The sequence below is a fragment of the Cupressus sempervirens genome, chromosome 6 (assembly GCF_028749045.1).
Source record: "Cupressus sempervirens isolate cs-2001-9-10 chromosome 6, ASM2874904v1, whole genome shotgun sequence".
NCBI lineage: Eukaryota > Viridiplantae > Streptophyta > Pinopsida > Cupressales > Cupressaceae > Cupressus > Cupressus sempervirens.
In genome coordinates this window covers 644223447-644360498 of record NC_143123.1, presented here as the reverse complement: position 1 = coordinate 644360498, position 137052 = coordinate 644223447, and the positions used below count along the sequence as shown (strand labels likewise).

The window sequence follows — 137052 nt, the reverse complement described above, 5'->3', positions numbered from 1 at the left end:
TTTTTTTTATTTCTCTTGGTCTCCATATTGTTGCACTCTTGATTGCGAGTGGGTAAGGGTGGTGTGGCCCTCCATCAAGATGCAGGAGCACGATCCCCAGAACTGGATGCCATAATGTATATATGAAAATAAATATGAGGATATGAATGTGAAGCTACAAGAGTGATAAATATCTAGAGATCTGCACATGCATATATATACAAATATAAACATACAAGTGTATTTAAATTAAAATAATTAAAAGTTAAATTTAATTTGAAACACATGTACATATAAATACACAACATTAAATGTATGGTGCTAAATTCAATCATGTAACATACATATGTATTTTAAAACAAATTATCTTAGAGACCATATCTAATGTACATTGTAATGTGCTCGTGCAAATGTGAAAAATAAATATTCGTACATGTACATGTATATGCAATAAAAATAAAACAAAATTTCTTGATTAAATGATAACTAAGTGTACACATGTATACATTCAATAAAAAAATATAATTCTTGACTAAAATATAGATTTTTATGTAAATGCTTTGATGATTATGGGGAGTGTAGATGAGAGTTAGGACATAGGGATAGAAAAATTTGTTACTAGATAAGTAAATGAGTTTAGTTAGCAAATGTTAGTTTACAATTTAGAACTCATGACTTAATTTAGTAGTTTGAATTAGAGTTAAGAATGTTAATAAAGTAAATGGGATATAGTTTTATTAAGGTTGATAGTAAGGTCAGTCTATTATGTGCTAGTAAACATGTGAATACCTATTACAACCTATAACAAACGTAATGACCTAGTAGGAGTCCCTAGGTCCCCTTAACATATATATGGATAAAAATACCTAGAAATGTATCATAAGAGGTCGTTATGTGTCATTTGGTAATGTAAGAATCATCATTACCTAATAAGACCTATTATATCCTAATAATACATATTAAGACTTATTAGAACCTATAAAAAATAGTATGACCTATTATGACTCCTATGTCCCCTTAAGACACACATGTATGGATAACATACTAAAAAATGCAGTTGACATAAGTGATCTTAATGTGTTGTTTGGTAATGTAAGACTCATTATTACCTGACAATACCTATTATGTGCTAGTAAACATATGAATACCTATTAGAACTTATAACAGATGTAATGACCTAGTAGGAGTCCCTAGGTCCCCTTAACATATATATGGATAAAAATACTTAGAAATGTATCATAAGAGGTCGTTACGTGTCATTTGGTAATGTAAGAATCATCATTACCTAATAAGACCTATTATATCCTAATAATACATATTAAGACTTATTAGAACCTATAAAAAATAGTATGACCTATTATGACTCCTATGTCCCCTTAAGACACACATGTATGGATAACGTACTGAAAAATGCAGTTGACATAAGTGATCTTAATGTGTTGTTTGGTAATGTAAGACTCATTATTACCTGACAATACATATTATGTGCTAGTAAACATATGAATACCTATTACAACCTATAACAGACATAATGACCTAGTAGGAGTCCCTAGGTCCCCTTAACATATATATGGATAAAAATACCTAGAAATGTATCATAAGAGGTTGTTACGTGTCATTTGATAATGTAAGAATCATCATTAACTAATAAGACCTATTATATCCTAATAATACATATTAAGACTTATTAGAACCTATAAAAAATAGTATGACCTATTACGACTCCTATGTCCCCTTAAGACACACATGTATGGATAACGTACTGAAAAATGCAGTTGACATAAGTGATCTTAATGTGTTGTTTGGTAATGTAAGACTCATTATTACCTGACAATACATATTATGTGCTAGTAAACATATGAATACCTATTACAACCTATAATAGACATAATGACCTAGTAGGAGTCCCTAGGTCCCCTTAACATATATATGGATAAAAATACCTAGAAATGTATCATAAGAGGTTGTTACGTGTCATTTGGTAATGTAAGAATCATCATTACCTAATAAGACCTATTATATCCTAATAATACATATCAAGACTTATTAGAACCTATAAAAAATAGTATGACCTATTACGACTCCTATGTCCCCTTAAGACACACATGTATGGATAACATACTGAAAAATGCAACATAAGTGATCTTAATGTGTTGTTTGGTAATGTAAGACTCATTATTACCTGACAATACCTATTATGTGCTAGTAAACATATGAATACCTATTACAACCTATAACAGACGTAATGACCTAGTAGGAGTCCCTAGGTCCCCTTAACATATATATGGATAAAAAAATCTAGAAATGTATCATGAGGTCGTTATGTGTCATTTGGTAATGTAAGAATCATCATTACCTAATAAGACCTATTATATTCTAATAATAGATATTAAGACTTATTAGAACCTATAAAAAATAGTATGACCTATTACGACTCCTCTGTCCCCTTAAGACATAGATGCATGGATAATGTACCTAAAAACATATCATTTAACTGATCTTAATGTGTTGTTTGGTAATGTAAGACTCATTATTACCTAACAATAACTAGTTGTTAAAATGAACATCATCAATATCTAAGTGTGGTTCATTCGGTTAGTAGAGGGCCTATGTTATGGTTAGAATGTGGTATGGGTTATGATTGTAGTTAATATAGGGTTATGTTAGAAGGTGTATTTAATGTCAAAATTAATTTCACCATAAGATATTATTGTTTCACTTCTAGATCCATCAGGTTATGTTAGAAACTGAATAATGTCCCCTAAAGGTTTGCTACATTTTTTACTAATGTTTTTCTACATGTTTACCTCATGTTTTTCTATATTTTTTAACTAATTTTTTTGACATTTTAACCTAATGTTTTTCTATATTTTAACCTAATGTTTTTCTATATTTTAACCTAATGTTTTTCCTAATGTTTTTCTATATTTTAACCTAATGTTTTTCTACACTTTTAACTAATTTTTTTCTATATTTTAACCTAATGTTTTTCCTAATATTTTTCTATATTTTAACTTAATGTTTTTCTACACTTTTAACTAATGTTTTCTACATTTTTATCTCATGTTTAAGTACATTTTTGCTAACAAATTAATTTAAATACCATTCTAAAACAATCTAAAATAATTTAAATAATTTAAACATATTAAAAAATAAATAATTTTAAGTATTTCACTCACAAAATAGGTCAAAAACAACTACTTTAAGTACAATTAACATCTATTAATCAAAAAATATGTTTAAAAACTATTAAAAAATGGGGAGGAAAAAACCACTAACCAGTTATGGCCGAAACACTTGAGCCGCTCTCCAGAAATCTAGGAACCGCAACAGTGACAATGACAGCTGCAAGAGGTTTACGACAGTTTTAATGCGGCTTGGGGTTTCGACCGAACGGGTTTTGGCCGAAATGGTACGAGCCACGTAGGTGCACGCAACTGCCACGTATGTTCAACCAGAGCCGTTCCAGTTGAAACTGTTCCGGCCGAAAGCCTTCATGCCGAAACACTCAAAGATATCACAAAGGGTGACACAAGTTTGTGCTTTTACCCAAAAGCAAAATCTAGTGGATGTTGAGCAAGACAATTGATGCCAAGTAAAGTTTAGTTGAGTTTGAGCACCAGTAAACTCTAGTTGATGCCAAGTGATTTTACAGTTGATGTTGTGCAACATAGTTTGTGTCAAGCATCAAAAGGTTAATAATGTCGAGTTGTTGCATTATGATAAAGATCAAAGATTTGCCGGATCTAAGTTGACAAGTTTGTTTTCTTGGAACTTGTGAACTTTTGGTGTCTGAAACTCCTGAGCAACAAAATGCTTAATACCATAATGATAATACTCAAATAATCTAAAGGTTAGCCAATTCCTATAATCAATTACACAAGTGGATCATTTGCACCCAACTTCAATGAAACTAGGAATGGTTTCCTACTCTTTAGGCTTTACTAGACCAAGGTGTGTATACCCAGGGATAACTCTAATGCAAACTGATTATTACAACTATCTTAGTTTCATTCTAATTTTCATCCTTTATCCTCATGCACATACACAGTTTACCCATTTTTTGAATGCTTTCAAGTCCATATGCATCCCCTATAAGCAAATCTAGTTCTAATTCTCCTAGAATTTACAAGTTTTTCCTATGACTCAGAAAACTAAATGTAAATGGGTGATGACTAGCATTACAACCTTGTACAAAATAGAATATGAATGATTTTGAATTTATAATAGTTTTAACATGTAGAGGCAGAATTTATTCTCAATCATCTCTGATTTATAAGACCAGTGCCTTATCCATTGGGCACAAAGAATCACTTATTAGCAGAAGACCTTGTTTAATTAACTTGTAATTGAATCTATCAAATATAATCACCTATTTCTATTCTTACATGATATCCTCTTCATAAAATCATGAATTCTACTAATTTATTGAAGCATTTACATAATCCATTGAATTAAAAGCAATAATATAACCAGTACACACCCCATCCAAAATGCATTCAATGAAATGAACATTATCCAAATGATCTCAAAACTGATAAACTCATGAAAAGGAGACAAAAATGATAACACAAATTTAGCATAAATACTTCTTTGTATTATCCTTCTTGTTGACTAATACAACAACCAATAGGAACTCAGTAAAGAACCCAAAAGATCATACTGGTTCTACATTTCTATTTGTCATCAGAAAAGTACATCATTGAAATTAAACTCAAAAACAACTACATATGATTGGACCGAATCTATTTTCTTGAAAGACTAAAAAAATACAAAAATTTTTGGACCCTCACAATGCCTTGAAAACTCATTTATATAACATGAATTGCAACAAGCAAAGGGAAATTGTGATTGATAGGTGTCTTTTTACAACAATGAGTATAACAACCTTTTCCAAAATATCTGGAGACCATTTTTCAAAAAGAAACAAAGAAAGACAATTACAAATGATAGGTGGAGCGTAAAATATTCAACTTTATCCTTTTCTCTAACTGCTTCTTGTTGGTAGGGCCTTGATTTCTGCGATTGCTTCCCAGACAATAACTTCTCTTTTGGTGGGCCACTCACAAGTCTTGGTTGTTGCTAACTCACCAACAGATTTATGCCATCTGGCATCAGTAATCACCTTTCCTTCTATAGTAAACCTATTCATTTTAGTTTCAATCTTGAACAGGGTGTCAATAAGTTCATTAAAAACACACTCATCAATATCATCTTGGAAAATGGATGCCACCTGTGGCAAGTCTACAATATGGTCAAAAGAACTAGACCATTCACTGAAATCCCTCATTTTTCTATTAGAATCAAGAACAGAAAGAATCAAAGAATGAAGACCACTTGTTAATACTTTCATTTTATTTTGCATGGCTACCAATTACCCTGTGAAAAAATGCAATAGGTCTTTTACCTTGTCCATACCCTCTTTTACAGTAATAACTTTATCTGGGAGATCTAGCTTTTTGGCTAACAAGGGTATCAATCTATCAAAGAATTGAATATATGGTCCCCATTGTTGAAAATTTGGCTCAAGCCATCCAATTGCATCCTTTCATACCAGCTCTGCAGATTGTAGACTTATGAATGCATTATAAGCATCTTGAGATATTCTTTTCAAAGTGCTTATTCTATGGCTTAACATATTCATCATAACACTTTTCTTAGTTATATTGTTAGATTTAAGAACCTCTGCTTCCACATTTACTACAAGTATTGGCATTGTTACCCCTATAGGCATCTCCTCTGTTTGGGCATCCGCCTCTGTAGTGTGCCTTTCTTCTTCTATTTGCCTAGGTGCATGTACTACCTTAGTTGCTGCCTTGAGTTGCTCCTTGAGGGATATTATTTCTGCTTCCAAATTTTGAATTTCCCCCTCCAACTCTTCTATTCTCTATTTTTGTACATGGCTCATTTTGAGCTATTCTTCATACAATTTTCTAATGTCAAGACACTCATTGTACACTGCAACTAGCTTATCCTCAATTTCATCCACCTTTACCTCATTCATGAGAGCAAAGTGTTTAACTAAGCTAGAGATCTCTTTCCTAGTAGTGTTCTCTAATGTTCACACAATCATATTGCTCTATGCAGTTTCCTGTATATCCATAATTTTGGGCTTTTTGGTGTCAGGGGCCACACTCCATACTGCCAGGGTTTTTGTGTATATGTTAAATCCTGACCCTCTCTTTTATCCTTCACTGCTAGTGGCTTCATAACTTATGGCCTTGTCTTGTCTTCTCATTTGGTCCAGAACAAAAGCCCTCTCAATATCCCAATGTGGTATTAGAATCATACCACTCCTATGTACCAACTCCTTGGCTTCTACAGAGGTCATTGTTTCACTCTTAGGATCATAAGCTAATAGTTTTTCAACTAACTCCTTGTTCTTCTTTGGATCCTCTCCAAGCATGAGACTCAATGTGAGCTCATTTTGTTTTATTTTGTAGAGAAATTTTTTTAACTTTAATGATTTAATAAAATCATCATCTTCCATAAACTTTTTAGATTGAATGATCTTGTCATCCAATCTTGATGCTGCAATCTGGAGATCAGTAGAAGCTTTCCTTGCTTCTATAGCCCTTTGATGTAAATAATTTTGCCTAATATCAGCAAAATATTCACTATTTCTTGGCATCACCTGTAAGGCTCTGCTTGCTACCCTCTTTGGGATGTGCATTGTTTTCTACCTTTTATTCCCTTTGGGTACCCAAGCTGAAGTTGATGGTTGCTCCTCTTCCAACTCAATCTCCAACTGCACATCTAGCTTAGGGGATTCTCTATTTATAGTGGCTTCCTCTCCCTTTGGCTCATGTGGCATTTGTGACATGACATAATCAAAATTATCCACCATTTTCCTTAGGTTACCAAGGTATGGAACCTTTGTATAAAGACCCTTAAGGTCAGGGTTGGTCCTTTTCAAGGCCTCCTCTACTTTCCTTATCTCTTCATATTTTCTTAATAGCTCAACAACCTCCCCTGTTGCTACTATATTGGCAATTAAGTCCTCTACAAGGATTGGCTTGCTTGGAGGCAGGATGTATCCCCTAATAGCTTTGACCTTATTGGTAATGTAGTTGTCAGGGTCATACATCCTATAGTGCCTAGTAGCAAATTTTTACTAGCCTAGGTACTCACTCAACTCCTTATATGCATTCTTTCCTATCTCAAAATCTCCCACTTTAAAGGTTCTACAGACAAAAGTAGGCTTGTGTAGAGAAGGAGGGATCATTTCTTTATTCATCAATAAAAAATGCCAAAAGAATTCAATAATAGCCAACCTAGGGGGTAAATATTTAGGTCGAAGGTGAGGAGACTGTGGGCATGCATAGACTCTCATCAGTGTGCACTCTTTGAATAAAAAGATTCTTCCCCAGTTATGATCTAATTTGGTTTTCTCATCTAAGAATGAGGGCCTAAGAAAAGTCTTCAAAATATTTGGTGCCCTAAAGAAAGTATGGTCTAATTGCCTCATGATAACAAAACTGAACAAATTGAAAAACACAAGTGGATTTGAATAATGAAAGTTTTTATCCCAAATTCTAGTCCATCGTTGCACAGGTAACTCGCCAAATTCATCAAAGGTTTGACCAATGAAGTCTGGGCTGATGTAACCAATGTTGTGATATAGAATAAGGTGCATTAGTAGTGAGTAATGGTGAAACGTGAAATTCTTCATTTCTCCCTTCTTTGCACTGACAAGCTGATCGTGCATGATGCTGATGATAAAGGCTACATATTCATACTCCTTATGGTGGAAAGGGTCCTGTATATCACATGCCATCAAGAACAGGCAACCATAAACACTATCCTCTGCATCATCACTCCCTAGAACTTTGTGTAGCCCATATGTTGTGTTCTTGAAATAGTTTTTGAATCTACTTAAGGGCAAAAAATCCTCCACTTTCCTTGGAATCATTCCTGCCTTCTTCACACTATAAGGGATGTGGGGCAACATGACATTGTTGACAAAGTAGGTCTTATTACTCCCAAATTTCCTCTTCAGGTCTTCAAGATCAATAGGCACATCCATCTGTCCTTCCAATCTAAAAGCTTCTATAAAAGAAGTTCTATCTAGTGTGCACAAAAAACTCCCATTGTGCCTTTGAAATGTCCTAGTAACTAGATTTTAAGAATTTATCAATGCTTTCAACAGGTTTACATCAACAAATACCTCTAGAAATATCAGTTTTGCCATGTTCTGTTCCATGGGTTACAGACTGGCACCTTTTCTATTCTGTTCTGGTAAAAATATAAAAACAAGTTGAAACCATCAATTTTAGGGCACTGTGCATCCCTAACCAAGAAATAAGGGTCATTGAAGATGTGGTCATTAACTAAGATAGCGTTTGACAACCCTGGAAGAAGTTTCAACCAATCTTTAACATGCTTGTTGGGCTTCCTAACCCTTGATTTCTTCTCGGTCTTAGCAGTACTCTTCTTTATTTTACCTTTTGTTATGACTTCTACCACATCATCTCCTTCATCTTCAACCTCAACCTATTCTTCAGGAACCTCTTCAACTTCCCTATCAGCCATCTTTTCTGCAGATTGTACTTTTGAAATTTTTGCACAGTAGCGTAGAAATCACAGGGCTATGGATGCTTGGATAAAATTTTCAGAGAAAGAGCACAATTTCTTCAGAGTGGCAATATTATGGACGTTCAATCAAATATTTATGCTTTTAATGATTCAATCCACCAGCTTTTTAATTAATTCTACATGCACGAGCATTTAATACCACCTTCGTAGCCTGACAGCAAGGGATATCAACCATGAAATTTGATCTTGATGTCCTTTTCAATGTTTTATTTTACTTGGCTATGGTAATTTTGTCCTTTTCTAAACTGGTATGACACTTCAACAACTTTCTTTTCAAATTATGGTCTTTCATTCTTACGCTGAGTCAAAATCTCCAATCTTCATAACCTTGGAGACACCCTCGGCTAGCCTTTATGCTCCTTTTGTGAGGCTTTAAAACATCCCAAGCGTAGAAGTGTTAGGGCTTTTTAAACACCACATTAAAATTTTATTTACGCCTATACGCGACCCTTTACATCGTAGAGTCTCAAACCTTCGCAACTGACATCTTCACTCTTACGCATCAAACATTCCTCATATGAGCGTAAAACCCTCACTACTACCTTCTCTTTACCCTTTATACTCATATGCACATGTATCAGCGGAAAGATTGAAAAAATTCCCTTACGTTGCTTTGCTAACTTCGATACCTGAGACATCGTAACTCTTTAAACACCCATCTTTCAGTCATATGCTTAAGGCTTTACTCATGGCACCGTAATGCCTCTTGTCTTTTCTTTATTCCTCATTTATGTTCGCATGAGTTTCCTTATCCTCATAACACCGGAAAGCTTCTATAGGTGGCATCCCACTCTTACATTTTCCTTTCTCGTATAAGTGTAAAGCCTTGTATTCATTCCTTCACTTTACCTTTTATGCTTATACACTTATAATTAACTCGTAACCATGGAGAAAGGATACAATAGCTCTTTGTTCATACGCTTATCTTATAAGCATAAAGGCATGATGATAAAGTTTCACCTTTCACTAATCAACGACCTAGATTACAACATGAACAAATAGAAAATAACATCACCGTTGATTTTTAGCACATGCAAAATTAAGAACCTAAGTTGTCTGCCATGCGGGTCTGGCTCATCTAATGTTTGTGGCATGTCACCATTTGATTATCTTACACAAGGCCCATTTAACAACTCAACAGGTTCCACGTTGAAACAAATCTAGCTTTACGGTTGTCCATGAGCCTAAAGAATGTATGCACGTAAACACAACTGCATCTCACCTTCGCTCCTATGAATTCACTTTATCCGTAGAATCATAAAAAAAATTGTGCATTCTTACAAACCATTCCTTTATGCCATGCCAAGGTATTACGCTCTTACACCATTCATTAGAATGTAGATGCATAAATCACAACTCAACACCTCTCCACCCTTTCGCTTAACTGCTTACTCGTATTCCTGTAAAGCAGCACAACACATATCTTTCAAAACCTTTTACGATCACATGCTCAACACTATATTGTATGACTAGGAATACCTCTTTCACTCACTCGGTCAACTATTCACCATAAAGTCATAAAACCGCTTTCAAAGCATAAAAAGCCTTTACGTTTCTTTGCTTAAAGACCAAATATATAATCGGGGAGACTCTAAATGAATTGTTCCGCTATTATGAAAGACAAAAGCGTATGCCCATAAAACAAAACTTCTTTACGCTCTTACACTACACTATAAAACATGACCACAGAAACAAGAGGAAAAATGTATTTCGCTCTTACGTGAAATCCTACATCGTAAGATTGTAAAGGGAAAAGTTTTAAGGGCTTTTCAAATCGTTTCAAAAATTTGAAAGGAGACCTAGGGTTTTTCACACTTAGGGTATTATAATGGCTATGTTGAGAGACAAACCTTGATAATTTAATATATTTCAACAATACATGAATTAGGGCACGACTAGGGTAGCCTAAAATTATGATAATTATGAGGAATGAAACCCTAATCTGCAAAATGCAATGACCTAACTGATTTTTCACCTAACTTTTAGACCTTTTTCTACACTATGAAAAATCAGACCAACATGAACTAGGAGGAAGATAATATTGATGAGCTAGTGTCACAAAAATTTTATGTAAACCATTTTTAGGTGAATTTAAATGGATTCTAGGAGAAGTTTCTAGAAAAGACAAGATATGGGGTAGATACATTGTATCTTACCTAATCCATCCAAAACCTGAATTTGGACAATGGATAATGAGTGGCAAAATATTCTAATTTCCTATTTATAGGAATGTATGGTCATGAAGCAAAAAGAGAGGTTGGTGTCATGTGTGAGAACCTAAGAAGGAGAAGGAATCAAGGGTTTTGCTTCATCAAGTGACCCAAGAGAAGAGTCTGCAATGGCATATTAAGTAAGAAGGCTTAAGGAGATGAATGCTTGAAGGGTGAACAAGCTATCAAAGCCGTAAGTATGAAAGCTAAGTAGAATTGAGGACTAAACAAAGATCTGTAATTTACAAGTGAAGTTGTAAGTTGTATTAGATCAAAGCTCTACTATTACTCTCTAACAATTGTATCAATCTAGGGTGAATCCTTTGGAGTAAGGTTGACCTAACAATCATTGAAAAATCCTCTAATAGGGTGGCATTCTAAGTGAATGGCCTAAAATCCTCTAACAAGGCTCACTTTTAACAGGGTGATTGAAATCCCTTAACCGGGTCACATTTACTAGTGTATTGTAACCTTTAACAGGATTGGCCTTTCACAAGGCATCACTTTAGAAGAGTGAAAAGTAGTAGCATGTTATTGGTGGTTTTTCTCAAATTAGGTTTCCATGTAAATCATTGTGTCAAGTGTGTTGATGAATGTGTTGTGTTTCATGCTTTACATTTCTGCAAATTGATTTGACAGTAACATACAAGTTTTAGTAAATACATAATGGATACATGCATGGGTATGAATCTTTTAAGGGTTAACTGAATTATGAAAAGTTTTATTAATACATCTGGACCTTGAATAACTAATTCACACCCCCCCCCCCCAGCTATTCTAAATTAATTCCAACATACTAGCATTTCTAGAGACATGATTTAGAGCTCATGTGTTTCATTCATTACAATGTTTGTCATTGATGTCAACATACTTGCAATTTTGTGAAGATTGACAAAGTTACAGAGGAAGAAGTTCTTAGCATGGTTTGAGGAGTAAATATTAGCTTACATGCACTTGAGGATATGTTAATCAATATGTCTAGATGCTACAAGTATGAGTGTGTGTTAAAATATGAAGACTGGTTTGAGTTATGAGAATTTTACTAAAGGTAACTTTTAGACAATGTTTCTAGAAAGTGATATTTTGATTTTATCTCCTCAGATGAATGAAATTGGCTTAAGAAGAATAAGACATATGTTGAATACATGAAATTGATGTCTTGGCTGAGAGGGCATAATCAGAAGATCATCATGTGAAAAGTTATGAAGATTGTGAGTCGATAGTTTGTTGATAATCTTGAAAAGTGTAAAATCATAATATAGGGTGTATTGTAATATCTTAAGATTGTCCTATATTGTTATTATAAATTGGGAAAGCCTCAAGGATGACTCAAGAAATTATTTTTTAGGACTTGGTATATAAGAAAGGTTATTTCCTTGTGATAAAGTGTATTTTTTATCAATGAGATCATTGTGCCAACTTCAATGTGAATATCTCTTGATCAGAGTAGAGATTGATGTAGATTGGTGTACTATGAGATTCAATGGAATTGTATTAGAAAAAGCTTTTTTGGTTAGTCAGTTCAAATATCTTGGATATGCTTATCCATAAGATTGTCTAGTGATGACTATTTTTGAGACTATTTGGACAATGAGTTCAGTTATCCTCCTTTCAACTCCTAATAGGTTTAACACAACTCCTAACAAGGTTGGAATCTCCTAACAAGGATTTGAAGTCTCCTGGTAGGGACTCACATGTACTGATTATATAGCATTGACTCCTAACACAGTCTATCCTTTCACAAGGAACTTTTATATTAGTACATCATCTTGTGGGCATCATTCCCACTGGGGTTTTCCCTTTGATCAAGGGTTTCCCTAGTTAACATATCTAATGTTATTGTGCATGTTTATCTTTGTATGGTTGTTGCATCTACTAGTTACATACTATAGAATTAATAAAGATATTGAGAGTCATTTTAAATGCATAACTAATTCAGCCCCCCAAATAGTTATATTGGTGGACTTTACTTTCTAACAACTAGGTTGACTTGGGTTGACCTAGTCCAGAATAAGTTGACCCCCAAATATTAGGATAGGGGGTCCATAGAAAGATCAAGTAGTTACTAGAAGAAATAGAGGAGAAAGTGGGAGAAGATAGGGAAATGATGATATTGAGCACATGTCCATTCATGGTCCAAGAAAGACATTATAGAAAGGGTATTAAAAGGTCTTAAAAGGCAAGTGCATCCATTTTAAGATGATACACCTTATAGGAGAGTGATTGCAATTTACAAATCCAACAAATTTCAATAGCATTACGACATATAGAAATAATATGAACAAGAATCATAAATCTAGAAAAATGAGACATAAGAAAAAACACAAATATACATGGGGAAAACCTTTCCAAGTAAAAAATATCACACTCCAAAACATCAAGCTAATGTATTACTCAATAAAAAGTTACAATACATTTTCAGACTCTAAGGTTGGGGTCCCATGGAGGGGGGCTTCCAAAAAAATAGAGTGGGTGGCCACTGAGAACTTTTAAGAATTTTCAAAACTAAGTGGTCCCATGAATTTATGTGTTTCATCTTTCAAAGTTTACCTCTAGAATTTTAGGAAGCTAGCAATCCCATGAATTTTAGATTGCTTAATCATTTAAATTTACATGTTAAATTATTTTATCACAATCATAGTTTAATTTCTTATTTTAGCCCTATAAATTTTGTATTGCTTAAGATTTTAAAGATAAGTTGACATTATTTTCTTACAATTATAGTTTATTTATTTATTTTTAAAATAGGCTACTTTATATATATGTGTGTGCGTGTGATGCTTGGATATATGTTGGACAACTTGAATTAATAATTTTGTATTTGATTGTAAATATTTAATCTAGAAATACATTTTTAAATTATTTTTAAATTATATGATACTTTACTTTTCTAGATATTTGTATAATTTTTTATTACTTGTTTGAATCTATATGTAATTTGCTTTGAACTCTATGTATGGAAATTCTAACATTCATATAATAATTAAGATTTAACAAAAATAACATAAACTTTTACAAACCTCGTTCAGATCACTTCTCTATTTTTTGCATTCTATATCTTTACATTATTCATATCACCATTTACAAGAGTCATTAGTGCTTCTCTAGAAATTTTTGCAACTAGATCAACCGACTCATTAATTGGTATATTTGTCCCAGTCTCAACAAAATCATCATCACATGTATTAGCTTCATCTTGCACATCTAATGTCATATTATGCAATATACAACAATAAAATATGGTTTTTGGAAGTACTTCTAAATATGGATGTTATATCTTAGATTCCAAAAGATGCCACATTTTTTTCATCCTTCCAAATGCATGCTCTAGCACAATACAAGTTGATGACAACTTAAAATTGAATTATGTTTGACTTGTTCTTTAAGCTTTGTTGAAAGGTGTAATTAAACATGTCAATAGTGGATATTGTCCATCACCAATAATGTACTCTCTCATATTTAATGAGCCTTTTGACACTTGATTTCCATTTAACCTTTGTCCACCTTGACACAATCTATAAAATCCTATGAAGATATCCATGAAATACATATTGCTATCAACAATTGCTTGTAATGACATGCTATAATTATGGTCATGATCAAATCAATCAAAAGAGCACTTACTTGGTGGAAGATGAAATTGAATGTGAGTTACATCTATTACTCCACAATAATTTGGAAATCCTCATTTTTTTAATGAAAGCCTTCTTTAACATGCTTAAGTGACATTTGGTTATCAGGTCATTGAATATAATTATGATATTGTCTATAAAAGACATTAATGATGTTGACATTAAGGTCAATTTGTCTATCAGTGACTCGACACTTAGTCAAATGGTTACATTGCTACCGAGCTCTACAGTTGTCACCGAGCCTATCAATTAGTTTGTAGTGTTAACGAAGTGATTCAGTTGTTCCCAAGTGAAGTAGTTAGAATCCAGTGTCTACCAAGTGCTTGAGTCAGTTTGTAGTGTTTGTTGAGCTACACAGTGTTTACCAAGCCTCATAAACAATGTATAGTGCAAATCAAGCATATCGGAGGCTACCGAGCTATTCAGTGGAAGTGAAGAAGATCATAGTGTCAACTGAGCTATGGTATGTTAACCAAGTTATATTGTGTCTGCCAAGCTCGTAGTGTTAACAATGTAAATCTAGTTGATTGATTCATGCAATGTCAACCGAGTGATTCAACAGCTACCAAGTTTCTTAGTGTTCACCAAGTCACTTAGTGTTGATTGAGTTTGAGCTACTTGAAAGTGATTAGTATGGATTGTGTTTCAAGTTCAATTGAGTGCCAAAGATTGCCGAGCATTCATAGTGTTTGCCGAGTATCAGAACATCACCGATATTGTCTTCAAAACTCGAGTTACAATAGTTGGGCCGACTTTGTGAATTATAATGAAATTGGTATTGTATCCAACTCTAGTAAGTTATGATTTGAATTGGTATATATGTAATGCATTATATCATATCCAAATATACATGTGAAGAGATATAGTGAGTAGAAGTATGAATTAGAGAAGGCTACAAGCAATATAAGGGACATTAGAGATTTATCTATCATAGTCAGGTGATCATTACAACACAAGGAATCTCAACTAGCAAATCAGAGATCAACCATTGATGCATATCAGAGCTTTCAGGTTCTCACATCAAAAGTTTAATAGCTTGAGAAAAGATTAGAGGTAGTGGAGGTATACAGGCTAGATAAGGCTATTGATAATGAAAAGTTGGATTTGGAATTGGCTATTGGACAATTAAAGAAAGTAAAGGATCAACTCTCTCAATCATTGAAAAGAAGAAAAGATCTTTCAATACAAATGAATGACAATCTCTACACTGAAGAAAGAATTGAAGACACTCATCCATGATAACAATTTCTCCATATCTGATCACATGATGGAATCATGAGCAGAAGTTCAGATTGCATTGCATGTAAGGTACTATAGAATAATTGAGACAAGGAAATGGTACTTATTTTGAAGGTACATTATGATTTCTTGTCACATTTTGGCATTAACATATAGATATTATACACCTTTGGCATTTATGTCAAAAAGGGGGAGTAATAATATGTAAAGAGGGAAAATATATTGTAAAGGAGAAGAAATATACTATACTCCATTTGTATATATATATATATATATATATATATGGGGGAGTAGTATAGTATCATGAAGATACTTGTATAGATAAGCATACAATATCTTTACAAAAGCAATTTTGAAAAAAAAAATAAATAGAGTATGTTATTGAGCTATAACTCTAGGAAATCAAACCGAGTTGAAGACACAGATTAATGACAAAAGAAGTTTTTGACTTATAGTTTTGAAGTTTAGAATTTTTGTTTGATAAGTGTTTTTGTTACTAATGCCAAAGTTGAGATTGTTGACATTAAGGTCAATTTGTCTATCAATGACTTAACACTTAGTCAAATGGTTACATTGTTACCAAGCTCTATAGTTGTCATCGAGCCTATCAGTCAGTTTGCAATGTTAACCAAGTGATTCAGTTGTTCCCAAGCTAAGTAGTCAAAATGCAGTGTCTATTGAGCACCTGAGTTAGTTTGCAATGTTTACTAAGCTACACAGTGTTTAGCTACTGAGCTATTTAGTGGAAGTGAAGCAAATTGTAGTGTTAACCGAGCTATGGTATGTTAACCAAACTATATTGTGTCTACCAAGCTCGCAGTATTAACAATGTGAATCTAGTGTTGACTAAGTCATGTAGTGTCAATCGAGTGATTCAGTAGCTACTGAGTTTCTCAATGTTCATCGAGTCACTTAGTGTTGACTAAGTTCGTGTTGCTTGAAAGTAATTAGTATGGACCGCGCTTCAAGTTTAAATGAGTGCCAAAGATTGCCAAGCATTGATAGTGTTTGCTGAGTATTAGAACATCATTGAGTTTGTCTTTAGAACTCGAGTTATAGTAGTTGGGTGGACTTTGTGAATTATGATTAAATTGGTATTTTAGCCAACTCCAATAAGTTATGATTTGGATTGGTATATATGTAATGCATTATATCATATCCAAATATACATGTGAAGAGATATGATGAGCATAAGTGTGAATTAGAGAAGGCTACAAGCAATATAAGGGACAACAAAGATTTATCTATCATAGCAAGGTGATTGTCACAACACAAGGAATCTCAACCAACAAATCAGAGTTGCAGATCAGAGATCAACCATTGGTTCATGCTAATAGGTGCATTAGTCAAATCCTTTAATAAGGTAGACTTAACAGTCTTTTCCCAAATCTCCTAACCGAGTGCATATTTCATTGTATGTTTGTAAATCCTTTAACAAGGTGAACCTCATAGTCCTTATTGCTCCTAATAGAGCAGATCACTAGAAGTGATCAATTGTAAACCTTAGCAGGTTAACTTTATATTGCATTACTAAAGCTTGTGGGTATCATCCCCACCCTAGTTTTACTTTCTATTTGGAAGGTTTCTAGGTCACCATATCTTATGTCAAAGTGTTATGAATATTTATTTGCTTTCATTCTTTCTTGCATACAATTAGACTAGAATATTTTATGAAGGATCAATTGGTGAAGTAAGTTAAAGTTTATTGGTTGTTGATTCACCCCTCCCCTCTTAGTAACCTTGCCTACCCTACATTTCCAACAAATGAACTTGTTTACAAGTCTTGACAACCAAATAACTCACTAATATTAAGCATTGTCATTCTAGATAACAAAGTGTAAAACTACAATAGCAACCCATTTCTCAATTACGAGCACTGTACTTTTTATGCTTGTAGTAAATGAGTGTGTTATGAGACCCTGCTTCAAGTCATCATTCAAATTTTCACAAAGAGATTTAAATAATGCATAAGGAAACCTAAAAATGCTGCGAAAACATTCGTCATCACATGTAGCATGAAAAATGTAGTGGTTCCACCAATGTAAAGAGCGTGGTTTGACATACCACTCAACTAAATTCTTCCCTCCCACCGAGATACATATAAATCATTTCCAATAATGTCACCTTGTAGCTTAGAATGATTGCATGAAGGACTACTTCTATGTCATCTAATTCCATGTTTGATAATTGTCTTATTTCACATAAATCTGTTATGTGTTCTTAAAATTGCTTTGTATACTTTTTCAATTTTGAATATCACTCCAATTTTTTGTAATGCCAACTGCATAATATTTGATGCAACAACAAGAAGAAATTTACTTTTCTAGTTGAATTGGAAGTCATTGTGCAATATTGAACTCCACCCTGTAAAAAATTAAAATACAAAAAAAATTATTAACTTATATATGGATTATACAAGTACACGTACAAAAAGATAAGGTATACACTTCTAACATGAACATAAAAGTAACGTAATATATACCAACATTTTTTCATTTAGTCTTCAAATTAAGTTTCCTCGTTGTCATCAACATGTAGTTCATGGAGTTGTTGACAATGTTAATATATGAAAAATTTCTTTGCAAATTTCATATATAAGTAATAAATTTTCCAAGATAAGTACTGCAAAAGATTAAAAATAATTTAAAATTGTCATATAAAATTTTGAGGGGCATACATTAGAGTACTCAACTACTACATACCATCCCCTAACCTTGTGCAATTAGTTATACTATAATTTATAATCTTTCCCTAAGTGTGACTCACAAGTACCTTACTACCTTGTTGCAAGTGGATTACACATATAGTTAAATTGTAAATTGGTCTTGAGAGACTCGGACATGGAAAGAGATAAAGCCATTGGGATGGACCTAGACACCACCTACAACTATATAGATGTTTGAAATTTTGGTAGAGTTGAAATCATAACAACTGGCGAAGGAGCTAGAACCATTCCCTCCATTGTTGCAACACAAGAAATAACAATCATGGTGTTGTTAAAGATCAAAGAGATTGCAACATTCCACACGGTTATATATCCCTCATAGATGCATGTATCTACTACATTAGTTTACATGGTTCACATTGAATACGAAAGCATGAAACTAAAGCATGCACGTTTTAATCTTGGGCATGAAAATGATACCTTGTGTTGTGGCACAACATTTCTTAAATTGAATATGACCAACGTCTTTCTTGATACTACATCCTAAATGCAAAGTTGTACATTTCAAACAGTAGTTACAAAACACGTTGGAGGAAATGGATATTTACAATATTTTACCTGACAACAATACTACCAATGGCTAGTAGTTGTAACATTTTTAAAAGTCATTTCTTGGCTTACAATACTCCCTACTAATTGGTAATACTCTTTGAAAAATAGTTGGGCGCTACAAATCACTTGCATGGGTCCAACAAATTTCCCTTTGCACTGAATAATTGGCTGGAAAAGTGCAATTTATAAAATTTTCAGCTGAAAACATGTTAATAATTGTGAAATATAGCTAAGAGCACATACTTGTATGCCTTACCAATTATCCTCTTTTCTTAAAACAATTTCTTTAAGCAACTTTTTTTGAATCTTGATTATGAAATGGTGACAACCTTTTTCAAATAGAATGAGCATACTAGTTTGAGATGTATGCTATCATTTCCAAAATTATGAAAAACTAATCTCTTATTTTGATTTATACAACTCTATATTTTTTCAAATTGAGCCACTTTTTGTCTTATGAAATAAACTAATGTATAATTTGTACAGCTCACTAAACAATGCATCCATCAATATCAATTCCTTTTATTTCATAAATTGGATCATAGAAAATAACATATATAAATGGAACACTAGGTTAAAAACATAAACATGTAATATTACAACAAAAGATATCTGAATAATTCACTAAGCTTATTTTCTTGCAACTGAATTTTTCATTATAAACAAATAAAAATTTATAGTAGTTAGCAAACAAATGTTATTGGCATAGTAACAAAAGTTGGAATTTTTTTTAACAATAGAGCATCTTGAACAAAGAAAACATTTATACGATGATAATAGAATATAAAATTCTAAAGTTCATATTTAAATGAAAATCAAGACAAGTGTTTCCATGAAATTAGTGCATAAGACAACCAAGTCCAATGATTGCTAGTGTCATACATAATATTATATAAATGTCATACAAAATTTTAACCTAAATAAGTACTAACACGAAGATGAATCATTTGTCATTTGAAAATGATTCAAAAAACTTGACCATTGCCTAGCTTATAGAATTAAGGGCAACAACTAGGCTCATCTGCACATTGACTTTTTGTTCTTCTAATTTGATCATCTTTTCATTATTCTCTTTTTCCTTAATCAACTGCCTCTCCATCAAAGCATAGTCCTTTTTATGACATTTCATACGACCCTCTTCAACAAGTTGTAATGTAGACACAACTAGTTTGTTGTTTTTGAGAATTGTATCTTTCATTCCAATTGTTTTTAGAGTTACCTTTCTTGTTTTTAGAGTTACCTTTCTCTTTTTCCTTTTGTAGCCCTTTTCACTTTCATTGTTAGTCTGTACTAATCCTTGAAATTCTTCATTCATTGTATCAAATGCATCGATTGGAGAATTTTCAGTTGGAACAAATTTTGTGTCACTCGATGTATAAGAGTTGTAAGAAGTATCAATAGTAATATTCTCATGATCAATACTTCTATTAGTCCCAAAATTGGTCTCCATTGCATCCATAAGATTTGTGATGAGAGCAATAGTCTCCACAATTTTCCACTTTTTGGTAGATGTTGTAGCCTTCTTCATTAGTGCACCATTTAAAAATGTTTTGTGTCTTTCTCATTGCACTTTGCTTCTATGAGGACTATGGTGTCTGATATGGTCCGTCGTGTCCTTCCTTTTGTGTGGAAGAAAGTCTAGGCATTTTTTCTTGAACTTTTGATTGTTTCTCAAATGGAGTAATTGTTGTTATTTCTTCATTTTACCTCTTTGTATTTTGAGGAAAATTATAGATGATTTTTTCATTCATTGATTGAGTACTTGGAACAAAATCAATGAATTCTTCATCTATGGAATATATATCATAACCTTGTATGTCATTTTGTGACAACATTGTTGTAAACCTCCTAAAATCACTCTTTATTGGTATTGGTTGGTGTAGATTTCTATCTATGATGGTTCCAACAAAAATATCTTGCTTCACACTGTAAATAAACATTAAAAAATGATAGTTTTTAAAGTAAGAAGCTCGAATTGAGAGACATTAGTTGCATAAAACTATCTAAAAATCTTCATGCTAGATGTCCATTCAAAACTTAAGAAATTGAAGAAAGCTACATGAACTTAATATGCACTGGAATTAATAAGTTTGATTCCCTATTTCATCATACTTTTAAATTTATATATCAAGATCTAGTTTTGTAAAAACAACTAGCTAGTTTTAATTCATAGGGACTATCTATATACTATAAATTTTCATTCAAACACACTCAACAAATTGCCTTGCCTCTATTAATGTGATTTTGTTTTCCACTTATGCCTATCTCAATTTTTGGGTTCTCATTATGCATAAAATAGCAATTGATAATATCAGATTGTAAGATGTAACTTTCATTTTCTTAGTTAGAGTTATACTATATTGTAATTGTATATATGCTAAACAATTAGCATAGTCTTCTGATATCTTTTTTTTGGATATGGTTATATATCATGCATCAAAGAGACTTAATAGTTTCACTGTCATAGTTTCAAGTTGTTAAGAAAATTATAGTTTGGAGCTCACATCATTTATGTATGTTGTGTCACTTTGGGATGCCAAGTATTTCTATTACAATTTTTAAAGTTTACATATGCCAAATTCATAAAGTACTTCTATTTATGTATGCTTATATCTTTTGATTTCTCCATCAAACTTCATAAAGAATATGAACTAAAAGTTGAAAACTAACAAATACTTCATTACACAAGAAAAATCTTTGCAAAATCATCATTGTTTCACTCCCCAAAATTGTAAGTCAAAACACTTAAAAATTCTCATTTTTGGATCCATCATTTGAAAAATCGATGAAGAAGAATATCAACCCTTGAGTAGAGCCACATCAAACCATCTATGATTTGTCTTTCAAAACCAAAAGTAGTGGTCTAGTGTTCTAGGAAGAGCATGCAGATTAAATATCACAACATCTTGTTATGTGTAATTTTTAGCATATGTAAAAATGAGTGCTAAAACACTTTTTTATCATTTTGATGGCATCTCTTATTCAAATCAACTGAACTAAGGGTGAAGCTTAACAAACTTTGTTTTATCAAACTTCCATAATTTATTTTCTCTAGCTTTATGAAGAAATATATAGAGTTTGAATTTAAATGTGATAATTAAAAATTGAAATATAAATTAAAAAATAATTTGTTTCAATATAGTGTGATGCAAATTATTTGAACCAGTATCAGGGTAAAGATAAACATACCGTGTTTTTATATTGTAATAGTTGTAACTTGGTTGTTTCATTTCATTTTATTTCCTAAAAAGTCAGATAAAAGGAATAAAATATAGGATATTTCAGAAGGTAACGTGAATTTGGGAATTTTACATGTATATTTTGAAGATTGGATGAGATGTTTCTATTTTCATATTTTCCAATGATTTTGTGTAGAGGATAAGAAAGTTGTAGGGGTTTGTGATTTCTCTGTGCATATTTTCCAATTAGTTTTTGTGGGAATGAGATTCAAAGAGGATTCCAAGTAGCTATTGTAGAGATAGAGGTACATATGGTTTACAGAGCTATTCAACTCAACACTTATGGAAAGAAAACAATTTGATCCCTGATAAATCATTGCAGAGGGTGCGTTCATACATGGAAGTTTACTATTTTCTTTATATTTCATTAATCTAACAAACTCAAAAATAGAACTAGTTGTTCAATATGCCAAACGTCTAAGCCATTTTTTTATTTTATTTTATTTTTCCAGATTATGGTAGAGAAAATCAAATTTGTCTCTCATTGCATTGGTTGTTGAAAGTTAGTTTTTTAATTTATTTTTTACTTTAAAAAGAGAAAACCTATCGCTTCAAATCTTTTAATCATCATGTTTTAATACACACCATCTCTTAATGATTCTATGTGGTTTATATAAAAGTTAGAGAAATACTTTTCTGATCTACTGAAAAGTGACTCTAGAGTTTATAAATTTTTGGAAAAAAACACCTAAAAATATTTAAATCTACAACATGGTTATATTAAAATGTATATAAAAAGAATAGGTGGAAAAAGGGGATAAAAAACATTTCATGAAGCCGCTAGCCTCTCGAAGCTGAAGAGTTACAAAATGATAAGATTGTTCATGATTCAATAACATTCAAAGGGTTGATTCCTTCAAAAATAGAAGATAAAAGGTAGTTCAAAAAAGGTGCTCATGGCACATACATAATACAACAAAAACATTTCATCATACATGGCATTTGGGGATCAAAGAAAAATATATTTAAAAAATGTTACTTGGAATTGCAAGTACCTGTCTTTGTCGCCTTCCTATGTTACCTTCCTCTTTCCCATGTTCTTCTGTAGTATGTAGTCACTGAAAGAATTGATTAATATCAAATTCTGCACAACCCAAGAAGAACTTGTTAGCTAATAACTTGCTACAAGAGAAGAAAAATGGAGATAGAAGAAAAGTTGCTCTCAAATATGAAAAATGCATAAGAGATAAAGAAAAAAGTACAAGGCTCAACCTTCTCTCGATTTATCAGATTTCTAACAGTGGGTCCAGGAATACAGTTGAGTTCACTCCAGATTCAATTTTCATCCGGGATAGTATGACAGGAGGGATTGTTGCTACAGGGACAGTTGATCTTTCCACTCGTCTCTACTCCTTTTCACACTCTGATACCATGAAAGAATTGATTAATATCAAATTTTGCACAACCCAAGAAGAACCTGTTAGCTAATAACCTGCTACAAGAGAAGAAAAATGGAGACAGAAGAAAAGTTGCTCTCAAATATGAAAAATGCATAAGAGATAAAGAAAAAAGTACAAGGCTCAACCTTATAAAGGTGAGATAGAAACCCTAAACTAAAAAGCTAGGTTGCACATTATTAATTAATAATTAATTAATAATGCACCTAAATGAAGCTTAAGTAACTAGAGTAATAGAAACTTGTATAATTAAATCATATTGATTTAATTAATAAGTATAAATGAAAAATACTCTAATAGTCACAATCACACGTAATGAAATATAAAAACAAAAAAACTTCCTTCTAACTTCATTTGGGCAGGAATGTTTTATTTTGGTGGGAAAATAATGTACAATTTGTTGACATTTGACATATTTTTTTCCTAATCTAGTGAGGCTATTTCCAACCCCACCCCATTTTCATTCGCTCAAAATCATATATCTAAAAAAGCAGGAGCTCCTTATTTTTGGAAAAGATTCCAAATAAAACTTTAGCCCCCTCGAAAAAAATCATGTGACCTCTTGCTCCTTAAAAATAGAGCCCAAGCCCCCTCCCTAAGTCTTCACATGGAGATTTACATCTTGTCCCATCCTAGAGAATATTCGACGACACAACCCTGTCTAATGAACTCCTTTATTTTCTCTCACATTATAAATCAACAAAGGCACTAACAAATATAAAGTTCAACATAAGAGGTAGGTACACATGGTTTCCAAAACAAGCTCCAATGCATAAGAGGTAAGTTGTGTCACAACACAAGAAACTTGTTGATTCCATAACATGTTGCTCATAGCAACTCCCAAGGCAATACCACTTATCTCATCCACAATGATAATATTGATAGATATAATGCAAGTACACTAGCAGTCGCATGCTTTTGTGCATGCAATGAGGAGCCGATAGGATTTTTTTTATTTAAAGATTAAATAAATTTATGATCAAAATGTTACGTAACAAATTGAAAAAAATGAAATAAAAATATAACAATTATTTAAAATTTGTCATATTTTCCTTTGTTTGCTTATTTTTTAAACATAAACTATCTTAAACACTTCACTTTTGTAGAAATAGAGGGAACATTAGAAACTTACGAAGAAGAAAGAAAATTTAGAATAAGATTGATAATGTAATAGGAAACTTAATTTTCAAAAAATAAAATTTTTATCATCAGAAAATCCTAAATAATCTTATTAAGAAAAAAGAGTAATTTAGAATAAAAACTTAAAAAATTAGAAACTTTCCTCAACATTGATAAGACAAGGAAACTTCAATGTTTTAAAATGATTTTTTGACATCATCAAAAATCATAAATAATCTTTTTAAGATAAAACAATAATTTAGACTACAAAATAAATTTATAGACTATCAAACAAAATTACATTAAGACATTTTTACTAAAAAAAATTCACATAAATTTATTACCTTTACAATTCCCTATTTTCAATATTTTATTATCTTAAAAATAGAAATTTATGTAATAGTTAGATTAGTCGGTTTTCTTTTTATCTAAGTTTTGAAGAAATATGCTACTAATGGTAATCTAATTTTTATTGTTAAAATATATTAAATGTAATAAAATGGTATTACAACTATGGGGTAATTTTTATTTAAGATAACTATTTCATTATATATTATTTTCTTCTCAAATTGTACATTGATACATAAACCATTCTTTTAAAACTCTATACCCTATAAATTAGCACCATTTAATCTGAATGAACATATGCACAAAGGACATAATACTTAGAGTTCACAAGATCGAAGAAAATGAACAAATTAATTCATAGAACGAAGTTGTGTATAACATTCAAAGGAATTATAGTTGGAAGATTCAAGGCCATTTTTTTGTGGGAAATTTATCATAACAATTGAGATAAACATAATTTCATAAAGAAGAGAAAGCATAGCAGTTAAACTTAATAAAAATCTTGTTTCCTTCATTAAAAATGTGCTTTTACCCACTTTACATCCATAGACTTTTCATGTTTTGCAGGCTTTTCTATCTGATCTCTCACCGATTATCTAGTAATTTTCAATTTAGTTTTATTTATTCCAGTGAGTACTAAATAAGTGATACACAATTCCCATAGAAAATAAGAAACATATCAGAAATAATTTAGTAGTATGCATTTTACATTTTTTCTAAACATATTATATAAATAGAGGAAAATTACAAACTTGCAAAGAAAACCAAAAAATTGGAAATATTTTCTAGGATTGATAATACTAAAAGAAAATTTAAATTTCTAAAAATGAATTTTATCATCTTTAAAATAGACAAAGTCTTACAATATTCCTTTCAAAAAATAAATTTTTTAATAAAGAATTTCAACATGTAATATAACTTAAATAATGATTTCAACATCTATATCAAGTTCAATGAATAAATATTTAAATATTTGAAGATATGAAATATAATACAATATTTTTATCAATGTTATAAATAAACATATGAACATCTAAATATAAGAACATTAAAATCAATAAATAGATAATTATATATAAAAAATCTAATCAGATAATAAAATTTACTTGTTTAAAAAAAAATAATAATCAAAATAATATAATAGTCCTAAAGGCTCAATTTAATTGGAACCCTTATAAAATTAGATCCAAAACAAATTTAAACCTAAAAATGTAACAAACTCAAACCTATCCTTCAAATATGTTATACAACTACAAAACTTCTTGGTCCTCTTCAAGAATATAGTCATTTTGTATGCTATATTTCTGACGAATATGAATCATTTCTTGGTCTTTACATGCAGCAATGTCCTCTCTCAAAATTTGATATCACAAATTAAGAAGACTCAGAATGTGAAGGTAATTAGATGCCTGAACAAAACAACTATTTCATAAATAATGTAAAGGAAAAACAAGAAAGGCAACAAATAATCAAAATGCTGGCATCAGTCATTTGGGAACGAACATTTGGGATTCAATATAGTATTCTCTATATTAGACAATAAGTACATAAAATTTATCAAAAATATTTGCCAACTTTATGGGATCCTCAATACAACCTTTATCCCTTCTATGGAAAGATTCTATTTTAATTACGAAATATTAGGCTTTGATTTTTGCATGCTTATTTTAATTGATTTAGTAAACAAAGTACAACATTAAAGGAAAGTAAAGAAATAATAATATTTCAATTTTAGAAATTTTCTAAAGCAATTGGTTTTAAGTATATCATCGGAAAATCAATCAGAAAGTTTAAAAACTGGTGAGTCTTACAACATTTCCGTCAGAAATACAATTTTTTGGGAGCAAAGCTCCCACAATAAGCCTATCGGCTTAATTAAACATAGAAAATACCATTACTAGGATTAGACACCTCCCTTACCTCACAACACTTATCAAAAGTAAACTCCACCGTAAATGTTTGTTGCTAAAATACAACTCCAATGCACAATAGAAATTGCAAACCAAGACCCTTTAGTCTATATAGAAAATTCCCAAATCAATTTCTACACCAAATTAAACTATATGAAAATATCTTTCCATAACTTAACATCTTCCAAGTGGGTGCCAATTTTCTAGAAAATAAGGAATATGCCATCTCACCACCCGCCATGTAGGATGTCACCTTACCAAGAGGTCCCATAGAATAAATGCTAATACAAGGAGTTAATAACTTAAAATAAATCAATAAATTATATAAATCAACATGCTAGGACTCTAAAATTGATATACCTTAATCCCATCACACACTTCTATCAAGAACCAAAAATAGACAAGATTTATAGTTACAAATGCTATTCTTTTGAATTAGTTTCCATGCATTTAAATCCTATACTTTTGAAAACCTACAAAAATATCAAAATATACTATTTTAACTTTAATTTATCTAAAACCAATATTATTATGTACAAAATACATTTCTACAATCATATATGGCTCTAGACCTACATTCTCTTCTACTTCCTTTAGATGCAACTCCTTAGGGCCCGTTTGGTTGCTGGAATACAACCGGAATAGGAATAGGAAATTAGAATATGATTTGTATTCTTTGTTTGGTGCGCGGAACAGGAATAGGGAATAGGAATACGTATTCTCATTTTAGCCCCAAAATGAGCTTTTGTCCATTCCAAAAAATCCCTGTAATTGGAATTGTTATTCTTGCATTCATTTTAACTTTCTCAAATTTGATTAAATTTTCAAATCCGCTTTGATCTAGGGTGAGCGCTGGAACTTTGTCTTCAATATTTTCAAATATTTTAGCGATTTTTCAATGGCGCCGGTTGCATCTTCAAAAATATTTTCAAATGGCGCCGATTGCTAGTTAACCCTATTCCAATTTAAGCTTGCATAATCAAACAAGGGATAAACAAGATTGGATTGCATTTTTCCATTCCTATTCTTCATTCTCCATTCTCATTCAAATTTTCTATTCTAATTCTCAATTCCTACGCTTGCAACCAAACGGGCCCTTAGAGACATATCATACTCAACTATTAAGGAAAAAAATCAATGCACCTTAAACTAATAATCTCAAATAAGAAGGTGCTAAATATTGCTAAAAATATTGCTCAAGAAGATAAACAAATAAATGTATGGGTGTGGGTAAAAGATGGATGCCGGTCAATCTCTACACAAAACGCACCAAAGACTTAAAAAAATAGAAAAAAAGTCAAATATGTTTATTTTGAGATTCAGAAGAAAACACATAATTATACAGGTCATGAAGATCAAATGCTGAAAAGATTTACACATAATTATAGAGGTCATGAAGATCAAATGCTAAAAATATTTTTCGCTCTTTTGAAATTAGTCAATAGTGCAATTTGTAGAAACGATAGCAGCGTACAAAGATAGAGAGATGTCCACATTCATTTCTGCAGAGTCGTAACTGACTAGGATGCTCCCCGATGGACGCACAATTCGGGAAAAAATCCGACAGCCAAAACTTATCCAAGATCTTTTTGCCTAAAATCAAATGCTATGAAACTTCTATTTACATTCTACATGTTATTTTCATCGAGCTATTTTCAGCAAACATTTGTCAAACGAAGGTTTATGGTTCGATTCCGCGAGCAGGTAGTTGTTCTGTATACATTCAATGGAAGATACTGGGATAAGTAAAAGCATCAGCCAGGTTCAATGAGCTATCATTAATTTTAAAAACTCTCCCTTCCCATTAATGCTCTTTTCATCTTTAACGCTGGCGGATATTTTCGATTTCACAAAAAGCCAGTTTTTATAGCCGGAAGAAAAATGTGTTCTTTGATTTTCCACAGTGCTACAAATGCTTCAGGGCATTCGTTTCGCAGCCCTCAGTTTGAATTCCGGGAGATCCAGAGATTTTCAACGAGCGTAGGCTTTTCGTGCAATTTTAAGGTTTCAAAGCTGAAAAGTCCTAGCAGAGAGTTGGCTTTTGCAGGTCGAGGTAGAAAGTTTGCAGGTGGATTGCGGGTGTCTTCTCGCCTTGTCACAGATTCTATCAAGGAGGATGCTTCTTCTTTACAGAATGAGAACAATACAGGGTTAGGGTTTGATGGAACGAGCAGGAGTGTTATAGAGGCTGAAGGCAAGTACTTTGTTGGAACTTATGCAAGGTCTCCTGTTGTTTTTGTGAGGGGGCATGGCTGCAAATTGTATGATGTTGAAGGGAAAGAGTATTTGGATTTGACTGCTGGCATTGCGGTAAATGCCCTTGGCCATGGCGATCCGGCTTGGGTGCAAGCGGTTACAGAACAAGCAGCTACGTTGACTCATGTTAGCAATGTTTTTCATACAGTACCTCAGGTATGGAGATTGTAAACGGCCTATTTTCTATTTACCTTAATAATTTCAATTCTTCTGAATCTCCTCTGGATGAAACTAGTAGATTCTATTCAAACTTGTCGCCAATTTTTTGATCGACCATGTTTGTTTTTACGAAAACGATTGATGTAATTCACTCTAAATTTAGAACAAACTTAGAACAAAAGATTGAAAATCTTCAACTTAGTTCATCTAGAACACTGTCGACAGTATATATATTTCTGCAACAATGGTTTGATCCACACGTTTGTCTTCATTTTAAGTTTGATATGTTTTTCTTGTTTCATGAAATGTCTTCTAATGGAATTTTTTGTTTATAAGATTGAAATTAGTTGTTCATCTAGTGCTAGTATTAGTTTTGACTTGTGCAGAAAACTTGCCACTCTTTACCGTTTTTATCGACAATTGTCACAAATGAGGCTATGTTTTTTTGGTTATAACTTTAAAATGCCCTTTTTTGGGGTTCATGTTTCAAGGTTGCAGTAAATGCTAAAAACACGATTCGTTTCTGACTATCTCTTTTTTTTTGGGTATATTTTCCTTAAGGGGTGTCTTTCAGCTTAGATCCTATGACTTAAGAAGATCTGTTCCATCAATTTCTTTCAGGGTTTGTGCCAAACCTGAAATTGGATCTGATAGTTTACCTTATTAAACTTTCAATATTTGTATTTATAGCCATGCAATTTGTGTCTCCTGTGGACTTGAGTACATACTACAAACCTTTGCTAAGAAAGTCCTGATGATTGACCACTTGAGCTCAACACGTTTGACTTCCTGTTCAACTACCATGTTCTCACATTTTCCTTCTTTATGATATTGATTAGTCACATTTGTGATCTTGGTCAGAAAACAACCAGTGCTGCAATTGAATAAATGCACAAATAATTGTAATGGTCACATTATAAAAATATATTGAAAAACTTAAGTGGGTGCAATTTATCAGTTTTAAAAAACTATTCTCTGGATTGTTTATCACATATCATTGGTTTAGATCTTTTATCAGGATTTTTTAAAGCTATTAGCAGCTAATTCTTTGATTGAAAACCAGACTAGCTGGATAGGCCTCCCTGATGCCAACGTATCTGATATGTATACAACTGAGATATATATCAGATGATATATGCCCACATGTTTGATATTTAAAAAGTTTGGCATAAACCTTCCTAAACTGAATTAAAGAAACTTCATTTATGCAATTTTTATTTTATTTTTCGTTTTTAATTTAATTTAATATTTTTAGTATACGCTTTGTTTTTCTGATCATTAAATGGCAGTGTATGGGCTGCACCCATTTGATCAATGATAAAATGTTTTACACCTATTTATTAAAGCTCCACCATCCACCAAGCTTGGTTCAAACTCATGACAGATCAGAGACCACATGCTGCCTCAACAGCTATCAAGCTTATCCATATCTTCCAGCCAACACATCCATGCTCCGTATTACACTTTTTTTCCAGTGGGAAAATGGAGAAAAGCTGGTGATGTATTTATCATATGAAATAACCAACAACAATTAGAAAACTATAGATTTTGAAACCAAAGACAAACAAACTCATATCAGATACCATATTGATGAGCTCTCCGAGGCTCCATTTGAGCCTTTACCACATTCTGACCGCATTGAGGATGATCTTCCTTGACACTGACTACCTTTGGCATCTCTCAATCAAGCGACACACTTCTTTAATATACACCCCAAATGCTGCAACCAGCCAACACGAAATTGAACATTTGTTTCATAAACAAGACACTGTTCTTTGCTACAACCTTCCTTCTGAGTAGGAAGGAATGCAGGGGTGAGCGGGGGAATTAAAGGTCATTTGCGTTCTTCTTTTTCTTGATGCCTAATAGTAAATACTATATCAACCTTTCTGAAGTGGAGCACCGTTATCCGAAGCACATCCTCAAGTTCCCTCATATAGTGATTCTAACTTAGCCGCTTGTACATGGTTCCCTCTATTCACCTGCATCCAAAATTGTGGCCAGAAACATGGCCGCAACTTCTATTAACCCTATAGCGATTATTAATCTTCAATAACTCATCTCGTAGCTCCACTTTCACTATTTGAATACTGAGGCATGATTTATTCTAAAAATGAACTTCAACCTCCTGTCGCTCATTTCCCCTAAGAAAGATACTTGGTGCTTTTTAGTTACCGACGTGAGCAAGTATCCAATATTAATGCTCTGAGCTCGCCACCCAAAGTCACAATGTTCGGAGAATTTCATGGATGAAACTCAGAATTTCCCACATTTCAAATATTCTGTAAAATTCGTTAAAGTTCAGCCAATAATTCGTATGGTATTATGTGCCAATTTTTTTTATTAAAGTAAAAATTTTAAAATGATTTTCATGATTTTGAACAATTTTTAAGGGATTTTGACTCATTTTTAATAAAAAGCTGTTCTCTGGTCCTAACTTTAAGGCATTAAAAATATTTTTGCTTGCAAGTCGATGTGAGCAGTTGCTGAGTGCTACTGCTGGGTGATAAAAAAATATTGTCTTTATTGCTGCCATTTTCTGCATCTTGACCTTGAGGCGGATTGAGAGAAGCAAGTCTGTTCTATGGCTGACAAACTTGGCATTTTCCAAATCAAACAAAACTTCTGATGCTGCATTCTTTCCTCTGCCACATTCTTTTCCTGTGCAGCATCCACTGCGATTAGTTCGATTTTTTTAGAGATTGTTTTAAACCATTCAATATAGTTAAGTTTCAAACTTATCTATATATTTTATAAACTTGGTAACTATATAAATCAAATTGTATTAAAATGCTCATATATTTATTTTTTAAAGAAAAATAAAATTTAAAATGTTATTATTAAATATATCAATTAATTTTTAAAATTTAATTTTTAATTAGTTGCTTATTGGATTTAAAAAACTGTTATATTAAGTTAAATCAAATATAATTAAATTATGCTTTATTGAATCAAATTTGATAAGCTTATATGTTTCATAATATAATTAAATGATTGACATGATGCCATTTTTATTTATAATGGTAGATGATGTAATGTTAAAATATTTTGATAATTTATTAGATATATTAGCTATTTAAAAATAAATAAAACATTATAAAAGGTGAATTTAATACAATAGTTCTCCTTCCAATTTTTCACCTGCACCGAATTCATCCGAATTTTACAGTTACCAATTTCAAATTTGAATTCAAATATTGCGACTTAGCTCTCACTTGTTACTTGTTAGAGATTCAAACCAGAAAAGAAGATAAGCATCAAATAAAATAAATGAACAAAAGACACAACAAATTGTCTTGGGTAAACCCTCCAACTTGAGGTAGAAAACCCAGCCACTATTGTCACTATTTATTAATGAGAGAGCAGAAGACTTCTTTAAAATGCGTAAAAGTAGGCCAAAACTGAAGCAATGGTCATTGCCCTTATGATCTGCAGACAATAAATGAAATGCCCATTTGATACAATCCCTCAACGAATAATATTAAATCAGCAGCTTGAATACGTCTACATATAGATCACTATCCAACAAGGAATATCAATCTATGAATTCCTTTTGGAAGAATATATAAAAATACCTTGACTCTTCATTGTCTTGCCATTACAAAGTGAATACCCTTCAATGTCTTGACCCTTCATTGTCTTGACTCTTCATTGGCTTGACTCATCAATGTCTCGTCCCTTTAAAGTGATGACCCTTTGACGACTATAAATAAAAATAGATTATTTATATATTTCAAATTTAGGAAAGAAAGATAGCTCTTGACATTATAACATCAACACTTCCTCTTAGCTAGGGAGGTATCTTTCCAGATATCCGTGTCATGGAATCTCTTAACATGACACCCACAATGGCTAGACACATTTGTGGAAAAGAGTTCATCACAAAGTCTCTCAATGTGATAACATCATGGAAACACTTACATAATGTCTGCCATGTATACTCTCATTTGTGGAAAGAAGTATTTACACAAGTGCCCATCACGGAACCACTCAATGTGATGTCATAGAATCTCTCAACATGACGCCCACCATCACTACTTCCATGTGTGTAAATGAGCACATCTCTCAAGGGCTTTCATCTCATATTTCTCCATCTCAAAGAAATATTTATCACAAGTGTTCTCATCTCATATTTCTCTCTCATAGAGAAATATTCACTACAAGGACTTTCACCTCATATTTGTCTCTCATAGAGAAATATACATTGCAGGGGCTTTCACCTCATATTACTCTTTCACAGAGAAACATACATCACAACAAATCTTCGTGATGACTCTAAAGCTCCAAGCACTTGAATTAACCTCCCGACCTCCTTGTTCAAGATTGCCTGCAATGCTTGCTTTAGAGGAAGGGTTTTGAACACACACCTCTAAAGCTTCTGACATGCGAGGGTCCAGGTTTTTCCTCCTCGATCCTTATCCCAGTTCACCCTATTTTGAAAGAGTTTGCAGAGCTACCAATGTCATATCAAGATTGAATGTGCAATTCTGTTCTCTGCAGTTGAAGAGTTTTTCCAAGGATTTTAGCACCTGGCCTTGCAGCATTGCAACCCACTTGGTTGACATCTCCACTTCTTCACATAGCTCCCTCTTGATCACTGCCTTAGATTGCAAAAACTTTTTCTGGAAGTGAACTCCCCTCTATTGGTTGTAGAACCTTAATGCTCTAAACTTGTGCCTTGCTTTCTCGGAATTTAACTCCCTCTGAATGTCATTTACTTCTCCTAGAAGAAGCTGATCACAAGACAATCTAAATAGGCTCTTCTTTGAGAGATGTCTTCAGTTATGTGCCATCAACTCAGTCCTATGATGGCAAGCTGTGTCTTCATTGTTCAGCCCTCGTGACTAACTCACAGAATGCAGCAAGCTCTTCCTCCCTTGAATGAAATCGCTCATCATCCTTATTCTCCTTGATCCGTCCCGGAAGCATTTTAGAGAGATTACTAATAGTTCATAGGTTCAACCTGTATTCCAAAGGGGAATACCAATGCTAGAAGCATACATGATTAGCTATTCTAATGTATGAATTAATAACTACATAAAAGATTCATGAACATTATTCAAGAGTATGAAATATTCATCTCTTGATTGTCTAATCTTCATGAAAATCCACCTATTATTCTTTCCTGATCGTTGCACCTAAATATTCAATTCTCCGGATATGCCCATAATAGAATCAACAACAAGTATGTTGAGATGGTGAATGTACCAACAGTAAAATTCCATATTATAAGATATGAATAGAAGCATCAACACATTTTGTATCGCCAGAAATAACTCTCAAACAATCCAAGTAGTGATCAAACACTTAGAGTGAAATGCTTATGCGAATATTGCAAATCACATCTTGTACAATAAGTCTGGAATTATATCACTGTAGTGTCTATGCATACATATAATTTCCAATTGCCAACATTAGAAGGTCTGGGCAAAAATTTAAACCCTAATATTAGGAGGCAGCTACTATTCAGGCAAAACAACAATTATTAATCTTGTACAGATCTATCCACAGACATAATAAATAAAATATCTCAATTTAAAATCCAAGTAGTCACAATATTAAATTTGATAATAGACTTATCGGCAAATTTGTTCAGACCAAATAGTTCTTAGATGGCTTCCCATGAAATAAATGATTCCAAACCACAAGACTTTACTGCAACCAACTCACGCCACATAACCATGAACTATATTGCTATGCTGCAGGCTCTACCTACTGAACACGAATGATTTAAGTTACCGATTCAGATATGGATTCCGAAGCCAATTCCAGAAGCGGACAAAGGATGCGGAGATTTTTTTTTTCCAGATGTGGATGCGGGAGGAAATGTGTATGTGTATATATATATATATATACATATATATGCAGGGAAAACAGTTCTGGATTTAATGTTGCAAGGAGGATAAATCAAGCCATTAATAGATCTTGTTTTGCTCACTTTTGATGCTGTTCATACCATCAATGGCAAGATAATCCAAACAGCAGGAGGTCAGGCAAAGAATGGACAATAGAGTGGGATGCATACATGGAATCTGGGCAGTGGCTTGTGTTAACCAATGGATGGCCCAGGTTTCTGATTACAATGTGAAGGATGTGGTAGAAGTGCATTATGAAAATTATGGGAAGACCTCCTTTCACACACATTAAATAGATGCATCCAATGAGGTTGCAGTTTCTGATTAATAAATAAGTGCGAGTTTCAGCTTGGACAATATATCCATTTTATCAAGTGCATCATCGTGTCTAGTTGCCGCTGGGCCCGCGGATGCTCCTAGATGCGTCCGGAAGCCCTGCGGATGCTGGCAGGAAGCCAGATGCATCCAGGAGCCTGCGGCTGGCTTCCTGCCAGCATCCGCAGGGCTTCCAGATGCATCCAGGAGCCTGCGGTTGGCTTCCTGCCAGCATCCACAGGGCTTCCGGACGCATCCAGGAGCCGTTCGCGTTGGATGCAGAAGCCTAGCCTGTAGGAGACGAATTGGTATCCTAGTGAATGGTCTGTGATTTCTCCTACTTATTTTTTATTTGTATAATCACAGAAGATAGCTTGTGCACACAGAGCTTAGCTCTAAATGCAAAATCCAACAGAGCACTAATTTGTGTGACAATTTTATATATATATAAATAGCAGCACCACAATCTGTATCGAGGAAATGAAAATTATTTCTCCGCAGCTGTATAGACATGTAAATATATCCTGTAAATTTTAAAAATTCTCTTACCTAGTAAGCTGACAAACATTTTTGGCTGTGGGCATCTGTTTGCCATGGCTCAGGCATTGCAGAGGTCTCACAGAATGCATTGTGGGATCAGCCACAATTAAAGGTCTCTCCTTTGCTGTTGAACCAGGACTAATTGGTATCATTCTTGTATCTTAGACCAAGGTGGCATTTGCTGCACTTGAAGCATGAAAGTAGGTTCCGCAATTATTGAATGACACAGGGGTCACTCTTCAGATACTGCATCACTGTGCATAGCTCCAGTAGAGAACAGCTCTGATATTTGATTTATGAGAACATAAGGCAGGTAATGGTCTTGTTAGAATCTCAGACTTCTTGAAGAGCCGCACCAAGGAAGTGGTGTCCCACAACAAACTCACACATTCTCCTGACTTCTAATGCCCAATACTGTGACCTGTCAACATTAATAGCTTACAGATTAATGGTACCATACATGGCCCAGGATGAGTGTTAGTAACAGTAACATCTTCCATATTTCCATGCTAAAACTGTTCTCAGTTTCTGGTTTTAATCTTTCTTTCCAGATTAATTTTTTGCACCACACTTCATGCCTCATGTTAATGTGTTGTAGCTGCGCAAACACAAATATATCTCCCCGAACTGGACCTCTAGAAAGATATGCAGTGGTTCTTGGAAGTGAATCGACCCAGTAAATACTCCAAGAAATTATATTCGGCAAGCCAGCAACTATTATATTATTTCAAGAACTTCAATTGCTGGCAGCAATAGTAGTCTACAGCAATGCAGACCTCCTGAAATATAGTTTGGCATCAAATATTAATATCCAATGACTTAAAGCTCTTCACGGCGATACAATCACCACAAAAGGAATGGTGTTGTTAATCCGCTGAAATATTTCAGAGTAATATTGTTAAAAGATCAAATATAATTTCAGTTATAGTTATCTGCGATGAAATATAGCCTCCCAAACTACAGATAAGACTCCAGTTATACTTCTCACATTGTAGTGTCACAAATGCACACATTAATATATATTGGGCCCCACTGGAAAATACACAAACAATTGATTATCCCAAATAGTATTCTTTGCACTAATATGGGATTTCAAATGGTTTATTTCTTTTGTATTGTCCAATGACATTACACAGCTAACCTCTAAATGCCCGTGGAAAGTAATAAACCTTTGATGAAATTATAAATATGTTGCTGCTGATATTAATAAAGTTGCTATATATTTAATACTCAGAACTTAATACAATCACCAGAATTATTTCCATATACTCTATGGTGAAGGTGAAGGCATACATATAGAATCAGACTCGACAGAAATAATTTAAATACTAGCATAAATGATATACATAAATGGTTGAATAATAGAAGGCTCAAATCAATAGAAACATCCCATCTGCGAATGTGTCTTCACAGAGAAACTTCACTAATTTAATACAGATGTAGACTCCGTCACAAATCTACCACTAGAAGAAGAACAAAGTTTCCGTTTCCATCCAGCTCCTGTCAAATTCCCGAAGGTTTTCATCTCCAGATATTTCTGTTAATGTCAAAACATCAATTTTTCTATCAAATCCAATAAAATCTCTGAACATTTCAAACCTTAAGAGTTTGACAAGTCTCCATTATTATCTGCCCCTGCTCTCCCCAGATCATATTTGCTTTGACACCATGTTGGAGATTCATACCAGGAAAAAAGATAAACATCAAATAAAATAAATGAACAAAAGATACAGCAAATTATCTTGGCAAACCCCTCAACTTTAGGGAGAAAAACCCAGCCACAAACATGTCACTTATATATCAACGGAAGAGCAGAAGACTTATTTACAAAGCCCAAAACGAGGCCCATACTGAAGCAGTAATCATTGCCCCTATGATATGTAGACAATAAATGAAAATACCCATCTGATACAATCACTTAGCAAAGAATATTAAATCAGCAGCTTGAATACTTGTACATATAGATCATTATATAATAAAGAATATCAATCGATGTCTGCATATATGAATTCCTCCTGAAAGAATATTTAAAATTGCCTTGACTCTCTTCATGGTAGGAAGCAAAGTAACAAGAATCGGAATCGGATCGAAATCGGCAAGGGCGAATCAAATCGTGAATCGGCCATGAATCGGAATCGAATCGGCCATGAATCGGAAAATTTAAAAAACCCTTGAAATTTAGTGAGTAACTTATTTCATAAACCCTTTATCGCTGATTCGATTCACCGATTCACAAAAAATCGTTTGGCTTGAATTGAATCGCTGAATCGCGTGAATCGCATGAATCGCCGTGATTCTTGGAACTATGGTAGGAAGTGAAGAATCTTCAAGATCTTGTCCCTTTAAAGTGAGGACCCTTTGATGAGTTTAATAAAGAATAGATTATTTATATATTTCAAATTTAGGAAACAAAGATAGCTCTCGATGCTATACATCGACAACACCTACAACCAATATTCCTTCACTATGTGAATAATAAGGCCATGTTAGCTCGCGATGCTATACATCGACAACATCTACAACCAATATTCCTTCACTATGTGAATAATAAGGCCATGTTCTAAAAATGCACTTCAACATCTTGTCGTTTACCTTCCCCCAAAAAGGCCAACGTGAGTGGAGTGTTTATTGTTAATGCTTGGAGCTCACCCCCTATCATTATGAAAAATGACTACTAATGAGCACCATGGCTATCAATCTAGTGGCATCTAACTTTTGTTAGACTGTCCATATCACACTTTTTAATCTTGAGAATCCACAAGCATGAGATCAAAACTTTACACTCCTGTCATATCAACTTTGCTATCTTCATTGAATAATAAATGCTCTGATGTTCATGAACCAATGCCAATGGTTTTGTTGTCCTCTCCTACTGAGTACTCATGGATGTCTTAGTGTAGTGCAGAGTTGGATAAAGAGTTTGCCATCTCATTTCTTTCCTAACATGGGTTATTTTAAAATCTTTAAAGAAGCATATTGCTTACCATATTGGATTCATCCACTTTGGTAGTTTTTATTTGTTTTTTTCTCGCCAAATTACATTGATAGTTATGAGGGAATTGCCTTCAAGATGTAGCCTCTTAGATATTAATTCAGAGTGTGGGTTTAAGCCAAGTAAAGCAGCGTGAATGTCAAGATGATTGTTTGTGGTGGCTTCTAGATGCTTAAACTTCACACAAAGCACCTTCGCAGTGTGATCACGAGCGACATATCTAGCTTCACTCTCCCTTGGGTTGCTCCTAGAGGAACAATTAAAGTTGATTTTCACCCTGTATAGTCCTAAAGAGAAAACACTTACTTAATGTGCATTTTGTAATCATTTTTGCTCACTTTAGTGTGTTTCTTATGTTATCTCACATTGAACCTAATGGCTTCGTAGTTTGAATCAAGGTACTACCTTCTTCAATCTTGCTTAAAATTCCTATGTTGGCTCTAATTTCTATGCACAATTTCCCATTTATCATCCATTCACATAACTTATGCCCCGTTGGGCCCCACTTTAGCACTTAAGCTTGACTTTCTCGCTGATCTTTCCATTTTTCGCCAAAACTCTTGTTGATGCATGCTTTATGACCCACCAAACAGTAGAACAAAATCTTGAGGTATCTTATCCTCTCTCGAACAAAGTCCTGTGAATGCTAAGATTGCAAGAAGATCATATGATGTCTCCAAGGTTCCTTCTATGTCAAGTCTTTACTATGGATAAGCTTGATGGTTGATGTGATTTTCTAATGATCATAAGGGGCCTTATGTATATTTGGTCTCAATTTTTTCAAGTCATATTGGATATGGGAGCTATCAAAAGTTTTTGCAATGAGGTATATCTTTTTTGGGATTTTTGTAAAATATGCAGAAATGAAAGGGGATAGGGTTCAAAAATTCTATTCTAAGCCTAAGGGTAGTGACAACAACAAATGCTATTATGGTGGACAAATTCCTTAATCACCAAGCTCTTCTTCGCCAAGTTATATTACAACTACATGTGAATTGGTGCAATCTTCAAGGGTTATGCAAAAGATTTTCATACCACCACATACACCATTATAGAGAACAATGTATATGAATGATAGAAGTTAAGCATATGCATGAAAGGGGTTCAAGTTAACTTTGCACAATGATTTAGAACCACTAAAATGTCAAAAGTATGAACCAAAAGAATTCATCAAAATGCCATCTTCTCCATCTCAATCACTACCCTTTATCTAAACTAAGCTTATGTAAATGAGGAGATTAAGAGAACAAGCAAGCACTAAAACACATCAAGCATACACTAAACTTCATTGAAAACTTTAATGCATTAGTAGCTCATAGCAACAATCTCATATATCCTCCTCATTTGCAAATGAGAAATGAGACTTTTATATAGGTCCACAAATACAATGGTTGACCCAGATGAAAACAATAACAGATGCCTCAAATTGTGCCACATAAACCCTAATCAAGGTTAGGGCAAAGAAAATAGAATCTACATTAAGGCAAGATGGAATCCACTACTGTAATGGGTAATAAATGCCCTCTGCACATGCTCTCTTAGGAGGAGAGGGGTGTAATAAATGACCACTACACACACCCACTATGCATTAAATGCATCTATCCTTGATTCCATCGCCTGAAGGGATGGAATTGATCCAACACTATCTCTAACTACTCTTTGTGCGGATACTTGGTGCCAATTCTTGCTCGAATTCCAGTTTACAATTGCTCTTGCAACCTCTCCTAAACTCTCTTCCCAATCCAGTAACAAGTGTTGAGTGGTGTTCATGGTATTCAAGAAGATGGAGAAGTTCCCAAAATCATCTCTTGAAAACATTCAGTTGAAAGAACTTCAACTTGCCTTTCAATTTGTTCACTGTTATTTCATTCTCTACCAATCTTTGTGATAACAAGGATGTAACTGTTTTGGAAACCCCTTGCTTGATGTTGTCAACTTCCTTTCTCCATCGAGGAGATTCCTTCGTGAAGCTTTGAAATGTTTCTTTGGCCGTGATCATTGCACTATACCACTGAAGGAAGTCATAGACATCCTTTAACCAATAACTCCACCATCGATCAATGCCTGCTTGGGGGTCTCCATCAGATTCTATATATCAGAGATCACCTCATCCTGTGAAATTTGTTGATCTGTCCATGGTTCATCCATGCATTGGATCCTAGAGAGTACAACTAATGCCCTACCATAAACTTGTACAATTCTTTTGCATACTTGAATGCTTCTTCTTGAATTCTTTCCACACAAACCTTTGCACCTTGGGCAATCTGCTTGATTCTATCAATATCATCTACTCCTTCAACTGAAATACCCACATGAGGAACAAAAGACGAACTTTCTTCTCTTACTAGATGAGGTCTCTTGATTTCCCTTTTTTGCTTCTAGTTCCCATCTTCCAGTTTCTTCATCCTTTCTTCCAAAGTGTGTTCACACAAGGCATGACCAAGATTGATTTTTGTGACATGGTACTCATCTGGAGTTATTTGATCCTTGATCTTGTCAATTGTAGGAGTTGCAATTTGCAAACTCCTAGATCTTGATTCGTACCTTACAATCTTAGTGAACCTTTAAGCTTATCCCTTTTATTTGGATTGGTTGACTCAGTCCATAATTTCTTCTAATTCAACTGTTGGGTCACCTCTTTTTCTTGACTTTTCTAAATCTATTGTGTTTCCATTCTAGGATAGTTATTTTTGATCTCCTTGTATCATCAGTTGATCTTTCCCTTTCACTATTCGAATGTTGATTTCCTCTTTGCCTCTTGGACTATCCACCATCAGTTCAGGAGTTGCAACCTCTATGGTTGAAATCTCTACCGTTGCTGCCGAAACTTCTTTCTCTTCTAGATTAGCCTTAGCTTCCATCATTTCTCGCTCCAAGATTGCTCCTATACTTTCATTTGTACCAATATCTTGATCTTTACTTTTTCCTTGAGCAAATTTCTCATATGCATTTATACTAAACTTGTACTATACTGGCTTTGCCAAGTTTTTGTCTCGCTGCTTCTCCTTGTCTCCACTTCCTATCTCTCAAAAATTTCTCTCTTGCACATTAGGAGTGTGACTTGGTGAAGACGAAACATTTCCAGACCTTTGCTTCTTCTGTTGAGGTTCTTGAATGTCTGGCCTATTCCTTGGCTGCCTTTCTGGAGCTTCCTCTTTCCCTTTCCTATGTAGTGCACTTCCTGACCGAGCTAATCTTTTTTCAGTACTTCGTTTGGATATTTGCCTTAGCTGTTCTTCCCTAAGTGGTTGATGGCCCATCGATCGATATGTGAACCCATTCTCGGGCACAACTAGTTTGTTGAGTTTATGATCAATTTACCACTTTGTAAATTCCAAGACTAGCTTAGATAATATGTTAAGATCTGTGACATCCTTCCTTTCCTACTCACATAATTGCCCTTTTTGGATTGAATCTCTTCGCACTACATTTAGGTCTTCCTCCATTTGATTAGGTACTTGTTATATGCTGCAAGCTTGCATATTATGATCATGTTTAGGGGTAATTTTGAATAAATTCTCTTTTTGATTGCATTCCCATTTGTGGCATTTGCCCAAAAATCTTCGATGCATTTTATGTTAGTACTTTGATCTTGCCACTAATTTGATCTTGTTGTAGGGATCAAAATCAAAACTTTTTGGATAAAGTGGTAGATGGAAGAAGTGGAGTTCATCCGATGATCTCTCTGCCACCTTTAGACATGGCATATTTCTTCGGCCCCTTCTGAATCTTTTCATAAATTGTAAGTTGTCGACTAAGCTCCAATAAGACCAACTTATCTGTTGGGTACCTCAGAAGCTTATATGGCTCCAAAGAAAATCCTTGAACGTAGATGTATGAAATGGTAGGGAACTGAATGAACCCATCTCTATAATCTTTTACCAACTTTATTACTCCAATTGACAACCTAATGTGTAGCCTCTTTTGCAGGTTCCTAACAATACACATAGCAAAGACATCATTAACTTTTGCATAGTCATCCTTGGAATGCAAGTGCAATTATGGGGGTAGCATTCATGAATTTTCAAATGTTGAGTTCTACTCCCAGTTGTCCCTTTGCATCTCAATCCATCATACTTCATCACTTGAGCTAGTCTATAGATAACATAGGAGCTCAAAATTTTTTCTTTGTCTACTCCAAGTTTACCTGTTGTTCATTGAAGTTGTCACCGATGAGTCCAACCCAATCTATCTTACTGACTTCTCCAACCACTTGTTCAATGAAGTACCACATCCATGCTTCAAATCGGTAGGATAGAGGTATCCTAAAAATATAATTGAGCATTATGACCATGTTGCTATACTTCCGCTGCAAGTCAAGCCATACCAACTCTTTGGGAATCTTGGAGTGGTGAGACCTATTTTTTTTCAACCATTTCTTATTAACGACTTCCTCAAAAAATTGTGTCCAGATGGTGCAGACTCTGAGTGCCTTCTCTTTTGTTTTTGTGACCATCTTCAAGAGTGAAGGGATCCCAATTGGATTAGATATGGATGCTGGAGAGAAGTCTGCAAGGATATTTCCATTTGAATCCTTGACTGTTCTATCTCTGGCGCTAACATGTTTTGCATACTTCACAATTGTTTCAAGATGTTGACAAGCTAATGGGAAACCGACTACTACAACAATTCCACAGTTCACAATCCGAGTGGCCAAATGCGTAGGCTTATGCTCTTTGTATCCAAACATCCTTCAATCGAGCTCATTCATATCGATGCCGCCAAGGTTTGTATCTCCACTTTTTGCCCATTTCAAAATGATCTTCGATTCACGTTAGAAGCCTCTCTTCTCATTCTTTATTAGTTGTCCTCTAGGTCGCTTGTTCTTCTGGGTTCTGCCATTTCTTCTTCTTGCAAAATAGAAAACTATCATACATAAGAGCATGAATTTGCTCCAGAATTTTTTGTCTATGCTTTTCGCAAAAACCATGTGCTTCCAACTTATTGAACAAAATTCTTTCTGATGAAATTCATAATCTTTTTTGAACCCTTTGTAATTTCCAAGAAAACTTCCCTTCTTTCTCTCCTCAAGAACTCTGAGCACACACTTTTTCGAAGAAATCTCTTAAAACCCTTTCCAAGCCTTCTATAAATCAACTTTTTCTTTTCAATTTGCTTCTTCAAGTTCTTGTATGAGAGAGTGAAATAAGAGGGTTTCCCTCATAAAAAGTTGCTTTAAAATTGTGAGCTAAAATTAGGCAATTGCTCTTTACTTGCCTCCCAAGCATCTAATTTCAAAAAGATTGTCTGCCACTTGTCACAAATTTTCTTTGCTTTTTTGGGAAATTACCAATTTTACCCTTTGAACTTCATGAGGAAGTTACTTCTCCATAATTTATCCAATTTTGTTTTTTTTGAAAATTAAATAATTAAATAAGAATTAAAGTCAATAACTAATTAATTTGATTATAAATCTCCAAAATTCAGTTATTTTAATTCTTTCTCACATTTTTGGATTTTTCTTTTGAAAATCAATCAATTTTAGAATTAATATTTAATCAAGTTTGAACACAAATCCAAAAAATAAAAAACAGAAATTCCCCTATCCCATTCATTCCTCAAAAAATCCATTTTTATTCTCAAAATTTATTAACTAAATATTGATAAAAATCAATGTTTAATTAAATTAACAAACTTAATCCTACCTTTTCTATCATTCAAGAATTCTGTTTAATTGCTTTTTGGAAAATAGAATTCAATCCCAAGTTTTTGCCTTTTCAATTTTTGACTAATCAATTAAATATTAATAAAATTAATATTCAATTAATCTTGAGTATTACTTCCAAAAGCAATTTCTGGTTTTGAATCGATTAAGTAAATATCAATAAAATCAATATTTAATTAATTTTATATTTAAATCCATAAAATCACTTTTTCATTTTTGAATTTGCAAGCACTTTCAAAAAAAGCAACGTGCCTTCAATTTTGATCAAATTTGAAAATTTATGAGTTATTTTCAAAAAATTAATTAGACATTAATAAAATATTAATATTTAATTTGTTTCTAATTTTATTTCCTAAATTGCATTTCTTTCCCCTTTCAAAAACTTTTCAAAGTCAGCCTTTTTGTAATTTCCAGGATTTTTTCAAAAATTTCTGTTTTTGATTTGGTCACACATTCACTTTTTTGGAGTTTCTGAAATTTTGAATTTTTTAGAACTTTCCTCAATTAACACCAAAATTCTTCATTTTCCTTAAAGTGGGGATTTGGGTGAGTGGGGGGGATTGTTTAGGGGGCTAAGGATTTCTTTCCTTTGGAACTTTTCCATGACTTATGCAAATATGCCCTCAAGAACAATTGAATTGGTGGAGGACCTATCAACCGAAATTTGGTATCCCTTTAACCCAATGGAGAACCTATCCTATCTTTAGAACCTCTTGAGAGTCTCTTAATCTGCGTACAAGATGTTGTACCACAACTGATTGCTCCTTTATGCTTAGGTGGCTCGATGGCACTCCTTTGGGTCAAACCAAATCAAAGATGGTATATCCTTTTCTTTACTACAATATGTATGTACTTAACCACCTCAACCAAGTTCAGAACTTGAACCTGTCCCTGACCTTTGGAAAAAATACTTGAGTATCTTATGTCACAACCCCTGAACCTAAGGTCATCTGCTTTTTGTAGCACTTCCTCCTCCACAAACTTACTTTCAGAAAGCCTGGGGGGAATCCAATACCTGCCTCTTTTGCCTTGCCAATGAATATGTTTACCATGTGTTTTTTGAGTGTGGGTTTGCCTATCCATTTGGAGTCTTTTTGGACTTATTCCTTCCATTGATTTTTAACAAGAAAGCATTATTTCAGGTTCAATCTTCAGCAGCAATAAATTTGGCAATAGTTTCTGGTCTGTTTTTTCTTCTTGTGTACTTTGGAACATTTGGAAATTGTGGAATAATGATGTGTTTAAAGGAATGGATAGGCATCTTACGAGACTCATGTATTCTAACATTGCTTGGCAGGTGATTGCCATCCTAGAGCTGACAGAAAAAATTCCCTCAATTATTGGGAAATGGCAAAGTAATGGTAGATAGAAGGAAGGTTGCACATGGATACACTACAGTTAGAGAGAAAGAAAAGGATGAGTTCAATTGCACACTAGCTGAGTTCATTCAAAAGCTCAAAACAAGTAATGAATGGAAGAGGAAGCAAGGAGAATGTCCCAGCTCCAACACTACTACCTCCACTATGCAACAGGGTGAAAGCTCCACTTCCTTGCTGCCCACTAGTTTCATTATCTACTTCCCAATACTCCTCGGAGGAAGAAGAAATGCCCTGCCTTGAGGAGGAGAATGATCAATATAATTTTTCATATTAGATGGAGGGAATTTAGTTTTGAAGAGTCATTATTGTAATATTCATTTGATACTCGTGAGATACTAGTGTTGGTTCCCCAAAACCACAGATTGGAAATCCAAGAGCTTGCCAATTCTCCAATAGGATTCCACAATTAGTTTTGGCCAACAAACGGGAGTATGTCTTGATTCCCCTGTTGCACTTCAGGCTTCGCTACACCTAGGCAGGTGGACTTTCACTTCGAACAACTTCGCTCCACCTAGGCAGGTGGACCTTCACTTCGAACATGATTACTTTTTCCAAAGCTTTTATATAGCGAATTTAAATTTTACGAGTTCTCCAGTTGGCAAGGTCCTCAAACTCGATCAAAATGAAATTGGATGTTGAGTGCTTAAAATGGTTGAATGCTCGGAATGTTTGAATTGATTAAATGTTTGCAAGAAGGAAGTATATTGATTTTTGACTTTGAATATAGATCCAATTACTACAATTCAATGATTTTAAAAAACTAGTGCCTTTGCTTATTTGAAGATTATCACGTACAACTTTATAAAGTTCTATGCACTTAAACTAAACAATTTAATAATCAAGACACGATAGATCAAGTATATATACACAATTCTAAACTAGTCCAAGGTAGGGAGACAAATTGACATAGATACAAAAACAATTCAATATTTCACCATATCTATAATGATCGAGTTTAAAATGTCATAAACGACCTTGTCCACTTCTGTGACATTTAAATTGTTTATATAATTTAAAGATGACTATATTATAAAGGACGAATCAACTGTAGTTTAAATCTCAAAACCTTTAAAAAAAGTAAAAAGACTTATTTATCATTAAACAATAAAAATAAATTTATATTTCGGTCATCTTTCTTACTCCTTATCCCTCCATATAAATAGATATATCACTTGTTTTCCATCTCATATACTCCCATTTATATCTTTGATTTCACATAAGAGTTATGACCTTCTGTATTATAATTGCAACTTTTACACATTTATTATCATAAGCACTTGATATAGTCATCGGGCCTCCTACTATTATTATTAATTATTAATTATTTACGACATCATTCAATTTTGGAGATTCTAGGCATTTTGGTTTTGCAAAATATTATTGGCCATATTGGTCTCCACGTTCAGAATTTACAATTTACAGAGAACTAGATAATATGAACCCTGACAGCTTGAGACATGAGCCGAACTTCCAAAGTCGAACACATCTACTCATCTTTCACACGATTGTGATTGTTGCAGGTTCTAATATTTTGAAGGGCAATAAACTCGATAGTCTGGCGCGTATGGGATTTAACCTTTTTCCTCCATCCTTTGCAAGATACGAACATGGGCCATCCTTTTTAAGCCATTTGCGAGGCAATCTTCCATTCTGAGTTCTGTTGTGAGGTTTTCACATTGTTGCCTCAAAATTTTTGGGGATCCCTTTTTTTCGATCGCCTTGGCAAAATTTTTGAAGTTGTCCAATTTTTTTTTTTTAATCTTTATGAAAATTTTGAGTCTTGGACACCTTCAGGCCAGAAGGGAGAGGGTTAGATTTATTTTCACCCAGTTTCAACTTGATTTTCCAAAACGACTAATTTCATGAATTTTCAATTGAGGTGGAAAGACGGAACATCACCTACCTTTTCTAAAATTTCAAAAGGCCCACAAAAATAAGGAGCTATTTTGGAATATTTACCCAATTTTAATGAGTTCCTTTTAGGTTTAGGGTTTAGGGTTTAATGGCCTTAGCCATCTAACTCTTGGTACTATTGATTGGATATAAGTATAATCAATATCAACTAAGAAACATATATCATTGATGTGTAACTCTACTAGGGAAACTGGAATTCTTAGTCTTTGCTTCATGGGCTTCTTAAAATCCTCAAAGTAGCTTGTCATGATAGTTTCAAAATTGGCTCCCATATGCTCTATGTACTCATTTATCTGCATAGCTATAGACCTATTGGTCTTCCAACCTACCTTACCAAAAGAAGGAAATGCATTTTGTACATAGAAGAATATACATATCAAAATGGAACCAAGGCTGAACAATTTTCAAAGAACAACACTTGGCAGGGTGAGATTGTAAATTTTGTACTTAGACAATTTTTTTTGGAAATTTGGATATAATTGTATAAAATTGAATAATTTTCAATTTTTTTTTTTGGTTAGATTTAAGTTTTTTGGAAAGTCTTGAATTTTTTTCGGTGAGCATTAATTTTTTTTAATGGTGAAATCAAATGGGAAAATCGATTTTACTCTAAAGAAATGATTTTATTTTTGTTAAAATTAAAAATTAAAATTGCATAGCAAAATCAATTTTGGATTTAAATTGCAAAAATTGGCATGAAATGGGTTTAGTTTGCCTTGAAGATTTTAGAGTCTTTAAAGAAATTAGTAATTTAAAATTAAAGAAATTAGTAATTTAAAATTGAAAGAATTGCTTTGGCTTGCCAAATCGAATTTTTAATGATATATTAATTACTAAATCGTCATTAAATGGAAACATTTAGCATCTTAAAGGCTTTATTTACTTTATTTTTTGCAATTTTTGGTCTAACCGGCAATTTAATAATGCAAATTTCATTGTGGCAAAATTAATTTTTAACTAAGCATTTAATTGGGGCCAGATTTGTGTTCTAATTAATGTCTTTTGCTCCCAGGGTGCAAGTCAGCCAGCTAAAGAGAGCAAGCAAAATGGGTATAAGAGGAAGCTCTTTCCCCTTATCTCCTCATTTCTCATTCTTCCTCTTCATGGTGTCTGGCGATTTAGACTAAGGAGTAGATTTTTTCTTCCTTGGACGATTTTCGCAAGGGCAGATTGGTATTTTCCTTGGATGATTTTTTTTGCAAGGGCAAATCTGCACTCTTCTTGCTTGGCGAATTTTATGGGAGCTAAATTTTGAGGGAGCCGAATTTTGTGGAAGACAAAATTTTGATTTTCAAGAGGGGCTGCGATTTTCTCCTAGAGATTGGACAATTTTGTTGGTGAAGAAAACAAGTGATAAAGTCTGATTATTTGGCACATGCATGGGCAATTTCAAGTGGACAGAATTTTGATTTCTTCAGCTAGGGCATCAATATTTGCAAGGGGTTTGAAATTCTTAGGTCTGATCCTAAATTCCAAAAGAAGACTCGGCCATTGGTAAAGGTAAGTTCAATTCATTTAGAGTTGAAAGGGGTCCTTAAGTGGATTTCGCTCTTTTGTTCTTGTCTAGATTTGTTTCCCTCGGTTCTTCTTGCATTCATCATCCACCACTTTGTCATCCCATCCTAGGTTGAAGATTGGAGATTGATAAGGGTAGAATCCATGATAGGACATTTGAAGAGGTAGAAATAAGCTAGACCACCCTAGCTATGAAGTTGGGAGATATAAGTGTAGTCCATCTTAAGGCAATGACGAGGCAGAAATAAGTGGTAGTCCCACCCCTAGGTTGAAGATTGGAGATTGATAAGTGTAGTGATAGGACTTGGCGAGGCAAAAATAAGTGTAAAATCCATCGATAGAAAGAAGGTTGGAGATCGATAAAGGTAGTCCATATCACTTAGAACGAAGGGGCAGAAATAAGTGTTTAAGATGGTAGATGTTAGTGCAAACAAGAATCCTAAGGGAACAAATACTAAGAAAGACAGAGAAAATGATGCCCAAAACAACTTTCTTCTCGAAAATGAGGCGAATAACCAATACCAATGTCGGTACAGTAAATATGATACAGGTAAAGGACATACTAAAGGAAGGACAATTCCCCATGGAAAAGATCTACAAAAGTAGAATTGGCTGCACGAAGGAGAGAAAGGAGTCACCAGATCATCGAGGCTCACAGTGGCAAACTTCAAATCAGAATATGGCGATCTCATGGTGCTTCTCAGTCGGATCATGGGCCTAGCTCAAGGTATGCAATCCAAAAACTAAATGTACTTGTTTATTGATGAAATTGCAAATGGAAAGGGCAAATTTGATTGGGCTAGAATTATGAGTGAAAATCTAGAATTACAACTTAGGGCAGTGCAAAACTAGAAGCAATTCCACACGGGGTCCTAGTCCTTCTATTTGATTGTAAGCCAACAAAGGTTGAAGTGCGAGCTTTGGTGAAGAATGAAATCGGGTGAAGGGCGAAATATGATTGAAGATTAAGATTCAAGAAGCCCTGCAATTTCAAGAAAGAGTGGATTAGTAGAAGAGATTTGAAAATATTTGAGGCTAGGCAAGGCTTGGCTATTTGTGCAAGCTAGCTTGGTTGAATTCTACTGGGAAGGTTGGAAGACCAAGAAGGTTAAGGAAGGCAAGGATAATGGGGGAGATTAAGTTCGATTTCAAGGTAGTGGCCAAGAGCAAGGCTCTCAAGCCGCAGAAAAGTTCACATCCAGGGAAGCCATCGAGGCCAAGGCAAGATTACCCCAAGTGCATGAAGACCTCATCCTTTTACGGTCAGGACATCAAGTACAAGCAAGTGCAAGTGGTGATGAGAAAGTTTCTAAGGACAAGCTCAAGCATCCAAGGCTTCACCTTATCTCAAGGATTGAATAAATTTATAAGATAAGGTTGATGAGGTGGCACTTTTATGTGCATGCAATCAAATCATGCCAAGTGTCCTATGTTCTCATTGGTTGACAAATTATTGGAATTTTCTCATTGGCCCACAAAGTTGGTGCCCTCATTTAATTAGCTGAATAATGGTAACCCTAATTAGGGTTTGTAAGATATAATCTTGGCCTTGATTTTGCCTCTTAATCTCGGCTATTCATTGTAATTTGGAGCCTCTGTATAAGGCCATTTTGCTCTCATTTGTGAGGGAGTTATGTTGGAGAATTGTTGCCAAAATACTATCAAAATTGTTCTCTATTCATTGTTGTGGCTTGCATGGTGGATATACATGATCATTTTGGTGTATTGCATGGTTCTTCTCATCTCTCAAATTAAAAGTAGGATTTCATTTCATGTTGCTAGAGTAGAAGTAGATGGCTAATTGTATGGTGATATTAGTAGATGTTTGATAGGGATCTATAACTAGGCCACTAGCATCCTAGCGACTTGTTGGGGAAGCCTTGTGTGGTAAACTAGTTCTTTTTCCTTTGAATCATTGCATCTATGAGGGTGGAGCTGTTGGTAAACTTTCATTAGATTCGATCCCCGTCCATTTGCTAATCTTTCCATTCATAGGAGTAGGAGTAGAATAGCGAGTATTTGATTAGTCGAGGTTTTGAAGAAGAAGGTTAAGAAAGCATAAGTCATTCGAACACTTACCTTCCATCACCATCAACATCATCTGACACTCGTACCGAATCACCATTACCATCATCCCAAAATCCAAGTTGTCTTTGAAGGAATAATGTAAGTCAGCCTACGTGATTACCAGCAAATCACATTGATATACTGAGTTAGTATCCATAGTTGTAAGGAACATTGGAGTTATTCTCATGTCCCATGGGTATTAACTTTTCAAGAGAGGAATTTTGTGTTGATACTCCGTATCAGATATTCAATTGCTGATATGTTATGTAGTGGTATAAAAACTGACATCAATAAGTTCGGTGCTCTCACCCGTTGTGCTCTCACCACTGCAGTACTCTGCTCATGTCAGCCTACAAGCAATACTAAGATGAGGAGCAATTGATTGAAATCACTCGTCGCTTAAGGAAATAAGATTTGGTCGCATTGTTGTTCTTACACACCTATGTATCCTCCCGACTTGTCTCAAAATGATGCAAGAACCAATTACGATAGTATTTTGGTGTTTGGTTGCTTTAGTGTTCTTGCGAATAACTCTTTCTTGGTGCTTCCTATTCTCAGCTCCTTTAGTGCATAAACAACTCCTTCAAAGTGCCTTTGAAAACATCTAATACAGAATGAAATTGCCTTCCGTTAATTTCTTTTCCCAACTGCTGGACGTACGCATACCACCAATTACCAGTCGATGTAGTCCCTTTGCCTTCCAAATTGAAAAAAGCTCAAGAATAGTTACAAGTTGTCAAGAATGTGAACGACACTCCTTCATTCCCGTGTCTCATGAAGTTTAGCCTCCGAGTTCCTCAGGAACAATAACACTCAGTTTTGTATAAACTTTATACAGTATAATCTCTGACAGTACGTTGTTTGATTATGGACAGTGTTCATTGCTAGTGTCTTGTTTCAATGGTACTTTCTCCTTTTATATTGCCGGGTTCTTCCCAAAACATATCAAGCTGTATATGAATAATCACTGTATAAGCATATATGTTGATTATCGCTGTTGTATGCTAGTGTCATCTGCTCGCTATCATTATCCCTTTTTGCTTGCATTGTATTGGTCTTCCGAATTGGAGTTGTTTTATGTAAGTGTATGCTGTTTGACCTTCATGTATCTGTCACTGATTTGTGTAATTTGGAATCTAATCTTTCTGTGTTTATATAAATCTGTTTGATGTACATGATTACTTTGTTCCAACTGCACTGTACATGATTACTTTGTTCCAACTGCACTATCTGTTGAACCATTTTGTTGTCCTTCTTGTCATTAATGGATTGCTGCTGTTTGTCTATTCGTTCTTTCTTTAATTCTTTGTGAACCGCTTACAACTGCCTTGCTCATGACTTTTAATGCTTTGAAGCATATTGTTTGAATATAAGTAGCGGGTAAGATCTAAAGATTCTCCCTTTGGCATGATATTTGGGACTCTAAATCTTGCCAAAATTTAGAGTTCCATCAACTGTTCTGATGTATTTCATAACCTTGTATTTTTTTGGTGTGATCCTCCTAAGATACTTCTGCTGCAGCAGTCTTTTGGTTACCTTTTGATCAACATATTGTATCTGTGCTTTAATAATAATCAATAGAAAATAAATAAATTAGACATTAATCAAATATTAATATTTAATTAGTTTCTAAATTGATTTCCAAAATTGCATTTCTTTCCCTTTTAAATTTTTGTTCAAAGTCGGCATCTTTTTCAATTTCCGGGATTTTTTTGAAAATTTCTTTTTGACATTCTCTCCTTTCTGGAGTTTTCGCATTTTTTATTTTTTTCAACTTCCCCCAATTAACACCAAAATTCTTCATTTTCCTAAAAGTGGGGATTTGGGTTAGCGGGGGATTTTTTAGGGGGCCAAGGATTTCTTTCCTTTGGAATTTCTCCGTGACTAATGCGAATTTGCGCTCAAGCACATTATTGAATGGGAGGATAATTATCCTTGACTTGGGTGGAATTGTACTTGGGTGCATTTTGCCATTAGTCAAGGATTCCATTCCTCGTTACTGTTTCCATGACTAGGTGGATTCAACACTTGACAAAGGGGCTCTACTGAGGATTTCACCCCATCACAGATTTTTGTCCAAGATAAGGAAAATCCAAGATCATGTGTATTTTGCACTCGAGCACACTTGATACTGTAGTAGGGATTATTCTTGTTTGACCTTCCCCCATTTGCGTTTAACCGCACTCCATTTTCTTTGGTATCTCCAGGCTGGACATGCGATGCCAAGTGTGTTGGGATTGATTGAAAATTGCTCATATTTCTATGAAGTTCCATCAGAAGGCTATGTTCACAACACCTCAATTTTTGAATTTCTTGCTGATATCTGTGAGGTCTTGCTCAATGATTTTAAGTCTTTGCAACACCTTTTCAACTCCTTTTGCAATTCCAGAATCTGTTGGTGACACTTAACCATCTTCTTGTTCATCTTCTAAACTTTGTTGTGAACTAGGATTATCATTTTCAGAAGGCACATTCGACTCAATAGCAAACCTATAAAGATCACAATATCATCTCTGCAATACATCTCTAAAGTCATCATTTGAAATCAAATCCCTTGCATAATCAAACCCATATACTCGGATTACTGATGATCTATTCATGATTTTGTTCCAAGAATGTTGGTAGTTATGCATACTCTCATCCAGAACTGAAAGCACCTCTTGCTTCAGATGCTCATCAAAAATAATTTTGTTCTTCTGATATCTTGGTGGTATGAGCTGTTCTGCACATTGTGGTTTTAAAATACCCTTAATGAGAATTACTCCTTGACAACCTATAGATGAAGCAGAGTCTTTGAATTCTTTGAATAACAAGATGGTGCATAGCTTTTAGTGTCTCAGTCTTGTGATGAACAAACAAGGACATCTATGTAGTAGCCCATTTTTTCCCCAAGCTCAACTTTGTTTTCAATACCATTGACAATTATTGAGATAAGGAGTTTTTCAAGCTTGTAAGTGGCACTTTGTCTATTGCATGATCCCAAAATTCTGTTGCGAAGATGCACGTGCAATCTGGGGAAGAATTTAGGAATGTGTGATTGAATCATCACACTTGAGATGGCGGCCTGTGAAGATGCAGTCTGATACATCTAGTTACCATCTTTGCAGCTTATTTTGACCTTCCTCTAGTACTGCAGTAATGAAGAGCTTTGAATCAGATCTACCGGGATCTTGCTCATAGCAAAGTTCCAACTTCAACATCATGCTTACAAGGTCACTTGGGTGAAGATTATTGATTTTTTTGGGCCTCTATAATGACTCCCTCAAAATGACCTCCAATTCTTTCCTACTTGTGAAACCACTCTTCTGCGAATTTGAGGTAGATGGCTTTTTTGCTCTTCCATTCACGATCCATGTCTTTATTCAGTGTTCCAACACTAAGTGTGCTTTGATGGCTGCTAATACTCCATTCTAAAGTCCACATTTTAGTGCAGGTTTACAATATGCTTAACTGAGGCTAGAAAAAGTTGGGATCTATGCTTGTCAATTGCATTTGCTTGTTGACTCCTAAAGCCTTGAAAATCAGTCTATTTTTGTATAATTTATGATTGTTCGATTTCAAACCTTGAGGTGACATCCACGTATGACATTTTGTGAACGACTTCAGCTGCATGTTCTGTGATCCCACTTTTGCATGTATTTCTCCTACAAAAGTCGTAACATCTTGTTGAGGCATTTGGTCAAGCATTTGTCTTTTAAATTGATTATGTATGGTGTTGACACTTGTGCAATCAAAGAATTTGGTCAAATAGCTCATATGCTTGGTATGAAATTCTTGTGCAATTAAATTACATGGGATGTCATCTTTGTTTAGAGATTTTGTTAAACAGTTCACAATCATTTTATGGGAGCCCATATTTTGCATGCAAGATCATCATTATCATCTGCCTTGAGACACTACTACTAAACACAACGGTTATAATTGTCACCAATTCTATGACAGACATGTGTAATGTTATTTTACCATGAAACTTGTACCTATATTGTGATCAAGTGTTTAATGAGACCTCACTCCTTAGATGGATTCTAATAAACAAATCTCATACATTTGTAAATATTCCATGATCATGGCATTGCCTAAAATGCCATCACTTTTTAGGCATTATTGGATGCATCTTGTATAATATCTTTGCAACCAAAATTTTTTGTGAGGGCTCCCATGTGATGGCTTGCCAAACTGTTCCTGTGTATTCCCTATGCTACCAAAGTCTCCCTTTTGTATGCATATCTACCAACATTTCAATAAATTTCTATTCATGTGATTGAAGTGTGAGCAATTCCTCTCCAAATGCATTTTTAAAAGAGCTTGTCATTTTTCTCAAAACTCAACCAATCCTTTGATTCCATCTTCTTTAGAGAAAGCTACACTGAGAACTTTACTATGTCAATGGTGGCATCTCTTCAATGGATACTTCACGTAAATTTGATGACACTGCTTCTTACTAGCTTTTATGGAGCCAACTTTGACAATCATGTATTTCATGAAAATTAACTTAATTTCCATTGTATCCCCATATCGTTCTTTATAGTTTTAGTGTATTTAGAAACAAAAGCTACATTTGTGGGCAATAACTTCCATTCCTCTTGAAAGTTGTTCTGGAATTTGCTAGATGTCCTTCGAAGGAGTAAAAATAACCACATTATTTCATAAGCATAAGTTAGGAGAGAGCTCAAAACTGGGGTCATGAAATTGCAAGGGACACAACAACTTGCCCCTCAGATAGAAAAGTTGGGATCTCCGAAGATTGAGACTAAAGCTACTGAAACAACAAAAAAGGGCCAAGAAAACTCCAAATGAGAAGGGGGTCCCATCCTGAATGGGCGATGTGTGAATACATAGGTCACAACTGCTCTTAATACTTCTCAAGTCTTCGCAACTTTCACCTCGAAATTTACCCTTTCAGGTATAGGTTGAACCTATTTTGACCTTTACCTCGTGGGTTGAATTTTGGTGGGTTTTAGGGCCGAAGCAAAGTTTTTGCATTTTCTTGCCTAGTGAGGTTGGCTTCGCGAATTTGGACCGTGAGATCATTATAAAAGGAGACCTCATCCCATCTCGAATGGGCGATGTGTGATAAAGGTCACAACTCCTCTTAATAGTTCTTGAATCCTAGAACTTTCACCTTGAAATTTACCCTTTTAGGTATAGGTTGAACCTATTTTGACCTATACCTCAGACGTTGAATTTTGGTGGGTTTCGGGATCAAAGCAAAGTGTTTGCATTTTCTTGCCTAGAGAGGTTGGCTTCACGAATTTGGACCCAAGATCATTACGCTCTTCCCCTCATTTGCACACCACAAGATCACAAGACATCCATTGTGAAGCAATTCATCTGCAAGAAAGCTATTGTGTATTCAAGGACTTCTAGCTAGAAAGCATTAATTGAAGGCATTCATCCATCATCTATCATACATTCATGCACTTCCTTCCATAGATCTAGATTCTTTCTCCATAGGAAGAAAATGAGTTGGCCTTTAAGGGAGGAGATTCTACATTCATTTATTCAAGTCTTCCTCTTCTCTTCTTCAATTCAGAATTGAGGTGGATCACAACGTCTACTACATAAGGTTTTTTCTTGCATGGTTTCCTTTGGGTTTTTTCTGTGTGAAAGCTATTGTACCAACCTACTTGATCTCATACTAAGCACAGTTGCATTAATATGATACAATATATTCAATTGTTAGATTTGATCTCTACTACATGAAAGAACTTCTTTCGTTTCAGTTATCATTTCAAGGATAATCCCTAAATAGGGGCTTGACCAAGGCAAACCCCTTCTCCCAACCATTTCCCCTTCTCTTGTGTGCAGGCACAGATTTGTGGAGCTTTGGATTTGGATTTGTAGATTTGAAGATACAATAACAATCATGGTTTCAAGACCTTTAGTTTCAGCCCTCTCAGGTATAGGACGAACTTGTTTCAACCTATAACTGGTACATGTTGAATCTATTTTGACCTATTTTCGCAGCTTTGAGATTTTGAGAGCCAGTAGATGCAAACTTCATTTTTCAGATCCCAATTTGTTTTTAGTTTCAACACAGTCTCATAGGGGTTTCTACAGATCTGAAGTTGCTTCCTCTACTAACTCTCAAGTTGAGTACATCATCACTCTTATTCTTTGATAGTACTTACACTACATCTGATATCTTGTTGTTGCATACGTGTTTGCTTTACTTTACATGTATCTACTCTACATTTTTCTTTCTATAGGGAATGCCCTAAATCACCCCTTTAGCTAGATCTTGCATTTTCATCCCTTCATCCTTTTGGGTTGTGCAAATGAAGTTTCATCTAAGGATTGAATTTTTGGTCATCCAATGTGTATAGAAAGTGGGGATCTGCCATTGATAAACATTTCTTATTATACATTTTGGTGAACCTGAGTCATAACCTTCCCATTCTGATTTTGGTGTTAGATTTGCTTTTGTATCGAGATCTACTTTATTACATTGTATGCATCTAGTTAGATATGCTTTGTATTACCTTTACATTATTGTGTGTGTTGGTTTATCCATTGTACATTTTGGTAGACCTATTGCTTTCATGCTTTATTTTTTTTTGATTGGATAGTTAGATCTTTTTTGTGCGAGCATTTATTCTGTATTGTTATAGACCTTATCTCACTTTTATTTTTTAGACCTAGTTGTGTGTTTATTAGCTTGGAACTCTCTAAAATGGAGTGGTGTGTAATCACTTATTCCATCACCTTTCTTCTTCTTACTCTCTCTACCAAATCCATGGAGTATGATATCATTTAATTATATTTGTCTTCCTTCATGGTATTGTTGCATATGGCATAATGAGGTAAACTAATACAATGCTTCCTTCCCTATAATGCTTATTTCAAAACCATTATCAATATTTCGTTTGTCTTCCTTCTTCACATTATAACAAAATACATGGAATTATAAATTACATATCAGGCTTTGTTAATGAGCCTAGTGTCAGTTATCCTCATCTTATGCCCCCTACTCAAGCTCAACCTCCTCAAACTTTCAATGGTTCTTTTCAAAGTCTTCAAAACATTATCCTGATTTGGATGTTAGACATTTCTTAGATGACTTCTCTTCTAGACCTTTAGATTATGCCTCTTCTCCATCCCTTACAAAGGATGAGAATAGTAATCCTCTTAATCCTTCTGTTCCTTCTTATACCACACATGCTCGTACACCTCAAGATGCATCACCTTCTCCCTCTGCATTAAAAGTTACTTTTAGTATGGGATATGATATCACCACTCAACAAGGCTACTAAGATTTAGGGCTTGGTGTTAATGAACAAGGTACTAAAGTTTCTATTAACCCCCCTCATACAAAGCATAAAGGTGGTTTAGGTTTCATTCCCCCTCCAAGTCCTCAAGACCAAATTCCTAAAGATCTTGTGGTAGAAAGGCCTAGATCTCCGCGATCTACTATCATTCATTGCCTTCAAGAAGTTGCTAGTTCTTTTGATGAATATTAGCATCTTGATTTCCAATGTTCTTTATCTCCGTATAATGGGCCCTAAGGAACATCATGTTCCTCATGTTGATCATTTTTCTCCAACTTCATCTCAACCAAAATCTCCTCAACATTCTTTTGCCAGCTCCATCCTATGCTATATCCCATTATGATGACCACTAAGCATTGGCAAAAAGAATCTATTGGAGTCTCAAGTACAATCCTCGGATAATCTTCCCTTATAGAAACCTCTTTAAATGTCAAAACTCTATTAAGGGTGAATTCTTGTGTTTTTATCATCATAGTAACAAACACTTACTTTGCTGAATTCTTGTGTTTTTATCATCATAGTAACAAACACTTACTTTGCGATTGTGTTGGGTTTAGAAAGTTTATTCAAGATTCCATTGATAGAAGTTTTATTCATTTAACACTAGACATTATACGTTTTGTTCTTACCAGAGTTCATAGTTAGCATTTCTTTCCCCTACCGTGTTCCTCTACACTATCCTTTGTGTAATTAACATGAGGGCAACATAATAGGTCATTCTCCTTTGCTCTCTTAATTGGGGAGGGGGGGGTTCATCATTTATTTCTTCTTTTAGGAATCTATTATCTCTCTTTATTAGCATGTTTCTTTATACAATGATATCCTTCCTAGCATACATTTGTTGTTTTGCATAGGTCACAACCTCATGTTGGCTAGGAAGTGCATATGCTGCACATAGGAGAAACCATTTTGTTATTGTTTTTTGTAGCTTAAGTCAGAAAAACCTTTGAGTCTAAACTATTGAAGATATATATATTGAAAGAAATTAATATAATAATTCATGGAAACTAGCTATACATATTCATATAACTATAAAATTATAATTGTCATTATATTAATTGCATAATAATGAATAGACATGTCCTATGAAGGGACATGATGAAGGGTGCTCCTCTTACTGCCATAACCACATAACAGAAACAAAGAAACAATAGCAAATGTGAGAACAAAATATGGACTTCTTATTTGCGCCGCAAATGCAGAATTACAGAATTCACAAGTACAATATGCTAACCCACATGGGCGCCTTCATTATAGTAATCTGCAAGACAAACTGCGAACTATCACCTAGAGCTGTTTTAGACAATGTTTGAGCCTTTCTTAAATAGGCAATTTTATGCCGCTTGGGAAGGTTCTAGACATTGAAACTTAATACCTAGGGCCGACAAACCCTAACAAAACATATAGAGTCGGCTAGATACATCTTTGACAATGATTTTAGATATTTCGGGTAGCCCAACTTCGGAAGGCCATAACTGTCGAACCATTGCTCTAATTGGCTATTATAACCACTTCTTGGAAATGCCAGCTTTTGATCTACAAGTTTGGAATTGCGTAAGCGCCCTTCTGTCGAGTTTTCGGACATCATTCGGGCACTCTTAAGGCCTCCAACGGTGAGCCTGAAGATTTTGCAGCAATTTTTTCCACCGGAAATCCGCAATAACTTCTCCGATACTTAAGCTAGAGCAGTGAGATTTTTATGGTAGCCTTATAACTCTAAAATGAACCTTCCTATAGAAAATGAGAACATTTTGAGCTCGTATAACAAACTTACTAAAAATAGCAAGTTCCCATAAATAGTAACCACCCTGTTTACTAGTCCTTAAAATAGAAAAGACTGAAAATCATTTTTTTTTTGAGTGATGCAAGATTGCTCTTACACTCAGGATGCTCTTGCATCAGGACATGTCTCTTCTTGGCTCATTCTCAATATAAATACAAGAGATTGTTGCCTTTGGAAAACATATACAATACAAGAAGTGCTATTACATTTGCAGCGATCATAAACTTTAACACATTTAGGGAGCTTAGATATATCATCCGTTGTCTCTTTTATTTGGCATCTAGTATCCATTGTGAACTTGCATATTTTATAGCATAGTGTTCTTTATTGCATGGATTTTTTGTTTTACACAAGGATCTTCTCTTTTTCAGGAGATTTACATCTTGATTTGCAACCTTATGCTTGCTTGAAAGTGCATGTTCATTACATAAGATCCATCACTTAGAGCATATATTGGATCATTCTTTCTATCTCCTCTTCTTTTAACTATTAAGTACTTATTATCTTTATTGTTCACCTTTTTTAATACCATGATATCCTTCCTTGTACTGACTTGTTGTAATGGGATCTTTCTCCAACATAGATTAGTATCCGCACTACAATTTTTTCTTTACTTGGCAATGCATATCTTGCATAATTGGGATGACCACTATAATGTCACATCCTTCCTTTTTAATTTCATCTCTCTATGGTTTTGCATTATTTTATGATACATTCCTTTTTGGCATGAGATACTTTGTTGCACGCATGATATTAATGTCTTTGCTTAACAAATCCTTTTTATGCCTCGAAGGGGCATGTTTATCATTCAATAATCATCTCTAGTATCGTTCTTTCCTTTCTTTCTTTGATGACTTGCTTGCTTTATATGTGATGTCTTTTCTAGTATATATGTCTATTTTAGAAGGTCTCTCTAAATTACAACTTATTTTGCATGGACTTTTGTATCTATTATGAGGTAGCTATCATTTGAGGTGTATTATATATTTTATCTTGCCTTCACTCTTGGGGGGCAAGGTTGCATGTACAAGATTCTTAGTACAATGACATTTGTACATTTGTTTATCCCGTGACATTCATTTCCTATAAAAAATTGTTTGTTTTGATTGGGATTCTCTCTTAGGCAAGAAGTGCGAATCTTTAATCATTGCCTCTTCTTTATTTGTAAAACCATGTTAACTACAAACATATTCCTTTATTTTTTATTTCAAAGTTTGATATCCTTCATCGACAATCCCTATTTCACCTAGCAATAGCGAGCTCAATGGGTGCAGTCTTGTTCTCCCTGTCCATCTTGAAGATGTTATTTTTGTTCAAGAACTGCCCTTGAAGGTAGATGTCTCATGAATAAGATATTTTCCTTTCGAGATAAAGAGGGGGAGAGCAAAAATGCACCCATTTACCCCCTATTGCTAGGTGAAATAAGGAATGTCTATGAAGGTGGATGACTCATGAATAAGACCTCTTTTTTTCTTTGATGACTTGCTTGCTTTATATGTGTTGTCTTTTCTAGCATACATGTTTCTTTTAGAAGTCCTCTCTAATCGACAACTTATTTTGCACAGAGTTTTGTATCTATTATGAGGTAGCTATCATTTGAGGTGTATTATATATTTTATCTTGCCTTCACACTTGGGGGGCAAGGTTGTGTGTATAAGATCCTTACTACAATGGGATTTGTTTATCAAGCGATATTTTTCATATAAAGAATTGTTGTTTTGATTGGGATTCTCTCTTATGCAAGAAGTGTGAATCTTTAATCATTGCCTCTTCTTTATTTGTAAAACCATGTTCACTATCATTCCTTTATTTTGTGTTTTAAAGTTAGTTATCCTTCATTGACAATCCCTATTTCACCTCGCAATATGGGACTAAATGGGTGCATTCTTGTTCTCCCCCTCTTTGTCTTGAAGATATTATTTTTGTTCAGGAACTACCCTTGAAGGTAGATGTCTCATGAATAAGATCTTTTCCTTTCAATGGTCTTTTCTCATAAGCAGAATAGTCTTTCATGGTTGTCTATTTGCTTAGCTTATGAGAGTTAAGGCTCTTAACTAAGTTTGTCTCATACATTGTTGTTTTAAGGATATCTCTTTGTTGTTGGAAGCAGGTATCCTTGATTCTCTAACTTATAATGTTTACTATGTAGCCATCATAAGGAGGATGGCATACATATGGCCTCCCTTGTACATTCTCTTGCACATTTCTTATGCATTTTCATATACAAACCAATCCCCATGGATACAATGGATCCGTATCCACCCATGGGGTGTACATATACAAACCAATCTTCATGGATTTGATGGATTCGTATCCATCCATGAAGTGTACATATACAAAACTATTCATGAATTTAGTGGAACTGTATCCATTCATGAGGTGCACATAGGCAAAGTTGCCGATAGGCATAGGTTTCTAGATAGAATTCGCTAGCATGGAATACAATCCGCAAGAACTTTCAATCCTATCTTTTTTGTGGTCCACAATAAGACATACAATCTTACTGTTCATAGTGGTTATACTTTGTGTGGTTCATAGTAAGACTAATTTTATTGGACGAGGTAAATCCCAACTAGTACATTAGATCATGGAGTTGGTGTCAATGTTGGTGATGCTTTTGTTCTTCCTATGTGATTACTTGTGCTCTTGCAATAGCTTTCTAGGCATGATATTAGTGGCTGAGACATTTCTGATCAAGGTCTCTTTTACTAGTTGATTTGGAGTTTTAAGTACGAACCCTTTTGTTGTGTTCGGTGTCTTTTGTCTTTGCTTTTATTTCTCTTTCCCTTTTTTGCTTTGTTTTCTTACCCTTGTGCATGGATGTGGAGGTAGGATCATTGGTTTTGGAGCTATGCCCTTAGATTTAGTGATGTCTTATCTCTTTGCAATTCACTGCAATCGTCTCTCTCTCTCTCTCTCTCTCTCTCTCTCTCTCTCTCTCTCTCACTCACTCACACACACACACACACACACACACACATCTTCCTTTACCTTTGAGCATGAGCTTGTCTTATCTCGCTAAAGTGGGGGCTAAATGTGTAGTCCTAAAAAGAAAGCACTTACTTTATGTGCATTTTGGGACCTTGTGTAGCCCACTTTAGTGTGTTTCTTATGTTAGGATCTCATATTGCACCTAGTTGCATACATACTTTAAATCAAGGGCCTACCTTTGCCTTCAATCTTGCTCAAAACTCTTAGTTGGCTCTAATTTCTATGTATAGTTTCTGATTTTCTATCCGTTCACATAATTCATGTTGCTCTTGGGCCCCATTTCAACATTTACAGTTTAGTTTTCCCACACATCTTTGCATTTTCCTAGAAACTCTTAATACTTCTCGAATCCCTTAACTTTCGCCTCAAACTTTACCTTTTAGGTATAGGTCAGACCCGGTTTGACCTCTACCTTGGGGGTCAATTTTTGTTGGGTTTTGCCCAATGCAAGTGTTTTCATTTTCCCGCCTAATGAGATCACCCTTCGCGAATGTGAACCCTGAAATCACTATAAAAGGAGGCCTCCTCGCCTCATTTTCTCACCTCAAGATCACAAGAAATCCACTCATAAGCAATCCATCTACAAGCAAGCTATTGTGTGTTTGAGGAGTTCAAGCAAACGAGCATTCATTGAAGGCACATATCCATCACTTATCAAACATTTATGCATTTTCCTTTCATAGATCTAGTTTCTTTCTCTATATGAAGCAAAGTTGTTGGCCATCAAGAGAGGAGATCTACATTCATTCATTCAAGTCTTCCTATCATCTTCTTTAATTCAACATTGAGGTGAATTAGGACATCTACTGCATAAGGTTTTGTCTTACATGATTTCCTTTTGATTTTCTGTGAGTTAAAGCTATTGCACTAACATACTTGATCACATATTAAGCACTATTGCATTTGCATAGTATGATATATTCCATTGTTGGATTTAATCTCTACTACATGATAGCACTTCTTTCATTTATGTTATCATTTCAAGATTAATTCCTAAGCATGGGCTTGACCAAGGAAAAGCCCCTTACTCCATCATTGTATCTATATTTGTATCCTTATTTGGATCCACACAACTTTTCTTTTTAAAGATATCTGGGTAGACATCAAAGACACACACACAAAGACACAGACACAGACACAGACACAAACACATAGACATAGACACACAGACACAGACACACGCACACGCACACACACACGCACAGGCACATGCACAAGCACACACACACACGTAGTCGCACACACACACGCACTCACACACACACACACAACACACGCACCCCACACGTACGCACGCACGAGCGCACACACACACGCGCACACACACACACACACAAAGACATATGACGTCAGTTCAAGGTGAGACTCTTCATACTGCACATATATGTTATTTCAATTGTACTTTGTATACATAAACGTACATAAAATCTTTGATAACTTGTATTCTACATGCACAAGTGGACATTAAAATACTGGAGTCGATATGCTGTTCGCAGACTTGGGCCCTAAAGTTGTGCAACTTATATGTCTGATTCAGTTTGTTATCTTGGCCGTATCCTGAAACGTCAAGTATCAATTGGAAGTAGGACGACTCCTTATGCTTTATAAAAAACAACCTTCATTAGAAATCTTTGGTTTCAAATTTCAAAATTTATGCATTGGTGTGTCAATGATTACGCTTCAGTCCTAATTGTTATGAATTGTTAAATTTAATAATTATCAACTTATTAGGCCCATGGTATTAACGATGCAATCTATACAATCATTAGCGATGACTTTAAATGCAAGGATTGAGAAGATATTACACAATATAGAAGTGTGGATATTTATTTATCAGTTTGTGTCTCTATCCCTAATGTTTTAGGACATCTTTCCTATGCATTGGTTTATTGTTTGTACTCCAATTCAATTTTGTGAGGCAGCTTGCAATATTATTTTCAGGCACATGCAATTTGTGGATCCCGATAGTGAAGCCAAGTTGAAGAGGATTACTTCAAATGCAAATTTGCTACATTGTCTCTCAATGAAAATGTGTGTAACAGTTCTCATTAAAATTTAGAAATGTTATGCTGAAAAAATATAACCAGATTCCAGTGCACTAATAGTTTTTAAGACAATGTCTGGAAATAGTATTTAATCTTGAAAGCCATTTAATTCTATGGATGCAATAAAATTGTATGCATCAAAGAATATAAGAATCTTAATCTTTATTTGTTGCCATTTTGAATAATCTTGTCTGTATTGTTTGTACCAGGTGAAGCTTGCGAAGCGTCTTGTTGAATCATCATTTGCTGACAGGGTTTTCTTTGCAAACTCTGGTACTGAAGCTAATGAAGCAGCAATCAAATTTGCAAGGAAATACCAAGAGGCTTCAAATCAAAATGAAAAACAGCATGCTACAGGGTTTATTTCATTCACAAATAGCTTTCATGGAAGAACAATGGGATCCCTGGCTATGACCAGCAAAGAGAAGTACAGAACTCCTTTTGAACCTGTCATGCCTGGAGTGACATTTGTGGAGTTTGGAAATTTGGAAGCAACAAAAAGAACAATTGAGCTTGGCAATACAGCTGCCATTTTTGTTGAACCTGTTCAGGGAGAGGGAGGCATATATAGTGCTACAAATGAATTTCTGAAAGGATTACGCAACCTCTGTGATGATGCAGGTGCCTTGCTTGTTTTTGATGAGGTAAATGAACTAAAATTTTGGTTTCAAGATGTATCCTGCCAGTGCTTGCAGTATACCCTATTTCCATCTATATCTACTTAATGATTGGTAGATAAATTGGCTATGTATCTGCTTCTTTGCATGTACACTCTAATTGAGTTCGTAGGTTTGTGTGCTTTAACTCATGCATTGGCTGTCTGTTTTTCTTTTTTGCCATGCTTACAAGATAAAAGTGTTGCTCATCATTTTATGATTTCCACTGGAACCTTTAGAGCCCCAGCTTTGAAATTTAATGACCAACTCTGTGAAATATCACCTGGAATTGAATGTCTACTGATAACTTAAAATTTTCAAGATTTAGATTGTATTTAAAACATTTTATCTTTTCCAATGTAGCAAGTAATGTTGTAAAGATATGTTTCTACTTTTCACCTGGGGTAAGTGAGGAAGTACAGAAATGACATTTTACAATACAAATTCAAATAAGGAGATGGAAAACCCCTGTTGGTTGACATGCTAAACATCATCATTAGTTTGACCTTTTAAATTCATAATTTCCTATGTTAGAATAGCAATAAATACCGATTGTCTAGGTTATTTGTTTAATGCTTCACTGCTGGAGTGTCTCACTAAAGCAAAACCATGGAATTCATTGTACTCTTTTTAGATGGTTCATCTGGTATTTATTCAGTACATGATGCAGGGGCTTCCAGGGGTGTACTATCAATTTTAGCTTAGTAAAACTTAATGCATATATAGGTCTCCTTGTATCTAAGAAAGTGTCCAAAATGACATAGAAGGTTGAAAATATTTAATATTGTGGCCTATGTGAAGGCAACGGTATTTGTCAACAAGGGACAGCTTTTTCTATGATTTATACTGCTAAAGTTATAGAAATACCCTTTTTGACGTGGGCACAAGGAAGTGGAAGCGAACTTTAGAAATACCCTTTTTGACGTGGGCACAAGGAAGTGGAAGCGTCATGTAGTCATATTTATTGAATGCTTACACTAAAAATGCGAAAAGACACCTTTATAGGCACTCACTTTGGAAATTTGAAAACACACCTCTTAGGAGCCTTCTTGGGGTTGTTGAAAGGTCATCCATTAGCTATATGTTGTTCGTTTTAATGGTAGCTACCTGTTGTTCATTAAAAGGGGTAGTGAGATCTCCAAGAGACACAAAGATGCTATTAAAGGGAGCCTTTGGCTAGATGTTTTTTCGTTCAGAGTTGAGTTCTCTTCATAGATGAGTAGCTGTAAGGAGTATAGAAGAGTAACTTAATGCGTATTTCATTTTATTGAAATAGAAGAGCATGTATGAATTTTCATATCATTAAGAAATAGAAGACAGGCCATTTCTTACAATTTTATGTTTTATACTCTCTTTATGAATCTTGGGTGGAAGAACCCACGTATAATGTAAGAGAGCTTGCATGTAAGAAAGCATGAAATTAGAGATAAAGAGCTTGAGTGTATGGATAGATTGCCAAATGTTAGGCAGCCTACAACAAGAACTTTGGTTGGATGAAACTTGTACAAGAGCAGGTTGGTTGTCTTCCAATAGAGATTGAAGCTGAGTAGAAGGTGCACATAGTTCCTCCACTAAGAGAGAGTAGTTAGAGGAAGTGAGGTATATCTTCCAAAAATATTTGTTGGGTAGAGGATAGATGTATGTGAGTATTTTTGTGGATGTATAGGCAAGTTGCAATAGGAGCTACATAGAGAGGTTATGGAGCAAACTTTCTTTTGTGTGCCAATCATGAGGTAGTTTGCACTTGGAAGTGCGAAGCTGTTGGCTGAGAAGAGCTCAAAAGGATCGTCAAGGGTAGGAGAAAGTTTTGGACAATCAAGAGGTAGAGTCATGGAGAAGGTGAATGCCTAAGAAGTGATTGTAGTAGATGATGAGTGACAAGAGCCATTTATGTCCTAGTTTATGCTACATTCTATCCTATTTAATGTACCTTCATTACCATTCCCATGTTCTTTTTCCATTAGATATCATGCCATTTCCTTGATAGGTATCTTGTTCTTATTAAATACTCTATTTTTTAATAGATTAGGAAGTCCAATTTGGTAGAATTGGTTGTGATTTTTCCTTATAGGGTCTGTTTCGTTTGTGGAAGATGACATGAATTGGCTTTTTCAAAATCCGGATTTGAAATCTTTTGTGTTTGTTTTAAAATTGACAAAATGGAATTAGAGTACTAGACTTATAATTTTGTCTCAAAACCAGGTTTTCCGACTTCCTTCTAGCAAGTAGGAATTGAAAATCAAAACCTGGTTATGTTTTTTGAGTAGTGTAAAAACAATAGATTGGACTACTTTTTGAAGTCTGCTTGCAACTCCAAGCTTATGCATAAAAATGTGTCTTCACACTCATCTTCCGAATGAAACAAAACAGTTCAAGTAAAATCCCAAAAATAGGAATGAAGATTTGCAAAACCTTGATTCGGCTAAATCAAGAATTGTAGAAATCTCGATTCCTACAATTCTACGAACCAAACAGACCCTTAGTTCTCTGTGTATTTAAATGAAAGCCATAGTGATAGAGGCAAAAAATTTCTATTTTTGAGAGCAGATTATTATATGCACAGATAGATTTATGGAAGAGGATTGTTATATCATTATAGTGGTGTTCTGGTCAAGGCAGTGTAGGAAGGTTTTCATTTTAAACATCGTGCAAACCTTGGAGCAAGGGCCCACTTTGTGGTGAAGCACGATGATGTTTGTTTTTATATATGATATTTGTTTTCAGCTTTTAGACTTAAATAATATTATGATTTAAATTGAAGTAGATTAGTTTGCTAGGGCATTTAGCCATTAAAAGTATGGTTTTTAGCATTCTTTATTTGATAAATCTTGTTAATAATTCACTTGTTTTTTTTCATAATTACTTTCTATGCAGATCCTGTCACTAGGAAGTAATAGTTCTTGTTGCCTAGAATTTCTTTGATTGATTATGGGTTTATTTTTGTGTGTTTTAGTTGCATTCATCCCCACTTGGCTTTCTATCTTTATCCCTTGGGCAAATAGCCATTGTACCTTTCATTAGTCTATTACCCCGTATTGACATTTTTAGGTACTAAGGGAATTCACATTAGTCCAAATTTGAGATTAAAAAAGAGTTAATCCAAACCACAGTTTTACCCTACAATGAGATTGAAGTAGAGGAATAAGAAGTGCATCATCAAGAGATCTATGATGATTTCATTTTTAGAATGATATTGGGATGAGAGCTATGCGATGTGGAAATTCACTTTGGAGGAGTTGCAACTTGAATGCAAAAGAAGTAAGAGAAGTCAATACAAATGAAGAGAAAGGAGAGAAGAGTACAAGTACATTGTGTTGTAACCCTTTCACACATCACAACCTATTGCAAATGGGGACTTGTTGATATGAGTTTTGTTCCACTGCAACAAATAGAATCAAATACTTGATATTTCATGATGAAATACCAAATCTCCAACCCTCTCTTGAACAAGGATTACACATGCTAAACAATGTATACAAATTGTGTGATCAAATGAGAACCTCATGGTCCCTTCTTAATCATGGACTTTCACTCCGTTTTAATGATGCAATATGATGGTTATCACAAAGGGATTTATGCTATTCATTTAATGGCTACCAACTTGATTTTTTTTTAATTACTTCCAACAAAAAAAACTGCAACAAAGAAATGGTTTAGGAATTCTATCTAACTCTAATTGTGTAAGATAGTATCAATGATAGGGTAAGCCTCTAACTAGTTCTTGCATGTCATTTGGCCATAGGAGGGTGCTATCTTCTATGGATGTGGGAATGGTTTTTACATTGTCAATATTCATTCAAATACCCTATGAAGATGCAATCTTAATGAACATTTTCAATATAAGTTAAACACTTGCAGTTTAGGCCTAGACTAACCTTGCATTGTTACTAATAGTCAACAAGTACCAAAACGTATGGACACTAGCTCCATCAGTAATCACCTTTCAACAATATCTTATGTCCATCTATTTGTACTTCTACTTAACATGAAATGAAATCCTAATTTAAGTGAGAGATGCAAAGAACCATGCAATGCTCCAAGAAGATCATATATATCCACCATGTAAGCACAACAATTAATAAAGAACAATTATGGTAGTACTTTGGCAATTTTTTTCCTACATAACTTCCTTTACAAATGATGTGAGAAAGCCTTTATATAGGGGCTCAATTACAATGAATGACCAAGATTATTTTGAAATTAAGGGCTAATATTAATTCACAAACTAGTTGTCCTCCCTAAATTCCAAAAATTTAAATAGTAACTTTTATGACTTTCAACATTAAAAGTAGGTAAAGATACTACTTGGCATACTTCATAGTTAAATAGAACATGCAAATTCTCCTCAACTTCAAGAGACTGAAGTTGGTGATGGATTATCCCTTTGACATTAACATTGAATTTATGGGTGAACAAGGTAGGATCGGTCTTGAAGTCAAGGCCTTGGAATTGTTGAACATGAACCATGAATGCTTGTGAATCTCCTTGAGCATATCTTAAAAAATGAAGGATTCTTTGATGAGATCACCCTCAAATAGTTTTTGAAGTCTCCTTTATAATGCAAAGTCTAATTGTAGCACTCCCTTGAACTGTTCTTCATTGTCATTTTTCCTAGGAGCAACTTGGTGATCACTTGATAGATCTTGCGTATTCTTACCAAAGACAGTTGAAGCTTCATCATCTAACATGAAATTGGCAATTGCTTTCTCGTTAGGCAAGTCTTGCAATTTTTCATGTGGAATCTCATCAAGCATATTACCTTCAAAACTGATAGGATGACCATCAAACATCTTCATGAATTGGTTATAGGATTCAATCTAAAATAGTGAAGCCGGTTGTGAATCATGCCATGTGCAACAAGTTGCCTATCTTGGAATGTAATTGGCAATGTTTCCTTTTGTACTATCATTATATCTTTCAGCATCCCCCAAGAGTATGGTGGGGATGACGTCCTATAGTATCTTGTCAAATTGCTCATCATATTTGGATTTATCCGTGATATCTTCTAGTTCCTTGTTCAACTTGTCAAATAAACTATCTTCTTCTCTAAGGATTCTTGGAACTTTTTGCAATTTGCTCTCAAGAACCTCCTTTTGTATTATGTATGAAAGGGCACTTTTCCTCTACAAATTTGTGATGACTTTCTTGTAGTTCTTCGTATGTTTCCAAATGTTTGTCTTTGCTTGCTATTCATCCCCTTTCTTGCATAAAACCAATTGCTTCCTTGATTTTCTTCTTAACATCTTCCTCTTGAGGTGTAATGTGTGAGAGTTCATCTTCCTCTTTAGGTGTAATGTGTGAGAGTTCATCTTCCTCTTGATTGCCTTGTTCAGTAAGCTCTACCATGCTACCTTGTAACTCTTTCTCCTTGGATGTTACATGCCTCTCTTTTGATGTCCAACTTGAAAGCTGAATGCCATCCTCATTTTCTTCCTTTGGCAATTCCTCATACCACCCTATTTGAAACTTGACTAGGTTCATAGTATCTTGGCATGATGGACAAGTAGGTTTTGAATGCAATAGTTCATGTATACTGCACCAATGTTGGTGCCAAGTATCTCCTTCATATCATTTTGTTGGTTTCTCTTGAATCTTCTCTTTACTTTGATTTCGATCTCATAAATATCAGGATTATGCATTTAAAAAAAAGAGAATTTTCATTGCAACACTAATTTCACTCTAAAAAAATACCAAACAATGCATCTCCCCATGCTTTGTAGTACCATGTATTCTACATTGTCTTGGGGATGCAAGTCGAGGTAATCCATGTGAATGTAATCGCTTGTTTAAATGAAATCAAATTGGAAGAACATAGGCTTGCCTTTCCGTTTAGAACCCTTTCCTTTGGATGATCTTTCAAGTATTTTAATTTTTTTGCATTTTTAACTTTTTGATCTTTCAACTTTAAGAAAGTTTTTCCATCTCAAATATGACTTGAAAGCTTATTCTTGGCGATATCTTCATGAATGACCTTTGTTTGTGCCCTCCTTCTAGGGCCAGTTTCTATTGACATGAGTTTTGTTCCACTACAACATATAGAATTGAATACTTAGTATTCTAGGATGAAATACAAAATCTCCAGCTCTCTATTGTGTAAGGATGCTCATATGCTAAACAATGCATGCAGATTGTATGGTCAAACGGGACTACTTCAAGGTTCCTTTTGAATCATGAGCTTTCACTTAGTTTTAATGATGTGATATGTTCGTTATCACAAAGGAACTTATGGTATTGATTCAATGGATACCAACTTGACTTTAAGTTTAATTATTTCCAACCAAACAACAACAGAGGAAATAGTTTAGGAATTCTTCCTACTCTAAGAATCTAAGACAATGTTGAATCTTTGCTTTGCCGTATCAACTAGGCAGAGGAGGGTGTTGTCTTCTAAGGATGCAAAATGGTTTTCATATTGTCAATATTCATCCAAATATCCTATTGAAGGGGCAATCTAAATCAACATCTTCAATAGAAATTAGTAAACTAACCTTGCATTGTTACTTACAATCACCGTGTACCAAAAGGTATTTACACTAGCTTCACCACTAATCACCATTCAACAATATCTTCCATCCATCTACTTCTACTTCTATTCAACTTGAAATAAATTCTTAATCTAAGTGAGAGATGCGTAGGACCATGCAAGCACAACAATGAATAACGAACAATTTGGTAGTACTTTTGCAACAATTCTCCTACACAACTCCCTTTATAAATTATGTGAAAAAGCCTTTCTATAGGGGCTCAATGACAACGAATGACTCAGATTGATTTGAAATGAAGGACCAAGATTAACCACATAAGCCCTAATTAGGGTTGCCATAACCATGGCAAGTATTAAATGCCCACCCAATTATAATTAAGCACCATCATGTGGGCCAATAGATAAATTACAATCTTAATGGGCCAATAAGAAATTATATTAGATCACCAGATAAGATGCACCATCAAATGGGCCAAATAAAAAATTATAATATTTTGTAGGCCAATGAGAAGAGAGGTTAGGCAAAAGCTTGTAGAAGAACGGAAGTTATAAAAGAAGCCCCCATTTGATGAATCAATAAGATCTTGTAGGCCAATCAAAAAGGTACATTGTCTTCATGGGCCAATAAGAAAAAAGATTAGGCATAACCACAAGATAAGATGCACCAACAAATGGGCCAATTACAATATTCTGTAGGCTAATGAGAAGAGAGTTTAGGTAGAAGCTTGTAGAAGAAGAAAACTAATAGAAGACACCATCATTTAATGAATCAATAAAATGATACCACCTGTATTTACAATAAGTTCTCTAAGAATATTCTTTTCTTTACCTTCTTCTTTGGCATATTCAATGAATCTAGACATGATACGAGGAAATTCCTCTACTAGGACACTTCACACTTTCTCATTGGTTGAGGAAATGGCTCCCACCTCATCATGCTAAAATTATAAACTTGATAATATGTCCCTCTAGTTGTTAAACCATAGTCTATTAATACTTGTTTTTAAATCTTGCCTCTTGTGCATTTAATTTAGGCTCTCTTGTGTGGGGTTGAATGTTACACATCTAGATTTAAGGCCCTACTCTTTCAGATTTAAGGTCTTCATGCTAGATATAGGGTCATATGTTTCATTTGAAGGCTTGGGTTTGCCCCACACACTTGGGAGTTTAGGGTTTCTTTTACAAAAAATTATGGGTCACATGTTTGATTAGGGCCAACCTTATAAGGTTATATGCCGACTATTTAGGCCTGACCTAATCAGTTTTGACCCTCATGCTGCACTAATAGGTCCTCTTGAATGTATTTTAGGCCTAATATGCAGAGCATAGAGTTGTGGAGTTTTCACATCATCGCCCCATTCCAGATGGGACCCCCTTTTTTTGCTTTAGCAAGTAGGTTTTGTTGTCTCAGGTGGTTTTAGTTGGCGACATTTTCAAGATTCACAAGTCTGAGGTTGAGTTTGAGCAATTTTGGCTTGCTAGGAAGTAATATTTGTCAGGGGTCTGTGTGAGGGTTTTGATGTCTTTTTGAGGTATTTTTGTAGCCTAAATCCTGGCGGATGGGTAGCATTTTAGTTTAAGTAGGAAAGGTTTACATGCTTGGGAGATGGGAGTGTTACAAGCTAGGGTTGCCGTTGCACCAAAAGATCGGCCTATCAATGCCCGATACAACCACTATACTTGTAGAACACATGAGGCAGTTAAGCCATGTCACGAATCCCGAAGAGGAATGTTGGTGGTTAGTCCAACAATCCCCTCCTCAGCATTACTCAAGGAGATTCGAACCTGTGACCAAGCTTTGATACCACTTGTTACAAGATAGGGTTGCCTTTGCACCAAAAGATTGACCTATCAATCCCTGATAGAACTACTGGACTTATAGAACATAGGAGGCAGTTAAGCCATGTCACAAATCTCGAAGGGGAATGTCGGTGGTTAGTCCAACAGAGAGAAGGTTTACGAGAAAATTAGGAAAGTGGTGGAAATCCTCTAATTAGAGGATTTCCTACCAAGATTTTTACTAGCTATAGTTTCTCCCCAAAATCTCAAGAATTCGCCTTAGGAAAAAGGGATGTGGTGCAAATTTAGTTGTGAGAGATCCTTTCTAAGATAGCAAATATATTGGTGCAATGTTAAAATGATGAAGAGAAGGAAGATTGGTAATTTTCATAAGGATAACTATTGTAATTTTCTTTGGTGGAAATCCTTTGACCAAAGGATTCCCACTGTGGAAATCCTCTCCTTAGGATTTTGACCCTTCTCATCAACTCAAAATTGATCGAAAATCATGTTGAGGCACGACGACTTGAAAATGAATAGCATGAGGGGTGTGAGATGGAAACTTTTGGGAAAATAATGTTTGGTGGGAATCCTCTCTCTAGAGGACTCCTATTGTGGAAATCCTCTCTCCTTGGGATTCCCACCACATTGATCCCCCCAAGCCCAAAATTGCACCACCCTCTAAAGCACTAAAATCTGGTTTAAGGCATGAACACAACATCATGAATAAAAATGGAGTAAAAAATTGTCAAGGAGAGGTCGAAACGGGATAAGTTTTGGTAATGGGATTTCAAGGAAATCATGTTTGGTGGAAATCCTTTGGCCAGAGGATTCCCGCCTCCTTAATCCTCTCAAACCCAAATTACCCCCTTTTTACTTTGCACCAAAATAGATTTTGAGCAAGTGTTAGAGGTGAGGATGTTGAGTTGAAGTGAAATTGATTGGCAACGGTGAAGTTTTGGAATGATGTATTGGAATTGAGTTGAAGTGAAGTTGATGGAAATCCTCTGAGCTTAGGATTTCCACCCATAGTTTCCTCCCATGTCAAGAATTCCACCTTTTCCATTTCATTAAATCTAAACAAGAGTTGGAGATGAAGGATGCTAATTGAGAACAGATTTAATGATAACAAGAGAAAGGTTTGAAATAGTCGAAGAAAAAGGATAAATTGTGTTTGGTGGAAATTCTCTCTCCAAAGGATTTCCACCTCATTAATCCTCTCAAACTAAAAATTTCCCCCTTTTTATGTTGTTTCAATATTGACTCCAAATAGGTGTTTGAGGTGAAGAATGATGAGTTGAGGCAAAATTGATTAATATTAAGTGTAAAAAATGAATTTTTGTAACAAAATAAAGGTGATCTAGAAAGAGTTTTCATCAACTAATTATTGAAACATAATAGCTTGAATTCCTTTTCATGAGACGTTAACTGATTTTAACTACTAACGATTAATTGAGATAACAAAACCAAATTGGAATGACTGTAATAACATTCAACTGAAATAATTGTAATAATGATTAACTGAAATAACTGTAATAACGATCAACTGAAATAACTGTAACAATGATCAACTAAAATAACTGTAACAATGATCAACTGAAATAATGATTTTCTATCTTTCCTTGCATACAAGTAAAGTAAATGCATAACATAAAATAGAAAGAGGAACATACAAAAAGTAATTGGTGAGTCTTTAATTCGTTGTGCAAGCCTCGACTTTCGGTAAGAGGAGAAGCATTGACTTAGGCTTAACCTACCAACCTCGGACCATATTCATCTCCACACAATCTATTGAATAGAAAGACCCTCCCTACCCCAGGATTAGACTTGGGATACTTTAGTCCAACCACGTGAGCATTTCGCTGTTTAGAATATCTACACAGTTATGGATGGACATGTTTGAATAACTGACACTACTGACATCAAGTGATCATAGATGGCAAACATGCCTTTAACGACATTGGCTAAGGTTTTTCGGATGCGTTCAATGACCCAATCACGACCGCTCAACTTGACAACAGGGGAACAATAAGTATGAACATGCATGAGCTATTAAATGATTTAAAATAATTTAGAATTGTTATGTCATGTTTGACTTTTATTTCCATGTTATTGCAGATTTCCATCTCACCTCTTCACCTTTTCCATGGCCATACAACCGCTGAGTCTGAGCAGTCAGCTCTGTTTGTTGATCCTCAACTTGATATAAGAACATTACATGTTTTCAACATATCATATATTTGTGACTTGAGAAAGAGAATTCTTTGCAAAATAAATACCATGACATTCAGTAGTAAAATAAAGATGTGAAATCATATCATGAATATTTATCTACTTGCACGTAGATGTATTTATGAGGTGGCATCATATTATTTATTTTATAAAAATAATATTATGGTGTCACCTTTATTCCTATATCTATGTGCACATACATAAATATACGTTATAATGATATGTTGGAAAAGTCAATCAAAAACCATTTGAGGTACACATTATGTTTAATTAAAATAATTAATGTTTTAAATGTTTATTTAATAGCTCATGCAGGTCCATCGATTGTATCTTGATGTTCAAGTTGCTAGGTCCTTACCAAGACAATTAAAGATCATACCTGTCAACCTGATAATTGGACTAAGCTAGTATCCCATTCCGTTGATCCCGTTTAGCAATGCTTCTCCCCTTCATCTTCTCCTGCAATCACCCATGCAATATTTTCCACGATAATAACAAGTTTGTAAGAATTTGCCTAAGGCAAGAATGAAATGCCAGGATCTAGAAGCTTAATAGATAGCACAAGAGAGACAAGATATGATCAAATGAGAATGGATTAATCAGAGAATTGGATATCAAATAATTGGATCATATCTTGTCTCTCTTGTGCTATCTCTTGAGCTTCTAGATCTTGGCATTTCATTCTTGGCTTAGGCAAATTCTTACATGGTATCAGAGCCATAGGAGTTTATTTGCATAGCCATTAGAGAGTTTTTTTTTTTTGCAGGTCAAGGTTGGCGCTTGCTGGTGCAAATCAGATTTTAGCGTCACATGCAGAAGGTCAACAAACCCCCAAATTGACTTTTGTTTCATCAAAATCGGACATTTGAGGTGAAATCTACAGTCAATTGATTTTTGGAGGTGTGATGACGATTCAGGAAAAATAATTATAGAAGAGATTTTCAAACAGCGATATCTCCCTTATACAGACTCCTTTTTTTGAGCAATTGTTCTTGTTTTGGGGTAGAATTTCATGATCTACACATTGGTGTAGGTTGTTTGTGATCTCTGTTCTTGAATTTTTCTGAAAATTGCCAATCTCAGTTTTTACAACTTCAAAGGCTTCGTTCGGGCTCATATGGAGACATATTCAGGTGCTATTTTTTTTGAAAGTACATAATTTTTTCTCTACTTTCCAGATCCGTTATCATTTTGTAGTAATTTTGAGTGGACATAGTACTTTCAGCATTTGGTCATTTTTGGCCTATTTTGACACTTGTAATTAATTAGATCCTTGAGAGGTCTTGTGTCTTATCTTGTCGAGTCATATATAGCTTCATATTTTTAGTTGTAAATATCAAAAATCAAAGTCCTACTTTGGCCCAAAATTGGCAAGTGGCTATTTTACCCGCACTAAATATAAAGTGCCAAATCATCTTTGATTGAGTGAAAAGGGGGGGGGGGTGTGTCTTGTGTTTTTGTGTCTCTCTTTCTCTCTTGTGCTCTTTTAATTTTTTGCATCATGGGTTCACCTAAAACTCCACTTTTAACTTCACAAAATTATACTACATGGAAAGATATTGCATGGAGTAGACTAATGGAAAAAGGTTTAAATCTATATGTTGATCAAGAAGCTCAGTAGATAGCACAAGAGAGACAAATGATGATCAAATGAGAATGGATATCATATAATTGGATAAATACATCATAGAAGTGCCTTGTATATAAAGGCAATTGATATGACTAGGAGTCAGCAAAGAGATAAGCATAACAACTAAGCACGTCCACCAAGAGTGGATTATCCTCCATTGTGCATAAATGTACGTGCAACAATGAGAGGATAAGAATGCAAAGGTGTATCTCATAAAGAGATATAGTAGACAACATGTGCTCAATTGGAGTGCAAACTACTATGTTTTCTACATGACAACTTACGTGAATATGCAAACTCCTAGGTGTCTACATGACAACTAATATGCTAATGCATTAACCTAAGTAAATTTAAGTAAAGTGTAATTAGTAAATACTTAATTACACCAACAAAGTTCCATGATAAATCCATATTAACATTTAATGTAGATAAGGAATTTAATTATTAACCATAATTTCGAAATCAAGCAACTGCTAATCATCACATGACAAACAATGGATAACGACCATCATTATTAAACAGTTAACATAATTATACAACGGATATATTTAACCTCTCTTTTCACATGATTATGAAAGAAAATCCATTCAATTCAACAACTATAAATAAATTTAAATTAGGTCAAAATTTGGGATGTAACATTAAGTGCTGGAATTTTTTGAAGGGGAAGCTAAATCATATTTGGTGGAAATCCTCTAACCATAGTATTCCCATTGTGGAAATCCTCTCTCTAGAGGATTCCCCCCACAATAATCATTCCAACTTAGAATTCCCCCCTTTCCCTTTAACCTTATTTCTTCATGCAAAATGAAAGACAAATCAAATGGGTAGATCAAAAAGTTGTAGAAGAAAGGAATTTTAATGCTAAGTGACTGAAATTGGGATGATTTTTTTTATTGTGCTTGGTGGAAATCCTCTGACTAGATGATACCCATTGTAGAAGTCCTCTCTCCTTAGGATTTCCATTCAATAACTTTGTTTTCCAAGCCTGTAGAAATACTTGAGACATTGGCCATTGCAAGAAGATAGAAAGACTTAATTTGAATAACAAAAATCATTTTGTTTATTATTGATGTGATTTTATTTCGCAAACTTAATGCTTTTCTCCTTTGTTTTGCAAGGTAAATTCAAGGAGAAGCTAGAGGGTAAGGTGATGATCAAGGCCTCAAAACTTCAAGGCGATGCTACAAGGAGATGGTTCAAGCTCGACAAGTCAAGTGAGAACACTGAGAAGGAAAGCTCAAGCTCACCATCAATGACAAATTGCTCTTACAAATACTATTTTGTGCATGCAAAGAACATATTTTAATTGATAAAATTTGTTACATAGCATCATATATAGTCACCAACAATAATTTTGCAAGGAATGAAATAGTCCAAATCCAATATCAATGTGTGCTTCTCAAAACTGATTCGCTCAAGCCGATTAGGTCACTAATCTGAGCGATGAAGTACTCCTAGGGAGTCAAAACTTCAGAAACAATAGAGATTTTGTGACTCTGCCACTTTCATTTTTAGTCGTAGACTATCATTTGTCTCTGAGGACATCTTTGGACGACTCACTTACACTCTTGTGGTTAAAGAAAATTGTGAAATGCTAAACTAACAATGCTTCACACACTTAAGAAATGATTCTTGGTATTGAAAATCTATTAGAGGAGTCAAAATGCGCTCAAAGCTCAAAACTCGATCGTTAAGGAATGCGTTTGGAAAAAAAATGCATGGAGAACTCCTAAATGCACTAAAAGTGCAATTTGTCCTTTCTTAAAGAATCTCCTAAAGTTTTGAAATCCCTCATACCCATGGTTATGCACTCAAAGTGCAAATTTGTGAAGGCTAAGGAAAACTTATAAAATGTAAAGTCCTCCACTATAGTCAATATGCGGTCATAGCTTAAACTGTATACAATCAAGGAATACTTAGTGCAAACATTGTAGAGGCAAAGAATTGCAAGGAAACACTAAGAATTGACTCGATATTTATAGTATTATACCTTTTAAGGCAACATTTAATAATACATGAGAATTTGTATTTGCTCATGAAGAGGATAGGTGAGAATAGGTGAATTAAATTAATTGCAAAATCCAAAACTTGTGCCTATATCTAGCATCACACATATAAAGGAGGCTGGGACACATGATTCAAGTTTTGGAACCTTCTTGCTGTAACTAAAGCATAGTTCCTAGGCTCGGGCTTTGTTTGGACTTTACAAGGCTGACTTTGATTTGTGAGCTGACTACGACTCGACAAAATGAAAAGCCCTTGAAATTTAGACATTTTTATTGATTTAAAACTTGTTTCATGCACCCATTATTGAATAGAGCTTAAATACACTATAACATCATCAAGTAGAAGCTAATTTGATCACATACATACATCCATCCATCATATAAGTACAAATGTGTATTGTATATGAAGGAAATTTAAAAAAAAAAAAAAAATATATATATATATATATATATATAGTTAGATGTATGTAAAATCCATGAAATCCATGACATCAAATGTTCCCAAGCATACATGTAAATAAAAACAAGTCTATAGCTCAAGCTCTACATCAAGTTCAGCCTTAAGAGTAGTCTATCTTCCTCTTATAGAGGTGTGTGAGGTAGATCTTAGATGACTGACAAACCATAGTCTCTGGTTTCGCTTTGATCAACATCATCTGCACTTGATCTTGCTCTATCTTCCTTTGCCATAGGAACAACCTCAGCGTCTCTATCTGCTTGGTCAACTCATTTGTGGTCCTCAATGAAGACATGCTTGATAGACTTAGTGAGCTACTCAGACTCTAGATCGACCTTTGCTAGAGTGATTGCAGAGGAGTCAATGTCCAAAATCTCTCTAGTCCTAAGTTTAAGGTTGTGATGTACAATGACAAGATCATTTAACCTCCCCATGAATGATCTACTACACCTCTTTGAGTGGACGTGCTCGAACATGGATCAATTTCACTCACATCCAAAAGTTCTACATGAGTGACTCAAAATAAGGATGGCAAATTTTTGAAGGTTTGGGGCTGTAGGCCAGAACATTTGCCACCATCTATCTGAATTAAGGAAAAAAAACCAGTCTCATTTGCAAGTATCCAATGACTTAGATTATAAAATCAAAATGTATCAGCCATAAACTAAGTTTAATATATATTTCTACCTTTTTGCGATTTTGTCTAAGCGTCTTTACAAATCTTGCTTACAAGAATCACGCCTAACGCATTATTATATGCATCCATCTTGTGCAGTATAGTTGTACCATCACTAGACATCTTTTGTATCACTATATATATGCCACTAAGAGGCTCCTCATCCGTCTTGAAGTTTTGTGGGAACAAAATGTTGGATGAGGAAATAAGTTGCTGCATATATGGCCCTGTGAAGCTGGTTTTGCTATCTGCTATCAATTCTCTCCCAAATGGGGTCAATATATATTCTCAACTCCTGCATTTATGGATCTAATGGCCTCCTTGGCCCTACCCACACCCTCATATATGTAGCCCATAGAAGGCTTCTCCCCATCAACAACTCGTAGAACTACTAGGGGCTCAGTGAAATGACCTACATATAATGTTAAACAAAAATAGCTAAGTCGCAAGCGCACACTATATAATTCTTTTTGCAAAGTTGCAAAAAAAACAAAATTATGCATACAAAACTATAAAAAATAAATTCTAATATTAAATATTCTATAATATATTTACTTACACAATCTCTGCACAAGGGGTCCAAAAACTCGTCTCATAAAAAATGCAATCTGCCACATTCATCCTTGTAGTGGCCGTAGTGCATGATGAGGAAGTCCAGTCCTCACCCACAAACATGCACCTCAAAGCTGCCTTTCATATAGTGTGAGAAAATTTGAGGCAAGTCTCGTAATAGAGTTTCTTTCTCACTACTTGGAGTTTCATTACCCATAATATTTTATTTACCCCTCTTTTCTTAATTTGTTATCCATAATTTTAATATTTATAATTGAATGCAATAACTCTAATCTAAACACAATATAATAATATAATTTACAAATTTGTTTTTTTATATTTAATCATTAGACTAAATTACATATCTGTTAACGATTATTTATGATTTTTGAATGGATGAACCCAGAAAAAACCTTGCCCTAAACTTATTTTGCTGGACCCATGAATTGAACTTATGTGTGTGAACTATTAGAATATTATAATGTTTCTTTAATGGTCATCTTAGTTAGTCTTCAATTTATTAGGTAGTTTGTATTTTGGTCTTTAGTTCATGATTGTCTCTTTTAAATATACTGTCTTTGTAAGTCTATATAAGGAGCTTTCATCTCCTATGTTTAATACAACTACAACTACATCGATTTATCATAACATGGTGTATTTGAGCGGGTCATGGGATTTTTAAATTTGATGACTAAAAAAAAAAATTCAAGCCTCTCTTGATCTGGAATTTTTTCATAAATTTATTTTTGTTTTTGAAATTAAAAATGGAGGTTTTTTATGAAATTTTTGTAGTTTTTTGTTGAAAATCGCAAGCCTAGTTGAGGGTTTTGATTGCGTGATTTCTTAGTTTGGGCAAAAGTCTATTTTTTGGAGGTTGCATGCACTTGCATTTTTTTTTGCATGTACTTGCATGCACTTGCGTGTTTGTTGCATGCGCTGTTTTACCATGCGAAGTCTTGTGTTTTCCTTCATGAAGATTTTTCTAATGGGTCTTTATTATTTATCCCTCAAAAACTTTCTGATTCTGTAATTCACAAAGTTGTATAGGATTAATTTGTAGGTTTATAAATTTTTCCTCAAAAATTATCTGGCAGGTTTATTTTTCTTCCTAAAAAATTATGTTGGGTTTTATCGTTTTTCCTAAAAAATGAAGCTTTATATTCTTTGATCAGTGTCTCAAATTCCTTTTTTTAGTTTTGATTGATTTTCACCTAAAAAATCATCCGTTTTTTGGATTTTTCTCCTAAAAAATCATGGCCATTTACAATCTATTTTGGGGCATCATGCTCAGCTGTAAAGTTTGGAGGGTTTGTTGATTTTTCCTCAAAATCGTGCTAGCTGTTCTTAGTGTTTTTCTCTGTCTCCAGGGAAGAGCAACTCCATTATGGAACACCATGTTGGATGTTTTTGTGATGATTTCTGGTCAAATGTTTTGCTTATCTTGGGAGGCTTAGTGGCAGCCGCATCTCAGTGGCAGACTCTAGTCTCTTATTGCAAAGCATTCAAAGGGGACAACCTTCTCTGTTCTTTTCAATATGAATTTTGGCTATTCTTGGTCAATTAACATTCTACAGATCCAGGGAGGGTCTCAATAGCAGCAGAATGTTTCGAAGTATTTGTGACCAAAAGACAGTAGTTAGATGATGACCATTAAGAGAGGGTATTAGAATATTATAATGTTCCTTTAATGGCCATCTTGGAAAGTCTTTAGTTTATTAGGTAGTTTCTATTTCCATCTTTAGTTCACGTTTTTTTTAGAAACATCATCTTTGTAAATCTATATAAGGAGCTTTCATCTCTTCTATTTAATACAACTACATCAAGATCGATTTACCATAACATGAACCATGATCGGAATCAGAACTGCAACGTTGATCATTTTTTTGTAATGAACTGGTCTCTGTTGTTTTACAAATAAACAGTTTTTTGTCATGCCTGTCCTTTTTATTTCTCTCCAGGTGGATATATCATTGTTATTATTGCATAGTATTTTCTTTTTCAATGTTTGTAACACATGTTTGTAAATTTGAGTATAACAATTTGTGTTGTTCTGGAAGAAGCTCTTTATTTAGCCACTGTAATGACCTTCCTACTTTGGGCTGCTGGACATGGATGTTTTCCCAAGATAGGAAGTGCAAAGGGGTATACGGGCTATTATGGACTGCCACATATTTCTTTTTGCTATTATGATGTAAAAAATGCTATACAAGGTCAGAAAAATCCTTCAGGTTAGCAAATTTTTTAACTCAATTTCCTAAACTCTTCAACTTACATTTTCATATGTTATTGCTAGAGAAGTCTGTAGTCTCTACAATGGGTCTATTGACCCTAGAAGTATGAAACACAAATTTTATTATAACAAATTATGAAAAGGCTTTGTGCAGAATGAGTACGCAGCAATAGCAATAGAAAAATCTGATTATAATTTTCTTTTGGTTGTTCGAATTTTCATTTACCTGTTGCATGTATGATTCAGAAGTCTGTTGTTGGAATTTGACGTAGTTCTTGCAGTTATTCTTTTCATAGAGTTTTCTATTGTAGAGGGGTTAAGATTCAAGATATTAGGATCTCAGATTCAGTGCATTACTGTCAGTTACTCATAATTAAAATTTCTACTAATTTGTGTCTTTTATTCTCATGATTGGCATTCAGATTAATTTCACTCCTGATCTACTTTTCGTTGACATGTTGGTGCTTGTCCATCTTACATGAGTCAACTTTAGCTGTCACAGAGTTTTGTCCTTTATAGAACAAACTCTCACCGACTTGTTTTAGGACAAACTCTCACCAACTTATCTGTGAGATCTGTCTCTAACATCATCTGCTGACAATAATTTAGAGCTTAATTTTCAAACGAGATTCAACCTGAGCCCCAGCCAAGTCTTGATCTTCATTTGGCATGTATTCCCATAGCTTGTGGTCAAAATTAGTAGGATCTTGCACCCGCTTTGACCATTTTAAACCACTTTTCATGCTGGATTCACCTTACAGTTATGGACCTAATTTAGTGGGGTTGGAACCCTGATCTGTAGTAAATATGGCTTTGCCAGAAAACCAGCCCTGGACATAGGTTTTACAAACTTAACTAATGTAACCAACAAAATAACTTTGGAAAATGTTACCTGTCGTAGTTTTGCCAGAACATTTTGTTATATATTTTCTAATAATTTAAGTAAGGTATCCTTTGATGCTATTGCTATATTTTTGGAAGAGAAGGTTTAATCTGACAGATGAATATTTCAGGTTCAATGTGGGCTTGGTCGAACAGGAAAGCTTTGGGCACATCAAGCATACGATGTGGAGCCAGACATAATGACTTTGGCAAAGCCACTGGCTGGAGGCTTGCCCATTGGTGCTGTTTTAGTAACAGAAAATGTTGCTGCAGCAATAGGTCCTGGGGATCATGGAAGTACTTTTGCTGGGGGACCTCTTGTTTGCCATGCTGCCCTTGCAGTTCTGGATAGAATTCAAGAAAATGGGTTCCTGGATGGTGTGGCTAGAAAAGGACAGTATTTAAAAGACTTGCTGAGTGAAAAATTGGGGGCCAATGATCATGTGAAAGAAATTCGTGGCCCAGGGCTTCTTGTGGGTATTGAGCTTGATGTTTCAGCTTCACCTTTGGCTGATGCTGCCCGGCAGGCTGGCCTCTTAATCCTTACTGCTGGTAAAGGAAATGTTGTTAGGCTTGCTCCACCACTTATTATTTCAGAAGAAGAGCTGGAAGAAGCAGCAGTTGTTCTTTCGAAATGTATTCGGGTTCTTGATGAAAAGAAACCACTAAATTAAATTGTAAGGAAATCAATGCAAGATTAGAGTAGATTGAAGGCATGAGAATGTTCATGCGGCTCATTAGATGATACTGTGATGATTCCTAGAAATATTGTGTGGTACAAGTTTAGTTTTCAGAGAACAGACATCAAGAAACCCCGCAAAGGTTATTTCCCTGGGAACTCACAGCTAGTAGTCAAATTTTTGCACGTGCATAAATCTTAGATTTTGTAATAATATTTTAGCTTTATTAGTCCATTGACATGACAGGTATTCTATAGTGATTGATATGAACGAGAAGCCAACAAGCCAATCAAATGATTTTTTTCCTCTAGATTTTCTTATATCTATTCTAATTTTAATATTTTAAACATGGCAATATTAATAGTCTCATTAGTATATTAGCCTATTTTTGAATGAAATGGTGATTTTACGCTTTTCCATTTAATTGCAATTTATTATTTTTAAAAGACTAATCATGAAGTTATGTTTTTTTATCAACTACAAATGTTATGATTTTCTACCCTTTCCTACATGTTTGTAATGACATTGAAAACTTTATTGCCATCCTCATAGTCTTTTTGCCTATGTTTATGAGGCTTATCTTGTCCAAGAGACGAGACATATTCTGATTTCAAATTAAATGTTGTCATTGAAGGTTATATAGAACCATAGTTCCAAGAATCACGGCGATTCATGCGATTCACGCGATTCGGCGATTCGATTCAAGCCAAACGATTTTTTGTGAATCGGTGAATTGAATCAGCGATAAAGGGTTTATGAAATAAGTTACTCACTAAATTTCAAGGGTTTTTTAAATTTTCCGATTCATGGCCGATTCGATTCCGATTCATGGCCGATTCACGATTTGATTCGGCCTTGCCGATTCCGATCCGATTCCGATTCTTGTTACTTTGTATAGAACATAAAAAATATTTTGGAAAGTGGAGAGGGGCAAACTCTGTTTTGCAACTAAGTGCATATTGCTTCTACCATTAATGCTGTCAGGCATTTATTGTTGCTTGGTGATAAAGCAAAGCTGTTACCATAAGTTTGAAGTCACCAGGTTTAACTCATTCCAAGGAGTCTTCTCACTGCAGAACAGACCCTCGTCAGAGGAAAAAAAATCTTTATAAGTAGGCGTTGAACAATGAAGTACCCTTGCTCCTCGGTTTGAAATTCTAGTAACAACAATCCTACAGAAAAAAAGAGCTGAATGGAGGAGGAAATAGAGGTAATAATTCCTCTGCCCCTGCTTGTGTACTCAAACCTAACCCATAAATGGCCTGGGCTATTAAAGTCAAGAAGAATGGGCTTAAAATTCTTGCAGCCCAAGATATTGACAAGCTCCATCCTAGAGCATATTTGAACAAATGGATTGATAATATAAGGAGTTAAAAATCTGATTTTATTTTTTCTTGTTTGTGTATTTTTTTGTTGCCAACCCTTGTTCTCAAAAAGAAGTGGTTAACAAGCACTTTGGGAGAATTGGTTTTGCTTGTGTTAGGTCCAGGCCTTGATCACCCAAGGTGGTTCACACGAAAGTCTTGGCTCTTTCTTCCCCTCGGTAGATTAATGTATGCAACCTTCTTCCTTTTGCGTTGAACCTTCTTTCTCAAACCCTTGAGCTAATTAGCAAGTTCTAAGGGTTGATAAAAATGATAACCTATAACCCCATAATGATGTGAGGGTTCTCATGTTCATTGAACTTGGTAAAGGCCTACCCAAAGAAATTGTATTTGAATTCTATGATTGTAACCTATTTTTGTGCCCTATTTCGTATTTGGGTGACCTAACTCTTGTTTCCTCTGTAGAAGGGGAGGCCATATGAGACACACATATCTTCTTGTAAAAAACAATATCCCTAATTTTTTAAAAATTAACCTAGTCATGTGAAGGTTGTAATCCAACTTAGTAAGGAATCCTAATAGTGACAACCCTTAGAAGAGGGTTCTATCTCTTGATATTTCTCGTTTGGTTCTTCTAAAGCTCTTTGTGCTTCTCTTGATGCCCTCAAGGCAAACCTTCAACACCAATCCTCACCACCACCATCTAGAGCCAATTTGTCTAAGTTGGATTCACTCCTTGGTGCTAATGAGATGAATTTTGGTTTGGAGCTCCAAATCCCAAACCAAAGCATAGAACACAAAATGACCAACAAATTGTTCTATAGAGAAACTTTTTGACCATAAATTCTAGAATCAAGCTCTGACCTCTATGTTGCTACCTTCCTCTAACTCTAACAATGACAAACCTCAGAAGAGGGTTCTAACCCTTAATATTTCTCCTCTAGTTTATCTAGAGCTCTTTGTTATTCCCTTGATGCCCTTAAAAAACAATTGTCAACAACAATTCTACCTGAGCTAATATGTCTCAGCTGGATTCATTGCTTGATGCTATTGAGATTAATTTTGGTTTGAAGCCCCATAATCCCAAACCAAAGCATCATACTCAAAATGCCCAACAAAATGGTCTAGAGAGAAACATTCTTACCATAAATTCAAAAATCAAGCTCTGCCCCCTTCGTTGTTGCCTTTCTCGAACCCCATGATGGATCCACCCTCCCTACTAGCAGATGGGTAGCGATGACCAATGTCCAAACGTACCTTAAAAAATGTTCCCAAGGAGAAACTAAAGGATGATAATTAAGTGAGGTGGTTGAGGAGGCTAATTCATCCCTTTGGGGTCTTGATGCTATTAAGTTTTCCTAAGATCTTGAAGGCAACTTGTTTTACTAATAACTAACTTTTATCCTAGCCCCTCCACCCCTACCTCCCCCTAACTTTGGACCACCCAAGTTTAACCAAAATAAATCTAATGGCAAAATGTTTGTCATTCCCCTTATGGGTAGTGGAGAGGGTTCTCCAACTGGGGATGGTGATCCCAAAGAACAAGTTGAGAGCTAAAATGTTTTAGAGAAAGTCCCAGATGGGCATAAAAGTAAAGATACAAATCTGTTGATATTTAATACAAAAAAGAAAGAAGAAAACCTAGAACTAGTTGTTTTGAAAAGAGAGGAAATGATGGAATATAATTTTTTGAGGATACTGATCTTACTATCAAAAGAAAAGAGGTAGGCCTCCCAATTTTGTTAGTTGCATTAAGTCATCTAAGATTCTAAGATGAAAGTTCCCCAAGTGCTTTAAAGCTCCAATAGTAATTGACCCTTAAGTTGTTCATGATGGATGCCAAATTTGTATCTTGGAATGCTAGAGGATATGAATCCCTTGACAAGAAAGATGTGATCAATAGATTCTTGAGGAACCAATAAGGTTTTAACTTTCTATTGCTTCATGAGATCAAAGTAGTTGGCTTTTATGTAGATACATCTTTATAGTGTATTTGGAATGATGCAAAGCCTTTTTTCACATCTCATCAAAAAAATGAAAAGGGGAGGGCTATCCTTGTTGGCCATGGATGGCTTAAATACATAATACATTGGGGGTGCTCCCCTTGCAATATAATGTTTTGGGTGATTCTGAACTTTGATGATAAAGAAGTTGGTTTTGGATCTATATATGCCTCCAATGACCATTTTGAGAGAAATATGTCTATGGAGATAGGATGTGGAGTCTGAAGGATATTCCTTGGACTTGAGCCAGGGATTTTAACATGATAGATATACCCCAGGAAAATTCGGTGGTGTTGAATTTGAATGGAGAGGTGATGAATAGTTCTTTTGGTATAAATTGATCAGTGAACTCAATCTATTTGATCCATTAGCTGGTATGAGAGAAAAACACAATGATATTTGGTATACATGGTCCAACTTTTAGAAAGGGGAAAGACAAATCTATTATAAACTAGACAGGTTCAATTTTTTTAAGGAGACCTTTAGTTTAAATAAAGAGAGGAATAGGGTGATTTTAAAAATTGTTCCTTATACTCTCTTTGATCACCACCCTATTGTTGCCTCAAACTTCTAGATTGGGAAGGACTCACCTCTTGGTAGAAAGTTAGATGATTTTTTGTTGAATATCTCCATTTTAAGGGATGGAGTCCATTAATGTTGCTACACAAGTGATAAGAAGGTACAACGATAGCGTTGTAATGTATCACAATGCTATTAAGTAGTGGGAGACAATGAAAAGTAGTTGGAAGGGCATGTTCCACGTAATTCAGAAGAAAAAGGAAAAATATTCTAGAAGGTGGGAAAACTGCCTTCATAATAAACTTTGTGAAGTAGAGCAAAACATTTGACAAAACCCTTCAAATATGGTAGTCTTGGATGCCCTAGCTCAATCTAGGGCCTCATCGAGGAAGCTTCAAGATGCTAAGATCTGGGGAGCCAAAGACATAGCTATACTCAATTAGTTAGATGATGGGAATAAAGGTACCAAGTACTGTTTTCGATTGTTAAAGAGTAAGGAAGCTAGAGACAAAATCGATTGTATTTGTGAAGGAGGGAGTGAACTTAATAGCCAAGAAGATATACTATCGACATTTTCCATTTTTAATTCTAATTTATTTACTTCAAAAGATGATAGGGCCTCCATGAAGAATAGGGGATTTAAGACAGAGAAGGTTATTTCGAAGAAAAAGTTAATGAAGGATGCTCATAGGCTAGATTAACCTATATGCAAGGAGGAAATCACTAATGCTATTTTGAAGATGAGTAATGAAAAGGCTAAGGACTTGATGGGTTGCCCATTGAGTTTTACAAGAGCAATATTCATTGGATTTGGCAGGATATCATGATGCAGTATGAAGAATCTATTAATATTGGTTTCTTAGGATGAGTATGTTAGCATGAATGCTGATGGTATTCCCTTGGGGGAGTATCCTAAGCATTGGAGAGCATCGACATGTTGTATTCATGACTGTGCAGGGTAAACTTTAAGAAACCCCCCTCCAGAAAAAGATATAAATTATTGGTGAATCTTTCATTATTTTGAAAAACTAAATTATTTTTATTGGCGAATATCTCAATTTTAAATTTTTTTAAAATGTTATTTACATTGTCGATTATTTTGGAGTCATAATTTTTGAGTAGAAAATATTGGCAAATCTCAATAATAATAGGAAGTTCGCTAATTGTCATGGAATATTACAAATTAAAATTGAACATGTTTTATCTCATGGAAATTATGAGGATAATTACATTATATTTTAAATCAATAGTAAAAACTAAATATTGGTAATATATCCCTAAAGTAACTAATAATTATTATAATTATTGGTGAATTAATTTTAATTTCTTTGATAATATATAATATTTAGGTGAATCAAATCTAACCATGTATCAAATATTATGGGGAATCTTTGAGTTTAATTTTTTTAATAAAATAAATTATTGAGTGATTTTAAATATTTTAAAACTAAATTTAATAAAAATGTGGCAATTTAGGTTGTATTAAATCTTAAATTATTAGCCAAATTACTAGCAAAAAAAAATTTTAAAATTCGCAAAATTATGAATATTCACCACTAAAAAATACCCTATGATTGTGTTTGTCATTGATGTCAACATAGCAAGAATTTTGTGAAGATTGACAGACTAGAAGACAAAGATAGTGATCATATGGACAAAGTTTTGATTGTCAGGAGGCAGGTGGTCAAGGACATGTTCCATATAGTGTCCTGATGATGAGGTTAAATGTGCGTAATCTAACTTGAAGAGATACAAAAGTTATTTGTGATTTACAAAGAGCAATGCAAAGATCGAGTACATGAAAAGCAATTTCTGGCAATCCTATTATATCTTCTAACAAAGATTTAGTCTGGAGATGCAAAGTTAGATAGTAACAAAGGACAGTGTGATGATGACATTCGTAAATGTGCAAGCCCTAAGATGCGTGTGTGAAGAAATTGTATAGACTATGAGCCGATAGTGCTATGTGCAATTGTGAAATGATTAATTATCTTATTATAATTAATTAGGAAAGCCTCAAGGCTGACTCAAGGAATTATTTTGAAGATATGGTATAAAGGGAAGATGTTTTCCTTGTTTGAAAGATGTATCATTGTGAAGTGTGCAAGGAATTGCAAAAATGAGCAGAGTGTTTGATGAATGCGAGTAAGCAATCCAAGGGATTATTGGGTGCAAAGTTTGTGATTTGGTATCAAGATCAGAAGGAGTAGAAGTCCAGTTGACAGGATGAAGAAAGAGGAAGTAGTATAGTTCAGTTCTATTATTCTGCAAAGAATAATATAGGGATCATGGACAATGGGTTCATTGGTCTTGCCCTTGAAGTTGTTTGGACAGTGGATCCATCTGCCTTCTACAACTTCTAACAGGGTTGAGACAACTCCTAATAGGGTTGGAATCTCCTAACAGGGATTCAAAGTCTCCTGACAGGGATTGGAATGTATTGAATGTATTCTATAGACTCCTAATAGGGTCTATATTATAACAAGGAATATTTATATTAGTACACCATCTTGTGGGTACCATCCCCACCGGGGTTTTCCCTCTGATCAAGGGTTTCTCTAGTTAACATATTTGGTGTTATTGTGCATGAGTATCTTGTTGTGGTTCATAATTATATTGTTGATATGGTTAAGATTTAATAAGATTGATAATTGTGATAGTAGTTTGATAACTAATTCACCCTCCCTCTCAGTTATATTGGTGGACTATATTTTCTAACAATTGGTATCAGAGTATCAAGTCCTAGAAGGGAAAGCTTAACAACTTTGGGGGATCAATGGCAAGTCATTTCAGAAAGGATAGTTATAAGTTTGATGGGGTTAACTATGACAGTTGGAAGGATAAGATGAAGACTCATTTGTTGTGTATAGTTCCAAGATATTGGCTATTGACAAAAAGTAGAAAGACAATTGTGGAAAAAGAAAAGATTGAACATTTGAGTGAAGTAGAGAGAGATTTATTCATGTGTAATATGTGAGCCAAAGAAGCCTTACTATTAGCTCTTCCAAAGAATGAATACAGTTATGTAAAATCTCTATTAACATCTTATGAGATTTGAAAATCTTTAGAATCTAATTTTGAAGGAGATAAATATACAAAGAGAATAAGATTGCAGAATTGGATATACACATTTCAAGATGCTAAAATGATGGAATATGAATCTATAAGAAACTATGTTGGTAGAATATCTGAGATTGTTGTAGGAATAAAATCATATGGTGGAGCCAAGGAAGAAGATGAGATTTGGTGGAAGATCTTGAAAACTATGACACCAGCATTCAAACAAGTAGCATAGATGATTGTGTTGGAATATTCAAATGGGAAGAGTACTTCTGAGGGGGTGAATTAGAAGTAACACACTTTAACCTTTTTCAAATCCTTTAAAACAAATAACTGAAAGTAAACTGCATGAATGTAAACATATTAAATAAACATAAAGTAAATACATGCATGAACACACATAACACCAGAATTTGGTAACCCAAAAACCCTCCAGGAATAAGAAGGTAAAATTGGAGTGGGGATGATACCCACAAAATCACTGCAACAATAATTGTTTGACCACTTCTGATGGTCTGCCCTGTAAAAGGCATGCCCTGTTAAAGGCTTTACACTGTGTCAATAGTGACCTGGTTAAAGGATTTAAAACACTTTACATGAAGTGTCACCTTGTGAAAGGATTTAGTTACCTCTTCAAAGGATCTACAAAATAGCTGCTAAGCTAACCTATCAACATAAGATTTTCCACTATCTAATACAATTGCTAGAAAGTATTAGAAATCTTTTGACCTAATTGCTTACAATCTTCAATTGCTGATTTTAGGCACTTGATCTGCTCATTCTAATGTGATCCTTACTTGATCTGATATCTGGTTGTAGCTCTTGTTCTATTCTGATCAACTGAATGTGTAATTGCTACTCAATTCACTAAGTTTGTGATACCCCTGCTGCTTGCCATGTTCTGCAATTTTGCTATCTGCTTAGCAACTTCCTTAACAATTTCCTTAGCAACTCCTTTGCAACATGAAATTATGGGGTCTAAGCCTCCTTATAAAGACTTTTTAGACTTAGGGTTTGCAATGAAATAATGAACTCAAATTTCCCACTCAAATCCTTAGATTTAGCCTATTAGTTGCATGATATCTCCAATTTTCTGATTGGCTGCATGCTGATAACATAGGAAAATACAAAGATTCGATCTTATCTTCTAATCCCTTCATGAATCATCCAAAAATGGTTTTACATCTAAGTTTGTAAAGGCACAAACTTATATGTTGATTCTGTATTACTCGGCACATATTGGATTACTGGTGCTTGACACATATACTATCCTACTTTGCTCGGCACCTATTGCACTCTATCTTGCTTGGCACATGTATGACTCTGACTTACTCAACACATGAAGCATTCTGACTTGCTCAACATCAATTGTGACTCAACACCTAAAGTCACTCGACATCTATTGTTCACTCGGCACCTAAAATCACTCGACACCTATTGAAATTTTGACTCAGCACATACTATAACTCAACATACATAGTGTACTCGACTTCCATGTAGAAAGTGGTTAATTGTGTTGACACTCAAATGTCAATACCATTCTGAGACCAACGATGTCCCCCTTTGACGTGAGTCTCAAAAACACTTAACTAAACATTATTGATATGACCTTATGAGTACATTAATCATTCTGCTTTGCATATGTACAAAATCTCAAAATTTGTTCAAAATACCTTATAACTCCCCCTGAGCTGATTGTGCCTTGTCTATTCTTGTAACCAAAATTTTGTGTTGAATATACCTGATACTCTTTGCTTTTGCCTTGTTTCTATAATCTGTACCTGTGCTTTGTATTCCTATATTATGTATCAGAGCTATCTTCCATACAATTCCCAAAATTTTGTATCTCCCCCATACTATGTCTTATCTCTTATCTCCCCTTTTTGGCTATCTACAATCTTTCCCCTTTATTCTCCAAAAGAATGAATGAAAGAATGTAATCAAAATGATTAGTATTCTCCCCCTTAGTTATATCTTCCTTATTATTTCTCCCCCAAAACATTATATATATATATGTTATCTCCCTTATTGTTATTTCTCCCCCTTTTTTGACACTTATGTCAAAGGGTTCTAAGGAGTAATACCATATTTAGCCAAAAATGGACTATTTATCTCCATGATCATTTTGAGAACTGCATCCTAATTCTCCAAAGCTATTTCTAGTGACTTGTGCTGGATGGAAGTCTCTATAGCAAGATGTACACACTCATCAAGTGTAGAAAGATTAGGATCTTTCTTGAGAACATTCTCTGCATAGGCTTGCTCTTTATGGAGGACCTCCAAATGTGGGGTTATGGAGGACTATATCTACATCAATTTGGCCTTTATATTGGTCTCTTCACCTGCTAATGTAGCTAACTCCTTTTGAGTGTGAAACAATTGAGAAAAATGCTTCTCACTTTGAGCTAGATCACTTGGTAATTGCATGCTAGAAATCTTAAGATTTCTTTCTAAGCTCAATATGCTCTGGCCTATTTCTTGTGTGAAATTGGAAAAATCACAGAACTTTTTGTACAGTGAGAAAATGTTCTCAAGTACAGTTTTGACCTTTTCAATTTTCTTGGCCAATTCTACCTGTGCAAGTGCTATACCACTTGATATTTTCTCATTTACCTTTCCCTAAAATTTCCTTTCAGATCACTCCATAAGTTTGACATTTGTGTCTTGGTCTTTGCTTGTCACCTGGTCAACTATTTCTGATAATTGTTCCATTATAGGCTTTGACTCATCTGGTGATTGCAAGCTGAAGGAATCCATAAAGATGTCCTTTATCTCAAGTAGTGCTTGCTTGTACTTATACTCCTTTCTAAGTATTTCTTGTCTTCTCCTTCTATTTAATGCATCCTCAATCTCTGTAATCTTCTCAATGGTGATAGTCTTTGAGTCATAGGCAGGTATGACTATCTCTTCATCTAACTCAGGGTCTCCATAGTGAAGTACCCTGGTCACCTTTGTAGAACTCGAGCCTGGTGTGGAGATTTTCAAAGGTATCATCTCAGTGCTCGGCTTTTGATGAGTTTGTGTAGGAGTGCCTATTTTTGGTAACTCTATCAATGTTTGAATGGCAACCTGCTCCTCATCCTTTGATTTGTCCTCCTTTTCCTTATCATATTTACCTTGATCAATCACAACAATGTGTGGAGTACCTGTTACCTATACTGTAGAATCAGATGTAGAAATCTATCCTATTGGCCTTGTTGTTATATCCTTCCTTTTTTCTACACTCGGCTTCTAAATGGTGTCACTTGCTCCTGATGTGTCAATTGTTGCAATTGTTGGAGATGGTGGTGGAAGCATTTAAATTTGAGTACTAGTAGCTGTAGAGACAGAAAGTGGTCCTTGTAGATTCACCTTGTCTCTTGAGGAGTCAACTACTACCTTTTGGAGCTCATCTACACTCATCAATATAGGATTTGTGCATAATTGTGCCTGTAGAGTTGATTGGTGAAGGATCTTCTTGAGATCCTTTGTAGTCAGTGGATTGATGTTCTGAGCAGAATTGTCAGGAACATCCTTCATAGTTATAGTGTTTGCAGGTGTGATGGTTGCATGAGGAGGGCTAGAAGGTGGGATTTGTGTGTTTTGGACACTCTCTTCCTCTTGCTACTGCTGCTCAGCTATTGCCATTACATCTCCCTTTTGTGTTTCCTCCTCTCCTTTTTCCTTATCCTCTTCCTCTTTCTTCTCTTCTTCTCCTTTCTTCTCTTCATCTCCTTTCTTTTCCTCCTCCACTACTTTGGCTTCCTTTTCCTTCTCACCGGCTTTAGCCTTACTTTCTTCTTCATTCTTGTCATTAGTCAATTTGTATATTGACTTCCACAATTTTGTGGACTTATTCACTACATCTTAAATTTTATTTTGTAGAATATTGAAGGCTCTATATTTTGGTCCAAATTTGCCACCCTGTTTCTTAGTAGCCTTAGTAATTTGACCTCTTGTCATATCAAGCATCACTTGTGCCAGTGTTGATTCTCTGATCTCCTTTTCCATTTTGAGACAATAATGCCATTTGTTTTCAACTATCTCATATAACTCCCTAGGCATGGTATTGTCTAGCTCTAGAGGTGTGTTCTTAAATTTAGCCATCATGGCATATACAGATTCCTCTATTTTGTTTTGTTCTTCTCTACTTGTTAAATTCAAGGCTTTTCAAATCAGTCAAATCTGCATTCTTAATATTTTCACATATTTTATCTATGGCGAATTTGGGAGGATGGCTTACCACTCTGAATTGGTTGTTATCCTCTGACTCTGTTCTCTCCTCATCAGAATCTGGCTATGCTACATATTTCCTTCTTTTCTTCTGCACTTCACCAGTCTGTTCAGTGGCCTTCTTATTCTCCTTTTTTTGTTCCTTGGCCTTTTGAGTAGAGGCCCTTGTGGTAGCTCTTGTTACTGGTGCTGGCTTGACTTGAGTGGTTTCTATAGCCTTCTTTTTCTCTTTTGGCTAGGCTGCAAGCTGGGCTTTGGCCTTTCTTTTCTTAGACTTGGCTAGTGCTTCCTCAGCTTCTTCTTCCTTGACAACTTCCTCCTTATCTTCACCTAAGCCTTGGGTTAACTCCATTGGGCCTTGCCCTTGTTCTTCTTCTTCACTCTCACCTTCTTCTTCTTCCTCAGTTGCACCCTCAATTCTTGCACCAAACTTCTTTAATTTTCTTACCAATTTTTTCTTCCTCTTTACTATAGAGGATGTCTTCAAATCCATCTCAACCATTGACTTCACCACATCATATGTCCCAAAAGGTTTGGCAACTTTGTCTATGTCCTCTGCAAGTGATGTAGTTATTGCTACTGATGCTTCATCCACATCTAGTTCATATCCCAATGGCCTTAGCCATCTCACGCTTGGAACTGCTGCTTGGATGTAGGTGAAATCAATATCAACTAAGAAGCAAATGTCATTGATATGTTGTTCCACTAGGGAAACTGGTTTCCTCAACCTTTGCTTCATGGATTTCTTGAAACCCTCAAAATAACTTGTCATTTGGGCTTCAAAGTTGTCATCCATCTGTTCAATGTACTAATTGATTTGAGTGATTGTAGATTTGTTTGAGTACTAATTTACCGTTTCCAATTGATGGAAACTCTTCCAATACATAAAAGAATATGCACACAAGAACTGAACCAAACTTGCATTGAGTACCTTTTGACCTTCTTATTGATCCTAGGTTCTCATTTATCTACTGAAGCATCAATTCTACTAGATCATATGTATGATCTTGCTTTACAATCTTATAAGCTACATCAACAACAATACATGGTACACTACTTAATCTGTTGGATTGGTAAAACTTGTGAGATATCACTCTCACTGCAAAATCTAGAAGAGGATATGTTAAAGTATCAATTTTCATACCCCTCTTATTCCACTTAGCCCTTGTGTTCTTTTCAATGACCTCTTTTGAATCACTTCTTAGGGTCTTAGGCTGATCTAGGGTTGGGAAACTTATAACCTTATGTACTATCCTCTTTGTTATCTTCATGAGTCCTCCTTCTAACCATAAAAAACCATTGTGTATCCTACTTAAAAAAATTCTTATCCACTTTGTTTTAAAACTTGTAGGGTAAACAAGGGCATGGGCTAAACCCTTTTTCTCTACAATCTGGCACTTGTCCTTCAAAATTTTGTTCTCACATAGTTTGTCATAGGCTTGGAATATATCAAGATCACCTATAGCCCCTACCTTACTATTCTAACACTTTCTCATGTCTTGCACCATAACAACCTTAGGTGGAATAATGGAGGGTGTGCCAACAGGGTCGTTCTTGTAGGGTACCTCAGGAATGGGTCTAATCTTAGGTTGTTTGACTTCATAACTAACTAGCTAGACCTCATGACTTTCCTTTCCCTTGGGGTTCTTAGAACTAGAAGCCATTATACTGATCTAGGGTTTCAATATATTAAAACTTTAACACTGCATAGCTTGACACTTGATAAATACCTTAGATTGACAAAATTTATGCTACATTGCTGTTGAAATCACTACAAAAGGCTTCAAGGTTTCTGTTTCATTACTTCTACACTCTTCTCGTCTTTGCTTTGCACTCAAATGGTGTAAAAAATGAGCAAAAATCAACCTTATGCTCCTTAAAACCTAGCATTAAATGCTTTGTGCATACAACTATATACTTGGCACTTGAAGATTTCAACATGACTCGGTGTCCATTGGATTTTGTTCATTTGGCTTCCACTAGATTTCCACTTCACTCGGCTTCCATTGACATTTCTCAACTCGGCACTAACTATTAACTTGGTCGCTACTAGCAACTCGACATGCATTGCAGCTTTACTCAACATCTGAGGATAACTCGACAATATTTACAAAAACTTCAAATTTTGACTTGGCATCTTTGCTCATATTGATTTCTTCTTTGTAGTACTTCTTTGTCTTGGGACTGATGTATAATATAACTTTGCATATTAGTCCCATACACTTGTTCATGCTTAGTTGGATGAGGTGTGATCACTTGACCTCTTGGGTGAAGTGATCCCTCCATTTGATGTGTTGCACTCATCTTTCTTCTTCCAAGTCTTGTTCATTTGCCCTTTGATTTGTTCAACATATACCTTCTCTTTTTCTTTGTTGACTTCTAACTTGGGTGCTTTTGACTTTGTTGGGCAATTCCTGCTGATATGACTAGTCTTCAAGCAACTGAAACATGTGGTTTGACTTAACCATCTACTATAGTTCCCTCTAAAATGTGTTCTTATACAATTTTCAGGAATGTGTTCATATTCTTGACAGTAGTGATAGCTATACCTGGTGTTATAGTCCCAATTATAGTGATGACCATGGTTACCTTGTCTTGTTGCCTAATTTAATGTCCACATAGGCTTTGACCTACACTCAAAAGCTCTATGTCCATATTTCTTGCAATTGTAGCAGTGACCATCTAATCTTGGTGTTCTGATGGTCCTAGTCCTACATTCATGTGCTTGATGTCCTTGCTTTTTGCACTTATGACAGTAGCTTGCATTCTTAGGCTTATCATGTTGATTGTTCTTCTTACTCCTACAAACATTAGCAGTGTGTCCATATTTACCATAGAAATGACAAGTGGGTTTAGTGTTCTTACCTTTTTTACTCCTTTGCTCAACGCTCTTTGATGATTCACCTTTTTCAGTACTGGCGAAACCTAATCCTGAAGTATCATTGCTAGATCTTGGTGATTTCAGTAGTTACTAAAAGTGCTTGATGGCTTCACTTGATTTTTTGAAGCTTTCTGCTATCTCCTTCTCTCTCCTCAATTCATTTTGTAATTTCTCATTTTACATTTTCAAGGTGGAGATCTCAATGTCCTTCATATTTAGCTCATGATGAACATTCATCATTTGGCTAAGGGTATCTAATTGCATGTTGGAGATTTTTGTAAGCTTTGTGAACTTCTCCTCCAATCAGTTTGCAAGGTTTCTTTTGTCATCCTCAATCATGGCACTGTCCTCAATGACTCTTTTCTTTTGTTCAGTTATCTCACACAACATCATGGCTTGTGACTCGTGCTCAATTTTAAGAGACCTTATCTCTTTAGCTTGAGCTCTATTCTTTTCCATCAATTTTTCTATTGCTGCATCAAACTCTTTGGAATCTCCATTAGAAAACACTTGTGTGGTATCAATCTCCTTGTAGTGTGTGTCATTTTCAGCTATGGCTATATCCTTCCTTCTTTTCAAGGATTTTCTCAATTCTTCTTTGGCTTCCTCCAATTTGTGTAGAGCGAGGTGCACATCAATCACCTAATTGTCTATGATCTTCCCAAGTTTGAAGACTTCCATCTTCAAATCTTTTCTCTAAGTTGTTAGGCTTCTCCTTGTGAGAATCTTGCTCTGATACCAATTGTTGGAATATTCAAATGGGAAGAGTACTTCTCGGGGTGAGGGGGGGGTGGTGAATCAGAAGTAACACACTTTAACCTTTTTTAAATCCTTAAAAAAAAAAACTAAAAGTAAACTGCATGCATGTAAACATATTAAATAAACATAAAGTAAAAAAATTTATCAACACACATAACACCAGAAATTGGTAACCTAGAAACCCTCCAAGAATAAGAAGGTAAAACTAGGGTGGGGATGATACCCACAAAATCAATGCAACAATAATTGTTTGACCACTTTTCTTGGTCTACCCTAAAGACCTGCCCTGTTAAAGGCTTTATGCTATGTCAATAGTGACCTGGTTAAAGGATTTAAAAAACTTTATATGAAGTGTCACCTTGTTAAAGGATTTAGTCACCTCTTGAAAGGATCTACAAAATAGCTATTATGCTAACCTATCAACATAAGATTTTTCACTATCTAATACAATTACTAGAAAGTATTAGAAATATTTTGACTTGATTGCTTACAATCTTCAATTGCTGATTTTAGGCACTTGATCTACTCATTTTGATGTGATCCTTACTTGATCTGATATCTGATCATAGCCTTGTTTTGTTCTGATCAATTGAATGTGTAATTGTTGCCCAATTCACTAAGTCTGTGATACCCTTGCTGCTTGCCCTGTTTTGCAATTTTGCTATTTGCTTAGCAACTTCCTTAAAAACTTCCTTAGCAACTCCTTCACAACACAAAATTATGGGGTGTAAACCTCCTTATAAAGACTTCGTAGACTTAGGGTTTGCAATGAAATCATGAACTCAAATCCTTAGATTTAGCCTATTGGTTGCATGCTATCTCCAATTTTCTAATTAGTTGCATGTTGATAACATAGGAAAATGAAAAGATTCAATCTTATCTTCTAATCCCTTCATGAATCATCCAAAAATAGTTTTGCATCTAATTTTGTAAAGGCACAAACTTATATGCTGATTATGTATTAATCAACACATACTAGATTACTGGTGCTTGACACATATGCTATCCTGCTTTTGTTGACACCTATTGTACTCTGTCTTTCTTGGCACCTATTGCACTTTGTCTTGCTTGACACATGTATGACTCTAGCTTACTCAACACATGAAATGTTTTGACTTGCTTAGCATTAACTGTGACTCGACACATGAAATTTTTTGACTTGCTTAGCATTAACTGTGACTCGACACTTGAAATCACTCGGCATCTATTGTTCACTTAGCACCTGAAGTCACACAACACCTATTGAAGTTCTGGCTTGGCACATACTATAGCTTGGCAGACATAGTGTACTCGACTTCGATGTAGAAAGTGGTTATGTGTGTTGACACTCAAATGTCAAAACCATTCTGAGACCAACAGATTGAACTTTTGATACCCTATGCTGTAAAGTTCTCTAGGGAAACTTTGCTTCAAAGATTAGAAGCAATGGAAGCAGAATTGAAAAAATCAAGAGAATTGACAAGAGTGGAGATAACTTTTAGAACCTTAAGTGTTCGTCCATCCCTATCTAGAAGTGCGAGTACTCATGGAGATTTTGCTAGCAATATTAGAATCATATCTGATGAAGAGAGAAAGATTGAAGAAGGAATTGTCCTCCTTGTGAGCAGAGAACCAGAATGTAAGAATATCTTTAAATGTTGGAATTGTAATGAATTTGGTCTTTATGCATCTAAATGTCCTAAAAGAGAGAAAAATTATAAGGGAAAGTTTAAGGCTAAAAGACCTACAAATTGCTCATATGCTAATGAAGATGAAGAATCTGATGATAGAGTTCAGAGTGAAAGTAATGATGAGCTAGGGTAGCCATAAAGGAATATGATCTTGATATAGAAATCAGAGAGGAGAAAGCTCTAGTTTCTCAAGTTGAAAATAAATTTGATTGGATGATATATAGTGGATGTTTGCATTACATGACTAGTGATATGAACAAGTTTGTTAAATTTAAGAATCATGATGGAGGTATTGCTAGAGTTGGTAACAATGCAGCCTGTTACATAAAAAGGATAGGATCTATTACTCTTGATGGAAAGAATAACATTGATGATGTTTACTTTTTTGATTGATTAAATAATAACTTGTTGAGTATTGGGTAGCTGGTGGATAAAGGTTATCAGTTGCAGTTCGTAGAAAAGACTAGCATTATCAAAGATAAAGATGGTAAGATGATTGGAACAGGTACAAGATCCAAAGGTAATGTATTTCAATTGAATCCCACTGAGATGAAATATTTGGTTGCTAAAGTGGATAACAAGTGGTTATGGCATAGAAGCTTTTGTCATATAAACTTTGATAACATTGTGAAGGTTAGTAGTGCATTTGTAGTTAGAGATTTGGCTAAGATAATAAAGCCTACTAATGTTATTTGCAAAGAGAGTATCATGGCTAAGCAGAAGAAGGTATCTTTTTCCAACAAGAGGTTCACTACTACAAAGAAGCTGAAGATCATTCACACAAATTTGAGTGGCCCTACTAAGAAAATACGATTCTATGGAGAAATGTATTTTATGAATTTTTGTCAATGATTTCACTAGAGTGATGTGTGTAGCATTTCTTAAAGAGAAATCTAAAGCATATAATAAGTTTAATATATTTAAGAATAGAGTTGAGAATGAATACAGTGTTAAGATAATATGTTTGAGATCAGATAGAGGAGGAGAGCTCACCTCTAGAGGGTTTATCATGTTTTGTGAAGAGAATAGAATTAAGAGATAATTATCTTCACCTAGGACTCCTGAGTAGAATGGAATAGTAGAAAGAAGAAACATGTTAGTATCATAAGAAACAAGAGCAATGATGTTTGAGAATGATGTATCCAAGATATTTTGGAGAGAAGCAATCAATACAATAGTGTACACCATAAACATAGTATAGATTAGAAAAGGTATGAATAAGACCCCTTATGAATTATGGTTTGGTCATTCACCTTTAGTAAAGTATTTTAGAATCTTTGTAAGAAAGTGTTACACAAAGAGAGGTGATGATGTTGGTAAGTTTGATCTAAGAAGTGATGAAGGTACATTTATTGATTATTCATTGAAAATAAATGCCTATAGATGTTTTAATCATAAAACCAAGACAATAGTTGAATGCACAAATGTAAAAGTTGATAAAAAGTTTGGAATTAAGGAAAAGATGATGGATTACAATTCTGATGAAGAAGAAGAAATTATTAAAGAAATTTTTGAAGTTTTGTTTGAGACTAACAATGATAAACTATATGGTTACCATTTTGTGTTGGCAAATCATTTTCGTCATGACATTAGGGTAAATTTTCCTTCATACCTATTGCAATCTCTCTCCAATTCTACCCTAGCTATTCAGCGTGACCTGACTGGTGAACATGTTTTTCATGAAGGATTAATGGTTTTGATTATGAATGTGCTTAAATCTAAAGAAATCTTGAAACCTAGAAATTTTAAAAGGGAAGATCAAGATACTGAAGCAAGTATTTAGGAAAAGGGCTACGACTCTGAGACACAAGATGAGGCAGAAGGAGGTTTGGTTAGACCTAAAAGACGTTCCGGTGGTAGCACTAAAAAGAAAAAATAGAGTGTTGAGAAGGATGATTCTGATCGGGAGAGGGAAAGTGATTTTGTTGATGAAATTGTTAGAGAACATGCAAAAAATAGGGGATGTAGAAAAGGGAAGGGAAAAGGTTGTATTGATGAGAGGGCTTCTCCTTTGTCAGATGATGAGCCCCTTGCTAAACGTTTGGAAAGAAAAAGAAAGTCTTTACAGCAGCAGGAAAACAAAAATGTGAAAACAAGGATTAAGGCTTCCAACTTTACTGATGATGGTGAATAGGGGTCCAAATCTGACGGAGGTGATTGTGTTGGTGGTGAAATCAGGCCCTCTAAAGGCTTATTTGGTAACCCTGGTTCTATAAAGAAAGACATTGAGATTCTTAAACATAAAATGGTGCTATTGAACAAAGAAATGGAGCATCTTAGCAAGATGGCCAGAGGGGAAAGAACATTAGGTCAGCATATCGACAAGCTCTCAGAGGTCATAGGTAATGTGGAAGAAGTGAAAAATCTAATGCATAAGATCCCTATGTTGGAAGCCAAGCAGAAGGTGATGGACAAGGACATTAGTAGTATCCAGGGGAAGGTGTCTAAATTTGAAACTAGGCTGGGTAACATGGATAAACAACTCAGACAATTGGGGGATAACATGACCAACTTCCTGAAAAAAATGAGGCAGATAAAGGTCAGGTTTCTCCCTTGGGGGTAGACTCTCAAGGTCCTAGCAAGCATACTCGGGCCAATTCAAAGAAGATGGAGGAAACCACTAAGAAGGACGAGGTGAATGCTACTGCTGAGACTATGTATTCTCTGCTGGACCAAGTTGTGCATCTGATTAATACTCCTTAGCTGGTCGGTTGCTGTTCCTTTGCTGGTCTTTTGTTGTCTTTTCCAGCAATGTTGTTTGTGACCTCTTTATGTTTTTTGAGGTTTGTTTCATGTTGTTTGTTTGTTCTCTTTTCATGATACTTTCTTAATACTCTGCTAATGTAAGGTTTCGGGTCCTTTAAAACCTATTTTTACTTAATCAAAACAATGATCTATAGAATGATGTGAAAATTGTTGAACGAAGAGGAGAACAAAGATTTGAACTAAGAGAAGAGATAAGAGTTGAGTTAGCAACTCCTACCTCTAATAGGAACTTAACAAAGAATCACCCACCAAAGTAGATGATTGGAAGCAAAGACAAATGAGTGATGACAAGGAACATAGCTAATGAAGAATTATGTTTGATTCCTCAAGTTGAGCCTAAGAGTACATATGAAGTATGAAAAGATGATCATTGGATTCAAGAAATGAAGGAAGAATTAGATTAGATTGTGAAGAATGACACATGGGAATTGGTTCCTAGACCTAAAGACAAGAATGTCATTCAAACTAAATGGGTGTCCAGAAACAAGATGAATTAACAAGGTGAAGTTGTGAGAAACAAATCCAGATTTGTATGCAAAGGATATTCATAGCAAGAAGGAATAAACTATGAAGAAACATACTCCCCTATAGCTAGAATGGAAGCAGTAAGAATGCTCTTGGCTGATGTAACAAATAAGAAATTCAAAGTATATTAGATGGATGTTAAATCAACTTTCCTGAATGGAGAATTACAAGAAGAGGTATACATTGAAAAAATTGAAGATTTTCCTCTGATAGAGGAGAAAGATATGATATGCATATTGAAGAAAGCTCTATATGATCTAAAGCAAGTACCAAGAACTTGGTATGCAAGGTTGGACAAGTATTTGGCAAAACTAGGATTTGTTAAAAGTACACCAAATAGTAACTTGTATTTCAAAGAAATTGAGAATGATTTGCTAATAATAGTAATATTTGTTGATGACATAATATTTGGAGGCAATGATGAAGCAAGTTATAAGTTTGTTGAAGAATGAGTTTGAAATTAGTATAATAGGAGAAGCTGTTATTTTTAGGTTTACAAATTGTGCAAAACAATGATGACATTTTTCATGTCACAAGCAAGCTAAGTATTTTAAAGACTTTTTGAAGACTTTTGGCTTGAAAAGTTATAAGCCTGTTGGTACACCAATGATAACTAGTCACAAGTTATCTAACAAAGATGAGACACCTACCATAGAGTTGAAGAAGTACAAATCCATGATTAGAGGTTTGCAATATCTGACTCACACTAGACCAGATATAGAAAATGTAGTTGTGATTGTAGCCAGATTTCAAGCTGATCCTAAGTAGTAGTATCATTATGCAATGGTAAAAAAGTTATTTAGATATTTGAAAGGAACATCTAATTATGGGATATGCACTTATATTGATGCAGATTGGTCAGGAAATATGGATGACATAAAAAACACTAGTGGTGGAGCTTTCTTTCTTGAAGGAAGATTGGTTTCTTGGCTAAGTAAGAAACACTATTGTATTTCATAAAGTACAACTGAGGTAGAGTATGTAACAGCAACAAATAATTGCAATCAAGTCATATGGATGAAGCAAATGCTGGAGGATATTGTGATAGAATTCTCAAAACCTATTGTCATATATTGTGATAACACAAGTGTAGTAAGTATGTCTAAGAATCCTGTATTGCATTCTAAGACTAAGCATATATCTATTAAGTATCATGTTTTGAGAGAGAAGGTAACAGAAAAAGAAATCAGACTGGAGTATGTTAGTACTAAAGAACAGTTTGGAGATATCTTTACAAAGCCCTTACTTAATGATACATCTGAGTACTTGAAAGGTATGCTTGGGGTTATGCCCCTACCTTCTTTAGAGTATATGATGCAAAGATTGCATTAGTCTAGTGGCACATAACACTATTGTTTGATTGGACTAAATGTTGATACTTCTTGTATGAGAGAGTATTTGTGATGAGCAGAGTCATCAATGACTCTTGGTAATTGGTCTTGTAACAGTGTCTTTTGACACTTGAGATGGTTGAAGACTTGGAGAAAAGAATTGACATAATGAGGATTTTGTCATTAATGTCAATGTAGGGGATATGCACATGAAAAAAATCTAAGTATGGATGGGGGAGAATAGAAGTGTGCATGGATAAACATTTCTACTTTATTAGGGAGATTTTAGAAAGATTCATGTAAAGAGAAGGAGTATCTCTATGTGGGAGATATAAAATATGAAATTTTTTGATGTATGGGGGAGAAGTTGAGAGTTGTTTAGCATGTGAACAACTAATGCCAGTCCTAGGAAGATGAATAACAGATAAGTGCTCTAGATTTTTTAAAGATTTGATTGATGAAGAGGATATGAAAAGATGAGAGAGACAACAACAACAACAGAGTATTGTTTGGTATTCTTGGAACCTAAATGTTTTTCATTTAAATTTCCATCAATGCCAAAGGGGGAGATTGTTAGCATGAATTCTGATGGTATTCCTTTGGGGGAGTATCCTAAGCATTGGAGAGTGTTGACATGTTGCATTCATGACTGTGTTTGTCATTAATTTCAACATGACATTAATTCTATGATGACTAGCAGACTAGAAGATAGAGATCATGATTGTACAAACAAAGTTTTGATTCTCAAGAGACACATGATCAAGAACATGCTCCACATAGTGTCCTATGACGAGGTTAAATTCACGTAATCTAACTTGAAGAAATACAAAATTTATTTGTGATTTATAGAGAGCAGTGCAAAGACAAAGTACATGAAAAGAAATTTTTGATGATCCTATTATATCTTCTAACAGAGATTTAATCTAGAGATGTGTAGTTAGATAGTAATAGAGGACAATCTGATGATGACATCCATAAGTGTGCAAGCCCTAAGTTGCACGTGTGAATAAATTGTATAGTATGTGAGTCGATAGTGCAATTGTAATTGCAAAATGATTGATTATCTTATTTTAATTAATTGGGATAGCCTCAAGGCCGACTCAAGGAATTCTTTTGAAGATATGGTATAAAGGAAATATTTTTTTCTTGTTTGAAAGATGTATCATTGTGAAGTATGCAAAAAATTACAAAAAAGGAGTAGAGTGTTTGATGAATGCAAGTAAGCAATCCAAGGGAATACCAGATGAGAAGTTTGTGATTTGTTATTGAGATCATGTTAGGATTAACCATAGATCGAAATAACAATTACATGAAAATATAAACAATATCAGAAATAATAAATCACACAGAAGATAACACAAGACACTAAGATTTAACATGGTTCACCCAATCCATAGGCTACGTCCACCAAACAATGAATCCAATATGATTACTATCTACTGATTACAACCTGATTACAATCCATAATCCCTTACAACTCGATACTGCTGCAATAAGCAATTATCACATCACACATCATGAAATCCCTAACCCTAAGCCCTTTTTATAAAAGATTTGTATTTACTTTAGGGTTATAATTAATTACAACATGTCAACCCAAAATAATCGATAAAATAGGGCCCATAGAATTATGAAAAGTGTATAGTACATTCCAGTCACCACATATCAACAATCTCCCACTTGGGGATTGATCAAGCTCCACACTAGAAAATAATCTCCCACTTGGAAACTAGTCCTATAGCAATACTGCTACCACATGGGGCTCCTACTAGATTGAACTACCCTAGACTCTACTGCCCTTTTATTCTGTTTAGTCTAGAAGACTAATTGAAGTTGAAGAGGAGTTTAACTTCTCCCTTGTCACTACCATTGTAAACATATCTATTGGATTTTCATCTATATGTATCTTGTCCAACTTTAACTGTCCATCATCCAAAATTGACTGAATGAAATGGTACCATAATTGTATGTGTTTTGTCTTTGAATATGGAACATAATTCTTTGCAAGATGAATGATACTCTAACTATTTGTAAATAGATAACTATCCATATGAGGGTGTCCCAATTCTTCCAGGAAGAACTAAAGCCATATCATCTCCTTGGCTACCTCTGTAGCAGCAACATACTCTGCCTCTGTTGTGGATAAAGTATTAACCTTTTGCAATCGAGAAATCCATCTCAGTGTTGCCCCACCAATAGTAAATACATAACTTATAGTACTCCTCTTGATATCAATATCTCCTACCAAATCTGGGTTAACATAGCCCTGTAAATAAGTAGTAGATCGCCCAAGCTATAAAAACTTACTGGATGTTCTTCTCAAATATCTGAGATTGCATTCTAATGCTCAATTCCTGGATGATTCATATACCTACTAGAAACTTCTACTACATGTGCAATATCTAGCCTTGTACATATCATAAAATACATCAATCTTCCTATAGCTAAAGCATAGGGTACCTCAGACATCTTGTCCTCCTCTTCTTGTGTCTTTGGCAACATCTCCTTAGTCAACTTCAAATGACTAGGTAAAAGTGTGCTAACAACTTTAACATTCTTCATTGAGAAACACTGCAACACCTTCACAACATAATCAGCTTGAGATAAAGTCAATTTTCTATTTTTCATATCTCTACAAGCTTCATACCAAGGATTTTTTTTGCTACCCCCAAATCCTTCATAGTAAATGAATGTGCTAACTGTTCTTTTATCCCCTTAATGTGATCCATGTTAACCAAACTAGAAGCATATCATCAACATATAAACATAAAATAATGTAGCTGTCATCATCCAACCTCTTAAAATAAACACAATGATCTAAATTACACCTATTATTTCCATGTTTATACATAAAACAATCAAATTTCAGATACCATTGCCAAGGTGCTTGCTTCAAGCCATATAAAATTTTCTGCAATCTACACACTAGGTTATTCTTAACTTTGATCTCAAACCCCTAGGGCTATGCCATATATATCTCTTCATCCAAATCTACATAAAGAAATACTATTTTAACATCAAGCTTCTTTGAATGAAAATCTTCAATAGCCACAATACTTGAAATAGTGTGAATGGAATTCATTTTAACATCAAGAGAGAATATCTCATCAAATTCAATGCCCTTTTTCTGTGCAAATCCTTTTACCACTAAACCGACTTTAAATCCTTTCTTACCTCCACCCTCTTCTTTTAACTTGTGAACCCATTTATTCTCTAAAGCTCTTTTACCTACATGCAACTTATAGAAATCTCATGTCTTATTTTTCAAAAAAGAGTCCATTTATTCTTTCATTGCAGACTCCCACTGAATCTTTATATCCACCTGCATAGCTTCATTATACCATTTAGGTTCACCAACATTAGTAAGTAAAATAGAATTCAAAGAAGGAGAAAATATTTTTGGAGGTCTACTTAACCTTGTTAACCATCTAACATTCACTGGGGTGTGGTATTTGGTTTTGCAGTTGTTATAGATCATGAGGAACTAGTGGAACATAATCCTTTGGAATATCATCCAACCCTACATAATCATTTTCTTTCTTCTCATGTTGCTGCAACAGATCTTTGTACAAGTCTTTCTCATTGAATATGACATCCTTGCTTCTTATAATTTTATGATTTTTAAAATTCTAAACTCTATAACCAAATTCATCAATGCCATATCCAAAAAATATACATTTTTTTGACTTAGCTTCTAGCTTGGTTCTATTTTCAAAATTTATATGTGCAAATGCTTCACAACCGAAGGTTTTGAGAAAATAATAACTCACCTTCTTACCAGTCCATGCTTCTAGAATACCATAGTCCAAAAGAGTAGAGGGACCTCTATTAATCAAATATGCAATAATATTGACAACATCTGCACACATGTTTAAGGGTAGCCCAACATGCAACCTCATGCTCCTTGAATGCTCCATTATGGTCCCATTGATGCATTTAGCCACCTCATCTTCCTATGGAGTCCTTGAAACATTTTTTTGTCTGCAAATACCATTAGTGAAGCAATAATCTTCAAAATAGTTGCTACAATACTCAACACCATTATCAGATCTAAGACATTTTAATCTTTTGCTAGTCTCATTTTCAACCAAGCATTTTCATTCCTTAAAAGTTTGAAATATATTAGATATCTGTCTAAGGAAATAAACCCATATTTTTCTAGTTGCATCATCAATAAATGTAACATAATAATGAGAGCCACCAAGGGGAAGATACCTAAGTTGGTCCCCATACATCTTTATGGAAAAGTTCTAATTTTTCACTTTTCTTTTCCTTCCTAGTCTTCACAAAACTCACACTTATTTGTTTCCCATACATACAACTCTCATAGAAATCCATAATATTACATTTTAGACTTGGTAAAACTTTCTTTGAGTGATTTGATTTCATACCATTCTCACTCATGTGCCCAAGTCTATTGTGCCATCGCACTGTATTAGAATCTATAGCAATCATTTGTTGTCCTTGCTCAACTGCAACAACTATTTTTGAACATTCATTTTTCTTTGAAATGATCAAAGTAGAAGGAACAATATGACCTATACAAAGATATAAGGTGCCTACTTCCACACCTTTTTCTACTACAAGGGAACCTTTTGAAACCTTCCAAATTTTGTCATTAAAATTAATTACACAACCCTCATCACTGAGTTACCTTGCTGAAATTAAATTCCTAATCAACCTAGGAACATGTCTTACCTCGTGTAGTAGCCAATGATTCCCATTTTGCAACTTAATCTTAACTTTTCCCTTTCCAACAATATGATAGGTTTCATTATCCCCCAAATAATCAAGCCCAAAATCCCCTTGGATATAATAAATAAACTAACCTCTATGGGGTGTAGCATGAAATGAAGCCCCATAATCTATAATCCAATAATTATCAACACTTTCTAAAGAAAGAAGCAAAACGTCCTCTTCAAATTTGTTACCCACCACATTTGCCTACTTGTTTCCTTCTAGTTTATCTCTTTCATTGTTCTTTTGAGTCCACCAATCTTTCTTGTTATGTCTTGGTTTACCACAGTACTAACAATCTCTTGGTCCTTTGGATTGAGACCTCTTTCCCTTGACTTTCCTCTTGATTTTCCATGGTTTCTAGAATTGTTTCCTCTCTCATTCATTCTACCTAAACTTTGTGCATTCAAAGCACTTCCTGATGTAGATCCACCTGAGGTGATTCTATGAGTTTCCTCACTTAGAATAAAACCAATCACATCATCAAATTTTAGGGTATTAGATCTAGAAATAGAATTACTCACAACCATTACCAAGCCATTCTAACTTTCTGGCAAAGAACACAAAATCAAGAGAGCCCTAATTTCTTCATCCAAATTGACATTCATAGAAGACATCTAACTAGTAACAATATTAAACACATTTAAATGATCTGCAAAAAATCTACCTTCTACCATTTTTATATTAAATAAATGCTTCATGAGAAATAGCTTATTTGAAGTAGAGGGATTTTTATACAATTTCTCTTGGGTTTCCATCAACTCTTCTGTCATCTTCTCTTTTGTAATGTTAAATGTCATTGATGGTGCCAGGAATAATTGAATGCTTCCTAGTACTCTCTATCTAAAATATCCCAATCCTTATCTGTCATAGTTCCCTATTTCTTGGTTTTTCCTTCCAATAGATTCCATAAATCCTTTTGATAAAGATAGTCCTCCATTTGCATCTTTCATAACTGAAAGTTCCACACATTAAAATTCTCAACCTTTAGTTTACCCTCGTCTGCCATCGCTCCCACTCAACCTCAAGACTCCAAATTACATGCAACCACGAGACTCAATTGTGAGACTCCCACTCAATTGTGAGACTTTCCTATAGAGGATAACTGAAAAGACAACCTTTCTTTAATACCACTTGTTAGGATTAACCACAAACAAAAATCGTACTTTATGCAAATGTAAACAATATCAAAAATAATAAATCACATGGAAGAGCACACAAGAACCCAAGATTTAATGTGGTTCACCCAATCCCTAGGCTATGTCCACCAAACAACTAATCTAATATTATTACTATCTAGTGATTACAACTTGATTACAATCTGTAATCCCTTACATCTCAATACCGCTACAAGAATCAATTATCACATCACACATTATGAAATCCCCAACCCTAAGCCTTTTTATATAAGATTTTTTTGCTTTCGGGCTATAATTAATTACAACATGTCAGCCCAAAATTATCGATAAAATAGGGCCCAAAAGGATTATGAAAAGTGTATAGTACATTCCTAATCAGTCACCACATATCAACAAATCAAAAGGAGTAGAGGTCTGGTTGACTAGATAGAGAAAGATGAAGGAGCAATACAATTCAATTCCATTATTATACAAAGAATAATATATATAGATAATTTGGACAGTGGGTTCATTGGTCTTTCCCTTGAAGTTGTTTGGATAGTGGATCCATCTACCTTCTACAACTCCTAACAGGATTGACACAACTCCTAATAGGGTTGGAATCTCTTAACAAGAATTTAGAGTCTCTTAATAGGGACTAATATGTACTAAATGTATTATACAGACTCCTAATAGGGCCTATCCTCTAACAAGGAATATTTATATTAGTACATCATCTTGTGGGTACCATCCCCATCAGGGTTTTCTCTCTGATCAAGGGTTTCCCTACTTAACATATCTGGTGTTATTGTGCATGAGTATCTTGTTGTGGTTCCTGATTATATTGCTAATATAGGTAAGATTTAATAAGGTTGATAATTGTGATAATAGTTGGATAAATTATTTACCCCCCTCTCATTTATATTGGTGGACTATATATTCTAATAGATTAATCAATTTATGCCACATTAAACTTATCTCCAAGGATTGGGACATAGCTTCGATAAAAAAATTGTAGACAAGTAACCTTGCTCAATGTGTCATATATCTCTTGGAAAAGTTGTTGACCTTAATATTATAAAATATTCTCCCCTCTATGATCAATTCCAATTATAGTGGGTTTGTTAAGGGGAGATTCATATTTAGAGAGTTTGATTGCTTGTTTGGAAACAATGGATTGGGAAAAGTGTTCTGATAAACAAGCTTGTATGTTTCTAATTGATTATAAAAAAAATTCTATGATAGAATGAAATGAAAGCTGACTCTAATGAAGCTAAATGGGCTTGGTTTTTTTGTGACCATCAATTAGAAGATGCTCACCCTTATGATAGGAGACACTGCTACTGTAGAGATTAGTAGAGTATGATCAAACTCATTTTCTTTATCTAGATCTATCAGACAAGGGTGTCCCCATGCTCCCATTCTATTTGTCATTGGTGTAGATTCTTCATATCACATTTTGAGGAATGAATCCCTATACCCAAGTGTTAGAGGTATTTTTGTTAACCATAAAAAAGAACTCTCCAATATTTAATTTATAGATGATACTATTATTTTAGTGGAAATGTCTGAGAAAAATACTAGCAACCTTCTATAAAATTGTACATCTTTTGTTTTGCCTCTAGCAATAAAGTTTCTGTGGAAAAGTCTATTCTTCTGGGATGGGAGCAGAGCCTCTCATTCTAGTGTCAAAAGTATGCTCTTTCCTAGGATGGGTCAAACCATCAAGTAAGGTACTTAGGGATTCCTTTTTCTATTAGCCCTAATTTTAAATCAATGTGGGAGTGGGTTCGTGATAAAATTGAAGGCATGATCAATAATTGAAGCAACATGTATCTTTTTTAGTTGGGAGGGTAAATTTTTTCTAGAAGATCATGTTTTACTACACTATCTATTACTCATCTGTATGAATCTTTAATCAAGTTCAAATTAACTATATCCAGAAGGTGGTTAGAGATTTCTTGTGGTTAGATGGAAAAGGGAATAAGAAAAGGCATGGTATGAAATGAGACTGGTGCATTAGAAGTAAGGAGCATGGAGGAATGGGTCTAAAAGATCACAGATGGTAAGGTGTAGCTTTAACATTTAAGTGGATCTCAAAGGAAACATTAGGTAATGAGAATTGGAAAGTGTTGGTTAGAAATAACATTGCAGCTATACCAACATCAAAAAAATTATGGAAAGGGCTTCATATAAATGATTTAAAATTATGGAAAATGGAGATAAAGGTGGATGATTCACCTTTTTTCCAATCCATCTAGAAGGGTTGGGAAGAAGTTAGGCAATTTTTAGCAGGAAATGGTATTTTTGATCAAAATCAAAGAAGAAAAAGTAATATGGTGGAATCTCTATGATGATAATAAACCTCTTTCTTTGCCTGAGCGGTGTTTTACAAGGAAGTGGTACATGTGTGGTATCAATATGTTCAATGATATCACTATTGAGAGGGTACTCATCGACTGCAAGGAGTTAAATTTGAATTTTGATAGAGTCTAACCACCTAGTGTAGAACCTAGTTTATGCTAAAGGAGGCTTGTAATATTTTTAAATTACCCAGATTTTGTAGTGAGCATGCTGAGATGACTCGATGACAACACCCTACATTTTAGAAAAGCTAAAATTGTCTATATCCTAATGGAAAATATGAATGTTACTTTTAATCATCTAAATGATAAATGAAATATTAACCACAATGCCTAGAGTTTGAGTAAAATATTGGCTAGAATATGGCATACACTTATTGAAAGCAAGATATCATGCTTCATATGACATTTTATTTTGCATAGATTACTTTTTCTTAAATCCACTAGAGAGCCAAACATCTTCATATATTGCCAATGTCTTGAATGTATCTTTCATGTCTTTTTTTCAATTATCTTTTGCTGAGGTATATTGGAAAGTTTTTGGTATATCTTTGGACTGTGATGTATCTGTTTCTTAAACTATCACTAGAAATTGTGGGAGTTAGTATAAAATTCATTGTTTCTAGCCTATTTTCTTTCTCACCTTGTACATTGGCACATTTGGAAGTCTAGGAATGAGGATATTTTCAAGAGTAGAGCTTGAATGATTATCGAGTCTGTATTGTTAGAGTAAAGCATTAGTTTAATTTCATTTATTAAATGCACTTTGCCCCCTTCTTAAGATTTCAATTTATGCACCTTTTTTCTTTCTCATTCAATAATTAATTAGTAATTATTAAATAACATTTACCTTTTAGGTTACCCTTTTCGGGTTTCAATCTCCTTCTATAAGGAAAAATAGTTTGTAATTATCTTACATCTTTTTCATTTCTGAGAATACAATTTGCATATTTTTAGAGAAAAACCCTTGCCTCCTCTTATCTTTTTATTGTCCATGATAGGTTTTTACATGCAAGTATTCTTCAAGCTTTATGGATTTGTATTGCTCAAATCCTTCATGGTATTAGAGCAAGATCTACTGGAGCTTGTTTGGTATTTGGTTTGATAGATTAGATCTCATGTTTTTTAGGCATTTCTTGTGAAAATGGGGGGTGTCTAATTTTTAGAGCACTTTGAGGCCAAAAAGACCTCACAGTTGAATTCAAAAGGCATAAAAACCACCATTTTCATATATAGTTTGTCAATTTTGGACAACATTGACCTGGGAGGCAATTTTTTTTTCTCCTAGTAGGGCTATACGACCTCTACATGCAAATCAAGATATTTTTTTGGGAAAAACAAAACACTAAAAAAATGAAGCAGTTAAAAAAACCATTGTGGTTTAATTAAAACCATGTGGTATTTTTCAAAAATCACCGCTATGGGTTAAATCAAACCGTAGGTCGTAGTTTGAAGTTTGTCGAGGGCCGTGAAAGTTTTGCCAAGCACAGTGAAGTTTCTCTAGGTGTTGTGATTTCCTCTAGCCACTGTGACTCTCACTATGACTATTGCCATGACTCCCACCATGATTTCCACTGTGAATGCTACCGTGACTGCCCCTGGAAAGCTCACTCACCATCACCATCATGGTTAGCTACCGTTGCTCCGCTTTGCTCCCCCTAGCTTTGTGGTTTTTTTTTAAAGTGGGATTTTAAAAAGTTTTTAAACAAATTATTGAATTTTTTTTTTTTTTTTTTTTTGTATTTCTCTTGGGGGCCCTATTGGTCTTTTTATGATATCTTGAGTATACAAGGGGTCTTTTTTCGATTTGAAAGAAGTGTTGGAAACCTAGTTTTGAGATGAACATGATGGATCATTTATTTTTGGGGTTTTTTTCCAGGTTGGTACCTATTTTGGTGCTTGAAGTTTATTGATGACTTCCATCTTATAGGGGGCATAACTTCTTTGTTATAGCTTCATTTTTTGATCTGAAAAAAAGGCTAGAAAGATCTTCTTGAGCACTTTCTAGATCATCTATTATTTCACTAGTATTTTGTACTAGATATTTGTGATTCATTTTTGAATTTTTTTCTCTCCACTCATTTACACATTCTTTCTATAAGTTGTGGTTTGATTATTTTCATTGTGGAGGTTTTTTTTATATTACTTTATGTTATTATATCAACATATCAGAAAACATCAAAAATTCCTTCTAAAACAATGGACAAGACCTCTTCTTATCTAGAACTTTTGACCCCTCACAACTACCACACTTGGAAGACCTCGATGACTCAACTTCTCTGGTCAAAAAGGTTGTGTTCATGTTTAGATGATGTGCTACCTATTTTTCAGAGGCTTTATGAGATCATGCAACACCAAAACAAGATGGGTGAGGAAATTAGATTGATTGCATTACAGGTATCAGATAGTCTACAACTTCATCTGGACAGGTGAAATACTCCTCTAGCTATGTGGACTAAACTTCATGGCTTGTTTGGTACTATAAATGAGTTCAGGGAAATTTAGATAGAGGTAGAGCTTACCTCTATTGTATTAGATTCCTTTGTGAGTATTGATGGCTTTTTGATGAAGTTTAATCAACAAAGATCTGTGTTGCAGGGTTGTGTAAAGACAAATACTAATGCTAAGTGCATCTATATGATTCTCTCTAAGCTTTGAGGGGATTTTTTAGATTTTTTCTTCTACCTTCTATTCCACCAAAGATTCTTTAGGGAGTAGGTTTTCTATGCTTGCTTTTGAGGTCTTTTGTTATCTCTTAACTAGAGAGCAGTCAAAGCTTATATAGCTGGATACTATGACTAGTTCTAAGACTAAGGCATTGGTAGCTTAGACATCTACAAGAAAGATGAAGTAGAAATTTAACCATAAGTCAGATTTAATAGGAAATGAGAGTTCCTCCAATCCTATTCCCAAATCAAATTCTTCTAAGTCTGGTGAGTCTTCCTCCAAGACTAAGAAGTACATAGGTGATCCTTGCAATTTTTGTGGCAAGGAAGGAAATCCAATTTCCAAGTGTTGCAAATGTCTTGAGGCATTAGAGGAGGCCATGTAGCATTCTAGTATTGCTTCTTTGAGACCCCCACCTCCTCCTATAGGGAAAGGACATGCTCTTTCTGCACAAGAAGTTGTATCACCTAATTTGGTTACTTCACTTCTTAGAGTGTTACTAAATAGATTGTAGTTGGTGATTCTTCTCAACTTTTAGTCACAGGTTCAAAAACTATCTCTTTAGAAGGTGGTTCACCATAGGATGTTCTCTTGGTTTTGGCCATTTCTATGAACGTCTTGTCTATCTTGTAGATTTGTCATTTAGGAGAGTTCGAATGATTATCGAGTCTCTATAGAGACTCGTATTATATAACTTCTCTATGCATGTTACCATGTAGGTCAAGAAACATAAGTTGATAATGATCAATAATAAATGTACTTTTTCCTTTAGAAGAGAAATTCCATATGAATTCACATGAAGACTGAGGTAGGTTTTGAATACACTTTGAAATGTTTTCTAGATTAGATCACAAAGAAAATGGTAGTGAGGCATGACCACACTACTTTGGGAAGCATGGATGTCTAATTCATATAATGAGATCATCCATGTTAGACTAAGACTGAGATGGGAAAATATCCCATTACCACGGACAACTAGGTTTAAAGTTGTCTAGAAAATCTTGTCCCTATTTGTAATTTTTTTATTAAATTGGCTAGAATATATGTATGTATTCATTATTCAACATTGCGATAGAAATCTATAAATTCACAATAGTAAAATAAAATGTAATAGTAAGATGATGTAATGATGTGCCAAAAGTGTGCCTTATTTTTTTAGTTATATTTAATAGAAATATCACATTTAAAAAAATTAACACATTAAAAATATGTAGACTAGAATCCCCTAATTCTGGCCCTCTCAAAAACATCCCAATAAATGTTTGTACCCTACATTGGTAAACATATTTTTCTTCTTATATCTTTTCCTACTTTTTCTCTCTTGTGCCCAAATTATGAAGAGAAAATGTTCCCAAGAGTTGGGAAGTTATTTATAGAATTGAAGCTTTCCTGTGAATTTTAGAGGTACAACTCCCTTGTGAAATAGTGTGCAATGAACTTGTTTACATTTCCTAATTAATAGGGGTATGCTCTTAACTCGAGAGAAAAAGAGGCAATTACCAAGTCCCCCATATCCATGAATGACTCATGCATGCAATTCATTCAATTTTGGTGTTACCCTACTGACAACTATGAATATGATAAGCTTTAATGTTTTCCCTTCCTAATTCTATATGCAACTAGAAATTGATACTCCTATATGAGAAGCTCACATACAATGACTAATCTAACATCTAAAATAAGAATGAATGATGCAAATAAATGCAATAGAACCACAATAATTCTCATATTACTCAATGATCATTAAACTTTAGAGAGATTCCACTTTACTAAAGTTCAACAACTACCAACTCTATCAAAATTCCATATATCACATAAAATGGAAAGCAATACAACAAATGAAGAACAAATCTTGACAAGATTCTCAAGACTCACTCATTTGTCTTAGCAGCAAGGGTAGAATGCACACCAAAATTTTTTGATCCTTTCCATTAACTTTTAAAATAGTAAATATAGGACCTTTATCTTCTGACCATTACACAAATAAAATTTCTTGAGAGAACATAATATATGAGAGGAAGAGTGACACTAGTCATTTTGACATGGAATAATGATTACAAAAGAAACTAGGGAGCCAAAGCATCAACATTTCCACCATCAGTCTTCTAGGCATTTTCTTGATTTGACTTATGAGTTTTTATGGCCTCCAAGATAACTGAAAGGTTTTCCATATTAGGGATGTGTACATTTTTAGGGTGAATAATCTAGTACTTATGATCTCTTTCCAATTTTTGGACCTTGTCGTACTGTGACTATATTTTCTCTGAGGCTTTAGCCAACATCCTATGTAAAAGTAGTGAAGGATGCATTGACTTGCCAATAAATTACTATAATGATTTCTTCATATCTTTGATGTCAATGACCTCTCCACTTTTTCTCACATGTGATTCTATGTCTAGATTCTTAAGATACTTGAAGAGTATCTCCTCTTCTTTATTCACCAACTCATACCTTCTTCAAATTCTTTTTGATCTTGATTATACTCTCCCTCATAAACTTGAGCGAATGCATATAGTTTTTCAAGGGTTCATCGATGGTCTTCAATATCCCTAGGTTGATGACACTTTCAACCTTTAAATCTATAACCAACTGCAACAACAAAATAATCTCCTTATAATTAAGTTAATATCCTTCTTCAATGCTTTGAGGTTTGCAAACATACTCTCTCCTACCCTCAAGACTTCCTTGTAGAGATTTCCAAGTTTCTCAATTATAGGTACCCCTATGACTTTGATGTAGGAGCATCTTGGGTGTAAGAGAAATCTTGCTTTGCCCAAAATTATTTCCTTTTTATTTCTTGAATAAGGGTTATCTTAGTGTAGAGTTGTTGTATTTTAAAGATTTGTACTTAGTAAGTTAGTCATACAATCTCAAAATGTCCTAATTTTAGAGGTGGATGTTCATCTTGGATATATCAGCCTACCAGTTGAGGCTCAGTGCCATATCATGAGTATTTGTGAGGTTATTGTAGATTTTTGGTATGCAATTTTGGTATAAAAACTTTGGCTTAGTGTTGAAGGCCTTAAAGGCCCAAATGGGCTCTAAAATGGGGTCAACTACAACTTGCAATAGTCAAGAACTATAGACCAGAAGATGAAGATTCTAAAATGGGGTTATAATAGAAAATCGAAGCAATGATTCACAAGTTATGGCCTTCTAAAGTTGGGTTGACCAAAATTTCCAAAGTAATTGTCAAAGGTGTTTTGTGAAAACTCTATATGTTATTTTAGGGTTAGATAGTCTAAAGGGTTAGGTTTTGATACCTAGAAACTTTCCAAGTAGTGTAAAAATGCATATATAAGGAATACCTGTACATTGTCTAGGGAAGCTCTGGGTGATAGTTCACAATTGTGTGTTGCAAATAATTGTAAGGAAGATAATAAGAAGTCCATATTTTATTCTAAAAAATCATTGTTATTTCTTTTTTTCTATTTATGTGTTGGTAGTATTAAGGGGAACACCCTTCATCAAGTGGTATCAGAGCAAGAGTTCCTGCATGTGAAAAATAGATCACCAATTGTGAGGAAGTTGCACTAGGACAATGGTTTGGGTTGAGCATGTAAAGAAATTTCCAATTATGAGGTAGTTTACATTAGGGTTGCAATGGAAGTGCGAAAATACCTCCACAAAGAGAGTGTGGTGGAAGAGCCACATATGTTACACTTGAGGGTTTTAGAGCCCTCTAGAGAAAAATGCAAGCATTGACAGAAAAAATGTGTAGAGGGATATATATTTCCATGAGAGATGAAAGTGAGGATGAAGGTGAAGAAGAACAAAATGTTGAAGAAGAGGCAGTTCTATACCCTAAAGAAGAAAGAACTTTTACAGTCATCTCCAAGATTTGAAAAAGATCTAAGTTTGAGGTTCCCATATTTTTGGGAAATCTTGACAGAGAGGAGACAATTGGATCAATGAATTAGAGGAATAATTTGATTATGAAGATATTGAGGATCCTGATAGGGTTAAATTTGTGAAGGCCAAATTGAAGGGTCATGAAAAGATATAGTGACAGAAGATTTAATTAGAGTGAAATAGGATAAGAAAGGACAAGATCAGTATATAGGATCAGATGATAGCTAAATTGAAGAAATAATTCATTCCCATGGATAATGAGCTTGATCTTCTAAAGAAAATGTAAGGGTTGAAGCAAGCAAGAAGATCTATTCAGTAGTATATTGAGGAGTTCAATTGAGTTCTCATAAAAACTAATCATGCAAAAGATGATAAGGAGAAAGTCACTCATTACCTTAGTAAGTTGAGACCAAGAATTCAAGAAGAGCTGAGTTTGGTCTAAATGAATAGTATTAAAGAGGCAATACCAATTTACACTAAGAGTTGAGGAAAAACACAAGTAGTTTGATAACAAGAAAAGTGGAAGAGGTTATGATGGAATATCTAGTGGATGGTCTTTTGGAGGCCAAAGGATGATCAAAAGAAAAAGGATAATGTGAAAAGAAAAGGGGAAATAATACCAATTGCTTCCATGATTAGAACAATAGAAATTTGAGAGGAAGATGAATAGGGAAAGGATATAGAAGAGTAGGTTTCCATGGAAAATGTTTTTACTATGGGGAAGAAGGGCATAAAGCATTTGAATGTTCCCAATGCTAAGGAAGGAAAGATCAAAAAATAGAAGACCATGCTAGAGTGCATGTTGATGAAGATGCCAAATCATGCCATTGTAAAGAAACTAAAAGAGGAGAAGTCCTAGTCCATCGAAGAGTCTTATTGAGTGGTGAGATTGAACTTGATGAAAGGAGTTTACGTTTTGTGATGTGATAGATTATGGTGGAAGCACTAACAATATGGTGTTGGAAAAGATGGTCACAAAGCTAAATTTCAAGAGGGAGAAACATCCATGTCCATACCATGTTGTCTGGGTGTAGGATGACCACAAGGTCATGGTTAATGAGCAATGCCTAGTGAATTTCAAGATTAAAAGCTACTAGGATGAGGTACTTTGTGATATCATACCTATGGACATATGTCATATGCTGTTGGGTAGGCTATGGTAATTTGACAAGAATATTGTACATGATGGGTGAGTGAATACCTATACTCTGAAAAAGGATGGAGTGAAACATAAGTTGAAGTTGTTGAAGGAGGAAGAAGAAAATGTATGCAACGCTTTTAGAATATGTTTTATTCATGGAAAGGAGTTTTCAAAACATATGAAGAATGAGAATGTGTTTTTTTGTAATCCCAAAATATGGTGAATAAGAAGCTAGAGAGGTACCTGCAAAAGTTACAAATTTATTGGAAGAGATTCCAACTATTGTCTTTGATAATGTCTCAAATGAATTATCATTGGAAAGAAAGATTAGTCACTAGATGGACTTGATTCTAGGAGCCAATTTTCCAAAAAAGGAAACACACAAAATGACACCAAAAAAAAGTGAGGAGTTGAACAAACAAGTGCATGAGTTATTGTAGAAGGGGTTGATTTGAAAGAGCCCGAGTCTATGTGCTATACTAGGAGTATTAGCACCAAAGAAGAATGAAAGATGTGTACAGATTTTGGAGCTTCCAATAAAATCACAATCAAGTACCAATTTTCATTGCCATAGATGGATGATATTAAGGACTATTTGAGAGGAACTGTGTATTTCACATAGATAGATATGAAGAGTGGGTACCATTAGATGCATATCAGAAAAGGAGATGAGTGGAATACTACCTTTAATGAAAGGGAAGGATTGTAAAAGCAGTTAGTCATGCCTTTTGAGCTAACCATTGCACCAAATGTAGAACAAGATTTAGTGTGCAAAGAACATTAACAATAAGGAAAATATTCACAAACTAAAACTATATTCACATATAAGATTAGACAAAAGAAGGTGTAAGAGAGTGAAAACTAAGAGGAATATCACTCCAAAAGCCTCCTTGATTTTGTAGATGTGTCCTTTGATGTAGATGCGTTGTTGGATGGAGATGTGTGCTCAATAATGTTGCTCAAACTTCAATGAAAAATATGGATCAAAGTGGATTTGTGGATGGATTTTGATAGTCCTTAGTCTCTCAAAATAGCATTATAAAATTAACATAGAAGTAGATGATTTTTGTGAAGGGAGAGGCTTCTATTTATAGGCCAAGGGGTAGAGGGATGGATGGTCAAGATGCAAGGATGGAAAGATGGCGAGGGAGGGCTAGGATGCACTCAAAGGGGAGCACATGGATTGTGCTTGTTTGAAGCCAATTAGGAGGTGAAAAATGTCATAGGGTGATTGGATGTGAGAGGGTAGGATATGGATTGGTCAAAGGAGAAATGAGGGAGGTTGAGCCATAAATGGGGATGGTTGGGTCCTAAATGGAGATGGTTGGGGGGAGAATGAGATTGTTGACTTTGGCTTGGGTCATAAATGTGGGAGGGTGAGGGGAGAATGAGATTGTTGACTTTGGCTTGGGTTAGCAAGTCTTAACCCATGTTTATGATTATGCACATGATTAGAAGATGATTAGGCTTGGATTAGAGGGGGATTAGGGGGTAAATGGCTTAGATTTGATGGGATGAGTTAGTTAGGTGGCTAACTGAAGTTAGTGCACTAATAGATTTGGCATCGATTTGCAATGGCTATGTGTCAGAATTACGATAGCAATGTGTCACCACTATGACAAACATTGATGTTGTAGTTATTTAGTCACAATTTATGATGTCTACCCCTTGCCGTCACATTTGTGATGCATATGCGTCGCTATGTAACCACATTATTGGCACATCAACCCCGTCACAATTCTTGTGTTTTTCATCACAATTGCGATGGGGTTGCCATTGCATCTACAACAACTCTGTCACAATTGCTGGGGTTGTCGTTGCAATTGTGATGAAAACCCCAACAATTGTGATGGAGTTACTATAGATGCAACGGCAACTGCGTCGCAATTTCTAGGGTTGCCATCGCAATTGCAATGGTAAAAGAAGTAAAACAAAAAAAATATTTTGTGTCTGTTTACTTTGATGCTCTATTTTTCACCCTGCTTAACATCATGTTCAAAGGATTTATAGAGCTATCTATTACTATGATTCACCTTCCCGTGTTCTACAAGCAGAGAGATTCAAAGCTATATCCTGTCTAGGCTTATTCACTTCCTACATGGGTCATGCGATTCCTCTCCCACTCTTGGAATCTTCCATATGGGTCATTCTCACCTACTATACCATTGGCTTTACCCCAAATCCCCAAAGGTATTAGATTCAAGACCATTCATTTCCTCATAATGCCATCAATTCAACACTTGATGACTCTAATCCATTCTCTCATGCAGGTTTTTCTGATAGTTTTTACTCTTATTCGTCCTACACCAAATGTCTCTCTCACTTTTTTGTTTAATTGTTGCAGTCGGACGGAGTAAGCTTGTGGCAAACAGCTTTGGAACATTTGTACTCCTGATTGTATTAGTCCTTGGTAGATTCATTGTACCTAGAGGTACCATAACATTGTCAACAAAGTAGAATAGATTCTAGTAATCCAAACTTGAAATAATTTGAAATTCCTCGCAGATCTTGTGTTTGCAGAGGACATCAAGCCCTGGTGGATATGGGGGTATTGGATATCTCCTCTCATGTATGCTCAAAATGCCATTGCAGTGAATGAATATCTATCAAAGTGTTGGCTAAAGGTTAGGATTGTAATTGTGTTATAACATATATATATTAGAAAGGGGCATTGATGTTTGTTTTGTGTTTTAGTTGAGAAATGTTATGATAATGTGATGATCGGTTATTGTTGGAGCACGAAGCAAGAAATGAAACAATTGGTGTGGCAATGTTAGAAGCTCATGAATTGTTTCCTAAAAGCTACTGGTACTAGATGACCATTGGAGTACTGGCAAGATACGCAACTCTCTTTAACTTGCTCTACACCCTCGCATTGGCCTATCTAAATCGTAAGTTGAATTCCTGATATCCTCTTTCTCTTGATTGTATTGGGTAATTCAAATTATTTAGATTGTAAGTTGAATCCCTAAAATCCCCTTTCTCTTAATTGAATTGGGTGATTCAAAATACTCAAGAAAACAATGATCTGCCTGTCCATGTAAATCATAGTTTTTTCAAAGTCAATTTTTCATCAACATTTTGCATCACATCGTGAGGATGGATCATAGAGTGTGTTCCAAAATATTGATGAAAAAATCCTTTAACAATCGATTCTAGAACCATCAACTAAAGAATTCTTATAAATTGTAGAAACTTACTATTAAATCATTACTTATGCAGCTCTTGAGAGACCTCAAGCATTGATTCCAGAAGAAGACTTAGAGGAAAGCCAAACAGAAAGAGAGAGACTACAAGAAATGAAAATTATCTCTTCAGCTGGAAGTAAGCTTGTTTGAAAGGTTTTTCTATGTTGTTTGAATCAAATTTGGAGTGGGTAGGGAGGGATTATCAATAATGTTTCTAAGGTGTTGTGTTTGAACTTTGGTCTCAGCCAATTAAAAGGGGAATGGTGTTGCCTTCTATTGCAAATTATGATGCATTGTTGTTATACTTTTTCATGGCTCCTCTGGTCCTTACTATCCTAGATGTCTTATATAGATTTGTGGTGACATTGAAACTTATTTTTCAATGGAAAAGCAGTCTCCTGCCATCAATAAGAAGTGTTGAGTGTTCTAACTTTTATATTATTCTATAATTAATTTAGGAGAAAAGTGGAGAAATAAACAATAAAACTCCTCATAGTTTTCTTTATGAAATACAAATTATAGCCATTCTCTTCATATAGTTACATGTTTTTAAAAGTTATAATAGATACACTGGATGCAATCTTACACCAACATGCTAACCCGAATTACCATTCTCATTAGTCTCTACCTCTGGTCATTATATTTGTTTGAGCAATATAGTACTCATACAAACTATCATCACAACAGGAACATAAAATGCTCAACCAAATCGATGCTACAATTAGCATATATGACTATCCATGATTAAATCATGCAAAAGTTGTTCACCAAATAAACTATCTACACTTAATACTCTATTAGATATATCACAATTAAAATAAAACTGATGGATCCACACAGTGTAAGCAAATGTTGCATAATAATTGATATAATATTACAACATAAGCAATCCAAGTAGAGAGTGTCATGATTGTCTCATATCAAAGTTGAACCAAAAGAAATTACCATTTTTGTGGGCAATAATAAACTTACTTGTCAAGTACTCAATAAATTTTCATACATATGAATTCAGCTGTACGAAGAGAACAAGTTAATATTTGGCCAAAGACATAGTCTCAAAATTTGGCAGATAGAGAAAATGCTCATTCAAATATACAGGGCTTGTAAAGCCTAGTAATTATAACGTTTGCATTTAGTGTCAAAAAATCAAATTCCTGAGAATTGGGGAAATTACCTGGTATGCAGTCAAAGAGCCGAACCTGCTATTGTCTGTGTCATCGCTCCCTTGTTCCTGTGGCAAAAAAGAAAGCATTGTCACATCATGCGGCATTCAAAGAAATGAAAGCAAGCAAAAAAATTGACAGCTATGAATACACAGGTAATAAAGGCTAAGAATTATCATTATGTATTGTGCATGTTGCAAGTTTGATAAAGCATATATTCCGTTGCAGAATTACCTAGAAGCCATTGTAAAGTCATTATCCGTTTAACATATATTTGAGTGAATAATTGCTATCTTAGTATTCATTTTTATATTTATATCATAGGCTTTCTTTTGGTTGTGTTGCATATGACCTTCTTTGTGGTGAGTGTAGCTTGTAGAATTTCTGCTATTACACAGATCTAGCCAGGAAAATAGAAGCCAGACTTACAGGAAAGAACAAAGAAAAATAGAGCAACACATAGTGACAAAACAAGTAGTTCTATAATGAAAAATGGAACTACTTGAATTACAATGATGGAATACACCGAATATAACAACACATTACGGTGATGATGTTAAGAATTAACATTAAGTCTTGTTCACAATCAAAGCATAAAATCTTGCAATTTGAGAAAAAATTATGCAAAATATTGCATGATAGATTGATGGATCAAACTGGGTCTTCCATGAATTACCTTTTGAATTGAATTATCACCAATAGATCACCGTTAGGAATGAACTAAACTGATAGTTGGAATTTTGAATGCTAAGAATATTAATTTATATCTAATTAAATTTAAATAACACTCTAACTTTGTGTAACCATTTACTCAAAACTAAATCCTTGGCTGCTAATATGGCCTATGGAAAGTGCTTCTCTCTGGGAAAAATTAAATGACCATCATAGTTCCTAGTTTGTTACATACCTTACAAACATTTCCTAGATTAAACATTTCATAGTATTCCTCTGTTTTACTCAGTTTGTGAGTAGCATCAATAGTTTGACAGATACTACAAAAGCATGCCGATAAAAGATATTATTAATATATTACATGGAAGCACATACAAAGTGATAAATGATTGTTTTTCTTAGCAACAAAACATAGAACCTATTGTTGCATTTAGTCACAAAGATATGAGCATTTGATCACGATGCTTCAAATGTAGCTGATTATGACTTGCTAATTAATTATTTTTCTCTCCACCATCGGCTTTCACAACAAGATGTTTATATCTTGAAATTTAAAAAAACTAAAACAAAGACTTCAACAAAGCATTCAATCATGAAACTATGAGCATTTTCTCATGATGCTTCAAATGAAGCCCTTTATGACTTATTTCTTAATTAATTTCATCTCTATCATCAGCTTTTACAAGGAGATGTATGCATCGTATATTTATAACAAAAAAATACAAATAGACACTTCAAAATGTCAAATATTATTGTATTAGTCCAAACAAAATAAAAGATATTCTGCCATGCCTAAATATCCTAAATAATCTTTTGTCATTTTCCCTATCTCAATAGTTCCTACACATGCAACTTCTAGCTTCTCTGAAAATTCAAGTAGTCTTGGATTTTCATCTATTTTTGCCCTACTGTAAAAGTAGTAAAAGAAATTAAACACAGAGAAGATACTGGAAGTGAATCTAGATCATTCTTAGGATGAATGCTTGTCAGATCTGAAAGAAGTTAGTGGATACACTATCATGTAGATGTTGGTCAAAGCCATAAATAGAATGTGGATCACCCATCAATCATTGAACTTCTAAACCAGGTGCTCGAACCTATGTGCAAGCCCACGTGTCCATGAAAAGATAGAAGCTATGCTATTTGTGCTAGTTTCACCTCCCTTTTGATGAACAAAAAAATGCCGAGTTACTGTACCATGAGCTACTTCAACCTCAATAGTCTTTCCATCAGGGCAAACCTGTGAAATAACTAAAATCAAGAATGATTTGCGAAGAATGGATTTACTAGTTTCAAATTATTCTACAAGTCCCACAGGGATAATGGTTGCAAACAACTAAAAATATTCTATATGTAGACATTAAATTTGGGAAACTTCAAAAAATTGGCAATGCAATTAGACTTATGAAAATAGACAAAATTAAAACTGCATCCAAATTTTAGTGATCAACCAAAACATTTTTAGTATTCTAAAAAAATAAATGTTCTACATTGTTAGGAATCTCCTGGCCCTATAGAAGATTAAGATTTGAAATTTTGAAAAATGACGAGATAAAATTAACTTAGATACAAAGGATTTTGGATCTTGGCTAACAACCCAGAACATGTCCTCTTAAAACTGGAATACATGAATCATGAGCCCAACTTGAGCCATGCCATTGTGCATGTTTATATTCAATCACAATAATAAATATTCAATCACAACAATAAATATAAGCTCTTCACAGCCACAAAAATACATAGAATCATGGACACATCTGCCAGACATTTAAATGCATGCAGTTCCACCAATGGATAAAAGTGGCAACACATAATGTCCATGTAAAGATGTCATGGTGTGTACATGCAGACAAGCTTGCTCGAAAATGAACGCCACAGCAAATGATAGGCAATACCCCAAGTACAGGATATGAAAATTGATCTTAATTCAACAAAATATTTAATTAGAGCATACAACTCATGAACCAAATCTAAACCAACTTAAAGTATGAATAAGAATGAGGGTATAGAATATGATGAATGTATGCATCTTTACTGACAAATAACATAAACACTACTAAATAATCCCGTGTTTAAAAATGATTTACCTGTAAGAAAACATATACACCAAACAAATAGGTAATTGAACCAAGTTATATATAATAGTAAAGTGGATTACAATCTCACCAGGACAGATGTCATCAGACCAAGAGATCCAAATCTTGAAAATAGAAAATCCAGTCAGGTTTGCTTCTAAAGAAAGTAATCATGTTTCCTTCCTTACAAAAACAATAGATATATGTAAGATTAGATATAATGATAAGTTCAAAGCCAGATTCAATGAAAAATAGTATTTTGCACCACTAACCCTACGCAAGGAAATCACTCTGCACATCACCGTCATAATTTTTGCATGCCCAAACATAGGCACCATCACTCTTCAAATCATAGGCTACCATGTCATCAATTAGCCTATGCTCATACCTATTCATGAATCAATCATTGAAAGAAGTTATTGTGTGCCCGACAGAATCAAGATAATCAACATTGCAATCTTCATATTATTGTGCCAAGAAACAAAACCAACTAGATTCCTGCTGTGTCATATTTAGCTTTCCAACTAGCCTCATATACCTCCTAGAAGATATCTTTAAACCTACCAATTTAAGTCACATATAAGAAGAATCTCCGAGAATATGAGGATCCTTAAGCTAGAGAATCATAAAGAATGATAACATGGGAAGTAAGGTGTGTTAGAGAAAAAGGTAAAAATAAGATCATCAATCCTTGTCATTCCTATAATGTCAACTATAATTTCATTCCTAAATGACTCTAAAAGACCTTTTAAAACACTCTTCACACACCTATAACCTTAACTAACCCCATTCAAGCCTAAGTTGGCTTATGTTGCCAATGTTGGCAATTTTACAAGATCTTGCACTTTGAGTGCATTTTACATCATTTAGGGGCTTTAATAGCCTATTACATCATGTAAACACTACCATCCACCCATAACTCTTCCTAGGACACCCTAGGACTTCAAATGACCCCTTACATCATATTGACTCCCTATTTGTGCCAACTTGAGCTTCACTTACATCTTATTGAGCTTCACTTTGTTTTGAGAATAGTTTAATATTCTCTACTAAACAGGGCCAACCATGTGAAGGTGGAAGCTCATTTGGCCCCCACCCCCCTCCCCCTAACATCACTCTACATTCCCCGTTAACATCTAACATTCATTCATTCTTTCAACCATTAATAAAATGTAACATTCAATCAATATCACATGATAACATTCATTAACACATTAGATTCATAAACATGCAACATTCATCAATATTTTGCATTGACACATAATTCATGAACATTCATTAGCACATAATTAAATTCATTGAGACATGAAATTCAGTCATTATCAATTAAGGTATGTAGATGACAATCATTTCATTTTTTTCTTTCTATTTCTTTTTTCTATGTAAGCTCTAAGAGGAGGATCAGTGTTATCATCAATTCACCCCTCATCAGTTCTTTTCTCTGTTCTTGATGATCTCAAATTCCTATGCTGTTGCAAAGGCCGGTCCTCTGCAATAACAAATAAAAGAGTTAAATTAAAAATAATTTATTATAATTATTACAAGTATTTAATTATTTTAAATAACATAACATTGGCGCTCTTTACCTAATCTAACCACATCATTTTGTCTGGACTCAATGTCAACACACTCATGAACATCCACCCCTCGATCCTCTATAGTTGCTATACAAAATGTTACGTTAATCCAAACACCAATTGCAATTACATATAAAAAAATTAATAGAAAATGTATACCTCTACCACTGGGATGCACATCATGTGAACCTTTAGCATTCACAGATTGTGTAGAAGGATTGTCAGGCTGCATTCCAACATCCTATGCATTGTTATCATTGCTTGCTTAAAATAGATATACTCACTTTATATTGGAACTTAACATCAAATAGACTAATTGGTAAAGTATTCAATTTGAAATAAATTTCATTTAGTTTATTTACCTGTGGCTTAGATGCATCATTATTACAACCTTCCACACTGATTTTAGCTCGTAGCCATTTAGCCATGGCTCTATAGCCTTGTTGGAAGCCAATTCTCTTATCCTCTTCTGTGAGGCATCTCTTGAACTCTGAGCCCTGCATTTTTGTGTGGTATGGTGAATTTTACATGCATTGTTTCATCAACCAATAGAGGGTAGTTAAAATATCAAAAGGAAATACAAAATTTGCAAAAGTTGAGGATCAAGAATACTTACAACTCATCCTTGAAGTTTCAAAAAACCACCAGAGTCGAGCTTGTGTGTCCCGTGCTTTTCTAGTCTTGCTTTTGTTGCCTTTGATGTGTCAGGAAATCTATGAAAAGTTTGAAATATGTTAAATAGTATAAGTATAGAGGTTAATTAGTACATAATTGCATTCTCAACAGTATCACATACCTTGGTGATGTACTCTCTACTGGTGTAATTGTATTTTTCTTGTCAGCTTTATACTTTCCATCCAAAATTAGAGCCTGCCACGTAGCCTCAGGAACATAGGGCAGACACTCGTACCTAGGGTTATCCCATAAATTTTTTCTATACTGGTCCCTAATATACTTCAAACATAAACCAGCTTTTTCAAGGAGCTTGTTTCTCTCGAATGCACGAGGTCCAAAGAGTTGGGTCATGCTCTCTATAAGATCATCCTTCAACTTTTTGTCTTGGAGATTCCACCTTTTAAGTAAAAAAAAACATGTTAGACTCATAAATGAAGTGAAGCTACCTTTAATATAGTTCAAGAAATGGATGAAAAAAAAAAACTATTCTAGCAATGATATGAAATCAAAATAGTGGTTTGGGGTTTTAGTTAGGATATGATGTTCTACCAGGTACGCACGGTGGGCCCGAATATTCACAAACACTCATCACCAAGTTTTTTCCAAAAAACATCATTCCCTACAAAAAATCATGGGATCATTAGTTGATGAAGAGTGATCAAAAACTAAATTACTATTATATCACTATAGAATAATAACTTTAAAGTACTTGGAACTTTGGCTACTTTTAATGGAATGCCTTCATTGTTGCTGACGATCAATATAACATCCTTCACCGTTCCCGTACTAGGAACGTAGGAACATCCAAGGAATGATGCTGCAGCTCCTATTGCAAAAAGTTTCATAAGTTTACAAGTTTACAAGGTTACAAGGTTACATGAATAAGTCTGCAAGGTTACATCAATAATTCGGAAATGGTTGACTTGCTTTCTTGCTGTCTCTCAAGATGTGATATGCAAATTCTTTAGGTAATTCATATTAAGCAAGCTAGCTAGCTGTTGGTGCTTAAGATCTGCCACCCCTTAACCACATAAGTATTCTATTGCTATTCTGTCACTAGGGTAAGGATGGGGACATCATACATTAATGAATTTGACTTAAAAAATTACACAGCTAAATCCTGATAACAATATCACAAATTGACTTGCTATGGAAATATGTCCTTCTTATGTATTGAAATTGCTATGCTGTGTAAACATCAGTGTATTTATTTGTGTAAATTGATTCCACAAAGAAGGGGAGGAGAGGATAGATTATGTGGAGGAAAAGAAGAGAAAATTCTTTGGATGAGGAGGTTGGACTATGGTGAGCACAAGTGCACAAGAGTGAAGAAAAGAAGAGAACAAACTATGTAGGTGGATGGTGAGAATCCAGGCCAAGTGCTTGAATAGGTAGAACTACCTCTATCTATGTCAATGGTAGAGTTTTCTACAGGTTGACACAGTCTAAAAGAGTAGTCCTACTACATAACTCCATTTGTGAGCCATTCTCACCAGTCTTTACCTAGTTGGGGAGTTTGATGTAGGAGCATCTGATGTGAATCAACAACTGACCTCAAGGAAGCCGATCATCACTTTATGTTTGAGGAACTCTTATTGCTAGGCATCTCATGTTCATTTTGTAGCTATGTTTGTTGTATGTGGACAACATTTTGCAAGTCTAGAGGTTGTCCTGAGCACATGATGCCTCATTTTATTAGTTTCTTTTGCTTTTCCTTAAGTTTTTTTTGGAAAACTTTCATCTTCTAAAAGCATCACAGATGTCCCTATTGCTCACTTGAGGGCTCATTCTTCAGTGCGATGGAAACATTCTAGTAATTAAGAATATGTTTTGGAACAAGGATTAGGATCATCACGTCAATATAATATTGCTAACCATACATATTTAATGAGCCTATAAGTTGATATATAATGTACTCAAAGATGACATCATAAACACATAACACTTAAACACATAACAAAAGAGAGAAAAAGAGGGATTTGCGTACCAGTAGATGGTGCAATAGTCAATGCTTGTAAGCTGTGTGTTGTCAACTCAACAGTCAAAAAGAGATTTGTGGTTGTCCTGGATGGAGGTGGCATCATCATAGGATTTGAAGCTGAAGAATAAAATTGTTAGAGCATGCATAAATATAGAACGCATGCATAAATTTAGTCTTAATTGCATGTATTGTCAATGATTATGATAATTCCTATATATATTCAATGGAAAACACAAGTGGGGAATGGAACATGTGATCTACCTGAACCACCTGCAACACCCTCATCATGGGAATGGGGCTCGAAATCAGGCAAAAAACCTTGCAAAGACAATGCATCCATATTTTAATTAATTTCATAAAATAGCATAACATAAAAACCATTATTGAACTCCTATTTTTAATTAAAAATTTCATTAATACTTACTTTTAAGGTTTCAGAGGTGTGCAACAATTCAGATGCCCTATTTTTTATTTCCTGAGTAGTAGGCTTAATGGTTGCCAAACATATAATTTCTCTGCCAATTTTCTTTAGAAACTTTTTAATTGAACCGATCGAGTCATCAGTCTCTGCTAAATCAATATAAAATGAGTCCTCCTCAGGGGCGGGCTACTGAGGGACTACAGGGTCCTTTCCCTCCCTCTGACCACTGGCCCTCTATGAAAACAATAGTATTAGTATTAGCAAAATTACTCCAAAACAATGAAGAAAACAACATTAAAAAAATAACATTTTGCTTCTATCTAGTCTGCACAATTACAATTAGTTTTACCTGCTCATGTGTAGATGAGTCGGGAACATCGCCAGCATCCCCTCCGGGCGGTTGCTCCATATTGTGCCCCTATGTCAAAGATCAAGTATAAAAGTGTTAGACAAAAATTTATTAACTAAATGGTATGTTGGAGTCATTGATTAGTAGTTGGTTTAATAGTATGTACCACCCCCATGATAGTAGCCTCATTTGTATCTATGCAGTTCAAATTGTAATCAATAAGAAGCTCTTCCCCTGCATGTATTGATTTTATTGCACAGATGAATACACAATTTCCCTCGCACGCCTCAAATATGCAATTGGGTTGCTTTATAGTTGACCTGGGTCGTGTACTATTTATAAAACTTGCAATATTCTCTGTTGCTTTTGGCCTTCCATCAATGTATATAGCCACACTTTTACTTTGATTATTGTCTTGCTGTTGTATATAATTTTCTGAGAGGGCATACCTACACATACTTTTTTATATTGAACAATATGCATCCAACTTTTGCAATCATAACATGGTCCAACATACTCCATCAATTTAGAAACTTTTTTGTAAAACACCTTTATGTCGTCCATAGAAGATAGGCCCAAACCATGTAATGATGATGGTGCTATGTGATATATCCTCTCGTTAACACAAAAATTAGTGTTTATTTGAGGAAGTTCCTTGGGTACCTAATGTTTCTGTAGATGTTGGTACCTCAAGGGCACCTCGATGTCGCCTTCTTTCTCATCATCATAAGAACATGAGCCCCCTTGAGCAAGGAAAAATTTCATGCATTTATTGAATTTCCTTCTAGTCCTTTGACCTCTAGTTAATCTCCTTGTTCTAGATAAACTGCATGTCTCACTTTCCTCTTCTATTCCTATATTTCCCTCACTAGAGGAAGACACTTCTGACAAATACCTATTCGTTGGTACCTGCAAATGAGAGAGATCTTAGAAGAAATCAATCTTACTATTTATAAGTGTATTAAATAGACTAACTATAAGGATTATTGACTTATACCTGTCGATCCATGAGACTATGCAGGATGCTCCTGAAAGGGGTTCAGTTTCCTGCAAATGTAATTCAATTATCATGAGCATAATCACATCATAATCATAATCACATCCATCATAAGCATCACATAAAAATTAAAAACATTAAAAGGTACATCACATAAAAATTAAAAACATTAAATTAGTGAAGGGCTAAGCACTTATATTATGTTTTCCTTATGAATTTTATTCTAGGTACAACTCCCTTTTATAGATATTTAATGAATTCCCTTTTCTAAACTAAACACTTACAAATGCTTTTGACCTGAAAGAAAATAAGGCTCAATACATTCAAACATCAATATGTGTTTTAAATAGTTTGATTTAATTAATTTAGATTAATAGTTAATTTAGATTAGTAGTATTCTATTTCTAGTTGAAACTTGTAGCTTTTAAATAGATAATGAATAAACTATGTAACCATATAAGACAAATATATTTCTATCAAGAAATTAATATTAAATATATTAAGGATTGATGGCATACCTCTAAATTTCATCATCATTATCCTTGTTGTCATCATCATCATCATCATCATCATCCTCCTCGTCATCATCATCATCCTCATCATCTTCGTCATCATCATCATCCTCCTCCTCGTCATCATCATCATCGTCATCATCATCATCATCCTCACCATCATCGTCGTCATTGTCATCATCAACATCATCATCACCAACATCAACATCATCTTCATCATCATCATCAGTAGCAGCATCTACATCATCTTCTAATTCTTTAATATCTTCTTCTTCCATCACATTATACTTTATTGGCCTTCCTCTCGGTTCATGTCTAACAACAAATGACCAACCCGGTTTATGTAGAACCTCTGAGTAAAATACCTGCTCACATTGGCTTGGAAGAACATAGGGCTCATCCCCAACTGGCTCAAATGACCTTCTATTAACCATTGTAAATCCATTATCATGTTCAATAATAGTTCTATCAAGATCATTTGGATTAAGTCATAGCCTTTACCATTTGACAACGAAGAGTACTAATTTGAAGGAACTAAAGTCACACTCTAGTCTATC

The 137052-nt window shown here is 34.6% G+C and overlaps 1 protein-coding gene across 1 annotated transcript; it reads left to right on the top strand.

The window, feature by feature from the left end:
• The first annotated feature begins 28568 nt into the window (after window positions 1-28568).
• Window positions 28569-86266, top strand: LOC149553866 (acetylornithine aminotransferase, mitochondrial-like). The gene is made up of 3 exons (XM_089789228.1): window positions 28569-29357; window positions 65899-66333; window positions 85408-86266. Exons 1-3 carry the CDS (start codon window positions 28827-28829, stop codon window positions 85948-85950), a joined length of 1509 nt encoding a protein of 502 aa, XP_089645354.1. The 5' UTR covers window positions 28569-28826; the 3' UTR covers window positions 85951-86266.
• Window positions 86267-137052: the final 50786 nt, after the last annotated feature.

What these genes read in the sequence shown, in the direction of transcription:
- LOC149553866 (XM_089789228.1), top strand. Translation starts at nt 28,827, where the DNA reads ATGTGTTCTTTGATTTTCCACAGTGCTACAAATGCTTCAGGGCATTCG. An exon ending in TTTTTCATACAGTACCTCAG is followed by an intron (nt 29,358 to 65,898) that starts GTATGGAGATTG and finishes TGTTTGTACCAG; the next exon opens with GTGAAGCTTGCGAAGCGTCT. An exon ending in CCTTGCTTGTTTTTGATGAG is followed by an intron (nt 66,334 to 85,407) that starts GTAAATGAACTA and finishes TGAATATTTCAG; the next exon opens with GTTCAATGTGGGCTTGGTCG.